General features: G+C 33.9%; 10 protein-coding genes across 13 annotated transcripts; 5 read left to right on the forward strand and 5 right to left on the reverse strand.

Annotated features, from left to right (window-relative positions):
* Positions 1-9,189: 9,189 nt before the first annotated feature.
* On the forward strand, positions 9,190-10,678 carry LOC122595319. Its single transcript, XM_043767663.1, has 5 exons — positions 9,190-9,273; positions 9,366-9,743; positions 9,889-9,978; positions 10,086-10,253; positions 10,349-10,678. Exons 1-5 carry the CDS (start codon positions 9,190-9,192, stop codon positions 10,676-10,678), a joined length of 1,050 nt encoding a protein of 349 aa, XP_043623598.1.
* A 15,761-nt stretch (positions 10,679-26,439) lies between these two features.
* On the reverse strand, positions 26,440-33,149 carry LOC122595141 (cleavage and polyadenylation specificity factor subunit 6). 4 transcript variants are annotated; one of them, XR_006323198.1, is made up of 5 exons: positions 32,993-33,149; positions 28,809-30,847; positions 28,474-28,549; positions 28,300-28,375; positions 26,440-26,989 (listed from the first exon to the last, which is right to left on the reverse strand). XR_006323198.1 is itself a non-coding variant. In XM_043767457.1 (2 exons), exon 2 carries the CDS (start codon positions 30,784-30,786, stop codon positions 28,906-28,908), a length of 1,881 nt encoding a protein of 626 aa, XP_043623392.1. In that variant the 5' UTR covers positions 30,787-30,847; positions 32,993-33,149; the 3' UTR covers positions 28,711-28,905. The 4 variants fall into 4 exon arrangements, 1 of the variants encoding a protein (XP_043623392.1); XR_006323199.1 differs by lacking the exon at positions 28,300-28,375; XR_006323197.1 differs by lacking the exons at positions 28,300-28,375; positions 28,474-28,549.
* A 7,327-nt stretch (positions 33,150-40,476) lies between these two features.
* Positions 40,477-46,230, reverse strand: LOC122596102 (actin-related protein 3). The gene is made up of 9 exons (XM_043768622.1): positions 45,965-46,230; positions 44,739-45,207; positions 44,083-44,229; positions 43,903-43,995; positions 43,385-43,504; positions 42,990-43,100; positions 42,324-42,449; positions 41,917-42,015; positions 40,477-40,831 (listed from the first exon to the last, which is right to left on the reverse strand). The coding sequence occupies exons 1-9, from the start codon at positions 46,012-46,014 to the stop codon at positions 40,751-40,753; spliced, it is 1,296 nt and encodes a 431-aa protein (XP_043624557.1). The 5' UTR covers positions 46,015-46,230; the 3' UTR covers positions 40,477-40,750.
* A 14,852-nt stretch (positions 46,231-61,082) lies between these two features.
* LOC122595230 (oxysterol-binding protein-related protein 1D) lies at positions 61,083-68,450 on the forward strand. Its single transcript, XM_043767567.1, has 8 exons — positions 61,083-62,272; positions 63,527-63,880; positions 64,067-64,151; positions 64,327-64,805; positions 65,531-65,686; positions 66,121-66,429; positions 66,797-67,141; positions 68,067-68,450. Exons 1-8 carry the CDS (start codon positions 61,748-61,750, stop codon positions 68,238-68,240), a joined length of 2,427 nt encoding a protein of 808 aa, XP_043623502.1. The 5' UTR covers positions 61,083-61,747; the 3' UTR covers positions 68,241-68,450.
* Positions 68,451-77,324: 8,874 nt separating this feature from the next.
* On the reverse strand, positions 77,325-78,077 carry LOC122595322. Its single transcript, XM_043767667.1, has one exon. The coding sequence runs from the start codon at positions 78,075-78,077 to the stop codon at positions 77,325-77,327; it is 753 nt and encodes a 250-aa protein (XP_043623602.1).
* A 2,719-nt stretch (positions 78,078-80,796) lies between these two features.
* LOC122595328 lies at positions 80,797-81,788 on the reverse strand. Its single transcript, XM_043767671.1, has 3 exons — positions 81,535-81,788; positions 80,992-81,294; positions 80,797-80,887 (listed from the first exon to the last, which is right to left on the reverse strand). The coding sequence occupies exons 1-3, from the start codon at positions 81,786-81,788 to the stop codon at positions 80,797-80,799; spliced, it is 648 nt and encodes a 215-aa protein (XP_043623606.1).
* A 6,751-nt stretch (positions 81,789-88,539) lies between these two features.
* On the forward strand, positions 88,540-92,356 carry LOC122598519 (protein terminal ear1 homolog). Its single transcript, XM_043771113.1, has 5 exons — positions 88,540-89,134; positions 89,720-90,227; positions 90,325-90,447; positions 90,526-90,667; positions 91,794-92,356. The coding sequence occupies exons 1-5, from the start codon at positions 88,540-88,542 to the stop codon at positions 92,121-92,123; spliced, it is 1,698 nt and encodes a 565-aa protein (XP_043627048.1). The 3' UTR covers positions 92,124-92,356.
* A 14,142-nt stretch (positions 92,357-106,498) lies between these two features.
* On the forward strand, positions 106,499-108,032 carry LOC122594818 (protein JINGUBANG-like). The gene has a single exon (XM_043767128.1). It carries the CDS (start codon positions 106,499-106,501, stop codon positions 107,825-107,827), a length of 1,329 nt encoding a protein of 442 aa, XP_043623063.1. The 3' UTR covers positions 107,828-108,032.
* Positions 108,033-122,021: 13,989 nt separating this feature from the next.
* On the forward strand, positions 122,022-124,080 carry LOC122595330. Its single transcript, XM_043767673.1, has 2 exons — positions 122,022-122,592; positions 122,702-124,080. Exons 1-2 carry the CDS (start codon positions 122,022-122,024, stop codon positions 123,958-123,960), a joined length of 1,830 nt encoding a protein of 609 aa, XP_043623608.1. The 3' UTR covers positions 123,961-124,080.
* A 3,074-nt stretch (positions 124,081-127,154) lies between these two features.
* Positions 127,155-138,428, reverse strand: LOC122595331 (protein SIEVE ELEMENT OCCLUSION B-like). Its single transcript, XM_043767674.1, has 7 exons — positions 138,255-138,428; positions 129,520-129,624; positions 129,019-129,434; positions 128,829-128,938; positions 128,588-128,730; positions 127,845-128,342; positions 127,155-127,760 (listed from the first exon to the last, which is right to left on the reverse strand). Exons 1-7 carry the CDS (start codon positions 138,426-138,428, stop codon positions 127,155-127,157), a joined length of 2,052 nt encoding a protein of 683 aa, XP_043623609.1.
* Between the last annotated feature and the right edge of the window lie 5,408 nt (positions 138,429-143,836).

The following is a 143,836-nucleotide window of genomic DNA, read 5'->3' on the forward strand; positions in this document are numbered from 1 at the left end:
AGTTTAAAAGGGCAACAGGCCACCGACTCTCTTATTGGCAGAATCCAATCTTTTCTTCGTGATTCTCCAATCGGCGAGACCTTTTCCTTGAACCCACACAGGATGTATCATGATTACTTGTGTGAGTTTTGGTACACTGCTTCTCTTTCAGAGGACTATTCATCCATCTCCTTCACTCTTAAGGATGGAACGGTCCAGTGTACCATCACTTCAGAAACGTTAAGGGATGCCCTTTACCTCAACTACTGGAGAGAGGATGAGTCTCATGGGACAATATCCCAGAATATTAATTTTCACCAAGTACTTTTAGATATGGGAAAGAAGGAGGTATTGGAGAATGGGGTATTGAAGACCAAGGGTTCCATGACGATGAAAGGCCTTACACCATCTTGGAGGTACTTCTTCATTCACTTGGTCGAGAGTATGGGTGGGAACTCTGGTGGTTTGGACCAGATTAACTCCTTCCAGGCAGATATGGCATTCTGCCTGTGGAATGGCTTGAGGGTAGACTTCGCAAATATTTTATTCAGAAGCCTTGTTTTTAAGTTGAAAGGCAACAGGGGATCATGCATTCCTTTTTCTTGATTTCTATCCCTCTGTTTTAGGTTAGTTTTGGGAAGAGAATAATACAAGAACACTCAATCTCTTTTCTCCGTGCCAGAATTGCTTAGGAATCTGGACAATTTAGTGTCTGATGTAAATGAAGTCCAGATTCCATAAAGAATGTTGCTGGCATTCGCAAAAACCGACGCAGTCCAAGGTGGCTCGGAAAGACAACTGGACGGGCCTTCAAACAATGAGGGACCCACCAGTTCATCTGCTGGTATTGTAACTGTTGCTGAACCTGAGCAGCAGTTTATCCCCACCAGCTCCAGCTTGTCAGTTCCTCCACTTACTTTCTCTGGAGACCTCCCAACAGGTGTCTAGGTGGTCCAAAGGCAAAATGTACAACCAAGAGGCATCTTAGGAAACAGTCAGAACTTGCCACTGGCAATGGCACCCCAGCCAGCCCTCTAGTTCCTTCCTAACAAGAAACTGGAGACAGTCAAAGGGATAAACAACAAGCAACCACTTCCGAAGCTGCTGTAGGAGGAAGTGGTGAAGAAACTATTGGGTCAGCCCAACCCATCTTAGAGTCCATGTCAGCACTTAACTTGCAGAGCCATATTTCTGACACTCTTGAAGCACGAACTGACGAAGTTTCTAGCCAGTCACAGCCAGAGATCGAAGTTCCAGACGCTACGGCCCATGATACTACAGCTGAGGATCGAGCAGTTGTGGTTGAGGCACTAGTGACCTCTTTCCAGGGAGAAGATGCTTCGGCAATGGATCCCCTAACTGATGAAACCATCCAGGCAACTAGAACTGGTCATCAGGAGTCTGAACAAGTTGTTCAGCCACCCCTATCATTCATGGATCTAGGCACGGATGTGAGTGAGTTCCAACTAGAACCTTCAGATTCAGAAGGAATGCAATCTGACCAAGAAATGGTTGATGCGTCTGTACATGATCAACTCCCTTCTTTCTCTGGTCAGCCCCTAGAACCACAAGTTTCAGTTTCACAAGATTTCTCAACGCTCACTGAGATACGACCACTACCCTCCAGATGACTCTTAAACTCTTTATTCGTGCCTAGAAATAGGCACGTCGTACCGCCGCCGGATGTCACACCTGAGCATTCTCATCATGACATCCAATTTGCTTTTCCTGAGCTTTCTTCTACAACCCCTTCTCTTCCTTCACCTGGTGCATTGACAACCGGAGAAGCCAACATTGCTTTACCTCATCCAGTTGCTCCAATACTGGTCCAGTCACACCTTCTCCTCCGTCACTGGATAGTCAGTTTGTGTCTTTTCAAACCGATATCCAAAACCTTCTTGCCAGTGTGGAGGATAATCAAAAGACACTGGACAAGAATGCCAAGTCCCTCTCCAAATACCACAAGGAACACATGACAAATGTCAAAGTGGTTGATTTGGGGATCAATAAGTTCTCTGCACATGAGGACTTGGTATTTAACAAGCTCAATGAGTTGGTCATCAGTTGCAACTCCATATCCACATCATTGAAGGAGGCTTTTGACTTGACTAAAACAAAAGTCCATACATCCATTACCAACCTGCTGAGCAACACTGTCAGATCGTCAGAGGTTGAGTTGAAAGAATTGGAAAGACAAGTTAAGGAACTTGTTGAAAAACCTGGTCTAAATGTGGTTGAGCTTGGGCACCAGTTGGCCACTTCAGTTGGTCAGAAAATTGAAAATACCTTGGCTGCTACGGAACAACAATTTATCGAAAAAGTGATGTCTAAGGTCACCAAGATTGCCGTGCCCCGGGTTGATCTTACTCCAATTACATCTAAGATCAACCAATTGAGGGGCAGTTTTGATACATTAGCCACCAAGGTATCTGCTCATACAACAACTATTGATAAACTGACAACTGAAGCTGGCAAGGAAAAGGAAAAAGGAAGTTGTGAAGGAGGTTGTCAAGGAAGTGGTTGCAACTGGGCTCTCTCCAGATGAGTTGAACATACTTAAAGCTATTCAAATGAGTCAAGACTCCACTAGTGGCAATGTTTTGGTTCAGTCCTAAGAAATCAATCATTTGTGGAGGACAGTTCGCATGATTTATGGAGTCTTCAAGGAGTGCAAGAACATGGGGTCGTGGCAGCCTCTAGATCGCTTACCATCTAGTCACACTGATTTTGAAGCCATAAGGAGAGGACTAGATGCTACCAAGGGGGAAAGATCTGTTCATGCACCCCGCACTATTATTGAAACTCCGGGTTCAAGGGTTGGGAAAGAGTTGGTTATCACTGCTAGTACTAATGCTGGTGAGCAAATTATTGAAGATTTTGAGGATGTGGGTGAAAAGGGGAATGTGGATAAGGGCAAAGGAATTGCAACTGATGAATCTGCCCAACCGGCCACTAATGTACCTTTGCTGGAAACTGGAAATCCTGATCAACTTCCTCCAGTGACTGGATCTGATAACAAGAGACTGGCTGGAATTGGTAATGCTATAAAAGAAAGGAAGAAACAAAAGAAAGCCAATCTACTGTTCTCAAGGGTTCAATTGCAAGGATTAGGCATACTTGATGTAAATGATGCCAATCTGTTGGGCATTACACTGGAGCAATACAGGAAGGTCAAGAGTGACCCAAGGATAGTGGGATTGGTGAATGAAATGATTGAAATCAATCTTGACAAAGACTATCCTGATGATGAAGCTGAACATAATGCCAGAAATTTGAACATATCAGTGGAGAAGATTGTTAAACAAGTGTTGAACCCACCCAAGTCCAAGAGTAAATCAAAGCTAAAACCCTTGCCAAGGGATGCAAACTTGAGGACTTGGTTGGAACCCAATGAGCCATCCATTGAAGATATCTGAGCTGTTGTGCAAAAACTGAGCACTGCTCAGATCAAACTGGTCAATGAATCTGATGTACGTGCATACTTAACTGAAGTTCTTCAGCGAAGATATCATCCAGGAAAAATCATAGAAGTTAAAGTATTAATCAAACCTGGAGGAAGGCAATTTGTGGTAACCATTCAATACTTCAATGGACCACAACTCACAACTGAGAATCCCGATGTTCATCAGTATGGACATTCTGAGCAGGTTGAGATGCTGAATCTGTTGGAGGCACGACAACAAAAGAACAAGGTTGAGAAAGGTTGGGTTTATGTACTTCAAAGTCTGATCAAGTTCAAAGAAAGTGTTGAGGAAAGATTGAACTTTGATCTTGAAGATAGACAACCTATTTCTTCAGTTGCTAAGAGGAGGAAAACTGGCGAAGGGCCATCTGTTTAAGTCTTCCTTCTGTCTATTTGCTTGTAATTTTATTTACTTTCTTGTAACTGTTGTAAAGTTATTGTATATACAAGTTGCCAGATTGTAACCACAAGATAGATATTTGATTAAATCTAACAAACTTAAAAGAAAAACCCAAGGCATTTGATGATCTATAAAAATGCCTTGGAAAATTAGATTAGATTTGGTCAAACAAGTCCTTTAAGTTCATACTTATATAGATACAAGAACTTGAAAAGACTTGGCAATATTTCAGGACAAATAGGGGGAATTTGTTTGGTCCAGCTTTGGTTTAAACTGACCAGTCTCCAGTTACATCTGGAGACAAGAAGATTTGTCCAAAAATATTTTGAAGTCCAGTTGCAGCGTACAGTTAATGCAACTGAAGACTGCCTCCAGTTGAGATCTGATAAGAACTGAAGACATTCCAATTGAAGTCAAAGACAACAACTGGAAGATAGAGAATGACAATAGCAGCGAAGCCCAGTTGGCATTCTACTCAGATAGAAACTGGAGAGAATCAGTTTAAAGCCTTTACAATGCTTTACACTGTTTACGAGGAAGACTTTTTTGCTTTATGCAGTTTTATACAGATAATATCATTTGTCTATGATTAAAGTACAAAAGTAACATCTTGACTTACCTTATCAAGCATTTCAAAGGAACTCATCTAGCTTCCTTAAATGTTATCAACCATATCTATACGACAAAGTTGGAATCCCAATGCCAACTTTGTCTATAAATAGAGGTCTTTGCACAACAAGAATATAACTTTGCATATTCAGACTTTTGCAATATTATTGGTGTACTTATGCAATATTCTCTCAATCGTAAAAGGGAACACTTCACAACTTTAAGTGTTTCGATTGTAAAAGAGAATTTCCAAGTTTAGATCAATTGTATTTCATAGGTTGTTAGGATATTTACATTTATGTATTATCTTGGTTCCACAACAACCTTGTATTTTATTTGTATTTTATTTAACGTTAATAAATAAAATACATTTGAAAATTATAACTTGTTCTCACCATATTTACTTTATTGTGTTTACTTATTGCATTGTCATTTACTTATTGTCACCTTTAAGTAATCTAACCAAGAACTTGGTAGACATTCACTGCAACTGGTCGTCAGTTCAGTGTTTATATTGCAAAAAATTCTCACCATCGACATAGAGGTGTCTTCAGGTGATACCATCTATTAAGTTGGGACTTACATTTTGTCTTTCATTTTTTTTCTTTTTCTTTTTTCTTAATCCAAACCAAAACAAACTAAAACTCATACCAAAATTAAATTCTAATACTAAGCCATAATAAAAACAAAAATCTATTTATATATACATCCATGATTCATCCATATATGTTTACTAGTAAATTCAATATGGATTTACTGGAATACAGTCCATCATATATCTATATTTTTGTATTAATATATATATACAAGTACCAATTAATTAACACAATCTTACACACACAAACACGTTGTCATCATTTTTTTTATCTCTCTACTATTACACCCTCTCCGTACATATATTTATATATTTATATTCATGTATCTAATTTATGGATATACTTGTATACTAGTCCTAATACCCGTACGATATATGGTAGCTATATAGATTGTATCATAAAGAAATTCGAATGTGTCTCATACATGATTTGTAAGTATGAAATAAATTGTGATTAAAGTAATCCAATGATCGAAGCTAAGTTATAATAAACAGTAATAATAAATATAATATATGTTTAGTTAAAGTTTTGGATTTACCTTAAAATTTTAAAATCACATCAAAATCGAAAATTGTAAGCATAGAGGATGACGACAAATAGTTTTGTGATTTCGGATTGTAAACTCTATTTTTTGAAGTCTCCATGTTATTAACTTATTATAAGTAATAGAAGTTGAAAAAAGAGGATAACTTTATTAATGAGAAAACGATCAATTAAATAAGGTTATAATGTATTTTGTATTTATAAGCTAAGAGTTAGAGTTTAATTCTAAGTTTAATAAGGAAATTGAATCTATATACAATTAAAAAAAGCTAATTTAATAAAATAGATAAATTAAAAGGACACGTGTCGATCAAGGATTACGACACGTGTCGTTTCAAGAACATCTCAATCATGTTTTAGTTTATTGGTAGATAAAGATTAGTATTTGATCCAATTAGGTAACTATGAATTAGGATTCTTTTTTAATTACACCAAAAGTGACACATGTTGTGCAAGGAATGCGTCAAGTGTCGATAAACAAAATACACAATTTAGTATATTGGTAGACTAGCTAATAAACCCGGGTTCAACCCGGGTTATCGAATAAAAGTTGAGTACACAAAAAATGCATATAGAGACCATAATGAATGCTTAAACACACGAAACACATGTTTGGAAACAGTGCGTGTGAAACTTGAACAATAAAATAAATTTAGAGACTAATTTCAAGTTACCTCAAACCTATTCACTTGCTGCATATAAACAAAAAATAAATCAACTTGTAGCTGTTTCGTAGTTTCTCGAGAACTACTCTTCTATAAGTCTACCACAAGAACTTAACCGTGGGTCAAAAGCTCCCCATCAGAACGCTCCTTTCCATTTTCACAACTAACATAACTCAACATTAGATCTTCTGGTCTTTTACCAGCTTCAAGATCATCAACATCCAAAGCTTCTTTTAAAGCATGTGCTTGGCTAAGGGCAAGCTCATCCCTCTTAGTTGAAAGATCCATAAAGTGCTTTAGGACTTCCTCTAAAAAATTAACATTAACCTGCTGACGAATTATGTGGTACTGATCATACCATCTTTGGCGAGTCTACCCCTCCTTATGTGTTCACAAAGCTCGATTTACTTGAACATGATCTTCTCATGTGTTTACGGCCATGCCTGTATGGCTGCACTTCTTTGAAGTAATAAGATCATGATCGAAGATCTTTAAGGGCATCTTGAATCTGCCAACATTTATCAAATATGCAATCATGCAAATACAGAAGGTTGTTTAGTCCTCCAAACATAACATCTATCTATTACAAATGTATATGTGATATTATAATTCACATCAAATAACTTTATTACCACCAAACTATTTGGAAAATAAGAGTTCTACCTATCAAGCTCCAGAAATTTTACTTTTAAAAATTTAACTTATCTCAGAACATAAATACAATCCGGTTTTGAAATTCCATTAATGTCATAACCATTTCCTAAGTGATAAATGGTAACTTCGGTATTTACCTTCAACCAAAAATCAGATTCCAAGACCCCCAATTTCAATGAGAGTCAAAGTAGAATAAATATGTGCAAGTAACTAAATATGAATTTGTATAACTAAACATCCCACAATAATATGACGGGTAAATTACAAAAATCATACCTGAGATTTGCTCGAAATTACATTGGTCATACCTACAATATAAAAATTACGCAAGACATACCTATCGTTGTCAAAAACTTACACTGACCATACCTATCGCCAACGGTCGTCTATTGGGCGGTTAAGTCAAGTCACGTGCCATGCATGTGAGTTATCAAAATCGTAATTTCGTGTATACCTCAGGTATCATCTGTGTAATTTACCCTAATAAAAAATTATTAAAAATTTTAGACTTTTATTTATATTTCAATTATGAGGCTGTTAGGCTTCGATGTTGGGTGAGAAAATGCCATTTTTTAAACCATAAAAAGCATAGGGGCCCAAATATTTATTTAAAATATTAAACTATAGTATGGGAGTGGTTTTCTACCTGTGTTTGGTGCATAACAATCTCATAGTCACTTTTCCATATATATATATATATATATGAAATTTAATATAAAATATCTACCCACTTTAATAAATGAAATTTAAATATATTAATAACTTTTTATTAACTTACACAGATGACACCTGAAGTATACGCGAAATTACGATTTTGATACCTTACATGCACGACACGTGACTTGACTTAACGGGAAAATAGACGACCGTCAGCGATAGGTATGGTCAGTGTTAGTTTTTGACAACGATGGGTATGCCTGGCGTATTTTTAAATTGTAGGTATAACTAGTGTAGTTTCGAACAAACCTGGGAATCACCAGTATAAAAGGCTCTGCCTTACCAATACTTGTTATATTCACCATAATACACACACAATACATACATACTTGGCGTATAAAAGGCTCTGCCTTACTAATAAGGGAATCACCAGTATACAACCCAAAAACCCCTCACCCTCTCCGTTCTAGGACTCCGGTTCGGTGTATAAACAGAACTAAACAACACCTCCAGCACCATTAGCTTAGGAATTAAATTCCGAAAAATCGTTTAAAATTTCGTCGCTGACGGATGTGTCATGCACCCTCACGCGCCTCCGCTATACTTGCCGGAAAATTTGAAACTCCGACAATTATTCCCTTTTTTTGGCGTCAAAGTTCACCACCGCCACCAACCTTCTCCTTGATGAATTCCGGTCAAAACCCTACTTTCTATTTTGCCTCCCGCCGACTTCAACCTCCGTCAGCCGCCGTTGAAACCCTAATTTTCGAATTTTATTTCTTCTTTCGTTCAGAATTCACTTAAAAAAAGGTATAGAGATCGTTCCGACAACGGCGGTCCTATCCAGTTCGCAGAAACAATCTGCATATGAAATACCAGGTAGAGATCGTTTCGGCAAACGACGGTCCTGTCCACTTCGTAAAAACGAATTCCCGCAATACAAAGGCGTCACCGCTCACAACAACAGTTTACTTATCTTTTTCCAGCACAAATACAAGCCGGAGTGGAAACGAGGGAGAAAAGGTGTTTGAAGAATAGAAGTTGAAGATGAAGACTTTTAGATTAAAGTTTTTTATGTTTCAAGCTAGAATCGCTCTCGCGCTTAGCTTGCGGGGGAGTATTAGAGATAAGTTAGTTTCTATATATTAAGTTTCCAGTATATTAGTTTCCATGTATTAATTAAGTTGGGCTACCCTATAAATATAAGCTCTTGTAATCCCTTTAATCACAACAATACAATACAATTTAATACAATAACTTACAAGGTTTATCAATGAGGTTCTTTTAATATCGATAGATTATATATTTTTTGTTTTCCCTCTACCCTATATATATAAAGTCTCATCGATCCTCCAAGGGTTTCTGGTTGTTTGAATTGTTGGTGATAATTAAAAGCTAGCTACGTAAGTAAACAAGGTATGCAGAATTCCTTCGTTAGGATTTTAATATAATGAAAAAATATTTGTTACTCGTATTTAATTTTTAGAGTTAATATTAATAATGAATGTCTGAAAAGACTTAACTGGCATATATGGCTGTGAATACAATAACTTATAAACGATGATATGTATATATAGCTTATGTATGTGTCTTGTTTACAATTTGATTTTAGAATCTACTACGATGGATGTGGTTCACGGGACTCGTGGTACTAAAACGTCAAAGTTTACAAAAGAAGATGATTTTAGCAGCATGCTGCCATCGGACGTGATGACTAATATTATGGATTACGAGATGTCGTGAGGATCGGGATCTTGTCGAGAACCTGGAGGTATAAGTGGACTACTCTGCTTTCGCAGATGGTATTTGATGAACACTTCTTTATCCATTTACTTGGAGCTTCACAGGCCACAAATAAGATTAGTGATGATTGGAGGAACGTAATTCTTAAGTTACTCATTCATCTAGTTAAAGGTTCCGTAACAAAGTTCATCCTATATCTTCCAAGAGACATGACATTCGATGTCAAGGATATCAACAACTGGTTTCTGTTCTTGTCTGGAAAAGGAATCAGTGATGTCACTGTCAACAATGATTATGACAATACTCGACTTAAGTTGCCTGCACATTTTTTCTCATGTGGACAGTTGATGCATTTGAACCTTCAAAACTGTGGTTTCGACCCTCCACCTAGTTTTCGTGGTTTTCCAAATTTGTTAAGCTTAGTCTTGTATCGCGTACAATTTGATGACTATAAATTCGAGGAGCTTATCACTCACTGTCCCTTACTTGAGAGTCTTCGTATTCTTATTTAAGGTTGCCAAGTAAAACAAGTTGATATCGCTAAACTTGAAAATCTCACGATGTTGAGTATGTCATTAGAACACGAGGCCGTTAACAAGTTCCAGAGTCATTCAGCTTGTGGCTTCTTTTCCAAAACTTGAAGAACTTCGTCTAAATTTTGGTATCACTGTAAGTAGATATTTGAAATTCACGTCACAATATATCCATCTTGACAATTAAGCTAGGATTTATGGTGGAGGTCTCTAACTGGATTTCTTTTCACCAATTATATATAGTTTTTGACAGAAGCCGGTGGTAATAAAATGGACTACGTCCTGATTGCCACTTTTCCTTGCCCAAAGACTCTAAAATTACGCTTCATAGATCTTGCCAGTGATATCATGGCATCTTATGTTTTGAAAATGATCCGCTCATCCCCAAATTTGCAGACACTTAATATTTGGGTTAGTTAGTTGCATGCAATACATATATCTTAATTATTGCTCATCATTTTATAAAATCATTGTTTTGCATCAGATGAATAAATTTGATCTTGTAGGTTGAATTCTTTGATGATGTGCCCCATCATGCCCTTTCTTCTTCAGATTTGGACTGCAGCACAATGGGCATGCTGCAGCTTCAGAGTGCAGTGTTTGTAGGTTCCGACTGCTCGGAAAATAAAGTTTATTTGACAAAGTTTTTACTTGCTTGTTCACCATTACTAAAGGAGATTGTTATTGGGATCCACCCATCCAAAAAGGTCAATGAAAGTCATAAGTTTTCCACAAAGTTATTGAAGCTCCATCGAGCTTCCCCTGTAGCCGAAATAGACTTTTCCTATTTTAGCGACCCGTTTTCTTTTATTGAGTTTTCCAGTAATTTTGGTTAACCTTGGGCTACTTGAGGAAACTATTTAGCACTCTACGTATGTAATCTAACAATAAGTGGAATCGAAAGTAACTAATTGTATTATTGATTGTATTGAATATGATTGAGCTTTATGTCTCAATTTATACAAAACAGAAACTGTAAATAAGGAAACAAATTAATATAGGTCGGTGATCTTTTTCTTGTCCTCAAAGTCACGACCCTAACAATTCGGGATATGATGAATTAGTTCTGGTCCCTCTATCTAACACTCCCCTCAAGTTGAATGGTGGGATTACCAAAATTCAACTTGCTTAGACACCTTTGAAAAATAACCGTTCCTACTGCTTTAGTTAGGATATCGGCTAGTTGATCTTCAGATTTGACAAATGGTAACTTAATTATCCCGTCTTCAAGGTTCTCTTTGATAAAATGACGATCAATCTCTACATGTTTGGTTCTGTCATGTTGTACCAGATACCTTAGTTAGGATTTGCTCCTAAAGAAAGTATCCGGATTATTGAATTGCTGCTTCATTATCACTCATAATCCGGATACTTTCTTTAGGAGCAAATCCTAATTCTGTCATCAGTTTCCTTAGCCATAATGCTTCTGCTAAACCTTTCGATATACCCCGGAACTCAGCTTCAACACTTGAAAAAGAAACAACCTTTTGCTTTTTACTCTTCCATGTGACGAGATTTCCACCGACCATAGAGAAATATCCTGATGTTGATCTTCTATTTCCTTTGTCTCCAGCCCAATCAGCATCTGTATATACCTGAATCTTAAGATGACCATTTGCTTTGAACAAGACCCCATGACCAGTAGTTCCTTTAAGGTATCTGATAATTCTTAACACTGCATCCATGTGTTCTTCTTGAGGTTGGTGCATGAACTGACTCACTACTCCAAAGGCGTATGCTATATCTGGACGAGTATGAGCAAGATAGATCAGTTTCCCCACCATTCGTTGATACCTATTTTTATCGACAAGTTTACCATCCAATTTCATAAACAACTTCTGATTAATAACCATGGGGGTATCCACTGGTTTACAATCAATCATCCCTGTTTCTGCCAAAAAATCAAGTATATACTTTTTCTTACAAATAAAAATTCCGTGTTGTGATCTCAACACTTCAATCCCAAGGAAGTACTTCAGATTTCCTAAATCCTTCATTTCAAATTCTGCATATAAACTTTCTTTTAGCTTCTTGATTTCCATTTCGTCATTTCCGGTGATAACCATATCATCAACATAGATTATCAGACATGTTATCAATCCTCCTTTATGATTAAGGAATAGAGTATGATCAGCATTACTTTGCTTATACCCATATTTTTTCATAGCTAGTGTGAATCTGCCAATTCCATACGTTTGAGTGTATCCTTTGGCAATTAATCGAGCTTTATATCTCTCGATTTCACCATCCGGTTTATATTTAATTGTATAGATCCACCAACATCCTACTGGTTCCTTTCCTTGTGACAAAACACATTTTTCCCATGTTTCATTTTTAACCAGTGCATCCATTTCCATATCCATAGCATTCCTCCACCTTGTGACTTTCAAAGCTTGTTCAACACTTGATGGAATTTTTTCTGAATATAACTTTGCTGTGAATGCTTTTGCTTCTTTAGATAGATTCCCTTTTACCATGTTGGCCATTGGATATTTAGAGCTTCTAGAGAATTTTTCGGGGGAATATCTTTTTGCAGGAATTCCTCTGGTTGACCTTGATGGAAGTACATATTTTCCTGGAGCCTGTGTATCAGTCTGTTCTATATTTTCCTGCATAATATCACTCAACTCTAGTACAGTAGTTTCCAATGGAACACCTTCAGAAGAAATACTTACCTTAGATATCAGGTTAGGACTTATATTTTCGGTGGCACTCTGTTGTTGTTCCTGAGAGGACTGTACTACTAGAGAGGACTGGTCTTCTGTAGATGTATCTGGATTAACTATGATGCTTGGATCTGGAGAATTTTCTTTTGAATACCCTAGCCAACTCAGTGTGTCACATTGATCCTCCCCTGACCACTGTGTTGCGAGGGGTAAAAATACTTAGTCTCAAGAAAATCACAGTTCATTGTGGTGAACATATGACGAGTTTATGGATTATAACATCTATACCCTTTTTGAGCTACTCCATACCCCACAAACACACACTTCTCAGCACATGGATCAAGTTTACGATACGACTTTGGAACATGGACAAACACCGTACATCCAAATACTTTAGATGGAAGGGTAAGTGTTGGCGGAAGTGTATGATATTCATTGAGAGTTTTAAATGGAGTTTTCATTTGAAGGATCTTTGTTGGAAGTCGGTTAATCAGATAAGTGGAAGTGGCTAAAGCTTCGGGCCAAAAATGTTTTGGAACACTAGACTCAATTATTAAAGCTCTAGTCATTTCTAACAAAAGTCTATTTTTCCTCTCAGCAACACCATTTTATTCTGGTGTGTGAGGACATGTGGTTTGATGGACTATTCCTTTGGATTGAAAAAAAAGATTCATTTGTGAATTGACATACTCCCCACCATTATCTGACCTTACAATTTTGATGGATTGCTGAAATTGGGTTTTAATCATGGCATAAAAAAGGGTGAATCTATCATAAACTTCAGCTTTATTTTTTACAAAATAAATCCAAGTCATTCTGGTGCAATCATCAACAAAAATGACATAATAACGAAAACCCTGACCCCCAAGAACCGGGGCAAGACCCCACACATCAGAATGAATTAATGAAAAAGGAACTTGAACTCTTGTATTGCTTAGTTTATAAGTTTGTCTATGGCTTTTGGATAAGATGCAAGTCTCACAAGAAATTGATTTATTTAAAGGAAAAAGTTTTGGAAACAAAGTATGTAAATAACTAACTGACGGATGTCCCAGTCTTCTATGCCACAACCAGGCTTCTCTTTCACTTGATCCATGAGCTAGCATAACACTTCCACTCGAATTCACTTCATCTACATAGTACAGTCCCTCTCTTTCAGTGCCACGCCCAATAATCCGTCCCGTCCTGATATCCTGTAAAATACAAAAAGTTGGATGCATAAGAACGGAGCAATTGAGTTCTCTTGTCACATGACTTATTGATAATAGTTTGTGTGACAAAGAAGGGACATAAAGACAAATAGACAATTTAATGTCTGGCGAAATTTTAACTGTTCCTCCAGATTTTACATCCATTTTTCCCTTATTAGTAGCTTCGATATGAGTTCTTTTCGGTTTTGAAAACTCCGAAAAATCAGACAACGCATACGTCATTGTATCTGTTGCCCCACAATAAAAAATCCACGGTCCATTGGACTCGTTACAGTTTTTATCCACACTAAGGGCCTGCCCGCTTAATTTATATGGGCTTATGCTTTTATCTATACTTGGACCAGGCCCATTTAGCCCATATCGAGACTTTGGCCCATTACATTTATAAAAATAGTTATTAAAAGGATATGTTGGATATTTTTGGAAGGGAATCGGTTGAGAAAGGAAAAAAATTGGTTTCCTTTTTCCCTTTTACCTTTGACCACTAAAAACCTATCTTCCTCCTTACCTCTATCTCCGGTCGCCGTTGCCATTCCTCCAAATCCCCCTTTTCTTTTCACGTCTGATTCACCCCTTTTTCGATCAGAACTATTATTTTTGTTGGTGGAGTAATTATTGGTGGCAGTGGTAGGAGAATATTTTGAGCCGCCATAGGTGGTGGTATGAGATGGTTTCTTGATCCACCAATCTGGGTATCCCACAAGACGAAAGCATTGATCTTTCGTGTGTCTTTCCATCCCGCACTCTTCACATATCAGATCTGATTTGTCATTTTTAATGGCAGCCTTCTTCTTATTATCAAATTGCCGATAGCTTTTAGTTGCTAATCCTATGTCGTCGGTCTCTCCGGCGATCAATCCGGTAGCGATGCCCTGTGAATCGTTATTAGTTGCTCCCAGGATCTTCTGGTGAGCGGCTTCCTTACGAATGGTGGCGTACGCAGCCTCGGCGGTTGGTAGTGGGTCTACCCGAAGAATTTCCTGTTTAACGGATTCGAATTTATGATCTAATCCGTTTAAAAACTGGAAGAGTTTCTGTTCGGATCTACTATTGGCATATATTTTAATGTCTTCTGGGCACTTCATGGGATTTGGATCGATACGATCGATTTCTCCCCACACACCTTGAAGCGAAATCCAGAAATCTTCGAGGCTCTTATCGGCTTGTTTGAGTTCATTAGCCTTTACATGAATATTGAAGGCTTGTAACTTGTCCTTCCCGCTGCTATAAGTGACGGTTAAAGCATCCCATAGTTCTTTGGCCGTCGAAGACTCGGTGAGATTTCCGGCTAACACAGGTTCGATATTCTGAATGAGCCAAGAAAACACGATCAGGTCTTCTTGTTCCCATATCTCATATATTTCTGATGAGATTTTTTCTGGTGGTTTGTCGGTTAAGTGGGTTAACAGATTTTTTGATTTTCCGCCTATGGCTACTCGAATCATTCGAGTCCATAAGGCATAGTTTTGGCTATTTAATTTGAGGTTAATTTGAAGATTATCTGAAAGTTTTGGGTTTTGTGATTGGTAATTGGGTTGTTTTGTAATAATGTGGCTAGTTGCAATGCCAACTCGGAACCCAAGCCTGAGTCGTCGGCGTCTGCCATGGTGGCTTAAAATTGCTTGATGGTTTGTGAGTTTGCAGGAGCTTTAATGGGTAGATGATGAGCCAATCGGAGGCTCTGATACCATGACAATAAGTGGAATCGAAAGTACCTAACTGTATTATTGATTGTATTGAATATGATTGAGCCTTATGTCTTGATGGTGTACCCACCGTCACCCAGGATAAAGCCTCACCCTAGGAAGGCTAAAAGGTCACCCAGGGTGTTACATAGCCCGGGAAAAAGAAGATAAACACGAAAAGATACGATCATATCACTTCCTTAAATAAGGGAGATCGTTACCAAAGATAAGAAACGCGTTGGAGACTTTCTCTCCACGAAAAACCACTATAAAAGGGGGAAAACCCTAAATCATTATCATCATGCTCATCAAGGGAAAAACCCTAAAAGCATATATACAAGATCCACGGGAAAAACCCGAAGAGATCTAAATACATCTAAACCGGCGTACAAGGGAGGAAGACTCCTACCAACAGGGAATCGCCCTCCAATCCATCAAACACCCCCAAATCTCTTAACCTAATCCGATGTACAAACAATTGGCGCTATCCTCGGGACAATCGCTACTCATCACCACAACCTGGACTAAAAAAGGTTAAAATCCAGAAATTTTTTCTCACAAAAAATCACAAAAACATTCAGATTCCCTGTTTCGACACTCAGATCCCGATAATGTATGCCGGCAAAGATTCCAGTAAAGCAAGCATGAAACGAAAAGATCCAGAAGACTCACAAATCCAGTCAAGAGATCTACGTTTTCCAGCTTTGGGAGACAAAAAAGCCAGCAAAGATCCATTAATAATACAAGCACAAATATTCGATATTTCTGTACGAAGAGTATATATCGATAATGGAAGCGAATGCGACATTATATATGAACATTGCTTCCTGCAATTACAAGAAGCAATAAAGGCAAGAATGACAAACCCCACAGGCCCACTCGCAGGATTTGCCGGAAACCACGCATGGCCCCTGGGGAAATAGATCTCGATGTTACCCTGGGGAACCCTCCGTTTGCACGAACGGAAACCCTAGATTTCACTATAGTACGAGCACACTCACCATACAACCTTCTCCTAGGAAGACCAGCAACACAACGAATGGAGATGGTACCTTCCACAGTCCACGCCATGGTACTATTCCAAATGAAATCGGGCGTGGGAATGATAAAATCAAGTTATGATCATACAAAACAAATTAGTGAGGTCAAAAAATCAAAGGAGGAACTAGAAGAAGTGAAGATACCCAGCCAGAACGATCACGCTCAGGATAATGAAAAGGTACTCATAAACCCAGCCTTTCCAGATCAACTAATTATCATAGGGAAGGGGCTGCCAGAAGATTTCAAAAAGAAGTTACACAAATTATTACAACAAAACATCGATAATCGCATGGGAATACGCGGATATGACAGGGGTCCCCAGGGTGCTCACCCTAGGGGAACAGACCTTTGTTACGGAGCACAGGTTGAATGAACGAAAAAGCATGGAACCTGTACGGCAAAAGAAAAGAAGTTTATCAAATGACAGAGATGAGGCAGCATGAAAAGAAGTAGACGAGCTTGTAAAAGCCGGGATCATAAGAGAAGCCACGTACCCTACGTGGATCACAAACCCAGTAATGGTAAAGAAAGGAGACGGAGGCTGGAGAATGTGTGTAGATTTCACAGATATAAATAAGGCATGTCCAAAAGACTGTTATCCACTACCAGAAATAAACTGGAAAGTTGAATCTTTAACAGAACATAAATGAAAGTGCTTCTTAGACGCCTATAAAGGATACCATCAAATACAAATGGCTAAGGAAGATGAAGAAAAGACATCTTTTCATACAAGCAAAGGAACATTCTGCTACACAAAGATGCCATTTGGACTAAAAAACGCAGGAGCAACCTATCAATGACTCGTAGACAAAGCATTCCACAAGCAAATTGGGCGAAACCTAGAGGTCTACGTAGATGATATGGTCATCAAAAGCAAAACGGAGGAAGAACTACTTGCAGACATCCAAGAAACCTTCGAAACACTGCGAAAGATAAAAATGAAGCTCAACCCCAAAAAATGCTCTTTTGGAATGGAAGCTGGAAGTTCCTAGGGTATTATATCTCAGATAGGGGAATCCAAGCAAACCCATCTAAGGTAAACAAGATACTCGAACTACCAGCTCCAAAGACAGTAAAAGAGGTACAAAGCTTAAACGGCAAACTCGCAGCATTAAGTCGCTTTCTTTCAAAAGGAACGGATAGGCAATTGCCATTTTTCAAGACATTAAAGAACTGCGGGGCCAAAAAAGGATTCGAATGGACAAAGAAGGCTGACGAAGCATTCGAACAAATGAAAAAGCACATAGCAGAACTCCCCACCTTGACATCCCCAAGGAAAGGCGAGACCCTATACATATACCTCGCAGCCTCCGTTGAATGTGTCAGCGCAGTTCTATTAACAGAAAAGGACAGGAAACAAATGCCAATCTACTTTGTGAGTAGAATACTGCAAGGAGCAGAAGCAAACTACCCAGAGATGGAGAAGCTTGTGTTAGCACTTGTTCACGCAGGAAGAAGACTACGCAGGTACTTCCAAGGGCATCCAATTGTGGTACTCTCAGACAAACCGCTGAGACAAATTTTAACAAAACCAGAAAAATCTAGAAGAATGGCAAAATGGGCAATCGAGCTAGGAGCATATGATATCGAATATAGGGCAAGGCACGCAGTCAAAGGACAGATCCTAGCAGACTTCATTACTGAAATAAGGGAAACAGGAAATTCAGTAAATCACTCCACGACACTCACAGTCACTAGGGAAGCAGATTCTGAAACCTGGGAATTATACACAGACGGAGCGTTAAGTTCAGAAGGCTGCGGGGCTGGAATACGTCTAGTAAGCCCAGACAAACAAGAATACACATATGCCCTAAGATTCGAGTTTGAAACAACGAACAATGACGCAGAATACGAGGCACTAACAGCAGGAATGGACCTGGCCAAAGATATGAAAATCAGAAGCATCAAAGCATTTGTGGACTCCCAGCTGGTAGCTAACCAAGTAAAAGGAGAATACGAGGCCAAAGGAGAAATCATAAGGCTATATTTGGGAAAAACAAACGAATTAATCGAGCAATTTGAAAGCTTCCACATCGAGCACATACGAAGAAATCAAAACAAAAAAGCCGATGCTTTAAGCAAGCTAGCCTCATTAACATTTGAACACCTGGGGAAGAAAGTACTAATAGAGGTCTTGAAAGAAAGATCCATATACGAGAAGCAGGTGCATGATTTGGTTAAAGAAGAAGGAAAAAACTGGATGACACTGATAACAGAATATTTGGTGAGCGGGATACTACCGGAAGATGAAAACGAAGCAAGGAAAATAAGAATTAAAGCTCCACATTTGAACACCTTTACAAGAAGGCATTTTTGACCCCATGGTTACGTTATGTGGGACCTAAACAGGCAGAGACAATAATTTTTGAAATCCATGAAGGAATCTGCGGACTACACGCAGGACCCAGGTCAATGGCGACAAAAGCACTGCGCCTAAGGTATTTTTGGCCATCAATGCATAGAGACGCAGCCAAGCTCTTGCAAAATTGTGAAGCATGTCAACTACACGCAAACGTCCCCAGGCTACCAAAGCAGGACATGACGTCAGTAACATCTGCATGGCCATTTACAAAGTGGGGAATCGACATAGTAGGGCCACTACCAAAAACACCAGGAAAGGTAAAATTTCTAATTGTGGCTATTGATTATTTCACAAAATGGGTAGAAGCAAAACCCGTGGCAACAATAAACGAAAAGACAATTGAGAATTTTGTCTGGGAATATATAACATATCTCTTTGGGTTACCACAAATGCTTGTGTCCGATAATGGAAAACAATTCGCGGAGGGTACGTTCACAGAAATGTGTCAAAGGCTAAACATAAAGCAATCATTCACATCAGTATATCACCCACAAGGTAATGGGCAAGTAGAAGCAATCAACAAACAGATTGTGAAAGGTATGGAAAAAAGCCTGGGACGCAGCCAAAGTGGCTGGGTGGATGAACTACCATTAGTACTCTGGGCACATCGTACAACACCCAAACAAAGCAATGGGGAAACCCCATTCTCCCTAGCCTTTGGATCAGAAGCAGTCTTGCCTGCGGAAATACAAGTTTCCACATGTCGAACGACAAACGTAAATGAAGAAGATAACAATACATAAATGCGCGTAAACCTCGACCTTTTGGAGGACAGAAGAGAAATTGCTTCAATAAGGGAGGCTGCGTATAAGCAAAGAATTGAGAAATATTACAACAAAAAAGTTCACCCAGACAGCTTCAAAGTCGGTGATTACGTCCTCAGGCTCAACAGCGCAAGCCAGGTAGAATACCTGGGGAAAATGGGACCAACGTGGGAAGGACCATATAAAGTTGATACAGTCGTCGGAAATGGCGCTTACAAGCTTTCAACAACAGATGGCAACCCCGTTAGCAGGACATGGAACGCAACAAATCTGCGTAAGTTTTATTGTTAAAAAGTATATATATATCTAATATATATGTATATACATAAATAAATGTGAAGAGAAAATGAGATAAGATCTTCAACTCTTACACGCAAATAAATATTCTATTTCACAAACTTGCGTAAATTCTATTGCTGAAAAAGCAAACCTTTTTGAATGAATAAAACATTCACAAAATCGCAAAGATGTGCAAAACGCATGAAGAATGCGAAGCTGCATAACATGTGCTTGCAAAGATGTGCAAAACGCATGAAGAATGCGAAGCTGGATAACATGCAAGATTCTATAAAAAGTGCACTATTATAAGAATTACAGGCCTGAAAAATTAAAGAACGGTGGGGACGCCTACCGGACTAATACAAGGACGGGTTGCAAACCCTCCAATATAAAAAAAATTTATGATTCATGGTGAAGAAGGATCGCAACCTCACACACATAATTTTGAAATGCCAAAAAAGGCAAGCACATTAAAATAGTCATACTCCTATGATTATAGTGAAACACATTAAAAAATCATACCCCTATGATTTTATCAAAGCATATGCCTAACTGCTGAAAAAGCAAGTGCATACAACAAAATCCTAAAAAAGGTACAGCCTGGACAAAAAACTCCAAGAGCTAATATTACGAAACGGGTAACAACAACCCGACAACTTTAAACCGGATGAAGAATCCGACGAATTTAAACCGGATGAAGAATCTGACGACTTTAAACCGGATGAAGAATCCGACGAATTTAAACCAGATGAAGAATCCGACGACTTTTAACCGGATGAAGAATCCGAGAATATAACTACGACCCGACCGACGAATCCGGACATATCTTATAAACATCGAAATCTTCACGAGCAGCTTGGTCGACAAGAGACTTCCCAGAAGACGGATTCACTTTGGTCAAGTGGTGCACAAAAGGAATTACTTCCATCATTACCTTCTTATACTTCACCTGCAGAGCGGAGAGTTCAAAACGAAAAAGCTGCAACTGATTTTCTCTATTCACCATACCATCTCGAGCGATGGGCAGCTGAACATCTTTATTTGAACATTGGAGGAGCAATCATCGGTAGAAACAGAGGCAACACCATGGGATGTGCCACTATCTTCAAAACGCTGCTTCAAGATTTCCAGATCCGACTCCAATCGACGAATTTTTATCATATCAACATACGACCTCGCACCGAGCTTAAACTTTTGGCCAATAGTCTTTATCCGGCCATCTATTTACGGAATCTACCAGCAAAAGTGAAAAACAATAAACCAGATCCAATTGCTTACCTTATATAGGGATACGAGACGCACTATCGTCAATTTGCAAAAAAGGCCCATTCAAGATTCGCTTTAATACAAAATCGCCCCTCTCAAAAGCCTGATAGAAGACAGCAGACTCCCAGGATTAACTCTTCGGCAAAGACTAACAACACGATCTTGGCATATCATATTATTAGTCTGGGGGGCTTGATGATGTACCCACCGTCACCCAGGATAAAGCCTCACCCTAAGAAGGCTAAAAGGTCACCCAGGGTATCATATAGCCTGGGAAAAAGAAGATAAACACGAAAAGATACGATCATATCACTTCCTTAAATAAGGGAGATCGTTACCAAAGATAAGAAACGCGTTGGAGACTTTTTCTCCACGAAAAACCACTATAAAAGAGGGAAAACCCTAAATCATTATCATCATACTCATCAAAGGAAAAACCCTAAAAGCATATATACAAGATCCACGGGAAAAACCCGAAGAGATCTAAATACATCTAAACCGGCGTACAAGGGAGGAAGACTCCTACCAACAGGGAATCGCCGTCCAATCCATCAAATACCCCCAAATCTCTTAACCTAATCCGGTGTACAAACATGTCTCAATTTATACAAAACAGAAACTGTAAATAAGGAAACAAATTAATATAGGTCGGTGATCTTTTTCTTGTCCTCAAAGTCACGACCCTAACAATTCGGGATATGATGAATTTGTTCTGATCCCTCTATCTAACATAACTAGCGGATTTACTCGGGTTCAACCCGGGCCTTTTAATAAAAATTATAAAACTAAAAAGTCTGCATTTAATTTTTGTTATAAATATATTATAAATCAATATGGAGATAGTAAATTGAATAATACAATAATTTATAAATTAAAATACCTTGCATTAACAAAAAGGATATTATACTATATAAAAAAAATTTCTTTGTTTGTAATAAAAAATTATAAACTTTAAATAAGCATTTAGTGAGCTATTTTTAATTAAAAATATTGTAAATTATTTATGACATCATAATTATAATAAAGATTTTTAAAAAAAATGTAGGCTTGTCACATCATATTATTTCTAAAAATACTTTAGAAAGACAATTGTCTTTTATTTATTATAAAGATCTAATTGAAAATTCTGTATATTATAAAGATCTAATTGAAAATTCTGTTTAAATAATGGCTTAGTTTCTTGTAACTTCTTTTCGTTAACTTTATGAATCTCATATATATTATTTCTAGTGATTGTTTTGTCTCTAAATTTTTGTATGATCATAACTCTAGAGTGGCTAGGCGTCTGGGTTTTTCCCGTGAGATCAAGACTTGCTATGTGCAAGCTTTGCTCTTATTAATCGCCAGGCTGTTGTGGGGAGAACCTGCGTGGTTTTCCTATGACACCGTTAATTACCAAATATTTGATAGGCATATTTTATAAACAAACTCTGAATGCTTAATTTGTTAGCTTCTTTTTTTCAAAACGGATACTTCTACTATTTTATTTTTGTTTGTTTGTAGAATGTTGCATATGCATTAATTGATGTTTTCAGCTGTGGAACATATATAAGATTTTATAATCATGAATGCCTCTTGCAGAACTTAAAGAGCTAATTTCCCCTGCATAGCTCTTTAGTAGAGTGAAGCCAATTCATGGACACATAAAGCATCATCCGAATATATTCGCATCAGAAGATGATGTTATAATTAGCAGCATGCCAGATTAGAATTAATGTGGTACATAATATATCATCCAATATGCGTTGGGTGAACATTAGTGACGTATGTTGATAGCCTTGACGAACGAAGCCTTGTGACAGGGGATGCCATCTGGTTTAAAAATTAGAATGCCAATGATGCGGGGTGAACGTTATTGATCGATGTTGATAGCCGTTTAATTCGCTAGATCAGAGAGAAAGGACACTTAATTATAAGGCTTTTACCACACTTACATTTGGAGCTGTGGTTTTTTTTTTTTTTTTGGCTCTATGTTCTAAACAAAACCTCTAGAAAATTAGCCTGATCGAGTCAGGCTTATGATTCAATACTGTAAGATAGAAAAATAACCAATCCTATCCAATCTCGTCATGTTGTAAATAGCTTTACCTCTACCCTACGGCAGAGAGACTGATCTCCAACCATTTTATAATGAATGAGGATCGAAACATTGTATTTCCATTTTAATGTTTTGAAATAAAATACAAGTAAAATTGACAAACAATATTAAAACTCAAGATCATTTAATTATAAACGATGATAACAATCCACTGCTAACAAATACAATGTAATCCGTGTTATAGATATAACTTTTTCTTTTTTCATATATACATCCTTAGGAGTCCATAAATATGAAATCCAAAGATGAACTTTATTTTGTACAAAATCAATCATATTAATGACTGAAATCTAGAATACGGTTACAATGGAAATATACAAGATCCATTAGTTGCACCTTTTATTATAACTTTGTGAATATAACTATTTAATAAAAGAACCCGGCAATTGCGAGGGCTGATACAATGACGCCAACACCCGAGGCCTTGTAGGATGGAGCATCACCAGCAGCTGGGTCAGCACCGCTTGTTGCACCACCTGCTGATGGTGCTCCAGCAGCTGAAGCATCAGGGGATCCTGCTGGAGAACCAGCGATAGCGCCTGCTGCATCAGAGGCAGCATTTGAAGCGGCATCCCCTGCTGCTCCAGCTGCTGAATCAGCGGCTGAGACATATGCCACCATGGTAACAAAGATAAGTGCAAGAACAACAAATCGGTTGATGGCCATCTTTTATTTGAAACAACGAACGAAGAACGATTTTCGTTTATTTTATTGTACAATGAGATCGAATGTAATACATTGAAAGCTTGATATATATATAGGGGAACAGATTGAAAATGTTTATTGTTAGCAGTTAAATTCGGGAGTTTTAATGGCCCTTTTTTTGTTATGTTGCAAGACCACACAAATGTTGGATTTAGGGAGAGATATATGCTAACTACGCAGTTGGAATTTATGGTCAACCATTGATGTTTTATTTAGGATCATTGGTTAATTGTAAGGGTTGACATATTAGGTCTATTTTTTTCCTCGTTATCTATCCCGTAGTTAAATTTACATAATACATCTCTTTTAATATATTCGTGATAATAGCAATAACTATGATATATATGTACTGTTAATACTTCATTTCTCATAAGTGTATTGAAATTAGAAATAAGTTTCTAACCACGATTTAACCATCAAATTCAAATGTGAAAAGGGTAGAAATGAAGGTTTACATTTTTAGAACAAAATAAACAAAGATCGTATGAAGATATTGATAGATCGGGCCACAATGAATAACAACTATTACTCATTATACAAGCGTCATTCTTAAGGAGCTCATATTCAATATCTTACTGATGATTTAATTTGTGTTAATTACATTACATTACATGTTGGAAATAAACTAGCTAGACATTTTTTACTCACGTTTAATCATTTTAGAAAGTTTACATGCATGTGAAGTTATACACTTACATGAAGGTACTATTCGTTTTTGACGTTTCGACAGTTAATTTGTGCAACAAATTGCATAAATAATAATATTAATGGTAAATATAGAGAAATTGTCCCAATGATGATAACTTAATTAGTGGTGGATTAAAGCAAAGTTATGGTTGAAATCACATCATTGTAACTTTAGTGTTTTGTGATTTACCTTTTTGGCTTCTTTTATAATTTATGATTAGACGCCTATGCATACACCGAAGACACTGTCTTGTAAACAAACGTCAAAAGAAACAAACAATATGGCAGCATATATGTAAAATCGGTTTGCCATGAAGATTTTGATATCCTAGTTTGATATAATGAGTCATATGCTCGCGCAATGCAGCGGCGATGATGGTAATGGCGTGGGTGGTGGTGGCAGCCATACATTAGTGATGTCATACAACACTACTTCTGATCAAAGGTACACCATTAGTGATGTCATTTATATTTTAACTCCTGATAAGATGTATGATGCATCAAATACCACACATTTTCCTTACGCTCCAATTTGTAACGTGTTCAGATGTATGATGCATCGTATACATGCCAATGTGGTCATGACAGAATGATACTGTAGATTTTTATGACGAAGATCGTTAAGATAATAAGATGTTAACTAATTGCATTTCTTAAATTAAAATTGCATTTCTAGTAATCCATTCACTAGAAACTAATATTCAATGTGTTTATTGTTGGTTTGCGTAAGCTACAAGATGAACAATAAAACCACATATGTATCATGGCTAGTTGGTCCTTATCAAGCTCCCTAGCAGCAGCAAAAGGGAACTCTCAAATTATTAGCAACAGAAAAAAGATGGAAGTTGAAATATTTCTACAAACACTGATGACATACTACATAGACCATCACATATCTGATATATGGCTATGTTTCTCAACCTGATATTTGTTCTAGTGAATTTCAACCTTAAACCATTCCAACGGTTGCAACACATTATTCGTATAAAATAACTTGCAAATTAAGATTATATGAATATGCAGATCAATACAGTAGAAATTAGTATCATGACATTCCATATCTCTTCTACCCAGCATAAGCCAGAGTCCTAGCTACTAACCTCCTAGTTTAATCTTCCTCTACTCTTATATACGAAGACTCATCTGAAGGCTATAATATGTAACCAATAGCAAAAAAACACATAATACATAGAACAAACATAACAAATTCCCCACTACCGAACACAGCATGAAGTTAAATCCCCCCCTCCCACTTGAAGCGTAAAATATTCACCAATTGGTGTTATTACAGCCAAACCGCCAAATGCAGCAAGGGATACACGATCCAGCACGTAATGGTGTCAACTGGAACTGATAGAGAGATGGAGTTCACCCCACAAACTAATATGTTGTCTCAACATAATGATGCCGACTGGTATCAATTGTGAGAGAGAGCTGAGCCAATAAACTAATATGTCGTTCACCAACAGGTAACATTATACTCGTTAAACAAATCCTAACATGCAAAAATGTGGTCACTAAGACGTTCCACAACATATATACTCATTAAACAATCAAGATAACTAGCTACTCGTTAAACAATCAAGTTAGCTAACTACTCATTAAACAATCAAAATAACCTCCAACAGTTACACCCCCTGGGGGGAAATGAAGCCCTATATAGCAGAGCTGCTGCAACAAAAGTTGACTATAAATACATCAGGTTCTTTATAAAAAAGACAAAAAAAAAAACTTGAGTACATTCTGGAAATACAAAAAAAATATTATTAAAAACAAAAAAAAAACCCCAAAAGTAATAACAAGATGTACAACAGGTTTAGTACAACACAGGTCTTCCTAGTCAAGAATGAAAACTATATACACCATGTTACAATGTACAACTGAATCATGTTACAATGTAAAGCTAAAAAACTATAGCATACAAGCATGCAGAAAATTTCGATTGCAGCCCTCTAAAATACAGAAGCAACCGAGGAGCATGAAGGTCAAAAACACTAGCATGATCTAAACATTACATCTCCGTTATGGAGCTTACAGACAAACAAGTTGCCAACATCTAAGCTAAATGCCGCATAAGTTACAACAGTATTTACAATAGAAGAATGGGTTTCATGCCCAATACTCTATCCTAAAAAAGAGATACAGATACCCAATACAACAAAATCAGATGCTAGATGACTTTGCATGACAAAGTGGGGTGATACAAAAGAACATTAGATATACATTAAATTTTGACTAGATCTGAAAATAAAAAAAACTAATTTCTGTGCAGACCAGCAGATATGGCAGTTGATGCATTATTTTACTTAGCCAATTTCATAAGCAATGAATGAAGTCAGCTTCGCCCAGGTCAAAACACAAAGGGTTTCTGCCATTCTGTTCCCTGAATACGATTAATGAGAAAAGCATTAAAAGTATGTATTTCAGTCCACCCACCATTATGTCTTTCATTATGCTCAAGATTATCATATACTCATATTCCACTACATTTTCCAAATCTGCTGTATAGTTATACACTACAACCATAAAGTCATGAATCGGTTATGAACTACCAATATATATATAGCTCAAATTTTTCTCATAAAAATCAAAATGAAAACACGTTTGATCACACAGAAAACACCACATTATACTAACATGCATCATATAGTTGGTATGAGGAGAAGCATAAGCTGCCTCCGTTTCAAAAGTCGGTTGTAGGTCAATCTGACAAATTTTGGCCCACTACTAACTAAAGAATAAGTCAATCCGGGTTGTTTTACCTGTAGTGACTCAAATGCGTACAAAAGAAAAAAAACTAATGAGGATTTGGGTCATATAGCTCAAAAGACAGGCATAGTGTTTTTTCAAAATGCATACAAGCTCCACATCGTTCTTAGTTAAAAGAGATTATTACTGTAATTATAAGGTTTCATAATCATATTTAACACAAAAATTACTTCAAAAAACTTCATAAAAAATTGAAGACAAAGTGGTCAACCAAACCAGACCTGTTTCGACAAGTAGGAAAAAACGTCAAACCCCCCAACCCCCCCAGGTTTGCCAACTCTGGTTCTGTGACAACAATAAGACATTGAAACACTCTGGTTCTATTGAAACTGATTCAAGACTACTGAATTGCCTCCAGTATGCACTTGATAAGGTTAAAGCAAAAACACAAACAAGGTTACAGATGCAGCTCATTTAAACTCGATGCACATGCAGATATAGCATATAAATGATGTCAGGGGACATAACATAGAAAACAAAAAAATGTTGGGAGGAAAGAAAAAAATACATTTTCTATGATTAATGCAACACATACATCACCCACATAGTGTAACTTAATCAAAGTCTCAAAATGAAAAAGTAGGTACAACGTGAGGCTATATTAGAAGCATGATAGTTCAAATGAAGAAGGATAGCAATCAATAGAGTCTGGATAGATAGGCATGATATAAGACATAGTACAAACATAGACAATTGTGTTTTCATCTCAAATTGATCAATTACAAATATCTGGCTAGGAGAGTATGTCAAAAGGGTAAAAAGGGCTGAAAGTAAGTCAAATCTATTCTATTTATGCATACAGCCTCCAAGAGCATTTTTATTGAAGGATTTAAATAGTCAATTTACCAATTTTGTTTTTGGAATAAAAAATAGTGCACTAATTACCAGAAAAAAGACAAACAAGTGTTTCTGGGTCAAACTTACCCAGCCTGTTTCAACCCACTCTAGATACGACCTGTTACCAACACACCCACCTTGGTAACTCTAGATAGCTCAAGTACTGGAAATAAAATAAGAGAAAAATGAACTTCCATGATATCACAGTCATATATACACTCTCTACATCAACTTCAGGAATGATAAGGCATTAAAACTAACCTCTGCATCTAAACCTGTGGTATAATCCTGGTTGCTCTATGAACATTCCCATACTAATAGATAATGTATAACTTGACTATCACAAGAAACAACAAAAACAACAGTTTAGTTTTCAAGTATCTCATGGTCACATGCCCTAAGATGGACCTTCTTTAAAGAGAGGTTATGGCAGGACTATATGTAACGGATAAGGATCGGTTAGCATCAGGGAGGTAGATGTCCAACCAATTAGAGAAATTCACACAAGAAACTACAAATGTATTTTACCAAAATAATTAAGCATTGAAGACTGCAGGGATATAATCTACGCCTCCCTCCAAATGTTTAGCACTTACTTTTGAATCCGGAAGCGAATTCTGCACATGGTGTAATGACACAGCAACAAGTTGAAGGCCCAAAGATCCTACAAGAAGAATGAACCAGTTGACCAACTCAATCTGACCGCATACGCCTCCGCTTCCCATAATCTGCATCCTTAGAGCGAGACCTGTGATCCTCTTCTGGCATGGCTCGTGATCTACTCCTAGACCGAGTAGAAGACTGTCCACGATCCCAGTCGTCTTCATAACCCGAGTTACGATCCTTCTGACGGTGGTCCCGGTAACTATCTTTATCCTCTTTGTACTTGTAATCCTTATCATACCTCTCTCGGTCCTGATCCCGATCATCACGATGCCTTTTCTCAGAATTTCCCGACCATTCACGCTCAGACCCTCTTTCTTTTTCCCGAGAAACAGCATTTGAACGCACTCCTTTTTCATGGCTAGCTTCTCCTCCATACCCATATTCTGAACCACCATCTTCACCACCATAACTGGACTCTCGGGTTCTTTGACCTTGCTCTTCCCCACCCCATCCACCCATGCTGGTGTCGCCCCACATTCCTGCTTGGGTCCCATCCATCCCACCAGTACCCATCATTCCCATGCCACCTGCACCCATACCTCGACCAAAGAAAGCAGGGTTCACATGAGGCGCCACCCCAGCTAGTCCCATGGCATTAACACCTGGAAACTGAGGCATCATACCAGGAAACCCCGAACCAGGAAAGCCACCATAACCTGCTCCACGGCCCATATATGTTGGATCAAAACCACCACCCATCATACCTTGAGGATGCATGAATCCGCCAGGAGGACCGCCAAAAGGAGGACCACCAAGACCTTGTTGACCATATGCACCACCAGCAGGCCCATTTCCAAAACCAGGTGCATTATTTTTAGGCCCCATAGCCCCTCTACCTCTCATGTGCCCACCACCCCTATTCATAACTCCCTGCCCTCCTCCACGTCCCCAATTACCACCTCTACCGTAATTCCGCCCTGCATCTCCACCAGAAAAATTATTTCCACCACCTCTTCCCGCCCCGTCATTCATAGGTCTCCTTCCCTGTTGTTCAGGCTGAGATTGGGCAGGTCCTTGATTCTTATTGGCATAAGAAGCCCCCATCTGTCTTATAGTCTGTGGGGAAGCAAATGCTACCACACACGCCCTTCCATTGAAAACATACCCATTCATCCCGTCTTTACAAGCGGCAGCTGAGCTCGATTCAAAAAACTCAACTTGACAATATCCCTTTGATTTACCACTGGCTCTTTCATCAAAAAACTTAATCTCTTTGACTCTTCCATATTGAGATAATACATTTTCGAGCTCAGCGTCTGTGGTCCACCAATGTAGCTCTCCAACAAAGAGAGTGGTAGCACCATTTTCAGCAGGTGGTCGAATTTGATTATCATGAACAGTTGGCCGAGTCATATTCACATTACCTGGCATTTGAGAAACACCACCTAGGCCATGACCTGTATTAGAATTAAGCATTGGTGCAGGCTCATTTGAGATTGGACCCGACATACTGACAGGATCAACTGTAGGTCTTTGGGGTACAGGAACTGAACCTCGAAAACCCATATCATTAGTCATTTGAGGAGCCATTCGTTTTTGCAAAAGATCAACAGTCATACCCTCCTTGTTTTCGGGACGCAAGACGGTACTAGGATATACTTTTTCTGATGCAACTCCGGGTATCTTTATGTCTTGTGACCCCATGTGTTCAGGTCGGGTTTCTTGAATGTTAGGCTTTTGATCATGGAACCCACCATTTCCAGCATTAGCAGATGGTAGTGACTCGGTCCGTTGCATTTGCTGGAAACCTTCTCCAACGTTCACATCATTGTAGAGGTCATCATATTCATCATCCTCACCTCCAATCTCATCATCTGCAAGTGCAGGAATAGCTCCATCCCCATGATATTGCATCTTTTGAGACCCTCCAAGCTCCTCATCTCCATAATCTAACTGCTCTTCAGCCATCAAATTGATTTATGTCAACAACTCGTCACGACCAATGATTTAAACAACAATATAGCTTAACCTGCATATATATAATTGCCCACAATGATTAATAAGGAATCTGATTGACACAAATTGACAGATGTACACGCATAATCTCATATCAAAATCTTTTCTCTGAAGTTTTAATACAATTCATGCCCTCCATTCCAAATAACAAACATTTGTGTACAAGTAACACTTATTATAAACCACACCTTACCTAATAGCAATACCACAAAGTCAACACTTAGCTACCATAATTAAAAAGCTAAAACTAATTTTCATAGTTCCTCACTCAGATATTGCAACAAAAGGAGCTATCAGTGACTTAAGAGTTTCACTATCCCCTTGGGTTTTAAAGGCAACAGGCGCACAAAAGCGACAAAGTCCATTTTCGAAGCGCCAAGCGCAAATGCGGCGAGCTTTTCGTACGCGAGGCGCACACTTATGGAAAAACAATATAATTATTTATATAGTATTTATAACACATAAAATACCAAAACACCATCATTAATAGCCTCGTTTAAGTCCAGCTTTGATCAAATCTGGTGTTTGAAAAGAAACTCCCATAAGATTGTTGGTCTCGTTGAGGAAGTAGAAAGAAGAGATCAATCTTGCTGAGAAAGAAAAGGCAGGGAAATTTCTTTTACTTATTAACTTAAAAAATCTTGAGTTGTACAAAAAGCTCTAAGGCTTGCAACTGCGCCTAGCGCTTAAGCCCAAAAAGCGAGCGCTTATTGTACACCCTGCGCCTGCGCCTAGGGTACCAAAAAGCTCTAAGACTTGTGCCTAGGGTACCAAAAAGCTCTAAGACTTGCGCCTAGGGTACCAAAAAGCTCTAAGACTTGCGCCTAGGGTACCAAAAAGCTCGAAGACTTGCGCCTAAGTATTCCTAGCTTAGGCGTGCTTTTTAAAACCAAGACTGCCCCGCAAATTCTATTCATTGCTCAAGGTTGGATATGGGAAATATATAAGCCCAAATGTTATATATAAACATTTAGCAAACTGATAAACTGGTTTCTCTAAAAGAAACTTAAACACGCAGCTTAAGGGTTGTAGAGTTACATCGATACCATTGAGCTAAAAGGAACATCGTTACAAATAACCTTAATGTACTGACTCGATAACTTTCTTCATCATCACTTATTTTGTATTTGGATATGGACAAAATAAATGGAAGGAAAGGATATAACCTATACAGTTGCTAAAATTCTGTGATGAACACTTAACGACAACGTAGATTTGTTGATACATATAAATGAAAAGAGCTATCTAAAGCTCAGCAATGATATTCAACTCTATTTGAGCCAAATCTTTCAACGTTACAGGTGGGTTATGAGTATGTGATAATGATTAACAAAATTCCAAGACATCTGGTGCTGGGATTGTAGTGTGAGCTTATGAAATTGTGTGACTACAGACATAATCCGTAATACTTCCCAACTTAAAAAAGAAAGGAAACAAATACGTGATCTTCAAATTTTTTAGAATAGTAAAGATAAACATATAACAAGGTTTAAAATTGTAATCATTATAGTCTCGCTATCTTTTATCTTCTTTGACTTATTGTATCCATATTATCCCAACCCCAAGCTATATAGCAAAAACTCAAAAAATATATGTCATTTGGCTTTCCCTCCTAACCGTAAAACTTCGCATTCACTATCAATACTAACTATTAACAGTTTCAAAAAAAAAAAAAAAACTATTAAGAGTTTTCACATAATAAAAGTCTTTAGCTTGTATCTAAGTACAGTCAACAACGAAATAATACGTAAATCTACGTACATCTATTATGCTTCTATTCACAACAAATTGTAAAATAATCAGATTGATATTTCAAAAAAGTCAAAACCTAACAATAATTTCAATCATATTCTATCTTATACATACATACATATGTAGATCTAACCAAATTATAAATAGAATCACAACTATATGCATACATAGAATATATATATATATATATAACAAAATTGATTAAAATTAAAACTAATTTCCTCAGTTTCACAAACAACATAACAATATATTTATATATATATATATCAATCATGATAATATATAATAACCAGATCGAAGCATGATCGATGTTAGAAACGATATCTAATGCAGAAATTAATATAAAAAGAATAAAATAATTAATAATGAAAATAAAGAAGGAGGAAAGATGTGTTTGTGTGTTTACCTGAATATTTAGCTTTTGATTATGAGATCAAAATATGTTTCAGGTGATTAACAGATTGGGAATTTGTGTGTGTTTGTGTTTGTGTTTGTATCTGTACATAAATATATGCAGACAGAGTGTGGGGGGTGTTTCTTCAAAGCAAAATCATGATCTTATCTTTCTTCATCTTACATTAATTTCATAAAAGTTTAAATTTTATTTTAGTTTATTATTATTGAGTTTCTCTAAATGTATTTAAAACGTGCATATGCTATATTGTTAGGTATCTGCGCGTTGCGACGATGATGGGGTGATGGCGAGGTGGTGATATGATGGCGGTGGCATTGATGGGGTGATCTACTTGACAGACTCCATCGTTAACCATACGGGCTCCGCCATCAGATTAAAAATTCATCAAAAGTACATCGAATGATTCTCAAATGAAAGAGCATGGAATTTTAAGAACACACATATAATTTTTATAATTTATCGATGTACGATTTTTGAGATAAAACATTTGGAATGAATTAGAGAAATAAAATTATTTATAGGGGAAATAATATTATAATTATTTTAAGTAAATGTAAAATAGATAGGAGGGGTATTTTAAAAAAGTAAATGTTGAAACTTAAAATGTTATAAAGAGCTATTTGCTTTATAATATAGTATAGATATAGATAATAAACGAGAGAAATGTATCTGCGCGTTGCGCCGGTGATGGAGGTGGCGGCGGTGGTGGCGGAGATTGGTGGTGATAGCGGAGGCGCTGGTAAATAATGAAAGTTATTGATTTAATGTGGCTAAGATGTATATGGTACATAATGTATTAGAAAATGTACAATGTTGAAATTTAAAATCAATATTAAAATTTTAAGTTCAATGTTAAAAATTAAAATATAACTAGAAATAAACACCCGCGCGTTGCCGCGGAGCTTTTATAGTAACGTCGTGGACAATGATTCATTAAGCTTAAACACGTTGTCGCAGATTATATTACACACCTTGCGGCGAGACTCAAGTAGATTATCTTTTCAGATGACAATGTTTTGGTACAAATTTGATAAAGTCACCAACAAACATTTATTTGACATTGTAACAATAAAGCATTTTATTGATAGGCTAAAATGTAAAAGATAAAAACTTTAGGGGGTTAAAAGGTAAAGATGTAAAAGTTGATGGGCTAAACTATAAATAGAAAAAAGTTTGGGGGTTAAAAAGTAAAGAGAAACTTTAGGGAGTTAAAATGTAAAGTAGTAAAAGGTGATGGGTTTAAATGTAAAAGGTAAAATCTTTAGGGGGTTAAAAAGTAAAGAGTTCAAAGTTGCATGTATGTGTAGTTGTACCATGTGCATAGAAACTTGTAAAAAACCAGTTGGTTTTTAGTATATATATAAATTTGCTTTATAATATAGTATAGATAGGTATTTGGTGGTGGTGGTGGCGGCGATTGGTGGCCCACGGCCAGGGACGGTTCTATAATGGGGGCAGTGTGGGCAATTGCCCCCATTCCAATTTTGGTACGATGTAAATTTTTAGAGATATATTTGTAATTTTGTTCCTAAAACATATAAATAAATATAAAATACATAATACATACAAATGTCACCATCGTTGTATAACTGTTTTCTTTGAAAGTATTTTACTTATGTTGGAAACATTAGTTTTGAGATAAATTCCTCAATTGGTAAGTAAAAATCTTGAGTTATTTTGATTTATAACGAAGTTGAAAAAGAAAAGTTGAAAAAAGTGTTTAATTTGTTTGGGTAAATGTATCATACATTGATAAATAGTATAGTTGTATGTGAAAATGTTATTTTCTTTTCAAATTATTATATAATAGTAATCATAATAATTAGGTGAAAATTTATGTAGAGGCTATATTGTAAATCATTGATTTCGATGTACTTATTTATGTTGTTTATTATAACGTAACTCCTCTGTCATTACATGCTCTAAAATTGTAAAGACCAATGTTCAAGTTAAAGATAAGTGTTCCATACTTGGCACTCACACGAAATTATTTTAGGGATCCATTATTCTAATTCTCATATGAGGGTTAATTTTTTTTATAAAAAAAACAAAAATTTTCCACTCTAATAAATATAATAAGAGACTTTTAAATTTGCCCCCTCATAAAAAAATTATGGCTTCGTTCCTGCCCACGGCGATGGTGGCGGAGATAGATGGTGGTGGCGGCGATAGATGGTGGTGGCGGCGAGTAGTGGTAATCATCTTTTCATAATCTGGTTTTGATGAAACGATGAAACTTAAATTTTTTTTTAAAAAAGAACTATTTGTTTTATAATAATGTACTAGATTTTAGACCCGTGTCCAACACTGGACACGGGTTTTACGATATTATCAATATTAGATTTTCATACATTTAAGTCATAAAATCTTATAGTTTTGAAGATATACAATTCTTAGTGTTATACTTTACAAACTGTAGTACAATAATAATAGGTTCATCACTGTCATTATTAACTCAGACATATTGATGGAATTGTTTCCCGTAATCATTTCACAAGGCACATGCTATAATAATTTCTCTGTTATAAAATTTGTTGAAACCATTTGTACTCATAATGTGATATTATTATGAAAGATAATTAAGAATTAAATTTTGATCATGTACTTGACATTCAAGTATATGTATCTTTTTGTTGTAAATTGTGTTTTGTTCTGTGATCGTCTCATGTTCTGTGATTCATATTGTGTTTAGGATAAGGATGTTGTATATCGTCATCTATTATTATGTTTCGAATATATGCCTAAAGTTCAAATTGTGTTTATATTAAATATTAAACTAAATATCAATATTTATAATTTATAAAAATCTAATCTAATATTTGTTAATAAGTCATTAAGTCTTGAAATTTTTTTTTTAGACAATATTTCATATGTTGAAATTTTTTTAGTTAATTAAATATTTATAAATTTTAAAAAGTTCTCTCAAGTTGATGGTTAAAAATAAATATAAACTAAGTATTCATGGTTAAATAATGTAAATTATTGATGGAAAACAAAAAAAATGTAAATTAATGAGACTTTTTTACAAATTTATATAAATACTAATATAATGATATATTTGGCTAATGATTTTTAAGATTTTTAATTTATAGTTAATTTAAATGATGATATAAGCGAGAATCACTTGATAAAATTGAGTGGTTTGATTGGTTAATAAGTTATTAGTTCAACTGTCTTATAGTATAGATTAAGATAAGATAAGATTAAGATTAAGATGGATAGATAAGTTTGAAAATGAACCTGATTATGCTCAAGAAGCTTTAGCAATATTTACTTTTAAAAAAATTTGGATATTACACTGTTTACTTTTAAAAACGTCTAATTTGAAATATTACTCCATAAATTAGAGCTTTTGATTCCCTTGCTAAAAATTTTTGTAGTACCAACATTAGCGTTTGGTAGCCAAGTAATTGGTGAGGACATTTACATTGACACATACGTTTGCGGTACGTCCGTTTGGACGTAAATAAAAGTGAAAACTGAAGCTAGACATTTTTGTGGCACACAATTTCCTTCATATTATTCCACCAAACTTCTCATTCAACAACAATTGTACTTTGTGGAATTATGGTAAATATATTAGTGTATAAAATCTATTGTACTTTGTGTTATTATGTACTTAGGCTATCTACAATGCTAAGTACATTCTTAGGCGTCCTTGAGCTGTCACATCATATCCTTACAAATCCTTATACATCCTTATAAATCTTTCAAATTCTAAAATTTTATCTTCAGTCATACAAATATCCTTACATATCCTGTTACCTCCAACTAAAAACAAAAATATATTAAATAAGTACAAGTAAGGGCGTGTCTTTAGGTAAGGACATCCTAAAAAAAATCTTTATTTTTAGACAAACTTCAACTGCAAAAGATATCCAAGGACATCTAAAGACACCCCATTGGAGATACCTTAGATAACAAAAAAGAAATAAAACAACAAGAAACTAAAAAACCATTATTTCCTTCATGTTAAGCTTTTAAAGTGTTTAATGATGATAAATTGACATTGGACATTTCACGAAATGACATACATTTATATTTATATATTTTAAATTACAACTTTAGACTGTGAGATAAAGTTACTGTTCCTAAAAGTTACTATTTCTTAAGCATTTCATACTCATTTCTACTGCATGAGGCAAATGATATACAAATAGCTTGCCACGTGTATTTTTGGTTGTCCCTACATGTTCGTTCTGTCTCACTTTTCTTTTAGCTAATGTTTTCTTATTTGTATTTATTCAAAATCCAACTTTTTTACAAGTCCTAATGCATGTTGTACAACCATGCATACCTTTTTATTTATACTAACTTTGTTGCATTTTATACAACTATACATATATATGTGATTAACTTCTATTAGTTTAATATTTAAACGGTATTTGCGCAATACGGCGGTAGTGGTTGTGACGACGACTGGTAGCAATGGCGGCGACGGTGGGGACGTCATTGAATGGTATATGGGTGATGTAAATGTAATTAATGTAAATGTTTAATAAGTGTAAATTGGTCATTTCTAAACTAATCTTAATCTAGCTTTTCAACAGGATGATATAAGTTTTATAATGTAGTAAAACTGACAAACTTTTTAGTATATTTATTGTATACATATAAATTTGATATGATAAAATTTTTAAAAATTTCATATTTCAAGCTTATTTATGTGCTTGTTATATTGTTCATAATTACATATAAATTTGATATGACTGCTTTTATGATCAAGTGGTTTTTGTTATCATATTGCTCTTCATTGCAAATAAGTTTAATATAATGTTATGCTTAAAAAAACAGATGTCTGCGGCAAGGCGCGGGTGAAATTTCTAGTTTGTTTGAAAATCTGTCTATCAAATAGATAATTTATCGGGTTAAGTATTTTGAACAATAACTAACTATAACCAAAAGTTTATAATAGGAATGAACTAAGGTTTTAGACATTGTATGTTAACAACTTGATAAATTGTCCAAATTATGTAAATATGACATATGTGGCAACCCATATGAGCCGCCACGTGCAAGTTTTTTATTGGTCGGCTCATGCTTTGAACCTTTTTACTAAAGTCCTTAACACATAATATTCAATCTGATAGTAAACAATTGATCATAATTAGTTACATTTTGGCGCACTTAACCCTCAAAAGAATGACATTAAATCTCTGTAACTTCTTACAAACTACTCTGTAACTTTTTTTATATCACACTCACAAGGCATATACCATCTAAAACCGTAAAAATAAATTTGAGATATCGTCAAAACTTATATGTCACGCAATAAGAGCGGGCATCATTTTTACTCAGCACCGATTTGACATGAGGTAACAGTGCCCCCTAGCATTTGACAATAATTGGCATGCACATTGGCGAACAAAATCAGCATATGTATTGTGGGTTTTTGTTTCGAATTGTTGGTTGACTACTTGACTCCCAAGTTTTGGCAACTTTTGATTGTTGGCAAGATTTTACAACCATGCATGATGGAACCCAAACTGTAACGGCTATTTATTACCATTATTATTTAAATTTAACGGTCGGATATATATACATCACCCAAATAAAAGTCCAAAGAGCAAACCCTACCACAGTCTCACCACCTGTTGAATGTAGGGATTCAAAGATCACCTCTCAAGGTGCTAGTCTTGAGATAGCAATGCTATTCCTTCTAGTGAGGAAAACTAAAAATTAATCAAAAGGATAACTTCTCTGCTTCATTCATCGATATTGAGTTTGTTTAATACAGAGAAGGAAATTAACTGTCCTTACCCCAATAAGTCATCATCCCAATCTTGTCCTTACCCCAATAAGTCATCATCCTAATCTTTAAAAAAGACTTCTGGCCAAATAAAATAAGAGAAAATGCATAACAAAGTTTACTTGAAATTGCATGAAAATAAAAAAGAAAAAATACCGAAACAATGAAACGTTGTCAATAATGGGCTTTGAACTGGATTGCCAACATGGCCTGTTGCTTTTAACTGAATTGCAAATATGACTACTACTTGTTGAATAATGGGTTCGGTTCATCGCCAACCCGGAACCCGGCTAACCCATTTGAGATCCACCCCCGCTGGTGACTCTGCTGTGATAACGGCTAGTGTACGTAGTAGTTGAGACTCGTCCCCGTTCGGCAGCTCGCTTAGCCCCGTTCATCTTCGGCGCAAGAGCGCTCGTCCCCGTCAACGCATGCCGCATTCACAAAGTACTGGAGGAAGGTGGGAATAAAGTCAAGTTTTCATGGCCTTTGGCTGGGCCACACACGTGTTGCCATGACAATTACATGGGAAGCAAGGCAAGATTTTACAGCCATTCCTTATTTTTTGGCATCATTTGGCATTCTTTGGCGAGTTTTTATTAATTGAAAGACAATGACGTATTCAGACATTTTAGAAAGTGAGGGCTAAAAAAGAGATTTCAATTATTCTTATTAGAGATGGTGCTTTTTCTATTTTTCCCATGATCAAGTATAAAATATATATCAAGATTCCTTGCTAGGCTACATAGTTGGGAGTCAGTCACCCCCACCTCTAATACATGGAACCGTAAAGGAAGCCAAAAAGGCAAAAACTGGAAAACTAACCATCCCTTCACTTAATCACTCTAATAGTAGAGCATTATACCACATCTCAAACAAAATGATTGACTACTTATAAAAACCCACCATATATGGAAGTTCAACGAAAGGCAAGAGTTAAACATTTCTGCTAAATTTTAATAACTAGAAAAAGTACAAATACTAAAAGATAAATTTACCCTCTTTTGATTTTGATAGTTGGAATCATTCATCACCTCATATGGGTTGGTGTATAATGCACACAACTACTCAACAGAGGGGGGAAAAAAAAAAAGAAAGGATGATTCATGATATCGAGCAAAACACTCAACCTTAGAGATTACATACAAGTAAACAAGAGGGATCCACGTCCAAGCTACTTAGAAAAAGTCAAGCATCTGGCATATAATACGCGTTGCCTAACCAGTATTCCCAGGGCCGTTTCCTAAACATTTTCTCTCATCATCCAAGATGGTTTACCACTAGGTCAAAGAATTTTAGGTTATAAGAAACTAATACATCTTCCTTCCAGGCTTCATAAGAAACCATTCACTCTTGTAGGAAAGTTTTTGTATTCTGCAATATAGTGATATGTTGCCAGTAAAATGGTCTTGAAACCAAGTAAAAGAATATTCATGGAACACAAAAAAGTAGTCATTGGTGAAGTTAACCAGCATTGTGCCAATATCCTTATTTGCCACAGCAAAATATTTACATGGAATAACAAGTTAGCAACTACTTTCGAACTTCTTCCATATTCAGCAACTTATGAGAAGTATGTGGCTATGTGCCTTAAATGAAATTTTAAGTAGAGTGTTATTTCTAGTAATTAGTTGTGTAAAAATTAAAGAATTGAGAAGTACAGGAAAACACATCAGGAGAAAGATACATAAAACTGTAGAAAACAAGAAACAAAATACAAAGGTGATGGTATGAAAATTACTTTCAGATGTATATAATTTTTAACGAATTGATGACACCTTTATGCACTCAAATTCCGTCACCTTATAAGGTTGGTTAGCAAAACAAATACTTCTATTTCATTGGGGATCCTAAAACCAAACCCTATTTGCTTCTACGTAAAAAATACGATAAAAAGCACTTTTTTCTTACAAGAAATGAAACATCTAGTACACACCTCTTCTGTAACAAAGCTAACCTGCAAAATGTACAAGAACATGAAGCGAGGAACACCTCCCCGGTCAATACATACCCTTGAAAACGGGATTTGTTCGGCATATGCTTGCCCCATATTCTTCATACTCTGCTTTTGTATGGCAAGCCTGTCCACAGTAGCAAACAAAATTAGGAGGTACTTCACACTGACTGTTGGAACTAATGTTTGAATAAATAGAGTCTGTACTAGCTGAGTATCCGCTTATTAAGGAGTCAAAGTCAAAGAAACCATTGTCATCTAAGGTTAATCTAATTACCCATTCTTCTATTCTAGTTTAGAGACTTAAACTCCCATTTCATCAAACGTCTCTCTTTTTCTTTCACACAAGTCCTTTTAGATCAACCTACCTTTATGTTACCTAACAAATCAGAATATGTCGAACGCTCAAAAGTCAAAACATCTAATTGTATGATTACAACCTCAGGGAGAAAAGGTATATCCAAACATTAACTTCTACAGTCATGGGCAGAACCACGTAAACACCGGGGAGGGTGCTGGCCCCCCAAGATTCTAAGAAATTATTGTAATTACATAGGTTTTTAGAAATTGCAAGGTTGCTTAAAGTTACATGCAGTTAATCTTTGTCAAACAAAAAGGGGTATGGTTTCAAATCCCATTAACATTGCCTTTTACTTTTGGAACTTACACTAGAATTAGATAATAAACATAGTTTTACGGATGTAATATATCTAAACAGTATGCATATCCTAAATTTAGCTTCTAGCACTATGCTTAAAACTATTTTATAGTCGATTTTGTTTAATTATATGATTATATATTATTTCATCATAGAAAGTTTATTAATAAATAATCATAAAGTTGTGACTTGAGGGCATAGGATTCAATCCAGCCACAGGTTCTCCCAATGGCTACCTTGTTTAACCATTTTAATCAGAACTGCTGATTTGGTTATGATTATTCCTTGGCTCCTTGCCACATAAGATACTTTCAATACTCCCATCCAAACACCATTTTAGCCCAAGGCACAGAAAAAAGGATGTTTGGGTGTCTTTCGGAAAGTGATGAATGCAAAGGGAATAACTGATTGAGTAGGGAAGATCACATACATAAAAGCGGAGAAACAAAATTTAGATGCTAAGAGATACTGAATCCATTATGGCTAAAATGGAATTTAAAAAAAAAAAATGATCACCACGCTCCATTTCCATTAAAAAAAGAAATAAAGAATACCGTAAAAAACTCTGGTGTGGATGCAAGTACAGAGCCTCCAAACCATACAGCATATCTCTGGATGGGATGACTGACAACATTAACTTCAACTGGCTGTGCCTGAAAACAAAACAAACATCAGTTGCTTCCCTGTTACATTTAACGATACCAGAGTAGAAGTGGCAATATGGGAGGGTCCGTAACAAGTCAAAACAGATCATTTTGGTATTAGTTATTGTTCAACTTTTAAAATACTTATAAACAAACAGCATGCTAAATATGTTCGCAAAATAGATATTATTACAGTAATAACTCAGTTTCTTAAATAATGTGATATGATACGTTGTATGCATTATGAATACAATGGGTATAAATTTCTCTCTACGTTATAGTCATAATGCCGTGACTTGCTGGATAAGCATGCTTACTTTTACTTCATTACTATGTCGTGTGCTAGCTGCAAGAACACGAGCATCCACGATCTTCTTTGTATCACGTTGCAGTCTTCGTTGAAAGTCTTTGAACATGGTTGACCCTCCAGACAACACTACATTCTGAAATAAATGTTAAAAGGATTAGCTTAGGAATTAGGACAGAACAACTGCCTGCATACTAACAGCAAACAAATCAGTCGATTCTTTAGAAAGCAGTAAAAGAAAGTAAGTTCTGATGAAGGAATAGCGTAAATCCCCACGGAACAGGTGAGGCAAAATGGGTCTAAAATCGTGAAGTGCCTGTTACACAAACAACCTCTGCACCTCCTAGAGTACTTTACACAATATTTCATATTACTATTACTATAATAAAATCATTATTCTAAATTTTTAATCATATTAGATGCATTAACTATTAATATTAAAAACTATGAGAATAAACAAAGAAGTGTGTTCGGGTCAACTTGACCTACTTTAACTCATACTAAAAAATTGCCAATTTCAACCAGTACCTGCTCCGCCGTGTTACCGCACTGAGAGTTGATTTTTGTTATGCAAAATTGTAATTATACTTTTCTTAATTTTAAAAGGTATTTAAGTATGAGCAATCCAATTTGTGGGATAGATCTAGTGGAAACAGCAGTGGAATAAATTGTCTACCTTGTATAGCGCCCTTCTTGTATCAATTGGTGCAGACTGAATACACTTGTCTATTACATCAGGTAAAGGGGTTGTAAAGTCACAGCTGTATATCTCTGGATTAAAGAAAATCTGCACAACAGAATATAGCAACTTATTAACCCATTTTCAATGAAGGCAATTACACATAGATCCACACAAATATCACATATATTTATAGATTGTCCACTATGCGACTAGAACCCTCAACCTGTTAGTTGATGGTCACCACATATACCACCATGACCAAGGCTCATGGGTATAAAACTATAAACAATTAGAAACGAAAAAATCATAAAACTTTAAAGAAGAACCTGCTTCCTTATTTCAAATTTTTTTTATCTTTTACAAGAAGATCGAAGCACACACAAACATACCTCAGGACCAAGAAATCGTTCATAACCAACATCACATGAGTACGGTGCCCCAGTCTTGGGTTTAATACCTCTCCACTGTTTGATGTACTTAGCGGGTTCTTTGTCATGCTTATTGTACTCCTGTGAAATTAAAGAAATAAAATCCAGTCATAAAAGCTTAAATTAAGCCTTTTAAATAGACCGATGGTTAAAAGATACAGGTGGCAAGATGGGTAGGTTGGGCAATGGTTACTTTTCAGTACAGATTAAAACATGTCGGTTAGGGTTAACCTGCAAAATCGGTTTATCCTTTTTTCTTAAACAATTTTGCATTAATTATAACTACAAGAACAAGACACGTATTACAACTTTATTAGATAAAATGATTTATCAGGCTACACACATTTAAGGGGGTCTTTCAGCTAGCGTTTTTCTTTGAGATATTTGAAAGAAACACAACCAAAATTAACTCATTAATACGTTATTGGGCCGAAATAAATCTCCCTGAACAATTTGCCAAAGTTCACAAAGGCAACTACCTTGACAATGTCTGCACATGTGTAGCAATAAGTCTCCTTGATTTTCCGAGCTACTTCAAGTGAATCTTCAGGAGGAACATGCTCTCCTCTTTCCTGCATAACCCAACATCAACAAAAGAATTAACTCAACTAATTAAGCTTGCAAAACCAAAACGAAGATGTAAATTAAAATTAGCGTACCCGCATGAGCTGTTGGACGAATAGAGTAACATCTTTTCCTGAAATTGGTAACGACTTAATGCTGCTCCCAATAACATAACCTTCTGCAACAGGTACAACATGAGTGGCCCCGTCTCCAACATCTACTACAACACCTGTCATCTCACACTATGCACATGTATAGGATAATGTAAAAGGTTGTTTGTACCATAAAAATATATGATTCAATGTAATGAACAGATAACAAGCAACATAACAGCCGAACAGGAAGAAAAAATGTTGATCATTTATGTATGCATGGACCAGTCAATAAAACTGTCAACTTTCTTTATGTACCTAGCTTCATTAACTTGTCTGATTGTTATGCTTTACGTATAGATGCCACTTCATTGCACTTAAGTACAAATAATTTGCTAGCATGAAGACTGACAAAGTGATAATTCATTAAATACTTGATATCCCTTGAAGTATCACATCATTAATTACTTAAGTAACAAACCCTTGACGCTAATTTAAGTGTTAGCCAGCCATACTCAACTTTCGCATTTCCGTAACTTTATCAACTTTTTTCAACACATGTGCCTAAGGATGATCCTACAGCCTTAGACTTCGTAATGAACATCGCACTGAAGAATAATAAATGCACTTCCTTGATAATAATAGTCATAACAACTAACCTTAGATGTGGTGTACCCCGCAGCAAGAGCAAGTACTGGCTGCACTGCAATATAAAGCCCAGGAACATTAAATGTCTCAAACATAATCTCACCAGTATACTCTCGACTTTCTGGTGGAGTCAGTGGACTCTCGGTCAATAAAAAGTAATGGTCTTCTGGATCACACCGCAAGTAATTGAAAATACACTGCTGCCAAAACCGTTCCATTGCATCCCAATTCTCCACTTGCCCGTGTTTAATTGGGTAAGTTAGATTATAACTACCACTACTTCTGGATTTAGATATAGCTTCTTCCCCAATAAAAAAATCAAGATCAGCCATCACACCGGCGCTATGCTGCGCCAGCCAGCTACTACTGCTCTTATTAGAGTTACGGTTTGGCTGTGTTATAAACGATTCGTTAACTGCAACAACTGTCGGAGCAATAAAACACGGTTCCACATTACCTGCAAAACCCATTTTTGTATACCTGCATTACCATCACCAAAGGTTATAAAAAATAATTTTATGTTTAAGTGTTTTTAAAGATACCCAACTTCACACGAAACGACTATTGTCTTCATGCTACTTTAAACTTATATTTTCATAAATCAACTTCAAACCTTTTCATCATGTAACCATTAGTTTATGTTAATGTGGCAGCCATATAAGGTACCATGTCATACCATGTCAGATATATCACACCATGAAGAAACAGAAAGCTTAAGGCTTAAATAATTACTAAATGAATCTAACTTCACCCGAAAACCTGCTGTATGTGTCATATTTTTTTTCTTTCACTTTTTTGAACGGCAAATCTACTCTACTCCTAAACTATCCCAAATAATCCTAAAGTACCCATTGCCAAGGATTGAACCATCGACTTCATCCCAAAAGGCAAGAGCCTCCGCCAAGTGAGCTAACCCCACATTGGCATGTCTCCTACTTTAAAACTTGTCATTATATGTATCGAACTTTAGGTTATCGCTATCGCATTTATCCGACTCCATCTTCTGGTAGCGTGGCAACCAAGTAACTAAATTATAAGAGGTCGGATACATACAATAGCAGAAGGTTTAAAATAAGCAATGTATTATTTTGAAGACATTTAATCAAACAAGTAATGTGCATAAATATAAATGAATCTAATTCAAGCACTTCATCAAACACTTGGTGATCAATAAAAAATAAGTATTTAGATATAAATAATAATGAGAATTAACGATATAATAATAAGTGGAAATTACCCGGTGCCATTATCGATGACAACAGCAGGTCGAGATGTGGAAGGATCCATTATTATAATGAAAAAAAACGTATTGAAATTTATTATATATATGAGAAAATAAAAGAAAGAAATGGAAATTAATGAAGTGAAAATGGATCTGAAGTGGTGAGGAGGAGGATGATCATTTTAATAAGGGTTTGGGGGCGAATTCGATTGTAAGCGAAAGCGCCAATTCAACAACTATAACCGACCCCAGTCCCAGTGTGATTGCTAATGATCGAAATGAATATATCAAAATTAGGGGCATCTTTGTGTTTTTTAATCATGACTTAACATGTTTTTTTGTTTAACAAGTAAAAAAATAAACCCGATTTAATAAATTAAATATTTTTTTATTAAATCATGACTTAATTTAAATTAAATCTCAAATAAACATCACCTTTATCACAGTTAAATTTTATTATAATTGATAATATTATATAAAAAATAAACAATACTTTAAGCTTTGAATTTATGTAATATTTTTAGTTAAAATCTTTAAAAAAATTTGCATAAACTACTTTTAACACTTTATTTTTAAATATATCAATTAATTTTTTAAATCAATTACTTTCCCGTACTTTTCATTATAGCTCAATGGTTGAGCACCAGCTTTACATGCTAGTAGTCTTGAGTTCGAGGCATAAGAATGATATATTACGGAATTTCACAATAAAGTCCTCCAGTGGAACAGGTTTGAGTCTTACAGGGGAGGGCATAGTTTTATCCCAATTAAATGTCGTGCCTTCGGACGGTTTAGTTGGAAGTTTCACCTCCTACTAGGTATTGAGGGTGAGAAGGCTCTTTCGCGCGGACCTGGTTAAGACAACGTAAGCTAGATCTCCGGTGGCGAACAAATGATCCACACACCTTTCAAAAAAAAAAACTTTACATCAAATAATCTACACCACTCGCATCACCCCAATCACCACATTGTTGTTGTCACAACCACCACTGCATTGCACAGTACCGTGCTACTTTATATATATATATAATATATATATATATATTATTTATATATAGTTAAGAAAAATTGATAAATACGATAAGTATATAACTACTTTATACACCTTAAATATAATTTAAAGCAGTGTTGTGAAACTCGGTCGACACAACCGATACAGCCGAGTCGGATCGTGTATCGGCTGATGATGTTTGGTTTAGTTTTGTATTTAAATTTATAATGTTGTACAAGTAACTATTTTAAAACAAACCACACTAACGAGCAGAGAACCCGGTCAATGTAGTATAGTCTAGTGATAAGCTACAGGATCGTTCACACGGACGTGTTGTGTTACCTAATCTAGTAATATGTGTACTTCTAGTTGTTTTGGGGGTTTGTGACTAATTTCTAAATAACTAATACTTTAAAGTAAATAAATAGCCGCAACCGCTTATTCAGAGAGAGGCTAGGTCTGAAAATAGTTTGAGAAAAGCTAATAACAGCAGTTAAATTAAAATACTTGTTTGGTATCTCCGATCTCATGGTACGGCCAAATACTATCCTACTGGTTTGCTAGTCTGTTGGAAACTTTATCACGGCTCAGATTCTCGTTAGATTTCGTTTGCCTAATTAATAGTGTTGTCGCTAGACCCACACTACCCTATAAACAAATTCTCGCTAGATTCATTGTTTAAGCATTAATGATCTAAAGTTTGTGTTACTAATTCATCTTTTAATTACCCAGCTCTTAAGCCATGGCTAGATATAATTCTCTCCAGCGACCACAATGCTCGTTTCCAAGTCAAAGGATCACGTCTGACATTGCTAAGCTTTATGTTCAATTCATCCTAGTTACTATGGTTCTGGATCCCTTAGTTATAAGTGAGTCACTTTTTACTTCTAGTTATAGACCGACTAGTCGTTTTCCGTCCTAGCATATTAGTCCTAGTGTATGATCATAGACAACCATCAGAATTAAACTAATATGTTCAGATATAAAACCAATAGCAACATGAATTACTAATAAACATGGATCTACGATAAACAGTAAAACACACTCCAACAAAATCTAAACAAACATAGTAAAACAATAAGCGTCTACATGATCACATCGATCCAAACAAGTATTCAACCTACTAGCCTAGCATTATTAGAGGAATAACAAAGTATGTGAAGATAAAAGACATTGTTTGATAATATAAGTAAATAAAAGATAAAAGATCTAGACCAAGAATGAAGATCGGAAGGCGTTAGAAGCTCCAAAACCTCCTTGGAATCTGCAAAGTCGATCTAGGGTTGTTGTTGGGCAGCTAGAGCTGCTGAATCGGCTCTCTCCTAGGGTTTTGAGGGTTAGTTCGGCTTACATAGAGGTGAAAGTCGGTTGTTGAACTGGGTCGACCAGCGGCGCTGGTCCTGGGCTTCACTGGGCTAGTGGCGCTAGTGACATGAGAAGTGGCGCTGGTTGTTGGCCAGCGGCGCTGGTGACTCCTGCTGAAGCTTTCGCATCTTCGTTTGGCTCTCGAATCACTTCCTTGTGTCTTGTAATCTTCATAGGCTTCCTTCTTGAGTCACTTCATGTCATTTACCCTCTCTCACATCTTCCGTGAACCTGTATAATCATACGTTCATTAAGTACCAATAGTTCTGGAATAATAATATATTTAAGCATTGAATTGAAGCCTTTCGATAGGGGTTTTTTTTATCACAAAATGGACGCTCATCAGTTGACCCGACGATACGAGTTTGGCCCGGTCTAAAAATCGGTAAGGGTTCCAGACTCGGGTCAACTTGGTCAAGACTTGGTTGCATCGGTCAAGACTCAGTTGTATCAGTCAAGACTCCGTTGTATCGAATCGGATCAACCAAAGTTAAACTTTTTTTTTCTTTTTTTTAAAGCTTTTATCAGTTATGTTAGTGTTTCTAGATAATTATGTTTAGGTTGAAAAATTTATGTTATGTTTAACTTTGAAGTTTTATATATATTATTTTTTTATTTTTTTTACATATAATTTCAAAAACTATTATTTTATACATAAAAAACTCACTATTAACCGAATCAATTCCGAATTCCGCAACCTTGATTTTAAGGTTGTAATTTGTAGAACCCTAAAGTTAATACTACTTTGGTTTTGTTTTTATCAAATTTTGAGACTTTCGATCGAGTAATTTGAATCGGCCGAAGGTTTGAAACGTTTGTCTTTCCACCATATTGCACCCTTTTTGTTTAACGCGCAAGATTTACGTGAACATTGTTTACATATATCCAGTAATATTATACAGTATTATATTTACATAAATTTGTTTATATGTAAACAAATTTGTATATATGTATCATTTACGTATGAATATACAGAGTATCAACTTGTCAAGTTATAACTTCAATGTTTTCATAATTTTTCCAAGTCATAAAGTTTTCACATAAACTTTTACGGTCATGTAAATTATAATACGAAAGAAAAACAATAACTAATTTCAAATGGGCTTCAACAAAAATATAAGACACAAAACAATCGTGTATGCATGTGTTGTTGTTGATAATATATATACATATTAGAGAAATTTCCACACATTATGGCGGCGACTGATGGTGATGGCGGTGGCTAATTGGTGGTGGTAGCAACGACGTCGACATCGAGTAGTGTAGATAATTGAAGTATGTGTAACTGATATAAAAGGGTATTGTAAATATTCTAAGAGAAGCCATCTGGGTTACAACCTAGTGGCCTCCTGCCCTCCAAAAATGACTTGGTGGGAATACCACCCAGGTTTGAATCTCTGCAAAATCATATTCCACTAGCCAAGTTTTTTGGGATCTCACATCCAGGCAACGTTGCAGGGTCATTAATTTGAGAAAAAAAAAAATTTCTCTACGGGGCTAAGAGGTTCCTAGGTATTTATATTTTTCTTATTTATATTAAGAGATAAAGTATCTATATAATTATTAAAAAAGTAGTAAACCAAGCTTTTTAAAGACATCTTCAAAACTAAACCTATACTAAAAAGTTGCCACATAGGATTTTACATACATGGCATCTCTATAATTTTTTTGACAATATTTATATATCTTTAATCAAATTAAATATTAAATACAAGAATAACTTATTACTTTAAAGTTAAATACAGTAAATATTAAATAAATAAATGAAACTATATAATACAAGATTAACAATGGAAATCCTGTTACTTTAAAAAAAAAAAAGCATCGTACGTGTATGAGGAAAAATATGCAATATTGGAAGTTATATCATGAAATCTCAAGAATATAGAGAATTATATATTTCAAGTTTTAGTAGTTGATATTGTTTACAAATTGCATTAATATAAAAACTATATATTTGTTTATCGAATTTTTATGTATTATTTTGAATGCTTGAAGAACGAGCAACACACCATGGAATTGTAGCAAAAGTATTTAAGATCAATCTAAACCAACAATTTGAAACTCTTTCTTGACATAGTTTTATTATCTATATACATAATAAAACAATAAGAATCCAAGCTTGATAAAACTATTATAAATATAATTGCATAACCATAAGTTTATTGAGTATGTTGCCTTTTGTTGATAATATTATTAATCTTTTACATTTTATATGAGTAACGAGTGAGAATGACTTGGTATGATTTGAAACTTTTTGTTTACTAGCTTTATCACTATTTGTGATTTGCAAGTGATTGTTGTTTACCAATCCTAGGATGGAGTCACAAAGAAAAAAAATCGGAATACAAGTGATTGTCGTTAATGTTTCTTTTTTTTTATTTATCTTATGAATTTTGTATAATTTAGAAATATCTACCAATTGGTTATGTATAATATGGTGATATAACAATAAAAACAACAAAACATCATGAACCAATCATGAATACATGTACATCTGAACTTTTATTTTTAAGTATTTTTGGACACTAATTATAACAGCTCGCGCATCGCGCGGGTAAAATAGCTAGGATTAAAACAGTAAGACTCCTGGTCTTCTAAAGCATTCTTTCAACTTAATGCTAGCTTTAAAAATTGTCATATAGGATTTTGTCTTACGTGACATCTTCATAACTTTTTTACTATATTTATCTTAAATTAAATACATTACTAAATTTTAAATATATAGAAACTATATACATACAATATTTAAAAAATAAGTTACGTACGCAAATAAAAAAAGAAGCACCCTTTGTTTGAAAATTTAGATCCACTAGATCTAAATTTGGTAAACATATTTGACAAACTGTTTATGGATTGTGATCATTCACATATATGCTATATACAACGTAAAATTCATGAATATCCTTATTTGATAATATTTGCTTAAAACATATAATGTGTATATAATTTTTGGCATAACCATTCAAAGACCCACGAGTTATGATCATTTATTCATCACCTTGAATCATAAGTTTAATATATTATAAGCAATTTACCGAAAACTGAAAGCAAACCGTCCGTGGTTTTACAGATTGTACACTTAATGGTAGTCGAAGCGGGCAACCATTGTGTTGTATATATCCACGAACATCATCATCCCTTAACTCAACCGTAGAAACCCCATTTAGGCTTCACCTATTAGTATTGGTATGTTATACATTTATACCATCTTTTTATGGTTTATAATTTAATACTCATGAATATGTTTATTAATTAAGTTTGTGATAATACATCAATTTTAAATTACCACATAGGATTTTATCCTATTTGGCATCTTCATACATTTTTCATAATATTTATCTTATAATACTTCTTCTCAAACCAATATAATTTATTTTATTAAATATAATATAAAAATATTAAATCAAAACTAAATACATAAGATATAAAAAAAAAAATCAAAACTCATATTAAATTAAGAATATAAAGTTGTCCAACACAATTGTGTTGTTTCTCTCCTTCGTTCTCTTGGCGGAAACACATAAAATAAAGTAATCAAATTGATTGTTATTCTAACCACAAAACAAAGTCTATAATATAATGATAATAACAATAGTTACTTGAGCTTTACAAATGGGTTTTGGATTAACGGAGATAAAATACTTTATTTCTTAATTGTATTTAGGATTATTAAGGGTGTGTAATCACCAAAGTAGATTAAATGACTATGATATCGATTGTGATGTCAGAAAAGATAAAAGCTGATCAGAATGTTCAAGGATTTAACCATGAAGGCATGAACTATAACATAATTGATTTCCACAAGATAAACATGTAGATTAACTATTTACTAATGCATAAAATAACTTTTTAATTAGTCGCGCATCGCGCGGGGTAAAATACCTAGTATGATATGTAAAAATAGTAAGAGGAATAATATGAGTTTTTTCCATATAAAATAAAATCTAAAATTAAGTAATATAGATATGTATGTATAAAGTATGCATGCATTAAAATAACTATAGTACTCGCATAATGCGGCGACGAGCAACGACGATGATCTGATGGTAAGGACGACCGGTAGTGATGTCGGCAACGTTGGCGGTGACGTCAATGATGTAGGTCGATGTAAATGTAATTAATGTAAAGGCGGTAATAGAGATTTTTTAAGAGGATTTAAGGTGTAAAATTAGTTTATTAAAGACAATTGAGTAATTTTCATAATTAGTAAAGAAGGGGTTCATTAAGGGTAAAATGGTTAACTTCAAACTTTTCAACAAGATGGTATAATTTTTATTAGGTAATAAAGAAAATTTATAAGTATAGGTTAGTTGCATCGTCTCTATAAAATCAAATTATAAATGCAGGATTTTGATATTTTGAATACACACAATAATTAACATTACTTACGTATCTTATCTTAATCTTAATCTTAATATATACTTGATGTGTATTTTCTAGTCTTAAATTTATAAACACGAAATACCTAGCTACTGACTACTACACACTAGCGAGCAGTGAACCCGTTCGTATGCAATATAGTTGACTTGGTAAACCGAGGTCGAACTCAAGGACTTATTAAGCAATTGTTACAATAAAGTGATTCAGATTAAAAAGGGGGTTTTGTGGCCGAATTGCCACGTTGCAAAAGTTAGTAAGAAAAGTCAGTAATCCCGTAGGATTAATCGCAAGAGAATATTTGGTTGTTGAATCTTAACAAAGATTTAAAAAGAACACCTACTTGGATCAGCTCACATGCTAATCATCGGGTCTAAATATTACTTGCATTTGTTGAACGACTTAGAAGGTAGACAAGATGAACTCCCGTTATACTTGAAACTTTAATTGTTTTAGATATGATTATTGCTCCCGCACTTAATTTCTACTCAAAACAATTAAGCATTAAGAACCTAAGTTGATTTAATGATTTAATCTTTAAAAGCTTTCTCCTGAACTGCTTATTCGCCTAATTAGATCCATCTATCATAAGCGTTGACTCACTCGAAATGAATTTAACTGTTTAAAATCTTTATCGTTGGTTTCTCCCGAACTCCAACGATTTTAGGTTAATTATAGACCGATTAACCGTTTCATAAATCAATTGACAATGACATAGATTTCTCATGAACTTCTAATTACAATTATCAATCAATTAATATAAAAGTTGAAAACAATATTTAAATCCAAATAAATATGGATCTTCAATTAAACATATAAACCTTGTTCAACACTTACAAGCAACATTAATTCGACCCTATGACATGATTACTACCCAAGCGGGTACAAGAGATTTAGCTACTCATAATTAAAATACAAGAACAAACGAAAAGAGAAGAAATCATATTATACCAAAATGATTGAAGATAATCCGGTAGCAATGATGATTACAATCCAAAGCTGAAAAGAGATAAAACCCTAACAACTTGTTTGCTCCAAAAGCCTCTAACTATGAGAAAACTAAAGAACTTTTATGCAAAAATTCGTCCTCAAAAACTGAACCCTGATCGTCTATGTATACAAAAACAGCGTGTAACGGCCGTTAGTGGGCTAACTGACCATTAGTTTTCTTCTTCCTTGTAACGGCCGTTACTCTAGTAACTGGTCGTTACTCCAGTAACTGCAAGTTAGTACAGTAACTGCAAGTTACAGGTGAAACCCAACTATATAACGCCCGTTACAATAGTAATGGCCGTTACAACTTCCAGATTTCGTTTTCTTCGTCTTTCGCTTGATTCAACCGAAACCTTCTCCCGTTTCTTCCATAACTCATCAAAATCAACGTTTAATCAATTTCCAACCTGAAAACACTTAACACACCCTCAAAGCATCGAAAGTTGGATATAAAACTATAAAAATAACGAATAATTGGTTCTAAAATCACGTGGGAAATGGTATAAAAAATGACACATCAATACTATAAGACAATTGAATTAATGACTTATTGACCAATCACGTCGCTCGATTTCATTAAATTGACTCCCGCTTATGGCATCATTTAGTTTAATTATGAATTATAATTTTTAATAATCGTTATACAAGTATATTATTATATTAGTATTTATGTTAAAATTTTTAGAAAAAGTCTCGTTAATTTACATTTTTTATTTTTATTAGTAATTTACACTTTTTAGGCCTAAATACTTAATTTATATTTATTACAATTTTCTGTCATCAACTTAAGAAGCTTGGTTTTTAAATTTTTTTTTATCATTTAATTAATTAAATGTTTCAACACATTAAATGTTGTATACAAAACAATATTTCAAAACATGAAATACAATATATGAGTTCGTATATTATTTTAAGTTTGTTTTTACTTACATTTTTTAGATTTAAATTTATATATTAAATAATTTATCTTATCTTTAAAATGTTGTAAACAATTTGTGTCAGTTGACTAGGATAATGCTACATTTTTCTTTTTTTTTTCTTTCCTTTTTTTAATTTTATTTTATACTAAACAAAAATATTTTAACAAAGTACAATAATATAGATATTAAAAAAAACATAAATACAAGTCCATGTGAGTAGATCTTTTACGCAGATTATGAGCTATTTTAAAGCAAATTGTATACAACTAGTAATATATCTACAATTGTGATTTAAAAATAAAAGTATAATACTTCTGTAACACCCCAATAATTTTAAGGTAATAAATTAACCCTTTTTGTAGTTTTGACATTAAAATAAGTTCCTAGTATTTTGTTTTTGGATATGGGGTTAATTTAGTTGGAACTTTAGCGGATAGCGGGTAAACTTACCCACAAAAGTGTGAGGGGGCGTGGCATATGATATGTCCATTTGTATATACGTTCCCATATCGTTTCTAAGTTGTTTTAAGCTTAATTATGTGCAAATTACATGTATATTCGATGCTTTGATGGTATTGTTAGTGATTCCAGGCTTAGAACAGGTACATTGGTTAGAAATGCCATTTGGAAGGTTAAAAGATGCATTAGGATGGTTCTTGGACGAGCACGAGTGAAGACGAGTTGAAAAATGCAAGTTTCGTGAGTTCTGAAGCTATATGCGGCGCACGAAAACAAGGAATTTTGATCAGGGAATTTGGCAAAAGTTACTGTGCGGCGCACAGGAGAGCTATGTGCCGCATATCTGGCGCCCAAAATAAGGAAAGTGGTTTTTGTGCGTCGCACAAACTAGGTCGGCAAAAGGGTTTTTGAGATTTTACTATAAATACAAGACCAAAACCCTCCCATTCGATATACATTCACTTCCAGTCGATTTTAGGGTTCTTTGAGGCAATATTCAACAGCTTTTTCGTCCATCAAGATCTAAGGGTTGCTCGTGAGTTTCAAGGCATTCAAACGTCGATTTTTTTAGCTTTTCATTCTCTTTCACACTTTGGTACAAGATGTTTACTATTTCTTTAACTATTTGTGACTTATTTATGATTATGTCTAGCTAAATAACTTCATCATCCACTGAGATGAATTAACAAATTGAATAATGGTTGCATAATCTTTTGAATTCAAGTTGATTGTTAAACGTTTTGTCGTAATCTTAATGTTTTGAGTTCTTGTGCTCTTATCTACTATTTTGTTGATAATGTATGAATGATTTAGATGTATCTAAGTTTAGGAGTACATTGTTCTAGTTAATTGGGTACAATTAATAGGTGTTAGCTTGTGGTAAAAAGACAATAAACAACAATTAGATAATAGAATTCAAAGTGTTAATGGTTTGGTAAAATCAATAGACAAGATTGTTTACAATAACAATACAAATTCGTCAATCTAGTAGGTCTTGATAGGGAAGGTGGTCACCGGAACTTAGGGGTCGAAAGATTGGTTAATGGGTCGGATAGGGTAATAAGCTAGGTGCGCAACTAGTGAGTTCTTTGTTCTACCTCGTTATAAAATCAATAAGTTGAATTGGTTTTAACATAGATGCAACTTAAATAATGTGTGTCATGGAGTCGAAGTGGATGATCTTTTAATTCTATTTGATATACGACAATTCTCTTTTCGATAAATTCTTCGGATCTTCTAACTCTTTCAATCAACTAACTTTTTAATATAAAAACCAAGATGACGTGGTGTCTTTAAAAAACCAAACTCTTTTTAGCTACTTAAAACTCGCTAGCTCTTTGTAGTCTCTGTGGAACGAACCTGAACTTACTTTGGTCTATATTGCATACGGACGGGTCCACTGCCCGATTGTGTGTGGTATCTGATTCGGAGTATTTCTAGTATTTAAATTTAACTCGATTTTCACACATCAAGTTTTTGGCGCCGCTGCTGGGGACTAATTTTAGAGTTTTAGTTTGAGATTTCATAGTGGATCCTTTCTTGTACTCACGTGCATGAGAGTTACTTGTTTTCTTAGGTTAATTTTCGATTTTTAGTCTAAATTTTCTGTTTTGTTTTGTTTGTGTAACCTGGTGTGTTTTATGGTTTTTCTTTGTTTGTGTTTTCAGGTTGTTTCCTAGTTGATGACAAGGGCTGCTAGTGTACCACTAGTAAGTCCTCAATCTAATCCGGGAAAGACGAAGAGACGTGGGAAGAACGACAAACTTGAGATGATAGTTTACCCACACCAACAGAGACAATGATTGTCGGTATTAAACCAAAAACGACAAACTTGAGATGAGTGGTCAACATTTGGAGGCATATTAGCGCAGGGATTGTCTTTTCAGCTTCAAGATTTACCTTCAAGAGTTGGATAAGCATTGATCGAGCAGATACTCCCGTGAAAAAACTTCGGATTGGATGCCCAAATACATGCTCCTCGATACTGTTCTCCACGATATTATACATTTCTTGATCAGGTGCATTTGGTGGGAACTTTAGACCTGTGCGTTTCCCGAAGTATATCAGAATCAATTTCTTGCCATCTTTTGGATTCCATTATTTCCTTGTCAATGTTACTGCCCCTGTACCCCTCCAAAAGTGCATCTCTTATGACCTTAAACGCTTGCATTACATTGTCCCTCAAAAACCAAACTGTTGATTCTTTTGTCTTGAGAACCCAGTTGTTAATAATGCCCGAAAGTCTACTATCTCGCAGAAGCCAGATCGAAACAACCGAAATTCCAATAGCCCCAAAAGTGTAGTGCATCCTTCGCCGAGATTTTATCTTCGTCATTAGTAAGCAACAGAGATATAAATTTGTCTAGATTGTTTTCATTTGATAAAATCACATGAACAACATCCGTAAGTTGATCATCATCAAGACAGTCAATGTTGTAGTGTTATTGTTGCTAATATTGTTTTGAAAACTTGTTGAAATTAATAATGGTGTAATTATAGTGTATAAACTTATAAACTTTTCAAGTTCAAATGGCAGTTGCACTGATCATCTAAATTTGAAACCTATCACTTTCCTCTCATCATTTTTGGATCTGTATAAAACCCATCAACAAAAACTATAAAACTAGAAATTTAAAATTATAAAGGGAATTATAATAAACAATAGAGAACTTATGTGTACATCACTACTTAAAATAGAAAGATATATATGAGTATGATAGCAAAAACAGAATGAGATTTGATGGGTTTTAGATATACCTCGAGAGAAGATATAAAAGAAGGCAAGAGCAAATATTAAAGCAATAAATAAAGATGGGAAAATAAAGACAAGATGAAGAGGGGACCATCCTATAAGTTGAAGAAAGGGGGGTGTTGGGAGCATGCGCCTTATTTTGTGATGACTAAAATTGATGATGTGAGGGATGTTGATATCATTTAAGATTTCTCCTTAAAGGTAAAAAGAGTCATATGTTCGCACAATACGAACAATGATAATAGGGGCACCGGTGGTGGTGGCGGCGACGACGGGGGCAATGATGGTGAATGTAAAAGTAATTGATGTTAGATGAGGTAGTGTAGTTATTTTAGGAATAAAAAAAGTGAAAAAAGGGATTAAGGTCTTTTTTATCTAAAATTTTTCAAGTCATTTTGGGTCTGATTTGGATCAAATTTTTTTAATTCATGGGTGTAATTACTAGTTTACCTTTTCGTTGTATTTTCGAGTTTAAATAAAAGAAAATATATGATAAGAATGAATAGGGAAAGAAAATAATAGTAAAAAAAGGATTAATCACTGGAAGACCAATGTACTTTTCCTTTTGTACATGGTTGCTTAATAAACTAAAATATTGATGTATATCACCCACAAACTTATAAATTTTGTACATGGTTGGCCAAAACTACCTGTAATAGTCGGTTACACTCTATTGAGCTGACGTGGCAGTAGCTGGTCATGATGTTGCAGCTTACCTGTTAAACGTACTTTTTCTTTTGTACATGGTTGCCCAATAAACTTTTTAAATTGATGTGTATACCCACAAACTTGTAAACTTTGTACATGGTTGACCCAAAACACCTGTTATAACCGGTAGAAATGGTGAAAATGTTTTTCTTATTATTAACATTAACAATATGGATATTTAGTCTGTATTAATAAATCCAACATTTTTCACCAAATACAGACGTGGTCTCATTTTTATTAACTCAACAACCACAATATGAAATAGATGTGGTTGGTTGTTTCATCCCGCCGTTTGTTTCATCACCGGATAAAACAGTCCGTCATGTCTCTTTCATCTATTAGTTTTTTTATTTAAAAAAAAACGAGACCATTGTGAAGAATGTTAGTTTATTAAGATCCATGTCATCGGTATAATATACACCTAATATTCATATTATTAATTTAAATAATAAGAGAAGTTTTGGTCAATCATGTATAATGCACACTTAGTATCCATATTATTAATTTAACGGTGCTTTTGGTCACCATATACAAAATTTACAAGTTTGTTGATGATAACATTAATAAAAAAAGTAAATTGGACAACCATGTACAAAAGAAAAAATACATTTAAATCGTAAGCTGCTATGTCATGACCAGCTAAATTGTCACGTCAGCTCAATAAAGTGAAACCGACTATAGCAGGTCGTTTTGGTTAACCATGTACAAAAATTATAAGTTTGTGGGTGATACACATCAATATTTTAATTTATTGGGCAACCATGTACAAAAGGAAAAATACATTGATCTTCCAGTGATTAATCCCTAAAGAAACTTATATATTAATATAAAGCATTCTTGAGTTCAAAGTAAAATCAACGAAGAGAAAAGAAAATAGAGAATTAAATGTATTATTGAGTTAGAAGGGAAAGAAAAAAAATAGGAAAAAAGTTATAATTTTACGTTAAATGTATCATCAAAAACCATAAATATGATATATAATTATCTCGTATAAAAGTTATTTATTCTTTTTTAACTTTCAGCTCTTTTTAGACTAATACCTATGTAGTTAACCTTTTTTTTTTCTTTCTATTTTCAACTCTTTATAGACTATTACCACAACTGAGTAGTCTCTTTTTGTCCATTTTTCTCTTTTTGTGGACTAATTTCGCCCCATTTCACCATCACTCCAAACACGGTCTATATTTTATATACATAAAAAATGAATCCGACAAATGTTACAATACAAACACAATGGTGTGTGCTTGTGTGACGCATCGAGAATCTGGCATGAGCTTCATGATGATACAATGGTGTGTGCTTGTGTGACGAATCGAGAATCTGGCATGAGCTTCATGATGACCATTACGAGTGGCCAAGAAATATCCAAGAAGTGTTAAAGTCTAATAAAAGAAACTAACATTTTTCTAGATAAACAATAATACACACCTATGGTTACATATATACACTTTAATATATGAGTGTTTTTTATATATATCCAACTTATGAGGCATAATTACATATATCCCTGAAGCATAGTTTTTAATAAGTATATATGTATTGAAATCTTGCATTTTGGTAAAATAAGTAATTATATCTCATAAGTTGGGATATATGAAAATATATAAATTTTCAATGAGACATAGATTAATTGACATATGCGGAGTATTTTGAGGAGACTTTCTGATTTTTATATATATGTTTTCCGTTAGATTTGCTGGAATAACAGTATATGTATTTTTTTCTTGAATTAGTTGTTTGGGGCTTTATATAGTTTAAATGGGATGAATAGGCTATTAGATTTCCTTTTAATTAATAAAGGTTTTTTTTTTAACATTCAAAAAGGCTTTTATTAAAATAAAACTAGCGAGAAGCTAGAAGTACGAAACAAGTACCGAAACAGGAAATAATAATAGAGATATTTGTGGTTTAATTTTTTTTCAATAAGTCTAAATTATTAGTTTTGTTGCAAGTTATATTGATGATATCATCAATTTTGTTGCAAGTTACATTAATTTGATTTTTTTATTTGGTTATTTATATTTACTTTAATCAACGATGAGTTGGTGTGGTGATGTGGAGTCCCCTAGTGACCTATAGGTTTCAGGTTCGAATTTTTTTTTTTTTTTTACCAACTTTAAGATATAAGTAGCCCTTCTATGGATGTTTAGAGTGGGTATACCCAGTTTCAAGTACGAAGGGACAAGATTTACTATATTAGTCGTCGTACTTTCGGACGGATTAGTAGAAGGTTATCCCCTCTTGGGTATTTTAAATAGGCATTTTTACTTCGAGTGAACTCTCTAACGCGAACCCGGTTAAGATAACGTATGATATAACTCTCGCTGTTGAATCATGACACGCAAATTTCACCTTAAGAAAAAAAAATCCCTTTAAATATGTAACTTGAAACAAATGAATAGTTTGAACTAGAATCTTTAAATAGGAAATAAAAATCACGAAAATAAAACCAAAGGGACGAATATACAATCAACTCTATATTTAATACCCTCCACTGCGGACCAATCTATCCTACGCCTTTCCTTCCCTCTCTATCTATCTGACAAATCTCACTTTCTCACACACTTAAAAACACACACTGTTTTTTTACTTATTACTTTACAGTCAGCAAGCCAAGCAAAGCAAAGCAGAGCAGAGCAGAGCAACGCAATGAATTCATTGGATCTCTTTTCTTCTTCACTCCACTCATCCATTTTCATCATTTCTTCTCTCTATCCTTAATTGCGCTCCACCTACTCCCTCTCTCTGATCCACATTTTACTGTACTCTTTCCTTCTCTCTCTCTCTCTCTCTCATTATACATATATACATATTATCTATATCTATATACAGTATGTAATAATTCATCTCATTACCGTTATTATAGTCTGATCTCCGATCAGATACTACCACTACTTACTAGTACTACTTATTCTTCCGAAACGGCATCTTTTGGAGATTTTCGTTTTCCTTTTAATTTATTTATCTATGTATTTATCTAGCATTTTGCTAACTGATCTTTTAAGTTCCGAAACGACATCGTTTTGAGATATTAGTTAGCATTTTGCTATATTAATTACCGATCGGATACCGTTATTGCTCCGTAACTACGTCGTTTGGAGATATTTTTGTTTTTTTGTATGTATTTATCTTAGCATTTTTGGCTCCGATCAGGCACAGTTGTTTTGAAACGACGTAGTTTAGCGGTTTTTGGTTTTTCGATTGAGTTGTGATTAGGTTTAGGTTTAAAAATGAATCCTTTGTGTTGTATTGCTCCGGTATCGATAGATAAGGACCGGAACAATTCGCCTGTGGTGAAATCACAGCCTGAGTGTCAGTTAGGGTTTGAGAGTTCAGGAAGGAATGGTAGGCCGCCGAGTTTTTCGGCTCAGGTTTCGTCTGTAGGTACAGATGTGGATAATGGAATTGTTAATGAAGTTGAGGATTGTGAGGTTGAAGTGAGGGAGAAGGATTCGAATCTACCAAAATCGGTAGTTTTTGGTGGTGGCGGTGGTGTTGTGGCTGGGATTCTGTATAAATGGGTGAATTATGGTAAAGGATGGAGATCTAGATGGTTTACATTGGAAGATGGAGTTTTGTCTTATTATAAGACACATGGACCGGATAAGATTGTGTTTAGTCCCGGTAGAGAGAAAGGGTTTAAGGTCATTGGCGACGAGTCGGTTAGGTATATGAGGAAATGGAGTAATGGGAGTAATCACTGTAATCGATTTGGTACTAGACAATGGAAGCCTTATGGAGAGATACATTTAAAGGTTTGAACTCTTATCTTACTTTAATTCCTAATGTTTATAGATTTTATTTACACTTGCATAGCTTAGTACTAATATAATGTTTTAACATCTACTTAGTGAATTCATGTTGTAGTGTCTAATAATGCAAAGAGAAAAATAAAAATCGCTAAGATATTGCAGAGTGCAATTTTACTTGATCTCTAATAGTTTTTAAAAAAGCAACACAGAATTGATCTGAAACTGGCAATGCCATCCTTGGTTTGATATGTTCTAGTGTTGTTTTCTACTTGGTTTGCATATTAGCAATTACAACCACTAGGTTGCAATAAAAGGACAAGCATGATCGGGTGCCTTATAAAAATTGTGGGTACCAAGTTTATCTGCTTTTGTGAATTTTACCATGTCGTTGCTACCATATAAACATAGACAACAGGACATTTAGTTAGGTGGCAATACGGCATTGTATAATTTTTGTGATTTGGACTTTATGGAACACAAAATATTCTCTTTAGCTTTAAAGCAAAACAGATATGACATATAGCAGATGGATCTGATCTCTCAAATAATTATTGTTTTCTTAAAGTGGAAAGTCTTTGTTTTCATATTCTTTGTTGTTTTACTATCCTGAAATAAAGAAGTTTATAAAATGATTTCCTAAATAGGCCAGCTTCTTTATGTTGACTAGACCTAATAAAAATCATTTGCTCATTTTCTAGTGAAACTTGAAGTTGAATTGTACTTCCGATAGACCCTGACAATTGTTTAGTGTTTCTTCTGTGGACTTGCTAGATAAAATACGTGCTTAATGTTTCATTTTAGCCAAGTGTAAAGCGATATAGATGAAGATTCATCACTTATTCTTGTGTGAGACTGATCAGAACTCAATAGTCAATACAGCACTAATGATAGTTCTCTGAATCTGATTTTTGAATCTGCAATATTGTGCACATGTAGATAGCCGTGGAATTATATATTGATTATTGATATAGTTTCCGTTGTAATGACATTGAGATGGAATCTTCTGAAATGAACTATTATTAACATTGTGTTGTAAATTATAATACACTTTTCTTCCTCCTTAATTCTCTGATTGTGGATAATTTATCTTCATTGCTGACATAATCTATATTCAAGGACTTCATTATGAACCATTGTTCTCATCTTTAATGCTGTTGATATTACATTGCTTTTCTCTTTTAAGTTCCCATGAAATTCAATTATTTTTCAAGTAGATGCCTCTGTATCCCATTCTAATCTAAATAATATGACATACAGGTCTCTTCTGTAAGGGCAAGCAAGTCAGACGACAAAAGACTATCGATATTCTCTGGAACCAAAACTCTTCATTTACGGTGCATATCTAGAGAAGACAGATCTGCATGGATTGAATCCCTCCTAGCTGCCAAGGATAAATTCCCTAGATTGTCTACAGGTGATCTTGCTCCTTCCGAAGACATGGTTATTTCAACCGAGAAACTACGATCCCGATTATCCCAGGAAGGAATAATAGAGGAAGTAATAAAAGATTGTGAGTCAATTATGCTGAGTGAACTCTCTGCCCTGCAAAACCAAATGAAGGCTCTTCAACTGAAACACATCGTTCTCCTAGACACGTTAAGACGATTAGAGGTATTCCTTTATCCTTTCATATGAACAAATCTTGTGTTTGGGCCAGAAAGAATCATACAATGTTCTGGATTTTACATATTCTTTTTCCCTTTACTTTTAGTATTGCAATTTGATTCGGTCTTTTAAAACATCTGTTTCATGAAAGTTCAAAATTTTGCATTGATTTGTAGAGTCTCTGATTTGCAGACTGAAAAAATTGAGCTGGAAACAACTGTGGTGGATGAAACAAAAGAGCGGGATTCTTCATGTGGGCAAGATAGAAGATTTAGTGGTAAGCTAAGCTTTATGAGTTTATCTTCTCATTGACTAGCTAAGAGATATACATGTTTGTAAACGCTAACCTTTATTGTGATTGCTTGCTGTTTAACATTTAAAAAGAATGTTGTTGGTTATTAGTAAAAGAATAATATCCTTTGATATATTTATCTTGCTGGCCTTTGCAACAGATTTCTATTCTATAATGTCAGAAGGCAGTGGATCTGATTCCGATGCAGACAATGAAAGCCCATATGGAGTTTACATTGAAACAGACGAAGAAAATGGAACGTTTTTTGACACAAATGAATTCATGTCTGCTGATGTTTTAAGATGTGCTTCCTATCGGAGTAGAGAAAATACAGGAAATGGTTCTACTTCTTTGTCAAATGAAAAGGACTCTTTCTTATCTGGTCGTCTACGAGGGGCTGGAACCGAAATCAATTTAATTCAGTATCCTCAGATCAAAAGAAGAAACAGTTTACCTGAGCCAAAGGAAAAAGAAAAACCAGTTGGTTTATGGTCCATAATTAAAGATAACATTGGAAAGGACCTCTCTGGTGTTTGCCTCCCTGTTTATTTTAACGAACCACTTTCTTCATTACAAAAGTGCTTTGAGGATTTGGAGTATTCTTGTTTGGTTGACCGTGCTTTGGAATGGGGAAAGCAGGTCAGGTACTCAAGCTATACTTAATGCATGGAAATTATGTTGTCAATGGTATTGTACTGGCAGTTTAGTCCTTGATGATTAATGATTTGCCATTTTTCTTTGGGGTGTAACTAGTTAAGGTTAATGGTCTTGTGATATTTCGCTTTTATACTTAGAGCTATATGTGTCAAGTTGATCGGTCCGGTGATCTGGGTGTTGGGTCAAAACAAGTAATATTATCTGGTACTATGATTTGAAATAATAAAGCTATCATCATTTCTATGATTCTATTATGATTTAGTATCATGATAACATGACTAGGAAGCTTAATGCAATAAATACAGATGTTATGTTTCTATTTGACCTGCTAGAGAAAAATAACCTGAATTGACCCATGATAAGTAAAAGCATCGAACTTAGTCAAGACGTCAAGTTACCACATCGAGTTAGATGACATTATGAATCAAACTGCTATAATGTGAATCAAACTGCATGCTTGGAAATAACTGTTTTAGGCGATCCTTAAAAAAATTCGATGCTGTGCTTATTATAAAAGTTATAAAATTTATATGTGAAATGCGATTCCCAACACTCCTGTTAGCTGACCCCTATCCCTATATAGTTATGAGGTTCTTATAAACTTGTTTGAATTTTAAGTATTATGATATCTGTTCAAAAGAAAACGAGCTCCGTCACAATGTTTGGCTTTTAAAAGTTGTACTGACCTCAAACTTGTACCAATGCAGGGGAATGATTTGATGAGAATACTAAGCATTGCGGCTTTTGCTGTTTCTGGTTATGCTTCGACAGAAGGTCGGCAATGCAAACCTTTTAACCCTCTCCTTGGCGAGACTTACGAAGCAGAATATCCTGACAAGGGACTACGTTTCTTCTCCGAAAAGGTAAATATACTCTGGATTTTCTTTAATGTAACACATTCGTTTAGGCTTCTCACTTTACATTAGCGGTACCAAATCCTGCTGGTCAAAACTGGTTGTGTACCTGGTAAAAGATAAAATGGGGCAACTTTGGTAGAGTTTAGACTATGTCTGTCTGACCCAAAATACTTATTTTCTCCATAAATATATAATTCGTGCAAATAAATATAATTACAAAAAGTATACTGTTTCTGGTTAAAATGATTTAAGGGGGTTTATGTATTAGAACTACACTTTCGCTGTTGTTTTTCTTAAATCGGTCCTTAATTTCTTATTCAAGAAAATTGTTAAAATTTGCCAGCATAACTTTACATGGCTGTTTAGAGAGGAAGTTCTTTTCTCTGTTAAAGGTCTGACAATAAAGAATGATATGATGTATTAATTTTCTCACTTTTTAGGTAAGTCACCATCCTATGATTGTTGCCTGCCATTGTGAAGGCAGAGGCTGGAAGTTCTGGGCTGATTCCAACCTTAAGGGGAAATTTTGGGGGCGTTCTATTCAATTGGATCCTGTGGGCGTGCTTACCCTGCAATTTGAGGATGGTGAAACATTTCAATGGAGTAAGGTCACTACCTCTATTTACAATATCATTCTTGGTAAAATCTATTGCGATCACTACGGTACCATGCGTATCAAGGGTAGTGGTAACTACTCTTGCAAACTCAAGTTCAAGGAGCAGTCTATTATAGACAGAAATCCGCATCAGGTAACAATAATATCTACACGTTCTACAAGTTTTTTCCTTGCAACAGTAGTCTCTAGAGGTGGTAAAATGAAAGGGTTGAGCGGGTTGGTTATGGGTTGAAACAGTTTGGGTCCGAAATGGGAAGTATTTGGGTTGGGTTGACCAGTTAACACTCGTATTTCCCTCTTCTTATGTGATAATAAAGAATTAAGGGGTTAATAATCATTATTACAACATTTTTTCTGATAGTAAACTAGATCTTAGAATAGGAAATACCTGGAGGTTGTGTGCATTCAAGTTAGACTTCTATTGACTTTTAATTTGTTTGATCAACACCCCTTATAGCTAGAAATTCTTTTGTTTGACCTACTTGCGATACAAAATATAGGTGCACGGGTTTGTGCACGACAACAGAACAGGAGAGAAGGTAGCGATGTTGATGGGTAAGTGGGATGAGGCTATGTACTATGTGTTGGGAGACCCAACAACGAAACCAAAGGGTTATGATCCAATGACAGAAGCCGTTTTGTTGTGGGAAAGAGATAAGTCTGTTACCAAGACGAGATATAACCTTACATCATTTGCAATATCTTTGAACGAAATAACACCTGGTCTAAGGGAGAAGCTGCCTCCAACTGACTCCAGGCTCAGACCAGATCAGCGCCACTTGGAGAATGGGGAATATGAGCTCGCAAATTCAGAGAAACTTAGACTTGAACAATTACAGAGACAGGTACGTTGTTACTTGTGTGATTTGGATTAGGTTTCGACTCTAAGAAACCATATACTTCCTCTTGACCTTTGACTATTTGAATACAGATATATATCTATGTATATATATATATATATATATATATAGATGTTTGATTTTTATAGAAATGTCAAAAAATAGTTTTAGTTAGTAGCAACATATAAGAATGATGTCGACCTAAAATTACAACCAGAATGGGTAAATGAGAATTTTTAAATTGTTTGGCCGAGTATGAAACAGTGTCTATTTTATTATCTGTTGAGTTGATCAGAAAACACATTTGTTCCCATATCATTATCTGCACATTTCTACAAAATAGTTACTACGCTTTACGAGTATATTATTAGAATTGTATAATTCCCTGAATAATTTATGTATTTGAATAAACATTAATATAATTATAATATATTAATATATTTAGATAATGATTATTAGGATTTTTAATTTATAATTAAATTAATAATGACATCATGAATTTTTAATTTGATAAAATCAAGAGCTATGATTGGTTAATAAGCTATTAGGTCGGTTGTCTTTTAGTATTTATAAAGATGAGCAAGTTTTTGTGTGTCTCTTGTGGGTAGTTAGATATTTGATTAATAAATAATCCTTTAGAACGATGGAAACATAGAATGATGTTAAACAGATAGAACCATTGCAACATATTCATATAGTTTACTAAAAATGGTGGTAATCTCAACCCCTTTATTTATGGTTGGGTATCTTTGGGATAATATATTATATATCTTCAATGGAACAATAGAAAAGTTAGCTTAAACAGAAATTGATCTAAAATGTCAATGAAATTTGGAAATTTAGTAAAGGGACTGGTCCCAAACTAAAATACACTTTGTTTCATTTTTGCAATGGTTGCTGACTTTAATTTTGCTTATATATGTGTGGATAGGCAAGAAAACTGCAAGAAAGAGGATGGCGACCAAGGTGGTTCCAAAAAGATGAAGATGGTTGTTTTCGTTATGTTGGTGGATACTGGGAAACAAGAGAGAAAAGAGATTGGAACGGAATCTCTGATATATTTGGTCAGTGTGTTGACTCGATTCCTTGTGTAGAAGAACAGTAAGCAGGAGATTCGGTATAGGTGATATTGTAGCTATTAAAAAAGCTTGCTATGGTGGCTGTATTTTTCATGTAACACGACTGAGGCTGGCAAGTATATAATTTCTAAAAAGAAATAAAAGGAAAATCATGAAAAACTTTGTTCTGAAAGTAGGTTCGTTATCATCCGTTTTCTTTTTAAATTGCATCAATGAATATGGGTTCTCAAGTTGAATTTTTTTCCCCCGTATTTTGTAATCAAGGCTCCCCAATTGTTCTTTGTCCTGGTAGGACTTATTCATTTAGGTCATTCTTTTATGATCTTCTTTTCCGCTTCTGTTTATATGGTGTAGGCTTATGCTTTAATTTTGAGAACCGATGCCACTTTCCATTAAAAAGGATAATGCAAAGGTAAAAATTTTATGTCTTTGGATGTGTTTGAGCATTACTGGGTTTTGATACACGGTTCAAGAGAAATTAGGTAACTTTTCCCCTGCTTTTGTACATTTATTATCTTCTACAGGATTTAAAATGCATCAACCTTGGCTTGGTTTGTTTAATTTTGGCTAGTCTAGCAATGCTGAGTTTGAAAACAAACATTAGGCTACTGGGTGACAGCGAGTCTGACACTCTGAGCAAGCTCAAAGTAGACCACTAACTCGATGGGTTAGGCTCAAACTTGATCTGCTAGTCTTTTTAATGGGTTGAACAAACTGTATGATGATCTACTATTGTTTTGATATAAATACTTTAAAAAAAAAAAACAAAACAGAGAAGCAAATGTTACCTACACCAATGGCTTAATAGCCTAGTGTAGCCGTGTAGGGATGGTCTAGGTACCAATACCGTACCGAACCATACTGAAAGCGAAAAACCCCAAAACCCTTTACCGAATACCGTACCGAACTCCAGGTGACAGTACCAAACAATACTGGTTTCGGTACCGAGATCTTCGGTTCCGCACCATATATGTATATGGTATTGAATTTGCCATAGAGTATTTGGAACCATGTCACTAACAATTAACTATATATGTAAAACTAAAGTTGTAACAGATTTCATTCAATTGTATACAAAAAGACGATGCCATGCTTTCCAGTCGTGTCGTATACAAGACCTTTATCTTCATTGACTGTATGTCTAGAGTCTACACACATACCACAATGATCAAAGTATAGAATATCGGTATACTAACATCATGAACTTTGCATAAATATCTTTTTACATAGCTAAATTAAACATAACTAAGATTATACACTATACATACTACATATTCTGGGAAAACTAAATTTCGCTACTACTAAATCAGTTTTTCCATACCGAAACGGATTTCACCAAATCTCTAAAACTGATACGAACCTGAATCCCTATCAGTACTTTTTGGTTTCGATATTTCGATAATCTTGCTCATCCCTAGCCTAGTGGTATCTTATGTTGGGACAAGGCCTAGGGATCAAAAAGATCGTGGGTTTGAATCCCACAAGGGAGTTTTTTTCATATTTATTGAGTTTTCATCTGAATTGGTATATTGTCATTATTACCTAATGGGAATATAATCGGGTGATACCTTGGTAGCACAATGATATTTCAGTGGTCCATCGGTGATCAAATTTGTCATTCAGAAAAGAAAAAAAAAGTAGCCTATAAGTTAAATGTATATTTTGATTAGTTAAAAAAAAATTAAATTCATTGAAATACACCGTAGCCAATATCCAGGAAAACTAGTTAGCAAACCCCTATTAATTAAATCAATCATATAATAATCTATTTTTTATAAATTAATAATTTTAGTCTACAGTACTTCCTATATAGCTCAGTAGGCACTAGCTTTATATGTTGGAGGTCTCGAGTTCGAGACATGGGAATGACATTTGAAGGAATTTCACAATAAAGTCCTCCAGTGAAACATGTTTGAGTCCTGCAGAGAGGGCAAGGTTTTATCCCAATTAAATGTCATGTCTTTGGACAGTTTAGTTGGGAGTTTCTCAACCTACTAGGTATTGAGGGTGAGGGGCTCTCCAACGCGGACCTGGTTAAGACAACGTAAGCTAAATCCCCTGTTATGAGCAAATGATCACATCTTTTAAAAAAAAAAAAAATAGATACATAATTTTAGTCTATATATGGAGCTGAATTGTGCTGAAAAGTAAGACTATCATCGTATAGATAAAGCGAGTTGTGTTGAAATGCAAGATTATTAACGACCATTATCATTTATCACCGATTGCATATGTACATAAGATAAAAAATCTGGTTAGTCGGTACACCAATATCTTGACTAATTGAAATTTGAAAGCAAGTACATAAGACCACATTGGGTTCAATAAACTACATATATAGATGACCGTTCTTGAATGTAGTGTTGGTCTTATATTCAAATTGCTAGGAAACATCAACATAGATTCCAACCAGCCCATGAAACCCCTTTTTGCCATTACCCAGGCACCCACACGTACGTTGAAAACACTGTTCCCAAAGTGCACCTAGAGACACAAATGGTGCACCACTTATTTAGTAGTGTATATATTCGACCATGAGTCCTTGTTACATGGACAAAACATACAAGGATGGTCTTATGGAATCAATGTCTCTAGTGATGGTGTTTTTAATATATAATGAACTTGTGTTCATAGCACTTATATTCTTCATATATATTTGTCGGTTTCTGTTCCAATGTTTTCATTTTTTTCCCTTTTAAATACATATTTGGTACACTTAGGGGCTACCCAATACTAAGACTCATCATGTGAAGGACTAATTCTAGTTAGCGTCATATTAGCAAAACATTCTTATAGAACTAATCCCCCTAAAACATCTTAAATGCAAAGGACTAGTCATGAACCTACCTTTTACACCATTAATCCTTTAAACGTCACACACACCCTTACAATAAGACTCGTCTTTGGAAGGACTAACCCCCAAGAACGAGTCACACGTAATGATGTAGACTCGTCCCTGAAAGGACATATGCAGAGGACGAGTAGCTAACGAGTGAGAAACAAGTGCATTGGGCATCTCTTTATATTGTATGATGAATTGATAGGTTTAATATTTTGTTTTTCTGATAAATAAATATATAAGAGATTGAATCATTTCGAATCATCCCAAATATGAAACAAAGATTTTTTAAAAAAAAAACACTTAAAAAATCCTTTTAAATCTTATCTTTGATTTCTTTTCCATTGCTAAAAAAAACTCAAAAACACATTTTATTTTAAAATCATTTGAAATTTTTTTTTTTCTACCCTCAACAAAACTCAAGAACACAATATAAAAGTTTGTATATCACTTTTGCAATTCAAGATCTGCTCATCGAAAGGAAAAGTGAAAGTCTCATTTCATCACAATAACTTTTGAGGTAACAAAGACTCCTAAATCATTACTTTTACATTAAAAATACTAGATAGGTATCCGTATAATGTGATAACAATGTTGTCGCAAAATTCATTTTCAATAACTTAACCTTATATTCATTTTTTATGTCTTCGCAAAATGCATTAAGTATTATAGTTTGACCACTATAAGGTGATAGAACTTGATTATTAATCACAGTAATAATGGTATGTAATCTTCCTACATTATTAACCCAAATGGTGAGCTGTTAGCTCAGTGGTCAGAGGGTTTTCATAATGTGGTTTTTTTCTGTAGGGTCTCAAGTTCGAATCATGTCACATGTAAATGTGGTAAGAGGGTCTTAGCAATGTTATATTCATCTTACACATGGGGAACAAACCCTTTAAGGCATTGTCAAAAGTCGAACCGACGTGAGCGCATCCATGTGGAAGGTGTTAGCCATTTATCCATTACTATCTTTAAAAAAAAAAATTAAAAAATTTGGAGATGACATCCTTCTCATCTACATCAATCAATGCATATATAGAGCAAAAAGAAAAGGTAAATGATTAATCCTCCTAAAAATTAGCCTAAAATCCCGCTAAAAGCTTTAAAACATGAAAAAAGTGTTATCCATTAATTATCTTTCTTAATCTTACCCCCTGATTTTGGCACATGTCTAAATCTAATAGTTATGATGATCTTTAGGTTATTCTTTTAAGAGGATTTATCATTTCCCAAAAGAAAATAATCACCAGTCATGTACAATAAATAAAAACCTTTAATCAATGATCCACGAGAATAATCAGCCTCAAATCTTTCAAATACCTACATGTGAAAAGAATTAATTAAGTTTATGGTGATAAAGGAAAAAAGGGATATGGAGTGCTTATACCTAATTGTTTGATTAGATCCTAATAATATTAATTAAGTATACGTAAACAACAATAAGAATTTGAGATTTATGCTTAATTTTTTTTTTTAAAAGCTAATCTTCTATATGTATATATGTAACATGAAATAGTATAAATTCATAGGATTGGAAGGTAACATAAGAAATGACTTTTCTTGGCAAAAAGACATCCCTTGCACTTGCTTTTTTTCGAAAAGGAACTTTTTAAGTTGATGCAAGTATATTTAATCTGGAGATAGAGTGACACACATTGTAGGGTGTTAACAAACATACTTTGGCTAGTGGCGATGGCAATATTGTAATAAAGTCTTTGAACTTTTGTGAAGGACATAGAAACTAAGGTCTTGCCGTCATAGGCTCTTAGCTCTATTTAATATTTTAGAGAAGTGATATATATCTATAACAACCTTTTGCCATCTATAATAATATATCCATTGAATATTTGTACACTGTGCTATAAAATATGTACAATTGTTGCAAATAACTAAAAAGGAATGTAGATATATCATTTCCCAATATTTTATGGCATATTCAGAGGCAAATATCACCAACAGATACAAAGATTTCGACGGGTAAGGGCAAGGGTGCAGAGTCAAACATTGGCTATTTGGCAAAGTTTTGGCTAATTTTCGACAAATAGGAAGCTGTCACGTGGATTTGCCAATAACTAGCCAAATTTTGCCAAATTGCATGATGTAGTTGTCAATTCTTGCCAACATTTGTCAAATTTATATTTTCCAAATAAACCGTAAACTTTTTGTAAACTTAAAAAACACAATACAACTAAATAAAGCATTACATTTAATTAATCCATAAAACACACAAATACTTATAAATAAAGAAAACGATTACTAAACATTGATGTCTATGTCTAGATTATCCACGTGCTCCATAATATCACGACGTATTATGTAATGTGACAATCGTCAAAAATCGGGTCAACAAAAATTTTTAATTAAAAGATTATTAAGTTAGTTTTTTCCTAATTATGAATTAAGTGAAGCTTAATCAAGTAATAATAAAGTATGAGTTAAACTTTTATTTGATTATTATGTTGAAATCTAGTCTAATATATAAACTCCCTTAGCAAGTTTAAAAACTTTGATGATGAGCAAATAGAAAATAAAAAGATCAAAATTCATGAGAAATCGTAAAACGTTTATTTTTCGCATGAGTCTTTCTCGTATGAACTTAATACTTTGTAGAACCTAATATCTAGTGTTTTAACACTCTAATATGATTTTTAATTCACAATATAACACACTTGAAAAATTGAAAGATTTAATTAAATCCCATGAATAGTAAGGAAGTTAAAAACTATGTAATTAATCCTTTTTACTAGATATTTCTTGCACCACCATATTTTGAACACATCATTTAATCCTTTATAAATTTTATCTTTAAGTTTATAAAAAGCTGGTATATATTTTATATGGATAATGATAAATCAACCTACTTTGTGTGCCTAAAGATGTGCCTAATTGTAAGATGATGACATGTGGAAAAATCAGGGGGCAAGATTAGGAAAGAGAATTAGTGGAATCCACATGTCAAATTCTTAAGGATTTAGGCATATCTTTAGGCACACCAATTAGGTTGATTAATCATTTTCCATTTTATATACTTACACAAATTATATAAACATATTTAACTAGATATTTGTTGTTTTAACCTTTAGAAAATGATCACATCACCCCATGCTACTTCTTGCCTTGGCCACCAAGAAACGCCCTTTTCCTTGGCCTCCAAGAACCAACATACACTATTAATTACTTGACTTCCAAGTTTCCTACTATTACTAACTTAACTTTCAAGTATTTCAATCCTATAAATAGCAAGCTTAAACCTCATTCCAATTTGCACCTCCCATAATTCTTTCTCCCTCAATTTGGTATTCCAAAACTCTATAATTATCCATCTCCCTTAATCATAATAATAATCTTAAACTCTTGGAAGTTCTAAGTAAAGGAAAGCCGCTTTGATCTTAAAGTGCAAAGGAAAATCACAAGTAAAGTTGTTATCTTCAAGTTTTCTAAAGAGCGCCAAAAGGGGTTGTTATAATTCCTAATTAGAGCCGGGATATCAAGACTTTCATCAAGATTACAATTCGAAGTTCTTGCCGAATTCAATCAATCTTAATCGGTGTTCTTCACTACGTCGTTATTTTGATCTTATAACTCCTAAACTCATCATACTTGTAAGTGTTTCTATGAAATCTTACTATACTTTGCTCTATGATTTTAGAACTATATGTTATGTATTGAAATGTTTGTCAACTTAGTTTATACTCAAATGATATGTATTTACATTTAAATACGTTAATTAACGCTTTTATATGAATATTAAATTGTTGACACTTTTGTAGAAATACATGAGTAAAACACTTTTAACAAATACTTTTTCTATACTAATTATGGTGTATAAATAAATGTATATTTATATATATAACTATCCTAATTCATATAATTACTATTCACCATCTGTGAAGTTTCGTATTTTTGATTTGTTTGGTTTATGGATAGAACATATCTTTGATACGCTTTTAACCGTACTATATTTCTAAACGTGATTGCCATTGACCTTGGGCATATATGGGGTATACCAACAGAGCGGATTGTAGTTCGCAAACGGTTTGCGATTCGCATTCTAAACGCAACTTGGTTCACCGTATGGATACTACTCGACCCAACGTCAACCCTAACACAACTTGAAATATAATATTGGTTTTTCTTACCACTTAAGGTGTCTCTTCATTTTATAATTAATACATTTTTGTATTGATTATAATCCTACTATTTAAAGTATCTCTCCTTTATATATTATATATATATACACACACACTCGTATTCGTCTCCGAATACATTCTGTATCAGTTCAAAGAAATACTATCAAGTGTCTCTTTATTCTCATTCATATCTTAAGCTAATTGTTAGCTTATTATCTGCATTTCATCAAAAGCTTTTTAAGGATTTTTATATAGCTAAATGAGATATCATTTATAAATATTTTAAAAATAAATTATAAAGGTTATTGAAAAGACCGAAATCAGTAACGTTGACAAGCGTATTAATAAATAACCTTATAGTTTATTTAGGTTTGAAACAAGAAAGTAAATAAATCATATGGTGTTTAGGATCTCCCGATTTGGCTAATTGACTTGCTCGTCATCTCATTACATTTTCATCATTTCATTTCATTGCTCCTAAGGTGACACTCATAGCCTCTTATTAACTGTTTTACGTTTTAGGCTGAGAATACATTGTCTAAATTATTTTATACTGAGATGCACTTATTTTGAGAAAACGTTATATACAAATTGGATATCATTTTTATATTCATACACTCTGGGAATATTTCATAAAACAAATTACTATATGAATACACGGTTTTAGATTTGAAGAATGAATATGTTAAACTACTATCTCGAATTCGAGGACATGGTATGTTCTATTATGATTTAGTATGATCGGATTCGAGAAAATATTATATGATGTGGATTATATAAATATAAGATTCTGTCATGGCAGTGAAAACCTTTATAGTGTTAAGATGTGAAGTATATATTAAGGTTCTGTGATGGCAGTGAAAACCTTTTATATTGTTAAATTGTGAAATATATATATTGAGGTTCTGTGATGGCAGTGAAAACCTTTATATTGTTAAGATGTGAAATATATATTAAGGTTTTGTGATGACAGTTAAACCCTGTATATTGTTAAGATATGAAATATATATATATATATATATATATATTAAGATTCTGTGATGGCAGTGAAAACCTATATATTGTTAAGATGTGAAATATATATTAAGGTTCTGTGATAGCAGTAAAAACCTATATATATATTGTTAAGATGTGAATTATATATTAAGGTTCTGTGATGGCAGTAAAGACCTATATACATATATGGTCTTATGGAAAATACAAGGTTCTGTAATTCCAACACAGACCTGTGTATTGTTATGATATGAATTATCTGAGAAAGTTTTGTGGCTGCAATAACAACCTATATATTATTATTATCATGTGAATTATCTGTTAGGTTTCCGTATTAATAGTTAACCTATGGATATTCATAGTATGAATATCAATTTAAGTTTTCATTACAATATAATACCTATCTAGCTTTATATTATGACTTATCTATTATGGAAATAAATTTCCAAAAGTATTTCGGATTAATGATCAAGGATATCATTGGGATTATACTAGTAAGGGTATTACTACAACCTTATTATCCATCACACTATATTGTTGTAAAACCTATGACCTCACCAACTTTATGTTGACGTCTTTTAAACTGTATTCTCAAGAAGTTAAGGCGGTATCGGACCATGCTTGGTTTGGAGTCTCATATGCATACATTAGAGAAACAAATCATTTTGATTAGTTAATTTCTTTTTAGAAGTAGTTGTTCAAGTTCTAGGAACGTATCTACTTTCCTTGTAAAGAAATGCTTCGTTTATAAATAAAATCCAATAACGTCTCATTTAGAGTTCGTTTGTTATAATGTGTTATTGTGATTCATCTAATTGTTCACACCTTCCGTTTCCGCAAAATTAAATATTTTGGGGGTGTGACATGTAATGCGTCTCTTCGTTACGTAACTGAAAATGAAAATTAGGGTAGGTAACACGAAGACCGTTTGGAGGATCCCTGATGTACACCGGTGATATCGCGTTGCCGTCATCTTTGAGGATCATGTTATGTAAAATAACACACGCATACATCGTGTTAACAACCTTTTCTTTATTCCTCATCTGTGTCGGTCCTTCTATGATAGCCCACTTGTTCTTCAGAAGCCCGAATGCTCGCTCAACATCTTCTCTCGCAGACTCTTGGAGTTTCTTCATTACCTTTTCTTAATGAGCGACCAGGTATGCATACACTTTCACAAAATAAGACCAATATGGGTAAATACCATCCCCTAGATAGTATCCTACTATCGTATACTGTAACGGCGACCGTTTATAGTAAACCCCGTACTCAAGAGACTTCCCATTCGCTTCAGGAATAAATAATGGCGATTGTTTCAACATATTGATCATGCCTAGAAAATGATGTCTAGCTTCATGCGCCTCATATAAACGCGCAACATCATGGCTAGCCGGAGAAGGCAAATACTCTTCACCATAAAGATGCTTTATGGCGATGCAAAAGTTGTCTAGACACTCACGTGCAGTTCTAGTAGAAAACGACAACCCCTCATCATAGTGATCGGCGAGGTTGTCGTAGCGCGCACGTGCACTTTGAATTGACGAGAACCCTCTAGTACCCACCACATTCACTGAATCCCGAAACCATGAAAATGATGCAGTGATGTCTTCTATGATTTTTAGAAACAACCGCTTCGACATGCAATATCTCATACGGAAAACCTCATCATCAAACATTGGATCATCTACAAAGTACATGGCCATCAATTTCTCATGAGCCGTGTACTGATCGCTCCAAATAAATCTTCTAGTCGAAAAAGTTGATGCATTGTCTTTTTCTAAAGTTGCAAGAGCAACAGAAGCCAAGAACTCGAAGCCGCCAAAAGACAACGACGACGAGAAATCGGAACTTCCGAATTCAGGGATTATTTTTACGGGTAGTTGTTCGTCGTCAGACATTTTGGCTAATGAAAATTGATATAAGGTATGTGTGTTTGTTTTTTGGTTATTTGATTAATGTGTATGTATAAAAGTTGTTTGATATTGGGTGTATATATAAAAGTTGGGGGAAAAAAATAAATAAAACGCTCCAACGTTTACTTTTGGAATAAAGCAAACGGTCACTAGCCACGTGGCACTAACCCAATGTTCACTTGTATCGGCCAAATGTGGCCGATTGAATAGGCCGATGCATATTTCCGATACATGTACATGCTACAATGTTGCCAAAGAGCCAATACTAGCCAAACAAAAGAGCCGATCAAACTTGCCAATTGCACCTTTGCCCCTAATATCAAAAAGTGACGTTGAATTTAATGGAATCAAAGTTGACTTGTATTATAGTAAACTAGTGTTTTCCTTATTAAAATGATATCAAACTCTTAAGCTTGCATGTTTAGAACCTGTGTTAAAAATGACAACCTCAAATTATGTTCACGGGTCATTATTAACGTAATAAAGTAACTATAGAATTTAACAATATTACAATAACTTTCACATATTATAGACTTATTTCCGCGTAATGCAGCGGCGGTGGTGGTAGTAATAGCGGAGGTAGCGGTGGTAACGGTGGGGGTGGGAATGGGGATGACAGTGGGACGGCGGTGGGGCGGTGAATCGGTGATGGTGGTGAATGTAAAAATAGTTGATATTAAAGGTGGTATTGTCGTCATTTTAAGTGTCGAGGGATGTTATTTCCGCGCAATGCAGCGGCGGTGGTGGTAGTAATAGCGTAGGTAGCGGTGGTAACGGTAGGGGCGGGAGTGGGGATGACAGTGGGACGGCGGTGGGGTGGTGAATCGGTGATGGTGGTGAATGTAAAAATAGTTGATGTTAAAGGTGGTATTGTCGTCATTTTAAGTGTCGAGGGATGTATATTGTAAATTATTTCATTAAGGATATTATAGGTATATTAGATGGATATGTTTAAATTAGTTAATAAAGGAGAAAGGTATTTTTGATTTTTCAAGGGCAGAAAGTTTAAGAAAAAAAGAGTGATTTGTTTTATTAGATTGTATAAATTATGTAAAACTCCTGAAAACATAAAGCATATCAAAAACTCATAATATATGTATTTTGTAAATATATGATAACAACTATATGTTAGGTCCCGTTGATCCTAGAACATCGAGATTTGTACGAATCCATATGTGCGGAATCCACCTGAATCCGTTCTTGAGGCTATAACATAATCACACACACACACACACATATATGAGGGAAGGGAATATGTGGCTATCTTGTAACTAAGCTTGGGTATAGAACCCCTCACATGTCAATTTTTTAAACCATAAAAATCATGAGGGCCATGTGATTTATTTATTTTGCAACAAATATTAAAAAATTAATATATGAGGGGATTTATACCCAAGCTTGGATACATGATAGTCATATATTCACTTTTCCATATATATATATATATATATATATATATATATATATATGATAAGAACAAAAGATAAACAATAATACTTCTTTTATCATTAGTCAAATGATTACAATAACGAATCCATTTACAATACATCTTAATGATTACGGATTACAATCAAAAAGACGATTCTTGATAAAGAATTACATGGTGGACACAGGGCATCGATCTCTACCCTGATCCGTGAATAGCTTTCTGACTAGTCTAAAACCATTCAGCTGAAACCCTAGACCTATAACACGTATATATACTGTCACATACATATCTGGGTTGGGCTGGGCTTTGGCTAACAGGACGTATACTACACTATTATCTCATAGAGATTAGTGTAGTATAGATATCATCTCATAGAGATTAATGTCTTATAGATATCATCTCATAGAGATTAATGTAGTATAGACATTATCTCATACACAATATAGTATAAATAATGTCTCATACACAACATCTCATTCATAATGTCTCATACACAAATAGACAATATAGTACAGGTGAAACTCCTATAGCCCATCTCCTGAATTGCATTGCAGCGGACAATAATAGGTGCACAGAAACTGCACCAAACACTATACACTATAACACAAAATATTTAGATACGATATATCTTATTAGGGGGGAGGGAGTGGAGGGTTGAACTCTCTCATCCCTTTTCAAATAACCAATAAAAAACTCCACCTCTTTTCAACCCTTCAACTTTTTTTCCAACCCTTTTTTAGTGGCAACCATCACTCTTCAACTTTTTCTTCACATTTTAATAATTTACCCTTAACATTATAAACTTTACATAATTAATCCTTTTAATTATAACTAACCAACTATATAAAGAAAACACATACATTTCATTTAGCGATTAAAAAATTAAAGATACAAAACATAAAATAAAATAAAAACACATACATTTTATTACGAATAAAAAAAACTACAAAAATAAATCAGCAATCGGTGTTGGTTGAGCCGTTGGGTCATCGAGATGGGATAAATTTTGTCTCCCAACGAGTTCTGCAAGATCATATCGAAGATGATGATGAACATCTTCATCTTCTATTTCATCTACTACATCATGGTTATAAACCACTTGATCTCCCGTATCCACAATACAAACCGGTGATATTGCCCTTCCATCATCCTTTATAATCATGTTGTGCAATATAATACACGCGTGCACGATGTTAATAATCTTGTCAACCGTCATCGCTCGCATTAGCCGACTCAAAATCCTCCATTTTCCTTTCAAAACACCAAAAGCTCGCTCTACATCCTTCTTGCCGATTCTTGATATTTCTTGAACTTCTTGTCATTTGTTTCGGTTGGATATGCCATTTCCTTGACATGAGTCGCCCACCTAGGATAGATTCCATCGGTAAGATAGTATCCCCGATTGTACCGATGGCCATTTACGGTAAAAGAAGAGTCAGGAGCCATCGAATTTTTCGCTCCCTCATATACAATGTCGATTGATTCAAAATATTGATATCGTTGAGCGACCCTGGAGGACCAAAAAAAGCATGCCAAATCCACAAGTCTTGTGAAGCAATGGCTTCAAGTGTAACCGTGAGGTATTGATGATCACCTCTCTTGTATTGTCCCTTCAACGCTTTAGGACAATTTCTCCAAACAAATTGCGTACAATCAAGACTTCCTAGCATTCCTGGAATCTTGTGTCTCCGTTCATGCGCTTCGTACAACCGTGCAACATCATGATTAGTTGGCCTACGTAAGTACTCGTCACCATATAACTCGATGACCACGCTGCAAAAATGATCAAGGCTTTAACGAGAAGTTCTCAGTGCCATGCACAAGTAGTCATTAAAGTTATCTGGAGGGTTGCTTGTTCCGAGTTGTTCCACCGCGGATGTGCATTTTTGTATGGCAGCAAAACTCTTTTTCCCCGACCCATCTACACGCTCTTGAAAGTAAACGTAACGTTGCTCAATATCACTAACAATCTTTAAAAACAACCTTTAACTCATTCAAAATCTTTCACGAAACCAAATCGGGCCAAACTTTGGGTTTTCAACAAAGTAGTCACGTATAAGCGTTTCGTGAGCTCGTTCCCGAAACCGCTCGATGTAGGCGCGGGTTTTGGTGGAGCTTGCTGTGGCGTCTTCAACCGCGTCAAGAACACTTTGCAAAAAAGGTAGGCTACTACCCGTGGATAAATTAGGAAACGGCAAAAGAATTGAAAATTCCGAAGCCGAATAAATCTCATCGGACGACGATGATGATAAAGATAATGGATCCATATGATGAAAATATGTTAATATTTATGTTTGAATGGAGAAATATAGAGTATAAATGGTCTTTGGTTGTGTTTTTGGTATAATGGATTCGACAATATATATAGAAATTCAAAAAGAAAAAAAGTTTGGCAGACTTGTCACATTTAGTCCCTGGAGCGTCTAACTTTACACCTATGGTCCTTCAACGGTCACATGACCGTTTGAAATATTTACGTTTTTGGTCCCCTTCTTCTTCATCTCTCCGCGAGATAAGTAATCGTTCCCCCCTTCTCGCTGCGATCTCCCTTCCATGACAGCCGAAGCTCGCCCATGCCGCTCCATCTTGAGACTGAGCCCGCGGTCGATCCCCCCTCCCCCTAGTAAATTACCAATCAACCAAGTTTGTTATACAATATTATGTGGTCCAGGGTGGAAATGGTGAAGGGGTGAGAAGAGGTTAACAAGGCTTGGAAGTGGAAAAGCTTTTGTATTTGGAGATGAATGAATTGAAAAGGGTTCAATTTTAATTTTCTTAAGTATTTTTTATTTTAATTTGAGATAAAATTGTTTACATTTTGCATCTTTTATGTAACATTCATGAAGACGATATCAACTCATATAACATTGAAGACGATATCAAGTCATATGAGCGGCTACCCAATGCCTTCGTTATTTTGCTCGTCTGGTGTGGAGGGACGAGTCCACACCATTGGGTGGGACTCGTCCATGGTTTGTTCGCCTCTTTCGTCCCTCTCTTTCGTTCATCTAGAGACGAGTTAGTTCCGTTTTGTTTTTCTTTCTCATATATATATATATATATATAAATACATATGTGTGTGTGTTCTGTAAAAAAAAAAAAAAATTTGAGTTTTCCGGCAGCCGGCAAAGCTCATGAATAGAAGAAGAAGATCGATGGGAAAGGTGAACTTTGATGTTTTGTCTTTTGTCCACTTTTTTTTTTTTTTTGTCAATTTTTCAGTTTTTACCCTAAACTTTGATATTTACTTAAAAGTAACCCTAACATAAATAAACTTCTTATTTTTTTTCTCTAAATATACTTTCTATTATTATTATTATTATTATTATTATTATTATTATGAAGGGGTAGAATTAAATAATTGGTGAGTCTAAGACTAGTATTTGAGGGATGAGTGCATTGGGTATATTTTGGGGAGACTAGTCCTTGGAGTGTTTTTTTGCTGATGTGGCGTTGATAGGGACTAGTCCTTAATGGATGAGTCCCTGACATTGAGTAGCCTCTAACCGGTAAAAGATGATATCAAGTTTTTTTCCCCTTTTTTTTTGTTTAAGGACGAGGAGAGGTTAAACTATAGTAAATAGATATTTACATCACACTTTGCTACAAAATTACCAGCGAGGCTACCATCAATTACAATAAAATCGTAATAAGGGGTCGATAGTCAACAATAAGAAATTGAGCTAATTACTTGAAAAGTCCCTTAACTTGTCACTGAAACCTTTTTTGAGGCTCCAACAAAAAAAAGTTTTATTTGAGGGTATAAAAACGGCTAAAATTACTATAGTAGAACCGTGACCACTTTTTGCTGACGTGTACAGTAGCTAGCCGGTTTTATCCTTATTTTTAAGGGCTAATTACTTGAAAAGTCTCTCAACTTGTCACTAAAACCTTTTTTGGGGCCCCAAATTTTGTTCCATTCAACTTAGCCACTTTTTTATATTCCCTTATACCATATGACATCTAGCCACTTCCATTTCAAAACCACCGCTGTCGGCGTCATAAACTTTATGGTGGCGGCTATGGAGATTTGCGGTGGTGTTAAGTAAAAGGTTCAAATCTTTAAGTTGGGTTGTTTAATAAGAGTTGAACATAAGAATCGTTAAATGAGGACAAAGATACAATCAAGATTATTCAAATTATTTCATGAGTTTTGTGGTGGTGGTGTAGGGGTGGCCGAAAAATTTGTATGTTGTTTTTTATTTTCCGATGATGTGATTATATACTAGTGATGTTGATGATGAGCTGACGTTACCATAGGGAATATGTGATTATGGCATCCCAAATCTGTAATGGCAAAAGGGTAGTCGGATTTAGGTGGTGTCGGCGGTAGGATGGTCGGAGGCTATGAAGATGGAATGGAGATGGAACCCAAATATATATATATATATATATATGTATTATATTTTGGTGTTTTGTATAGAGATATGACTTGGAATTTCTATGTAATCCATAAGACAATAAATGAAATAAGACAAAAGAGAAATTATATTCAAAATACTTTTTGACCGGCTACTTATACAAGACCCCACAATAGTAATTTTAGCCGTTTTCATACCCTCAAATAGAACTTTTTTTTTATTCGAGCCTTAGAAAAGGTTTCAATGAAAAGTTGAAGAACTTTCCAAGTAATTAGCCCGAAATTCGAGTTTTACGCCCCTCTGTTTTTGACTTTCTAATCCTTTAGATTAAAAGTTGCAAGAATGTGAATGTCCTTGAACTTTTGATTATTTATTTTCTCCATGACCTTTGTCCTTTTCAAATGGAAAGAACAATCAAATAAGACGGGAATCCACGTCATAAGGGAAAAAAAAAAACAATTTGATTGGATCAGTGAATACAGTCTTTGTTTTTGAAAACAGAGGTCATGAATTCAATGTTCATGTCCAGTAACGTTGGACGTCCTTTTCTACATTTAGTAGAACCTGGAAGCAGCCTCTCTACCTTTGGTAGAGGTATGGCTATCTACATATTAACCTCCCTTATACACTGTTAAAGACGATATTAAAACCCAAAATTCGTAAAATACTACATTAAGAGTTACTTTTTTTAATCCATGTCTTAAGAAAAAGGCTAGCTTTTTTTTTTCTCCACTTAAATAGATGTATCCACTCTCATGAAATAAATATGGCTATTTTTAGACATTTTTCTGACCTTAAAATTATATTGTGTATGTATGATATCTCGTCGACCTATAGGTTGTGAGTTCATGTATCACAATCGACATTTTTGTGAACGGATGCAAACATCATATGAAGTCAAGAGTAATGGACTAATAGTGTAACTGAGGTTAGCACATGTTTTTTTCTTTGTTACATATATAAATAATATTTTTTAAATTCTTTCGCCTCAATTTAAATGCCTACAAATAATGATAATATGCAATATATAATATAATATAATTATTATTCCTTTTTTATTTATTTACAACATGTACTGTTTATTGTATATTTAACACTTTTTTATTTTTTTATTTTTTCTGAAATGAAGGTATTATAGTAATTGATCAATTGTATCAAAAACATTTCTATAAAAGTGAACATATAATATGAGAAAACCTAAAACAATATTGTCGACATTTGAAATAGAAGAAAACTAGATTAAACTATAATGCGTTGTATGGTTAGACAATTACTTATGAGAAAATTTTGTAAATATATGACTCACATTGTATTATCATGCAAATAAAAAAGTATATACCCAATTTAAAATATGAGATAATAATATATTGTAGCAAAAACATATATCTATATCTATATTAAAAGAGTAAGAATTCTAACATTTTAAAGCCCTCTTGAAAATTAAACCTATTTTAAAACATTGCCACCTAGGATTACATCATATGTGTTATCTCCATAATTTTTTACAATATTTATCTTATTTATATATGTTAAAAAAGAATTTAAATATTAGAATAAAGACTAACTAGCTAATTAACCCGGGTTCAACCCGGACATATTAATAATAATTTTTTAAAAGCGTATGATCATCTTGCTGAAGTTGCGACGAAATGGATTGAGTCTATTCTGAAACATCTATGTGATTATTTACTACAACATTTTTTAGTTTTGATAAACAAATGCATATAACTATCTTTAAGCTTTTGTGTATCAAATATATTAATATATTAATAATAGGAAATTTTATACAAAAATCTTCTAAAAACAATTCTCTTTTATTTATATAAGAGAAGAGATATACAAAACTTTATATACGTAGGATTCCCTACAAGTACATTAAACTAAATAAAAACTTTATATACACATAATTAAAAGAAAAAATAACAAAATCAAATCCCATATCAAAATTAAAGCACGTACATTAAAAAAATAACATAATCAAATTCCATACCAAAACTAAAACAGGTATAAACTTAACATATATTTTTAAATTTGGAAAGTATTTATTTATCAAAAACATATAACTTTTCATGAAAACCTATAATTTGTGTTTTTATCCTTTTTCTTATTCCAAGTAATTTTCTTATTTGATGGGTGAGAAACTATTTTCTTTTTATGTTTTATACGGGTTTTTAATATTAAAAATATTTACAATTTTTACTTTTTTTTCAATTTTTTTACCACGCGCATATCGTGCGGGTAAAAGACCTAGTATATATATATATATATATATATTGACATTTTTTAGACGTTTATTGAAAAAGTCCAATTTTTATTGCATACAAAAAATGAAACAAAAACACCTAAGATTTTTCCTAATTGTATTGCTAGACGTACATACTATCTAAGTTGTTTTCTGTTAGTTGAAATAAAAAGATTTGTTGCATAAAGAATCCTATGGAGGATGCCTAAAAGTGTATCACCACATTAAAATTATGGTATCGTACATTTTAGGAACTTTTCATATTTAGAATGAAAAATGATTAACCCTCTTAAAACATTGGTTTAAAAATCCTCTTAATTATTGGATGATGATAAAATTAGAAAAGAGAATGAATGGATAACACATATCGCGTTCTTCAAATTTTTAAAGGATTTTTAGTCAAATATTTAAAAGGATTTATCAATTTCCTTAAAAAAAATGCGTACACTACACAACTAAAGATTTCCACCATTAATGTCCATCAAACATATCAATCACCTTTTGTTTCTTTCAAACCCATATCCGCATACCAATGAAACTTCTCTCCAAACTAAAGAAATACGAGTAAAAAGAAGATTATGGATTGACGTAATGACTTGTCTTGTATGATTAAAATTAATGATAAATCAATTTTAAAAATTAGCTTAAAAATATTTAAATTTTTTGACATATAACCAAATGTATTTAGGTGAGTTGACTAAGAGTATCTTCTAAATTCATTATGTATCCAGGAGGTGAGTTTTTTCCCAAGGTCTTAGGTTCGGAATTTGAGTTTCTCATCTCAAGGTATTTTCTAAAAAGAAGAGGTTGGAGGTCCAGCAAATCGTTAGTTAAAATTGTTTTCAATATGTCTAAATCGAAACTAACTGTAAGAAAAAAAATATTGCCATATGATAGATGTTATTTCACTAACTATATTTCTTGATTTTATTTTATTTTTAAAAATTATTTTAGATGATATGTTGATTTTTTTTTTCCGATAAAAGGTTGTCACCCCTGGTTCAAATTGTTATGTTGATTTTTAGGTAATTTTTAAGTTATGTTTTTCAAATAAACAATAAAACTAATTTTATATTACTTGAGGCTCTCTGATGTAATAACAAAAAATAATAAAAATGCTAATAGCCCATGAATAGTTCTAAATTACTTATTATTAAAATAGTTTTAAAAAAATATTTAGTAATTTATTTGACATCAAGGATCTTATACTTCTTCATGCTTTAAATTACAAAATATAAAATAGGAATGTGATTCAAAGAAAATAAATTTTACTAAGACATATCACTCTCAAAAATCATAAATGGAGATTTTTTAAAGTCAATAGTACTAAAGTAATTTTAACTATTAGATTAAAACGCAAGGTTCAAAATTTAAGAATCATATTTATATATTAATTTTTAATTTCAATTTAATGGTTAAAATCAATAACTTTAATTCAATGATCAGGATATTGTGGTAATTAAATCATAAAAAAACATAAAATCAAAAATGAGTTCAACCTATTTTCATTGTCATGGTTTAAAATAAAGAAAATGATTAAATTTTTTAATTTATTAACCTAAAAATCTATCTAATTTATTGTATGATAACATGTGAAAATTCAAGACAAGATGAAGATATAAATTAAATAAAATGCATTTATTACATTCATATATGATTTTAAAAGGATTTTTAAGTTAATGCTTAAAAAATATTATTTTCTTTAAAATAAATACACCAACATCACTTCACTTTATACGTAGCTACACCTATAGATAGGGCTGTAAACGAATCGAACGAACACGAACGTGACCTTGTTCATGTTCGTTCGTTTAATTTAACGAACGGTTCACGAACAGATTAACGAACAAAATGACTTGTTTATGTTCGTTTGTTTGTGTTCGTGAACGCGACTGTTCACGAACACAAACAAACGAACACTAATGAACGAACACAAACGAACAAAATATTTATAAATTAAGTATTTTTATTTAAACTTTTTCTTAAATAGTTAGGTATAATATATATATATATATATATATATATATATATATATATTGTATAAAGCAAATATTTATATTTGTACATGAACATAACGAACAAATGTTCATGAACATAAACAAACTATTGTTCACGAATATTGTTCATGAACGACGGTTCATGAACCTAAACGAACGAATGTTCACGAACGTAAATGAACGAACGAGAGCTTTGTTCATGTTCGTTCATTTAACTAAACGAACGAACACGAACAAACTTCCTACCAAACGATTCATGAACTGTTCAGTTCGTTTAGAGCCCTACCTACCTATAGATATAGATACACAGATACATACGTCTATAGATCACACACCATCTCATACTCACATCGTCCCTCGTGTCCACCTTTTTTTTTTTTCTTGTCTTTTCTTATTCCCTCCACTTTCCACCAAAAATATGACCGACGCCGGTTTCCGGCATTTTCCGTTCACTTTAGACCCATTTGCTCAAGAATTCTGGCCCACCCATAACAACCCCATCGTCTTCCATTTTCCGGCACCACCGCCGCCGCCGCCGCCGCCGCCACTCCCGCCGCCATCAACCGTTCCCACACGTTCCTTACTCCTGAGCCTAGTCCCAATCACCGTCAGCGAGTCCATCGTCCGGCGAGACTTGGAAGTCTTTGGCGATGTACGGGCCGTACAAATGGAAAGGCTACGTGACGGAATCTTGACCGTCCATTTTTACGATCTCCGGCAAGCTGTGAAAGCTTTGGATGAGATTAAAAAACAACATATGCAACAACAATGTCGATTAAGGAAACATTTTGATGGGCTTTTGATGTCTTTGTCTCCGGTTAACAATTTTGTCCCACCTTTGCCTTCACCTTCACCGGCGCGTGGACTACTCGCCGGAAGAGCTATATGGGCTCAGTTTACTTTTCCGGTCTCCGGTGGCTTTCCCGACGGTTATAATCAAGGGACTGTTGTTGTGTTCAACCTTGGTTCTGATGTCTCTAATTGTGTCATTAGAGAAATATTTGAACCTTTTGGTAATATTATTATTATTTTTCTGTATCTAAATATTTTATTATTTGTAGTAGTGTTATAGTTGAGGAAAAACGCTTTTTATTCCCTTTTAGGCCTTAAAATTTTTGGTTACAAAATTTAGTCTAGTTTTATATTTTATATGTTTTTTTAACACATATTTGTGGCCATTTTTAAGTAGTGTAATCACAATACGGAGTATTTGGTTTCTTAGTTACTTTGAGTTTGACTGTTTAAAAAAAAAAATTCATATAGAGTTATCATTTGACTCTTTGAGTATACAAAAATGTGAATTTGAAATTAAAAGATTGAATAGTCAAAGTGGAATAAATACTCCGTATTGTAAAATTGACATATTTGATAATTAACTATAAATAAACTTTTATGTGGGGCAAATATTTGGGCATATTTGTTAAAAAGTGATAGGTCGCTTTCCAATCTATTTGAATACCAATCTTTTGATGATGTTGATATCTTTGTTTGCATTTTTGTCTTCTTTAGCTTCCATTTATACACTTTTTAATTATTTTGAACTATTAATATTCATTTTAGTTTATGTGTATATATATGTTCATTAATTCCTTTTGTAGGGTGTGTGAAGGAAATTAGAGACAATAAGAAAAACAAAAAATTTGTAGAGTTTTATGACACTAGAGATGCTGCTAAGGCCGTTATTGAGGTCAACGGCCAGGAAATCAGGGGGAAACCGGTGGTCGTGGAGTTTAGTCGTCCGGGTGGACTAAAAAATAATTATAAACTTAATAAGTTCTTACCCATTAGCCCCGGTGGCGTTCCTGTGAGGCCACTGGTTCCGCCATACCGCGCTTTGCCAATGTCTTTAAGTAATGATAATGTGAATTCACCTCCGGGCGGTGTGAAGAAAAATGGGAAGAATCTTATAAAGCATCAATTGCCCATCGGCGAGCAAAATGGTAGGTGTGGAAGTGGCGGTGAGCGTAATAATAAGCAATGGAAGGGATCCCGATACACTAGAGAAAAATGTGATGTGAGGTTTCTAATGAAAGAAGATGATGTTGTTTCGAGTTTTAAGGATTTAAGAACAACCGTTATGATCAAGAACATCCCAAACAAATACAGGTTATATGTTCTTGTTGAATTCGTTGTAAACTTTTTGATGAAACGTTGATTGAAGTCGTTTAATTGTAATATGGAAATGGTGTTTTTGTTGATGCAGTCAGAAATTGCTGTTAAATATGTTGGACAACCATTGCATACAATGCAATGAGCAAGTGGAGGCCGGTGAGGATAATCTACCGTTGTCGTCGTATGATTTCGTGTATCTACCTATCGATTTCGTGTATGTTTCCTATCTGGGAATTTGTGAAATTTTAGTTTTATAGTAGTTGTGATTTTATGTATGTATGAATTTGGACAGGAACAAATGTAATGTGGGATATGGTTTTGTGAACATGACCACACCAGAAGCAACATGGAGGCTACACAAGGCATTTCATCATCGAAATTGGGAGGTTTTTAACTCCAAGAAAATTTGTGAGATTTCTTATGCTAGATTACAAGTAAGTTTTCACTTTTTTTTAAAGCATTTTTTGTGATTGATTTTGGCTGTTGTAGTGTTAAATGGTAATCAACTTAACTTTATGATCAGTTTTCTATATTATGGCAACTCATCATCACTATATGGTCTCTAAGAAATTCTATCTTTGGTTTGAGCAATTTTCTCAAAATAGTAAAATTGAAATTTGTAAAAGTCCTATTTGCTAAGATTGTAGCTCAAGATATATTTCTACCTAATTAAGCATTTTTATCAATGCTAATTGTTATGAAGCATATTCTTTTTTTACCCTTAATTAATTATATTGTGGTATTCAAGTTTCCAAATCAAGCCAGTGTCTTGGTATATATTGCTAGACTAGATAGAAACTACATTAATTGGGCTAATTAGACTTTGAGGTGGAAAGTTGTTAGAGTGACTTATCGATCATCAAAGTAAATGCCTATTATGAAATTGGAAGTAATCATACTTATTACGAGTATTATTTATTTTTTTTTGGAATGGGAAAAGTATTTTCTAGCATATATAAGTATAAAACATATATAATGCCTTGTTATAGTTTATCGAAGTAGAAAAACGATAGATGTCCAATCCCCACTCTAAAATAGTAAACGTTATTGCATTGTTAGAGATGGCAAATAACCCGTTTTCGACAGGGAACCCGGTATTGACCGGCCTGAAAGTATTTAAAACTGTAATTTACAACTAGAAAATTACAATGCTTACTCTTTTTATATATTGTAAACATATCGAGTTTTGGATGAATGAATTATATATGTTTTGTTTTCTAAACGTACAAACATATATATAATCAAAAAATATACACCTGCTAATTAAGGAGTCGGGCGACAAGATTCATTTGATTTGTGTTTTCATTTAGTCTTGTAATGCTCTATAGGAGTAATTAAAGTAATGTTTAAGTGAAGAACATTGTGTATTTAATTATACATAAATATAATTACATATCTATATTATATTTTCTTAATTTTGCTGTACTAGTGTAATCGTATTAATTTCATTTCAATTGTCTGCTCTTTTATTTGGTTCAACTTAATTGAACAAGTGTAATTAAAATGATAAATTAATGTGAACAAGTGTAATTAAAATGATAAATGTGAGCACAACTACAGGGACTAGAGGCATTAAAGGATCATTTCAAGAACTCAAAGTTTCCCCGCGAGGCGGAGGAGTACATGCCGGTCGTATTCACACCCCCACGAGACGGCCGGATAGTGTCGGACCCTACCCCGATCATCGGCCGCGGTGGTAGCAGCAATAGCAACAGCATCGCTACCACCACCGTCACATCGTCATCATCTTCATCTTTGACATCAGAAGATCAAGAGGGTGGTGATGAACTTGATTTGATGGTTGACAATAGTAGATCTTTCTATGATGATGATAATTTGCTTGTAGTGGAAGACACCAAATCTGACATCGTCACCATTACCTCTAGGTAAGGCTAAGCTAGAGTCAAACATCATTTTATATATATATATATATGGCGGCGATGAGATATGAGATGTGATTGATGGGCCGGGAGGAATGGGGGGAGTGTTTCTTTTGTACTGTGCATGGATATGGCATCCACACAATCAACATCAGGATTTCATGCAGTAGCTAGCTAGCTAGTAGCCCTCCATATATATATATTTTTCAATATTTAATTAATGCCTACTTTAATTTATCATCATCATACATATAATATATTACTCGTACTACATATATATATATTTTGCCTGTATACATATAGGGTATGCAAAGATAATATAATACCACATTAAGATAAAAGTTAAAAAAAAGTCACTTATTAGTCAATTACCTTTAAACATATATTAATTTTAACTGTGACGATGATGGTGGTGGCATGATATGTAAATATGTAATGACGGGCGTCCAAATATTATAGACTGCAGATGATTTGACATAAACCTTTAGTATTATCCATGTAATTTACTTGTAAATATAACGACACATGCCCTTGCTAAAAAATAAAAAAAAATGCCGTTAGTGGGTTATGTTGGGATCTGGAAGACTGGACGTTGTTTTTGTGTTCACAATGAAAAACAAAAAAAATTATGTCAAGAATTGTCCATAATGGATATGCATAGATATCGAATTCAAAATTTCGAATATCTACTAGAAATATGGGGTGGGAGGGAGAGAATGTGCACCACCACACAGCTTTGAATATGAGCAAATACAGCAAACAAAATGCATAGTCCTCGATTTTGAGGACCCGTCTTTTAAAATTTTATAGCAACATTTTATTAGCAAAAGTTAAAAAACTTGTGACTCCGATCGGATCAACGAGGAAGGGGATGATCGATAGCAAAGTTAAACAACTCGTGACTTAGGATCGGATCGACGAGGAAGGGGTAGTTAGAAGTTTTTGAAACGTAAGATTGAGATCAAGGAGAACCGGGATTGGTTTTTCTTATAGAAAAATAATAAATTTTGAAATTATATGTAATATACTTCAAACGTAAATACAATCGTTTAAAAATATTAGCATAATACTTTCAAAGTTTAAACTTAATTGAATCATTAATTTAAACCAATTTAGGATTTGATTAAAAGGTTTTTGAAAAGAGAAAAAATAAAGTTGACCAAAGTTGATCCGAGTTTTGAACCGAGTCGGTTGAGTCTCGACTTAGTCGAATGAGTTTTGGCCGAGTCGGCCGAGTTTGATCAAAGTTGACTCAAGTTTTGATTGTTAACTGAGTTTTAGTTCGATTCAGCCTGGGTCTAATTCGTGAAAGAGCCCATTCCGAGTCCGAATTCATGTTCTAGTCGACAGAGTTTTACAACACAAATTATTAGTACTAGTATATAGTGAAGTGATTAAGTGAGAACCAAAATAATGATGAGAACCGTGAGAACCACTAACCCATCTCTAAGGACTTTACCCATAGAGCTAAGGGCTATGCCCGTATCGTATCTAACAGCCCCCATCTCTTGGATCGGCGTCGTCCATCAAATCCATACTATTACCATATGCATCTGGTGACAATTCTTTAGAACGTATAAGGGCAACGACCGTACCATATCCATACGTTTTCAACACGTAACCAATGCTACTTTTTTATAAAATTTTATTATTATTATTATTATTTTTGGAATGTGTTCTTATTAACAAAAAATAAAAAATAACAAAAATGCAAAAATTAATAATTTAAAAAATTTAAAAAATTAAAAAACACACCAAAAAGAAAAAAAGATTAAGAGAAACTAATAGTTCTCACGGTTTTCACCCTTAATTTGCTTCTCACATTAACCCTTTCTAATTAGTATATATATATGCATATATATATAATATATAAATATTAAAAATCTTAATTTTAATCTTATCTTAATATATATTATAAGACATTTGATCTAACCTCAATTGACCAATCATAATCCTTAATTTCTCAAAATTATTTAACTCAACACATGTCTAAATTAATTTTACACTTTTTGTTTCCATCACCAATTTACATTTTAACCCAAATTGAAATAATCAATTTACACTTTTTAGTTTTTTCCATCATCAATATACACTTTAACCCATTTTAAAAATAACAATTGATACTTTAATCAATTTACACTTTTTAGTTTTTTCCATCATCAATGTACACATTTTGGTTTTTCATCACCAATTGATACTTTAACCCAGTTTTAATATAATTAATACTTAACATAATGTCTAATTAATAACAAAATATAGCTAATTGTAATCAAACTAATTGTAATATTGTTGTTATTAGTAATTGTAATCGGACTATAATTAAGATAATCATTATTGTTATTAGTAATTGGAATCAAAGTAAATTTAGGATACAGATTCTTTGTATATAAAGCGAACCCTACAAATAAAATCACAACACCCGAAATCACTGAAAACACACGAACCAACTACTACTTTTATTATTCTTAAGAAGTATATATAACAAAACAAACTTACTTTTTTACAAAACATCAATGAGAACTTGGTTAATTGTGTAATCAAGGTTAATATATTGTTTATCTGAAAGAGTTTGTATAAAAAAAACTATGTTATACCATTCAGTCTTGACATGATTTAACATTCAGTATTTACATTTGAATATTTTCAAATTTTTTTAAGCATAATTTTACATTTTAACATATAAGCATATTTTTTTTTATTTCATATACTAATTTTTATATTGATAATGTTGGAAAACTCGTGTATTTGACACGAGTCTAAAATCTAGTTATTAATAAAGTTACAAAATTAATTAAAGAACATACATACAACATAACTTAGAGTTTTTCTAAGAATAGTGTTATAAAACAATTTGGTTTTGGATTTTACGGAATATCAACCAATATACTAAAACATGATTAAATAATTCTTAAAACGTAAAGTGACGTAATGTTTGATTGACATGTATCCATTTGACTTTGATCTAGCCTTATTTTATTACAATTAGGGGTGAGTAAGGTTCGGTTTGGGTCGGTTTTTGACTAAAATCGAAAACCGAACCATTATAATTCGGTTTTTGAAAACTAAAACCATTGAGTTTCGGTTTTTCAGTTTTGGTTTTTTCGGTTTGGGTCTATTTTGGTTCGGTTTTAGTCAGTTTTTAACCACTTGTGCTTTAGGTCAAATTGAGCTTGAATAGTTTATAAGTTTATACCCTATAATTATATCATAATTAATTTCAACAAGTTTTCAAAACAATGATAGTAACAATAACACTACAACAATGATAACAAATCCATAAAAGTAAGTTGTATAAACTTTAAACAAATTATATATATATATTTATATGTTTTATGTGTTGTTTAATTATATAATTATTGAAGCACATCAATCTTGTTGTGTATTTTTACTTAAAACATATAAATGATATTACTATATACACCTAACAATGCAAATATATTAACATATTTATCAAAAATTAATCATAAAATGATATAAATATAAAATAAAGTAAACAATATATATTTTTGATTCGGTTCGATTTTATGGTTCGGTTTTTCATTAGAAACCAAAACCGAACCATAACTTTCGGGTTTTTGGAAACCAAAACCAATGGTTTTTGGTTTTTTCGGTTTTCATGGATTTTTTGGTTTTCGGTTCGGTTTTTGTTCACCCCTAATACGAGTAGTTTATCAGTAAGTTACTCATATTATATAAGGCATTGTAAGCTAGGGGTGAGTACGGGTCGGTTTGGATCGATTTTTGACTAAAACCAAAAACCGAACCATTATAATTCGGTTTTTGAAACTAAAACCATTGGGTTTCGGTTTTTTCGGTTCGGTTTTAGTCGGTTTTTTACCACTTGTGGTTTGGGTCAAATTGAGGTTGAAAAGTTTATAAGTTTATACTCTATAGTTACACCATAATTAATTTCAACAAGTTTTCGAAACAAAATTAGTAATAATAACACTACAACAATGACAACAAATCCATAAAGTAAGTTGTACAAACTGCAAACAAATTTTATATATAACTATTTATATCTTTTACGCGTTGTTTAATTATACATTTATTAAAGCAAATCAATCTTGTTGTGTGTTTTCACTTAAAACATATAAATGATACTATTATATACACATAAAAATGCAAATATATTAACATATTTTCCAAAATTTAATAATAAAATGATATAAATATATAATGAAGTAAACTAATATATATTTTTGGTTCGGTTTTTCATTAGAAACAAAAACCGAACCATAACTTTCGGTTTATAGAAAATAAAAACCAATGTTTTTTGGTTTTTTGGATTCGGATTTATCGGTTTTCATGGTTTTTTTGGTTTTCCGTTCGGTTTTTGCTCACCCCTAATTACAATTACAATTACAATGTACAATATATAAATAGGTTTTAGGTAAAATAGAACAAGTATAAAAGTAAAACAAATAAAACAATAGGTTTATCTTTATTGAAGATCACTATGTATCACGAAAATCATCGTGCATCAATTGCTTCGTGAATCTTCGTGCATTAATTTCTCTATGATCTAAGGGTCAAGATCTTGTCTTATTTGTTTTACCTTAATACTTATTTTACAATATTTAACCCCTATATAAATAACGTATTAATATAAATATTCCATATCCTTATTTAATCTGAAACTTATTCGTTTTCGTAACTTACACAGTTAGTTACCATGCATGTATATTGATGCATATGTCTATTCTTTACTTTATTCGAATATTCAAAAGGCATACAATTTAACGTATTAAATTATGTTTCATTTCATTTTAATTACTTTTTAAGTTGTGAATGAGTTTTGTAAAATAACTTCAATTTGATAGCGTGCTATTTCACTTTATTGGTTAATATAATCTATTTTCCAAAAACAATTAATCTTAAATATTTAAGAAAAATACTTTTATAGTAATAATACTTATATTTATTTTTATAGATTTTATTTCATATATAAAACAAAAGTTATGTAATCCAAAATTATATATAAAGCAATCCGTACATCCGGACATTAGTACTAGTATTAATAAATATAGTTTTGCGTTATATAGTTTTTAGTTATGTTAAGAATCAGGATTTTCTTTTTTATCTACAGGATCGAAATGCACAAAATATTAACAAAGGATTGCTTCTTACTTTCACTTCCTTTATAAAACAAACCATCATCTTCTATTTTAACTTTTCAATTTTTATAATGTTCGAATTACCCCTCAACATTTAACTATTTCTCAACCACACAATAAATCTATTTAATATACTTTTAAAATATTTTTCAACTCGTATCCACTCAAACCACCCTTCTAAATTATTTATTAATTTAATTATTTATACCTAATATAATTGTAATACTCCAAATAAAATTATTTACAACATACATTTCTCAACCCATGACGGTAAGGACGATTGCTTCCATTATTGACCAGAAAGACACCAAATTCTCCTTTAGGTGCTTCAACTGCGGTATAGGAAGAAGAAGCTGGTACGGAAAAACCTTCTGTATAAGGTTCGAAATGGTGCTAAAATAACTACATTACGCTCTTCTTAATATCAATTACTTTTATATTAATAACCACAAAGTCACCCGACGGCCGTCGTCACTGGCTCACTGCATTGTGCGGTTATGCCTTTAATTATAACGAACGATATTGTTTACTTTGTAAAGACTTAACACACTTAAAATTAGACATATATAGTTACTATTTTTTTAACGACATTCTATCCTACTCCTAAATTACACGTATGCTTGGAAACCAGGACTCTCGAAAAAACCTTTTTAATCCACCCACAAATGTGGAAAGTGGGACTCGAACCCAGGTGGATCCTCCCAAGGTCAAAAACCTTAACAATGGGCCACCAACTTTATATTATATAGGGGCGGAACTACATTGTTTATAAGGGTAGCCCGGGCTACGGGTCCGCTAAATTCACGTAGTTCAAATTTTTCGAAAAATGATGTATTTTTTTATTGGTGCTACGGGTCAAATAAATATGGGATACCAGTCATGTAATCAACTTTAAACTTTTGAAACACTTTTTTATCATAAAACTTATAAAGATGTATCTTTACAACTAAATGATATAGAAAAACTACTAAAAGTGCCAAAGTTCTTAAAAATAGTCAAAAATCTGTTTAAAAAAATGATAAAAATCGTAACAATTTAATCGTTATCGTTGTTATCGTTACTTTATGCCGATACAAGGGGTAGTCACTTCCGATTCTAGTTCCGCCACTGATTATTATACATTTTGGTAGTTAATAATGAACCACTGTGACTACCCCTCTAATTTTAGGTTAAGAAGACTTATTAAGTCCAACAGACTAGTCGTGGTGTTGTGGTGGTGGGGCTTTGCTGAGTTGTCCCCTTTTGTGGCTTTCTTCGATGTTGTACCACGCTTTCAAAGCTTATGACCATAGTGCCTTTTTTTTTTTTCTTTTCTTTGCTTTCTTTGTGTGATGTTTAGGCCGATTGTTTTATATTGGCACAATGGGTTATTTTTTGACATTTTTCCGCATTGATTATCAGTTAACAAATGCAAATTATCAACACAACCTAGCACGACCCATTGCAAAACATAATTACAAAGGGAATTGATATTGTTATCATTGTTTTAGATTAATTTATCACGCCATACATATATTACAACAGACTGTACAAATATATATGTGATAGCTTTATCAAAATAGATGATGCTATTATCATCTTCTCCAATTTAAATGCTATGCTTATCGATACCAACTTGAACAATTAATAGCTAACTCAAACTGACCTTTGAGTTCAAGAAATACCAGACTAGTCATTCTAACTTTGCAGTTCTAGCCTAACAATTTGCTAGCATTTCTTTTAGATGATCTGGATTATAATTCTAAGTTGAATTAAATGAGTACCCATTTTGGAGGAAAAAAAACCGTTGCGTGTTATGGACCTTATGGTTTTGGAGTGGAGTTGGTATTGGGCATGGGCTTTGATAAAATTATAAGGGCACAGAAAACGAAAATAGGCTTGACAAATGAAAATGGGCCATTTAAGTCCTTTTCCAATGATAAGCCCAAACAACCAGTTTCATAAGACAAACTTTAGTGGACCACTTTCCATGTTCGAAAGATCAAAAGATGCAAAAAATTCTTTTCTTTCCTTTTTTGAAGAGCGTATATATAGATGAAAGATAGGTTCGTGATACAATCAAATGTTTAGCCAAGACTAAGAGGGCAGTAATAAAATTTTTCTGTATTAACAGGTAAAGCGTTCATAATAAAGTTCAAAACTCATTACAGAGCCCCTGTAATAAAGGGTCTAAAAAATTCCCAATGCAACAACCAATATACATATCGTTGAGAAGGCGTAACGTAATGAATAGAAAACAATCATTTGTTCAAACTGTTTGAAAACCGTGTCTACATTTTGATTTTATAAACGCAATTGAAGATTAAACTACTTAATCCTAGCAGCTAATGTTTCAGATAGTGTCTAGAATAGTTACATTCTATTAATTTAATATAATTTTGCTGTTGAAAAAAATATAAAAAAAGTTGTAGTGTTGTATGTAGCTTTTTCTTTTAACAACAAAATATTATTTACACTTCCGGAAAGACATGTTACATCAAGTAGTTTGGGCTGTTAAAGCCAAGATTGCCACATAGGTGGCCGGCCTTTCTTAACTACGTACGACCATCAGATAGCCAAATTAAGTAACGAATTAAGTTAATTACAACTACATATATATGGATTGGAAAATCTAGCTTACTGCTATTACAACTCGACTTAAACATTTGACAATGGCTTTCCACAAGAGTAGTGATGGTGGGGGCTGCTGCTTGTAGTTGGGTAGGGGTACGTATAGTATACTACGAGTATATATATATTTATGTTTTATATACGAGTAGTTAGTTAAAAGAAAAGAAGCTAGGTAGGGGCTATCTTTATATATGTCCTGGGGTATATATAGTTTATTAATTGGATTCTTTTAAAGAAAGTTATACATTGTCGACATGAAATAAAAGTTTGTCACAACACATTAACTATGGCCTGATTTATGTATTTGATGGATGGTTCCTTTTAATTTTGTCTGCCCAATTATCAAATCCCTACACAACACACATTTACCATACACAACAATATATGCATCAGACATTAGACAGTTGTTGTCTGATGCATATATTGTTGTGTATGGTAAATATGTGTTGTGTAGGGATCATTTCCCTTTTTGAAGCTAGTTTGAACTTTATATTCATACTACCATATTACGATGCAAACAAGTAATATTACTGGAGTATTTTAAAAAGAGTTAATTTGTTTCTAAAAGTTCAGGCCGGGCTTTAATAAGGCTTTTGAAAAACAACGCCTGTATTTGTGAGTAAATAAGTTTATTGATAAATTTTTTAAATAAATCACAATTTACATAACAGATTTGCTTAACCAATAAACAGTTAACAACAAAGTCCATGGACTCGTAGTATTGTTCGATCTCATTGGTCTATTGTTGGCTCATAAAATAATATATACAAAGCCAATCAACTACCTATTAAAAAATCATCAGATTACTAAAAAACGAAAAAGTATCCAAATTTCACTTTCTAACAGAGATTTAGCATGCAAAAATATCGTCATTTCACACGACATCCATGTAACAAAAATATCAATAAAAACTAGTGTTGTCGTTTTTATTAGCATTTTGTGAATTATTTATTACAACGTCACCATTGTTGAAAATTAATGATAAGATATTTATAATTTAGTTTTTACATTAAATTATATACATTAGGAAAATTCATATATGATGATGATGATAAAGTAACATTTTAATTTATGAAGGCCCGTCATATTGATCAATCAACTAGCATATTTGTACGGATCTTTCAATATTATGGATACAGTCTGTTTCCATACAGAACAACCACAAGTCACAATTGCTTGTAACTCTAAAGAGACTTTCCTAGTTTTTACCCACAAATTTGAAGTTTGATTTCTTGGTGTTGTAGCAAGTTAACCCGAACTTTATAATGAAATTTTATTTCCTAATAAATCGAACTCCGGATTCTTAAAATATCTTTCTGCTAAAAAGTATAAAATTAGCCATGCAAGTTGTCGTCAAAATTAAGGGATGAGCTCATCAGACGTGTCGACTAAGGGTCTAATTATGCTATTCGTTTGGGACTTCGGGTAAATAATAGATACAACAATTGTACTATGTGTACCTAGTCGTCCCCCAAAACCGTTTTTGTGCCAAACTGGTTTTGAAATCGAAACCGAAATTGGTTTGGTCGACACGATCAAAAGACGGTTTTGACCTAACCCGAAACCAGCTTTACTCAAAAGGTTGACCAGTTTTTTTTCCCTTTTTTTTGGTTTTTTAATCTTCCCAAAACCAAAACCAAACCGATGTCAAACTGGTAAAAAACCGTTCTAGAAACCGAAAACCAAATCCTGTTCAAATCGACAACTTTTCCAAAAACCGAACCGGTTTTGGAGAAACCAGTTTTTCCTGGGTCGGTTTTTGGTTTTTTGAATCTCGGGTCCGAAAACTGGTTATTTTGGGCACGTCTAGCTGTACCTATGATTTCACCTATTTGTTATATATATACATCATCTTAATATATAGTACCTTTGTAAAGCTTCATCATAACTAATTATGTTATTCAGGTTTTGCCCGAAAGACATAACGTTGCTTTTGAAAACCTTATACAAGCAAGAGATACATTCGTTTGTTTTTATTTAAGCGTGTCAGGGTGTGTGTCTGAAAAAGTATTGTCGTGTACAAACTTAAGATATAGTAATAATATGCCTAAGCAATTTTATAACTAATTGAAGGAATAAAAAAACAAATGCTAATCATGTATCAACTATAAAAAAATGTGCCAAAACGGGAAACGAAAAAAAAGAAAGAGTGAAAACGCACTAAAATTGAACAATTGTAAAATACAAATAGAAATGGAAAATACCATATAGATCATTGTAGAAAATAAAAGACAAATGAACACTAATGCCATATTAACTTTGTTTAAAAAATTGTAAAAAGCCAAAACAACTGAAGGATGACAACTTTAGTTTAAAATATAATGCTAAAAGTTTTTATGTTAAATTGGGCGACCAATAGACAATATTAATTTCATAAATAAGTACTCTCTAACGCCCATTAGAAAAACGGATCTGATTTGCATTAGCTTTTGTAACTTTTGTAAGACGCTAAAATAATATTTAACGATCATTAACACCGTTTGGAGAAAAAGACTCAACTTTTTTTAGAAAAAAAAACATGATTTGCGGTCGTTATTGTTACTTAAAAAACCCAAACAGAAATTAACTTCCGTTAGCTTATATTACAATAAGGACTATTATTGTAAGATATTTAACGACATGGACTAATATCTTTTAATATTGTTTAAAAAATATGTGGCACGGAAAAAAAATTGCACGGTTTTTATATCCATATAAAAAAATTAAATATATGACCCATTAAAGAAAATTAACATTTCTAAGTGTGGTTACATGAGAAAAATAATTGCATGTCAACTTTGATTACAAACTTGATAAAGTAACAAGTTTATGATAACGCTAACTTTTTTAATTGGTTACATATTTATTAGTAATTATATTGTAATCTTTCATATGCAGCACTAAATTAACTACCAGTAATCTAGACGGCTTTGACAAGGACAAACTATTGAATAACTTAAAACCAAAATATGCCATTAATTATCACAGACAGGTAGACAACGACCTCCATTTTAGTAACTACGACTATGAAGATCCAAAAAAGTGTATATAATAACATCACTATACCATGTTTGGATTAATGTATAATGTATCATGTTCTAAGAACGTACTGTCAAAATAATGAATTGAAACAAAGCGATAAATTGGATAAATAACGATACCTATGGATTCAGGAATTAGGGATACATACCAAAATTCACTAACATAAATACAACTATTTAGATGAATGGAGGAATTGATTGTATCCGTCATTTGTTTCCATAGCAACGGGGGATAAAAAGCACCAAATTTAATGACTTATTAAGGGTATACCAAAGTCAATATGATGTCGTAACTAATTTCATAGGTTGATTATGAATGACAATTTCATGAGACGTCTTTGCCGATGTCCAACCTATGATGACCTGGTCAAATTGAGATAGATAACTTTGATTTATAGTGGGCAATGAGACATAATATTATGTATATATTTTTAAATGTAATTAAATATAAAGCCCAAAATTTCCTTCGGGGTGACCTAATAAAAGATCAGACCACCTCTAGCTAGCTAGCTAGCTCAATCTAACCGATCGAAATCAAAGCCCAACTACACCAATTACAGGAAAAACCTCACAATATGACCAAGTAGAGGGTCAAATCTTTCCTTTCATGGAAGCCACGCACTCCTATATATTTACATGACACACTTTTAATCTACCCGCTTAGTTTCTCTTTTATTTTTAATTGGCAAACTTTTGAACATAGCTATGACTATAGTTTTCAAACTCATACAACACACGAGTAAAAAAATCATATTTCGAATCGAGTCAAAAATACCAAATCGATAATTATGGTTATGACACGCCATTGGCCCATTTGGTATATGTGTTCGGCATTGGAAACTTTTAAACTATATTCGTTATAAGATTTTCAGGTTTATAAATTGCGTACGTAACCACGTAACCAAATCAATAAAAAATTTTATTCCCGAACCATCTCGTTTTTGAAAAGGTACAAGTTTAGAAATATATACTATCACCATATTATTTTTATATAGTCCACAATTTATATATGTTTGTCCCAAAATGATCATCTCATTTATTAACTTAGCATTAGTTCTAGCTAATATATTATCCTTAATTATCTTTACGATTTTGATCCAAAGAGTTACTTAATTTTAAATACACGGGTAATGAAAGTTTTATTACAAACTAAATCTCATATTAAATAATATTTTTCTGTGTGTTCAAAATAATATGAGATGAAATGATTAAATAATTATTTTTTCAGTCAATTAATCCAATTACGAATAGGAAAGAAAATGAAAAGAATTGCTCATTGCCGTCTTTATGGATTTTGTGTCATAATACTTGGGTTAAAGCCCCAACGGCATTTCAAAGTCCTGCAGTGATGCTTAGATCCTGAGAGACCAGGTTTTGAGTCTGAGCAGACGACGTTTTACTTCCAATTTAACGTCAAGCCTTCTGTAGCGATTACATTGGTGGATTTTCCCTCCCCTGTGGTCCATGACTTCCTGGATCGGTCGCTAGTGACTGCTGCCCGAATGAATGTAACGGCTAACCGTCGCGTGACACAAACGTTCAAAAGAAAAAAGAATAAATGAATTATATCTGTGATGATTTAAGGTAAAGAAAATTTTTAGGCTATCTTCATGTGGTATTAATGGTGTCCTTGGGAATTGGGAATATCAAGTTAGGACAGTAAATCTAAAACTAAAAGAGGTAATTTAAATAGGGAAAACCTTATCTTACTTTTACCGTTTTTTTGGTAGGAGAATATCATCTAATTCTGCTCATAGTTTCTATGGTCATAATCTTGCCTTTCTATAACAAGTAGTATAAAGATCCTTTGGAAGTTTAATGTGTTTTCACGTAAATAGGGCGATCTGTTTAATATTCATTTCTTAGGTAAACAAGAAAAATTGTAACCATGGATTATTTTGACACAAATAGGTATCTCTGTGAATAGTCTTCTTTATAAAACAAAGCAAGATATTTATATGTGTTAAAATAAAGCATATAGAGTATGACATATAATTTTGGTCACCAATTGTTGACTTACTATAGTTAATTATATGATTAATGAACCCAACTTATTACTTCACTTAAGGGTGTAAACGAGAAGAGACACTTCACGAGCTACTCGAAATCAACTCGTAAATTATTCAAAATCGACTCGGTCTGAGCCTAGCCGAGCTCGAGCTTGAGCTACTTGGTAGACTTTCGAGTCGAGCTCGAGCCTCAAAATAACTTACTTGAAATCTCGCGAGCTTAATCGAGCTTGTGCTTATTTACAATTTTACCGTTGAATATTATATATTTTTACATAATTACTATCCTATCGAGTCAAGCTTAATCGAGTCGAGCTTGAAATTCTCGAGCTTAAAGGACTAACTTGACTTAAAACTTAGTTTACTAGTTATTGGAGTCGAGTCGAGTCGAGCTCGAAAGTGTCGATAAGCAAGGCGAGCTCGAGTTCGATCTTGAAAATTAAAGCTTGGTCGAGTTTCAAGCTTCGAGTTTTGTAGTCGAGTCGTGCTCGAGCTTGACATTGTATCGGCTTGACTCGACTCGTTTACACCCCTAATGTCTTTCACTCATTCATTATAAGTCGAACAGAATTTAATTACTAGAGTTGGGATATTTAAAAAATAAACACGCATATCGTATGTTTCACCTAACAGAGTATAACACTAATTTGCTCTTTAAATATCTTTGTAAACTAAAATTTGAGAAATCCAGATGTTTGTATTTAACTAATAACATAGTTTGCTAAACATAACTTTTCGAACTTTTAATTTAAAAGATTTCAAAAATAAAAAAACTCATGTATAGAATTTACTTATACTATCATTTATATAGTGTGATAAACTAATGAAAACTAGTGATACGAATATATATCCATTCTCATTTATCATAGATATAGGTGAACTAATAAACTATAAAGTATAAACTATTACCAAAGTATGAACTAAGAATTTATTTCTCTAAATCAATGACTTATTTTCACTTTTGTTATTTAGATTATAACTTTTTAATGTTTCAATTTAATATCGTGTTTTGAAAGCTCGAATCTTTTTAACCATCATAAATTTTAAATAAGAAAGAGAACAAATTAAATTATATTCTTCAAATTCATGACAATGATGCAAGAATTCACTTGTGCAAAAGTCAACGCTAGTTAAGAGTGTCAGTAGCGGTGGTGGTGGTGTAGACGGTGTTGTTAGCCTTGCTGATGTCGTAGGTCATTCCGCTATGTACAGAGGTGCGTCGTTGTGGTTTTGTTGGCTTGACCTCGCTGTGTCGACAACTCGACATCGGCTTTAGGTCTGGGTTGTTCGGGCCATGCTTGAGTATTGGGGTTGTATTATGAAATTAAGTTTTGTAAAATTATTACTGTATTATGAAAGTATATAAATATAGTGTGTTGCTAATATAATCATAATGTGGCACATACCTTGGTGTAGTGTGACCATCACAATACCGTCACATATAAATATAATAATAATTACAAGATTAAAAATTGGAAAATAAATAACAAAAACAAGAATATATTCACGTTAGTTTGTGGGATTCTCAAGACTCTCTCTCTCTATATATATTGTTTCCTTAGTTTCACTCACAATTCTCATATCCAAAACAACTAGTACTACTATTCTATAGCCCATTTCTCCGGCAACATGAAATTCCGGTCACTTATCTCCACATGCTCCGCCACCATTTGCACCGCCACCGACGACGACACCATCACCAGCACACAAAAATCTCACCCTTTACAACCTAAACTATTTTTCTCGGACACAAGTAGTAGTCCATCACTCGACACGAGTTATAGCCACAGCTACAGCTCCAGTCTGAATAGCAATCTCTCACTCCAAACCTTACCTTCGGTCCCATCTTTACAAAAGCTATCACCCGAAACTCTCAACCTCGTTATCTCACACAACTACTTAACCTCCATCAAACCCACACCAACCGCACATGTTAACTTCCTAGCCGTACACAACCACCGCTTGTACGCGGCCTCTGGCAACCTAATTCATGTATTCGACACGAATATGTTTGTGCTACTAGATGTTTTCAGTGTCAACGATTTGTCTTCGGGTTCTATTAAGTCTGTCATGTTTCACAATGGGAATGTTTTCACATCTCATCAAGATAGTAAGATCCGTGTATGGAAGTTAACCGAAAACAAACGACATAAACATGCGGCCACGTTACCTACGTTAGAAGACAGGTTGTTAAGGTCTGTTTTGAGTAAGAACTATGTGAATGTAAGGCGACATAGAAGAAGGCTGTGGATTGAGCATCATGATGCTGTTTCTGGCTTGGCCGCGGTTAATGATCAATTCATGTGCTCGGTTTCGTGGGATAAGTATTTGAAGATTTGGAAAACGTCGAATTTTCGTTGTGTTGAGAGTATTAAAGCGCATGATGATGCTATTAACACGGTTGTGGTGGCGGTTGATGGGACCATTTACACTGGATCGGCTGATCGGAGGATTAAGGTTTGGGGAAAACCGGTTGGTGAGATGAAACATGGACTGATTGCTACTTTGGAGAAGCACAAATCGGCTGTGAACGCACTTGCAATAAACAAGGACGGATCGGTTTTGTTTTCGGGTGCTTGTGATCGGTCGATTTTGGTTTGGGAGAAAGAGGATAGCGCAAACCATATGGCTGTGGCGGGAGCGTTGCGGGGTCATTCTAAGGCGATACTTTGCTTGATAAACGTGTCAAATTTGTTGTTTAGTGGGTCAGCTGATCGGACCGTCAGGATCTGGCAACGAGGGCCAGAAGGGAAGTTTTGTTGTTTGACTGTATTGGATGGGCATAGACAACCCGTCCGATCATTAGTGGCGGATTCTGATTCATATGAATCAGAATCTGCTTCCACAATTATAAAAGTTTTTAGTGGAAGCTTCCAAGGAGAAATTAAGATATGGAAGGTCGTGATTTCGAACATTGCTAGTCCCATGTCGAGGCATGTGCACAAACTAAAATTATGATCAAACAATGTTTGATCTGGTTATCAACTTTCGTGATATTAATTAAAAATTATCATATTGTCTAAATACGAATTTTTTTTCAGAATAGCTCATGTTACATAGTAGGAAGTGAAGATGAAAAACATTGTGAAGGAAAGCATATGAAGTTTAGTGATCCATGCATGTACACAAATCAAGTTCTAAATATTATTATTACTAATTAATATTTTTTTTGTTTTTGTTATTGTTTTTTTTTATACCAAATATTGAGTTGTTTTAGCAGGTTGAACGTATAGAATAATTTTTTTTAGGTAATTAAATTGCCAAGATCAGTTAATAAAGTATTTGGTGATTTTTTGTTACATTTGTTTGTTTGAATATCATGTGTATCCACATATACTAAAACTAGGTTTATTCAACTTTCAAGTACTCTTTAATTCTTTACCTTTCACACATCTTGTATTGTAATTTTGGATCACGAGTACTGGTGTAAATGTATGTAACACATGAAGGGATTATAATAACAGAATAATCCAATATTAATGGCTTATGTAGACAACACTCAAGTCGATCGATCATTTTTCATTAAATTTACATATATCTTGCTTATAACAAATTATAGTAATTTAGTATCTTATTTATTTTTACTTAGTTAAAAGTCCTCATCTATCTGAACAGAAAAAACAAATCTTTCTATTACGAGTAATAAATACTCACAACAAATGCATGATAATTATTTTTTTATATTTTTTTTTGGTCATCTATATATACTGCTTGATAACCAGTAACTTTGTTAAAAAAAATCCAATCTAGTTTCTCATGCATTCTTTTAAATTTGTTAATATGAATAATAATTGAATATAGTAAATTAACTATCGAGAATGAAGGGATTGGTGGGGCGGAAATATATCGATCGTTATGTTTATATACATAGTTATAGTTATATGTAATAGAGTATGATATTTATTGGTTGTTACTCGTATAAAATAAAAACATAGCTATATGTAAAGTGCATTCAAGCTCGTAGTCAACATCTTGCATACATAAATTTCAAAACATATTTTCACGTATGATCGATAGACGTAATTTTTAAAGTTATACTATCACCTTGAAAACAACTACCGAGCTTTGGAGTTATTGTACGTCCATTACAATTAATATAAGCATTGTTCTTGTAGCAACTAGCTACTTAAGATTAATTAAATAATTAATTTAATATGGATTTTATTAATTATGTGAGGTATCTATGCGATGTACGTACCCAGCTAAATTAACGTATGTTATCTCTCATGTTATTCGTGAATAATTCATAACTTAACAAAATAAACTCAAGGGATATACAACATGATCCAAAATAATGGTCTCTCGGTTAAAATAGCGTATGTCAAAATGCCTCCTGTTACCATTTTTGTTCATGCATTGTTAGTTGTTACTTACGTTAATGATATGTTTATTCATCTACATCTATAAACAAGTGAGAAATACTTCTTTGAAAATAAAAAGATGGAGGCACTATATATAGACATTCTTTTTTATTCCCTCCAATAGTTGAAAGTTATTTTAGAAAACCAAAAAATATATGAAGTTATTTATTTATTTATTTTGCATTAATTGTGTTCGTACAATATTTTCGCACTCTGGTTAATACTCAGAGGGTAATATGATTGTGTTCGATGCTAGAATGATGATGGCTCTATATAATTAAGGGGACGTTTGGTTCACAGGATGTTTTTGAAGGAGTTGAAATTTGTTAAAGAAATTAGAATTTGAAGTAATTGAAAACTGAATGGATTGGAATCTGATGTAATTGTAATTTGAAGGAATTATAATTTGCATTTGTTTTGTTGGCCGGAATTAAATGGAATGGAATGGAATTCATGATTTAAATAATAATAATAATAATATAATTAATAAATATATTTTTATAAATTTTAAAAAAAAATTATAAATGTGTACAAAATATTATTTATTTTTATATAATAATAAAATATTATAATATAACAATTATATTTATAAAATAATAAAATTTTTAGAATCTAACATTATTATTTTATATAATAAATAACTATTTATTAATTAGGTATTTTATATAAAGTAAAATTAAACTTTTATAAAATAGAAGTAAATTTATATAAAATACTGACTTATTGCTGTATAATAATAAATATTAATAAATAATAATAATAATACTATTATATATGATTTTTAATATTATATTAATTAATACTAATAAAAATAATAATAAGTATTATTATTGTTATTAAATTATTTTATTATTTATATCAATTATTATTATTGTTATAATTATACTTATTATAATTATAACTTATAATTAATTATTATTATTTTTTTATATTATTATATTAATTGTAATAATAATTGTTATTTATATTAATAATAATTATTTTTTTGTGATAATATTAATTATTATAAATATTAATTATATCTGCTATTTAAATTAATATAATAGAAATAAAAAGTAATAATAATTAGTATTATTTAATCATTTAAAATTGTAATAATAGTAATAGATAGTTATAATAATAATAATTATTATATATAGTACTAATTATTTTGACTAATAATAATTATTGATATTTTAATATTATTGTAGTCCCTCCGTCCCATTTTAAGTGTCATGGTTTGATTTTCTAAGTCCTTTTCTTTTAACTTTGACCATAAATATCTTTGTATGTATTTTATAATAGTTGACGAAACTTATATCAATAAAAAGTACATCAAAAACTCATTTTATTCATATATTTTATACCAAGTGTTGTATAACACAACTAAGGATAATTACGGTCAATGTTTAAAGAAAAAGACTTTGAAAGTCAAACTAGAACACTTAAAATGGGACGATGGGAGTATAATATAAATAATAATAATAACTATTATTATAATTTAATACAATAATAATAATAACTAATAATTATTATTTATTATTATTATTATTATTATTATTATTATCAATAATATTAGAAAAATATAACATTTATTAAATAAAACATAATAATAATTTTAGAAGTGTTAAATTGTGAATTTCATTAGAATTTAAAACTTTCCATCCAATTTGCTAAGGAATCTTGAATTCCTTAATTTGATGAAATTTAAAGGATTTCAATTCCAATTCCTTATGAACAAAACAAGTCATGGAATAGAAGCCGAATTTCATTCTGTCAAACAAACAGGGATATGGAATGGAATTCAGATTCGAATTCCTTCGAATTCTTACGAATTCTGTGAACCAAACACCACTAGTGATTGCAATTAACCTACAACTAAGAAATACAGTAACAAACACCAAAGTTAGAGCGGTCGCATAAGAGTTATCTCAACGAACCACATCCATGTGAGAAGAATAAGTATTCTCATGATATATATGATTGTAAAATAACATGGTTGGATCAGTGGTAAATACCCTTGTCTCTGAAGACAGAGGTCATGAGTTCGATCCTCATCCAATGCAAAGGTTGCAGGGCATTTTCTACCATTTATGTAGAAACTGGAAACAGTCTTTCTACTTGGGTAGAGGTAAGGTCTGCCTATACTTAACCTCCCCATATAACGTCAACGTATTGAGGCTCAAAACCCACTGAAGACGGCACTGAGCAGTTACTTACTTTTTTTTTTTTTTTTTTTCTTATGATATATATGATTGTACTTTGTACGTATATGAAGATTGTAGGTAAGGGTGATTTAATAATCAAACGCGTTTTGGTACACCTCTTATCAAGTTATCATCACAAGTAAAACAACTTTTAGCGACGACAAAATGCGTCGTTTTTGTCCTCGCAAAAGTTTGTCGTCGCATTAACGTCAATTTTGATGCCTTAGGCAGTCTTTGGTAGTCGTAGGCAATGGCTGGAAATCATCAGTGATATTTATGCATTAGAAAAAGAAAAAGAGACGAGGATGTACCAATTTTATTTTTTGTCAAAATATATACTCCTATGATTTAACATATTTCTATCAGAAGTTCATCATGTTCGATCTTACAATTAATCTGTCAAAAGTATTACAATAATTCTATAAGATTCGAATTTGAGTTCTATCAATTGCATGCGTAAATTTGATGTCCCATTTTTATGGATATTTGGATATGATTTATCCAGATACATACAAATTCAGACATATTATGAAAAAGTTTTTGCAAAACATTAAAAAGAATGAGACAAACAAATCTTGCCGTTCAAAAGAAACAAAAAATAAAAAAAAGACAAACAAAGCATAATATGGAAAGCCACAATATATGGAATATACATTAATAGTTAATATTACTCGTAATAATCAAATATATAAGATACAAAGCACAAGGATTTATCAAGTGGTCATGTGCCAACTATTTCAAAGGTCAACAGGACTTAGACATTTGCAATTTGCTTTTACATTTTTCCTTTTATAATTTATTATTGTTGTCTCGATTTAAGCTTGATAGTTTTTGGTCTTTTTAACTTAATTTCGACAGTAATTAATTTTATTTGTGTATTATACACTGGGGTCTTGGTTCAATGGTTAAGGTCTTTTTTCTAAGAGATTTCATCCTAGCGGTCATAATTGCCAAAATTATTTAGAAATGGACATTTGTAATACTAATACCCATATGATATATGATAGATCAATTTTTTAAGACATTACCATGATTCGAGCTCGGGTGGGCACACCAATTATAGATGGTGTTGTCGGTTCTACTGTCTTTCAAAAAATATAATATTATTTTTTTGAACAAAATATAAATAAAAATAATAATACTTTATGTATAATATATGAATGGATTAGATTTAAGTGTATGTCACATTAATATAACCTTAATCAAATATTATATAATACAAATAAATATATTTGTGGTCAACATACATAATAATGATTTGGGAAGTTAAATTAGGACATTTAAGGGCACGTTTACTTCACATAATATTTTTTTGAGGAATAAAATCTTTCAATGCAATTGGAATTTGAAGGAATGAAATTTGACGGAATATTTTTGACTTTTTGATGATTTAAGTGACGAATGGAATGAGATTCCTTCCCCTAACCTTAAGGAATAACAATTCCATCAAGTGAAGAAATTTTTATATTCCAATGGAATGATATTCCTTCGTCTTTGAACAATCAAATAGACTAAGGAGTGGAATCTCATTCCAATTATATCAGATTCCATCAGAATTTATGAACCAAACGCAACCTAGATTGTGACGAAGAGATTAATAATTTGTAGATTCCAAGAATTAAATAATCCAGATTTTGAAGTCTGAAGTGTTGAACTTTGCGTATACTTGTTGTATAAGTTGTAGAATATTGTTCTCATTAACTTTTTTTGCGAAAAATATTTAATGGTTATATAGTAGTAAGACTTTTCAAATTAAATACCTAAACTTTGGTGATTTAACTCGGTTAGAAACGCGGAAGAAAGGAAAAGTTCTGTTTTTAATCCTTATTGTGCTCGTGATTTCAATACCTTTATAAACTTCATGGATTTGTATGAATTTGAAATGAAAGGCAGCAGCTTCACTTTCCTTATGGAAGATGGCCGTGGCAAAAAGTTGAGTAAATCGACAGATTACTGGTGGGAAGAGAGGTAGTCGACTTGTGGCCCGGGGCGTGTTTTAGATCGTTGCCTAGATTTAAATCGAACTACAACCCCATCCTGCTTACCTTGGTTGATAGGAATTTCGGTCCAAAACCCTTTAGGTTTTTTAACTCTTGGTTGAATAGGAGGGATTTTGATGAGACGGTTCATAAAGCTCTTGATACGTTTAATGGTGTGGGACCACCAGATACTGTCCTAATGTTGAAATTCAGATGGATTCGCGACTGCTTGCGTACTTGGAGAAACGAAATAAAGAAAAAGGAAGATGAAGAAGTAGAGTTGTGTAAGTTAGAATTGGAAGAACTTAATTGTAAAATGGAAGAGGAGGAACTGACCGAGGAAGAAAATTGGACAAGATTAGAGTGTCTCAATTCTATTACGACTTTTGAAAAGAACAAAGTGAGTGACCTCAAGCAACGCTCGAGATGTAAGTGGGCGGTGGAGGGTAATGAAAACTCCAAGTTCTTTCATGGCCTGATCAACAACAGGAGGAGGCAAAATGGCATTCCAGGAATGATGGTGAATGGAAATTGGGTTACAAAGTCGTCTGAGATCAAGAAACAGGTCTTTGTGTTCTTTCGTGACAAGTTTAAAGAGGATTGGACTGACAGGCCCAAACTGGAATGTGATCTGGGCTCAAAGATTAATGATAAAGATGCAGAAGAGTTATTCTCTAGATTCTCTAGTCGCGAGATTAAGGAGGCTGTGTTTGCATGTGGGGATGACAAGGCCCCAGGTCCCGACGGTTTTAATTTTCGTTTTGTCAAAAGGTTTTGGGGTAGATTGGAAGCAGACTTTGTGGGGGTTCTCAATAATTTTTTTGACTCAGGTACTATTAACAGAGGCTGCGGATCGTCCTTTATCACCTTGGTACCTAAGGTGAAAGACCCGGTTAGCCTCAATGACTACCAACCTATAACTCTGGTTGGGATTATCAACAAAGTTATCTCGAAGGTCCTGGCTGCCGGTTAAAAAAAGTTCTTAAGTCTTTGATTTCGGACTCTCAAACTGCCTTCCTTAGTGATAGGCTTATTCTGGACGGGCCACTAATTCTGATTGAGATGGTCTCTTGGATTAAGAAGGAAAAGAAAAAAGTTTTTTTCTTGAAGGTTGATTTCAACAAGGCATATGATAACGTTAACTGGGGGTTTCTTATGGATATTATGGATCGTATGGGTTTCCCGGCCCAGTGGCAAAGATGGATATATGGTATCTTGTCTTCTTCCCGTACAACGGTCTTGATAAATGGCTCCCCTACATTTGAGTTTCAGTGCAAAAAGGGTATGCGGCAAGGTGACCCATTGTCACCATTCTTATTCCTTATCGTTATGGAAGGCTTAGCGGCTGCTATGCAAAAGGCGTGCAACGACGGTGCTATTACAGGTATTAAACTTCCTAACCAAGGCCCTATTATCTCACACCTGTTCTATGCAGATGACACCACATTTTTAGGCGAGTGGTCTGAAGCTAATATAAAGAAAGTAACTCGTATTTTAAGAGGCTTTTACTTGTGCTCGGGCTTAAAAATCAACTATAATAAGTCATGGCTTTTTGGAGTGGGGGTGGAAGAAAGGGAGGTAAAAAGGGTGGCATGTAGTATTAACTGTAAAAATGGGTCATTCCCTGTTGACCATTTGGGCCTAAGGATAGGTGGCAATATGAATAAAATTGGGAGGTGGAGTTTTTTATATGATATTTTCGAAGCAAGGTTAGCTACTTGGAAGTCGAATGTGTTATCTTTAGCTGGGAGACTTGTTTTAGCGAAATCGGTGTTGGAAAGCCTCTCTATTTATTACTTTTCTCTGTTTAAAGTCCCTGGGAAAGTGATAAATGACTTAGAAAGCATTATTAAAAGATTCATTTGGGGTGGATCGGGGGAGACAAAGAAAATCCACTGGGTGGCTTGGGATAGAATGGCCTCTCCTGTCAAATTGGGTGGTCTCGGATTGTGTAAGCTAGGAGATTCTAATACGGCGATGCTCTCTAAATGGCTATGGAGATATCGTAATGAAGACAAGGCTTTATGGAGGAAAGTAATTGATGCAATACATAACACCAAGAGATGTTGGGAACCGTTTCCTATAAACAGGGCTGTTACAGGAACATGGAAATCAATTGTCAATGAAATTAGTAAAGTCAAAGTGCATGGGGTGGGTCTGAACCAATGTTTCAAAGGTGAAGTCGGGGACGTGGCGACGATCAGGTTCTGGATTGATGTGTGGGCGTGCAATGTAACATTGAAAGAAAGGTTTCCATTACTTTTCAAACTCGAGAGGGACAAAAAATGTTGGGTCAAAGACCGATGCTGTGTGGAAAGTGGCAGTCCTCGTGTGAAGTTTCAATGGTCTAAGGATCCGGCTTCGGTGGAGGAATTGGTAGAAAAACAAAATCTTACAGACTTGCTGGATGGGTTTGAACTGAAAGATGCTTCTGATAGATGGATATGGAGGGGAGGAAAGAATATGATCTTTTCGGTTCAGAGTGTCAAAGAATTCATAAGAAGTGAGATTGATTTTAGTGATCGTTTTATTTTTGAATGGCCGAAATGGACGACGAGAGATTGCAACATATTCATGTGGAGAGCTTCAATGGATAGACTCCCAACTATGGTAGCACTCAAGAATAGGAATGTAGAGTTTGGCAGTGTGGGATGCTTACTCTGCGAAGCTGTGGAAGAAACTCTTGAACATATCTTATGCTCATGCGATTTAGCTACCTCCATCTGGTACAGAATAAGCATTTGGTGCAAGGTGAGACCCCTCTTCTTTTTCTCCATCAAAGACATTTTTGGTTTGGAGGAGCACTTGGGTCTTGGGAAAAAACATAAGAAGATCTTTAAAGGCATTCTCTATGTGACGTGCTGGTGTTTATGGCGAGCAAGAAACCGTAGAAGGTTCAATGACGAGACAATAAGAGTCGAAAAGGTGTTTCAAGAGATCAAGGCTACTAGTTACTTTTGGTTAAGGAATAGTATGAAGAAATGTACAGTTAGCTTAGAAGATTGGAATACGTTTAATATTATGTAGGTAATAAGGCCTTGTAATTATGGTTGCCAACACAATATGTGTGTGTTTGTTTTAGTTGAATGAATAAAAGTTACTTTAAAAAAAAAAAAAAAAAAACCTAAAACTTCGTGTTGATTTTTTATAGAGTCAAAGCCTAGCCCTCATCTCAAAAGCTCATTAATGCCTGTGTATCTCCTAATGTTGCGTGATTAATTTTTTTTTTTATGCTAATCGTGGCACTAGTAGGAGACTAGGAGATAATATATAGACTTTCTTTTTAAGAATTCATACTTCCATGTAGCTTCTAATAAATTACTCGTATATTCTTGAAACATGCTACTTGAGTGTAATATATTAGGTGTATCTTCCTTTTGGCACATACAATATATAATGGATATGGTTTTTGGAAGTCGCAATATATTATATCATTATAGTTAACTAGTGTTATACCCGGCCATTGGCCAAGATGACAAACATTAACTGTTTTCTTATTTGAAAGATATTAATAATATATTTGTAAATTAATATACTAATAAATTAAAAACCTAACGCCGTTGGCCTTGATAATATAAATAGACTAAAAAAAATAATTTGGATAGACCTTTTAAAAAACTCTTACAAAATAATACTATACTAATAAATGAAGGGAAAATGATCCGTACTGCAGACTTTACCTAAGCTTAGATACTGTCACATTAAAAAAAGTTACATATTAAACTTTTGAATTTAATAAGCATACATAAACCCCTGAATTTTACATAAACTCCCCCTGAATTTTACATAATCACCCCTGTTTTACTTAAGATAGATATTATAAATGAATCATAAATTGAAAGTTGTTTCATACATTGAAAGTTGAAATGGATTATATAAGTCCAAAAAGTTGTTTCATTAATATGTATCATAATTAAAAGTTGAAATAGATTGTGCAATCCAAAATAACCTATAGTAACCGTTAGCCTACCAGCGTGTTTAATGGTTGGATTCTATCTCAAATATCGTGTTGTTATTATGGTGTCTCGAATACTAAAAGTTAACTCACCGTTAAAAAAATTCGTGTTTAACCATCAATGAAACATTATGAAAGCATATATAATAAATAAACTTTCAATTTGAAACTCAAATAGGAAAAGTATAGAAATTCTAGAAATATATCAATGCTTACCTTGATTATTTTATTCTGCTTGGCAAGATAAAAGAAAAAAAAAATGATATTTCTACAAAACAATTTAGCAATCTACAACAATATCTATATTATGGAATTATACCATATACAAGAAAGTCTGTATCTTTATTGTAGATGACAAAATTATGTTGTAAGAATAAAACTCCCCTAAAAAAACATTAAATAGGAATGTGATGTAAAAATAAAACCCATTGATAAAATCGAAAGAAGAAGGTGGAGTTGAATCTAGATTTCCAACATCAAAGAAGTGAGACCTTGCCACTCCAATCATTAATATTCCTGTTTTAACTTTGCTATACCTAATAATTATATTAACATGTAATCTTTGTTAAATTACTGTTCACACCAAAACATTTTAAATAGATAGTAATAGTTATTTACATTTATAACAAGTTAAAATATTTGTCATGTTTTTATGTGTATAAAATTATGTTGAACTGGAAGTGTGTAAAAATTTAGCCACGTTAAAAATTATTCTAAAAGTTCACACTTAACATTTAATTTGTCACACCCCATTTGTCCACGTTACATTTTTAGTTAGTGTGAACAAATATTGTGTTACAAATAAAATATGAAAGTCCACACTAAAAAATATAGGTTTGTAAAATATTATAATTTTTAGTATGAATAAATTTCTACACAATTTCTGTTCAACATATTTTTACACATATAAAAACGTGAACAAATTAAAATTTTTTTCATGTTGTCTAAAATTGTGGATAATTTTGAGAATATTTGTAGTGTATATACTAGAAAAATATCTGTATAAAAACGACGATGATGAAAACGGAGATCTGATGTGATGGATTGGTGATGACAATGATTATAGGTGATAGTATTAAGTGTTGTAGCTTGATGTAAATATGATAATAGAATAATCATTTCAACATGAAACTTCATCTATTGCATTATTAGATTCTGGCCAAACTTGTCCAAAAAGCATACAACCCTTTTACGGTTTTTCCTATAAAAACTTACATATAAAAACTTACAGTTACGCTATTATATATACTATCTTATAAAAATTATCACTTTCTCTCGTAAAAGTGTTAAATGAAAATTACTATTTTACCATTTATAAATTAATTTACATCATTAATCCTTTATATTTTAAATTATATCTACTATCACTTTACATCAATTACATTTACAAAAATTACTTATAGAGTTGCACCCACCATGAACAACACCACCACGGCCACCGTCACCACCGCCAATCGTCGTCACCATCAAACTGGCGCCGCATCGCGCAAGTACAATGCTAGTATATACCTAAAGTAAATGTATGCCTTACACATTTACTTATTTTTCTTATAGACTTTTGTTCTATCAAAATTCTCAGCTTCGTCCATATATATAGCTGAAGAATACAATTGCAAATACTAATATATACATTCCATATTCACTTAATGTATGATCAAATACACAGATAGTTGCAAGGATCGAGTAATTGAGAGTATCCTATAACCAATTAACGTGAATCATTCTATCACACAAGTTGTATGACTATCAAAATATATTTTATTGTGACAATTAAATTAAAGTTTGTTTATATACTAGTTGTTAGACTTAAAGAATGCAACATTACGTCGGATCATACATTTAAATATGTTTGGAAAATTTGGATGCCCTATAAATGTATAATATCCTTGTCGACATCAATCTTTTGATGGTAGTATTTAGAAATATAGTTACATTGAATTATTTCTCTTATTTTTTTTATTGATCCAAAGTATTTATCAAATGTTTTCATAAATTAAAACGGATGCACCTTAAAGTAAAGTGATGTAAATAGAAATGGAAAACATCATTCTTTCCTTGAGTATAAATTAAAGGATGTTCAATGATTCTTCGCTTGACTACTCGACCAAGTATATATCAAGATAAGTCACGTTTTCACTCATTATATAAATGCTTAACATCACATGCAAATACATCTTAAGATACAACCCCCATCGATCATCAAAGGTACACAAACTTTTCTTTTATTTGGATCCAAACACTTCATTTCATACCAAACTAGTTGCGATTTCCAAATTTAACATGGTTTTATTTAATTTATTAGTCTAACTAGTTTTAATATTTGTATGCAATACACTGTTTCATGTAATATATTTTATTATGATATTGTGGCACATGTTTTAAATATAAACACTTTTATATCGGCCACAGTTGCCGCCACCACTCTCGCAAACACAACACAATGTCGCCATTATCACCATCACCGTCGTATTATGTGAGCGTAAGTCTAATATAATTACCCATCTTCTTTTTCAACTTTCAGCTTTAAAATAGATAAATTATTCTTATTTTGTATTCACTAAATTAAATATTTTCATCTAATATACATATAATACTTTTAATGAAATTATTTACAACATTTATATCTAGACTCTAAAAATAACTACACTACTCTTATTTATATAAACTAGACTTAAGTCCACACAATGCGGCGGTGGTAGGGTAGTAATGGCGGAGGTGGTGGTGGTGACGGTGGTGGGGGCGGCAACGGGTACGGCAGTGAGGACAGTGATGGAGGCGAAGATTGTGGTGAATGTAAAAGTAGTTGATTAAAGGTAGTATTGTACTCCATCCGTCCCAATTTAAATGTCATAGTTTGACATTTTCGGTCTTTTATGTCTAACTTTGACCGTCTAGATATCTATTTGTGTTACGTAATATATAATGTAATATATATAAATCGATTAAGTTTTAGATATATTTTATAATGATATAACTTTCGTCAAGTATTATAAAACACAATTAATAATATTAACGGTAAAAGTTACAAAAGATTGACTTGGACAGTCTAACTTGGACATTTAAATTGGGACGGATAGAGTAGTTATTTTAAGTGGTGGAAGATCTATACTGCAAATTATTTCATTAGTGAATAAAGAAGAAGGGTATTTTTACCTTTTTAAAGGTAGAAACTTTAAGAAAAAAAATAGATGGTTTGTTTTATTTGATAGTATATATTACTTTAACATTAATAACAACCACCGTCACTTATGCCACCATCCACCATCATTGCTATCACCGTTGTTGCACTACACGGATAACTGTCTAATTATATATAAAAGAGATGACATGAGTCTTGTTTAAATTTTCTAAGAACATTTTATTTATTAGACCGCTACTAATCGTGGTCTTTCATCGATGATCAGCGAAACTAGTTGTTGTCATCCTTAACCGATAACAAAAGAAACCCACTAGGCCGTGTATTGTGCGAGTTAATTTTTAGTGTTTTGTATTTATATTGTTATCTACTAGCATTGTACCCGTGTGATACGGCGGTGGTCGTGACGGCGATGGTGTGGTGGTGGAGGCGAGTGTTGGTGATGGATGCGACGTCGAGTGCCGTAGATAATTCATATAAAAATAATTGATTTAAAAGGTTAATGGAAATATTTTAGAAAATAAAGGATTGATAGTGTAATTTAATTATTAATGTTAAAATAATAGTGTATGTAAAAATATTTTAAAGGGTTGTAGGTGAAAATATTACATGGGATGACATTTTAGACATTTCCTCATGTAACTTTTAACATGGGGGATATTTTCTTTAATAAAGAGTATAGATATAGATACTTCTTTATTACATTATAGAATTTTTGACCCCCTCCTCCATTTGAAATTAGTTTATAAAAAAGGATATTGGAAACGACCCAATTTCCCATAATGAATCCTTTTTTAAGAAAGACTCTAAACAAATTATTTAATTTACAATTAATGAATTAATTTATACATTAAACCCTTAATAAAGTAAATTAGGCCCAAACCCTAATCTTCTACGATATCTTTACTACCACATCTACATCAAACTACATCACCCTACGTCACTCAACGCCGCCACCTTAAACCACCGTCATTTAATAATTTAACTAAATGAAATATCTTATCTCATACGTCTATTAAATTCCACAAAGATATGGTTTTGATAACATGGTATATATTAAAGTTTAGATAAAAATTAAATTAGGCCATAAAAGTTGTAGTCAACATACTTGTACATTTCATATCAAAAATCATCTCCTCTAAATTTTATGATAAATGTATTATTATTTAAAAAATTAAGAATCATAAGTTTACCCTAAAATGGACATGCGGTTATCAAAGGTTGTGTCATGTGTCATGTTAATAGGCTTTTAATCATGTTTTAGTTATATTGGTATATAAATGTTGTTTTGTTGCAGGGTCACAAAAGTGAATAGGTGAAGATTCAAAATGGAGTTTAAGGAGGTTTTGGCTGAAGAGATTCAACACGAGCACCCACTCATTCTTGAAGATTTGCAACTAATGTATCAAAACTATAATGAAGACGATGATGATTTTGATGACTATGACTTGATTGAAAAACAGAAGTTTAACTGTGTATGTAATAGGTGTGGCCTAGAAATCGATTGGTACCATCGTTACTTCTACAAGTGTAGCATGTCATGCAACTACTCGCTTCACAAATTATGTGCAGATTTATCAACAGCTTTACAATTCTCTGCCCATCCGAGTCATACTCTTTTTCTAAAAAAAGTGACAACTAATTGGCGGTGTGATGATTGTTTCACAGATCATGAAGATGGCCTGTGTTATCATTGTTCTACATGCAACTATGTAATCGATCTACGTTGTGCTACAATTGTAGAGCAAAAGACGATCCATCACCCTGGCCATCCACACCCATTAGTATCTGATCTAGCGAACACTGCTTTATGTAGATGTTCCGCTTGCGGATCAGAACATGAAGGAGACTTCTATAACTGCACCACTTGTTTCAACTTTTCAATCAACTCGGATTGTTTGTCCCATCCAATCAAGTTATTAGTTAAATCTCATGGTTCTCACATGCTCACTCTTTCTTATCCTTCATCAGATCAACCACATGGTTATGAATGCAGGATTTGTGAAAGAGAAATAAATAACGAATTTTGGCTTTACAAATGCAGCAAATGCATGTTCTACGTCCACCTAGATTGTGCAACACAAGATCGACAACTATTATCAGGTATACATTCAAATGTATATATAACATATTGATATGATTATATATACTTGGTTCCCTTTCTTTATAATTTACCTATCAAATAACATATGAAGATACCTTTTTTTTGTATCAGATTATGTACCCCCAGAAAATAGTTCTTCTGATTATCATGCTCCGTGTAACTTTCCACTCCCTGATGAAGCTTACAACATATTACCAAGTCATATTCCTGAATGGAAGACTTCTCGCTATTTTGATCAAGCTAAAAATCAAAATAGCCCCCTCCAACATTTCAGCCATAAGCATCCACTAGAATTGCTAATTTCAGATGTGAAGTTAACGTCTCTTCATAATCCAATGAACAGGGTTAAAGTATTATGCAATGTATGTGTCAGGCCAATCACGACGACACCATTTTACAGGTGCTCACAAGAAAATGAGTGTTCTAACTTTGTTCTTCATGAATGGTGTGCTCGGCTACGTACTGAAGTGCAAGTGGATCCACACATCCACCCGCATACACTTGTTCTTAGGCAGAGTGATTCTATGTTTTTCTGCAAGATTTGTGGTTTGCCTTGCAATGGGTTTGCATATGGTTGTGACACATGTAGATACTACGTTGATGTTAACTGTGCGCTCGCACCTTACTATATAATACACGAAGCCCATCCACGACACAAACTTTTAAGAATAGTTGTTTCATCATGGTCTCCTAAGATGTTAGTAGAGAAACATCATGCCTGTCGTGCTTGTCGTAACATCATTGATAGAGGCGATATCTTTTATAAGTGTGGAGTTCCAGGTTGTGATTTCTCATTGGATTTGTTATGTGCTTTGCGTTTGCCAAAGACAATTAGGAATAAGTGTGACAAACACTTCTTTAAGCTAAGTTATTCCCCAATTGAGAACCATAGGGGTGAATACTTCTGTGAAGTTTGTGAGGAGGAACTTAATCCCGATAAATGGTTCTACCATTGTTCACAATGTGTCTTCTCAGTACATTCTGCTTGTTCCCCGTTAATACTTCAGTCTGAACAAGATGTGAATTCTTCCCAGGAGGAGATCGTTTATAGGTTTATAAATATGAAGTTTGACGGTGTACATCAGATTGAAGATCACGAGCATTCTTTGTCATTTGTTGCGGGAACTAAAAGTGATGGCAATTGCTCTAAATGCAGCCTTGAATTGCAATCCAAAATCATATTCAAGTGTTTGCAGTGTAATTTTGCTATCCATAATTATTGTGACCCTTCTATTACAGATCATCTGAAGGAAGAACTTGTGGAAATGTTTGAGAATCTTGAAGAAAAACGTGAGCCTAAGATGAAGCCTCAACCTCAAAGAGTTGTAACTTTTTATCCAAAAAAAGTTGCAAGACCCAAGACCAGATAATGTACAGGTCTTAATATTTGGTTTAAAATTTTATGGAGTATCAAATATGTAGCATCATTATATATTGTACTTTTATCTTTCTTAATAATGTAAGCAATACTATGAATGTACCTTTAGACATTGTTTGTGAGTTCTAGCCTCCACAATCATATTCCGAGCCTAACTAGGTAGGACTGAGCTAAAGACCGAACTAAAAGACCGACCTAGATACCTAAGTTTCGAAGACCACTCAAAATTACTAAAAGACCAAGCTAATATGGTTAAGTATCCAATACCAAGCCACTGAGTAATACCGGGCCACTAACTGAATAAGCAATATCAAGGCACTGCGTAAGTATGGTTTTAAAAAGCGCGCCTTAAGAGCTAGGCGCAAGCCTTAGAGCTTTTTAGTACTCAAGGCGCAGGGTGTACAAAAAGCGAGCGCTTTTTTGGGCTTTTTTTGGTGAGCTTAAGCGCCAAAAGGCGCTAAAAAGCATGAGCTTTTTGTACACAAGGGGAGTTTTTTTAGAAATAAGTAATTTTCTTTTTCTTGCCTTTTCTTTCTCAACAAGATTGATCTCTCCTTCTGTTTTCCTCAACGAGAGCAACAATCTTTTGAGAGTTTCTTTTCAAACACCAAATTTGATCAAAGCCGGACTTAAACTAGTATCTTACTGATGTTGTTTTGCTATTTTATATGTTATAAATACTATATAAATAATTTATAAATTTGTTTCATAATTGTGCGCCTCAAGTACGAAAAGCTCACCGCTTTTGCGCTTGGCGCTTCCGAAATGGACACTATCGCTTTTGTGCGCTTATCGCATTTTAAAACCAAGTGCGTAACGCTAAGCCAACTCCAGACTTGACATCGAGCTAAAAGTTATACTAAACAAGACTATGAACACCGAGCAAACTAGGCTTAGGTTTTTTATATAGACAAGTCCAACAAATTCCAAACTAAATACAAGTAAACGATCAAAGATATAACACTATGACCGGCAATAGATCAACAAGCAAAACAGAAAATTAGTAAAACTATCGAGTAACAAGCATGAAGACCGAGCTAATAGATAATCAACTAATTAAGAAAGCTACCAAGCCAAACAATATCATGGCCAAACACACTTTCATTTAGGAATTTCCTCAAACAACTTATGTGCAGTCAAAATTTCTAACATAATTCAGCCAAACAGCTATTAATCACCCCTAATCAGTTCCTTGTATGTAATATAGCAATTTCAGCTTAATTCACACACTATTCTAAACATATCGTAACTGAATTCAGCTTTCAATCATCAAACAATCAGAATTTCCCACTTAATCATCAAATATGAACTGAAATATCAAAAATTAAGAAGCATTTGCAGTTTTGCGCATAATTGAAATTCAGCTGTGTTGAAATAATAATATCTTAGATATATAGATTAATAATAAAATAAATTCAGCTGAAAAAATGAAATTGATGTTACCGAATTATAAGGGTGCACGGAGTGTGCTTTATGGCCTTCTCTCTCATTTCTTGTTGGCAAACAAATTTAGGTTTTTTTTGGGAGGGGGAGGGGCATATTGGGGAGAGGGGAATGTGAAAATTGGGATTACACAAAAGGATAAGATGAAAAAATGGGAGAGGAGAAGGCATCCTAAGGAGATGAAAAAGATAATAATTAGACCTTCAAATCAAAAAACTTTGATTCAAATCAAGGAGATGAAATCAACGCTTTTCGATTTTTTCGTTAACAGTTATAGGTTAAATTTATAACGTAATAAACTAATTCTGTCAAAAAACAAATCACAAATAAATAAATAAAAATAAAACAAAACCGAAAATTAACACAAATCGAATCAGAAAACATACAAATTGGATCTAAAAGTTTTGGTTTTCTTAAAACCGAACGGATCGGTTCGAATTTGATTTTATTTAATAACGGAACTAAATAAACCTATGTTCACCCCTAAATTATAACTTATTAAAACTGATAAATAATGTTATGTGAATATGAATGAGTGATACATTAGCTGGTTAAACTCTTATACCTTTGGTAAAACGCCTAGAAATACATCTAATCACATGACATAGTTGTTAGATTAGGTGTCCGAGCTAATACTATAATTGATAGCAGCATAATTTTTTGGGTTATTTTTAAGGCTCAAAATAAGTAGAATTGATAAAGGAGAACCATGGGTGAAATAGAATAAATAGGGCCTTAGGGATTCATTTTTTTGCTCATTCTTAGCTTGGGTATTCTCTTTCTTTTTTCTCCTCTTGAAACAACTCTTTTATAATTCATCTACATTTAGTTATCTTTTTACTCTTTTGAGTTGTTGGGTGTGATTCCATTAAAGGCACGACGATTGTGGTGCTTACCTCCTAGAGATCCAGAAAGATAATTCTACTATAACAACTAAAAGGTATGTAATCGTATTTTCTTCTTTAGTAACTTTTGATTATTTACTGGTATATTAGGGTTCTTATTTTGTGTTCATAGTTATAGATTCGATTGTAAATATATAGATCATGTTTTAGGTTGTATGCTCCCTTAAAAGTTTTAAGATTGTTTGTGATGGCTAAAACCTATCAATAGGGTCTATCCAACAGTGCCAACCCAATTATTATAGAGGGTTAAACGATTGCTTTAGGCCACCATATATACAAGGCCCCCAAATTCTTGTGTAGCTTCTAGAATTTTGTATAAATGAATATGCCACATATGCTCTGCTTCCCTTGTATTATCTTTTTTTCCTTTCATAGTTATATTTTCATGGGATGAACATCTACATCTTTGTTTTTTACTAGTTGATGAGATCTCAAAGCACAATGAAGGGCAGTAATGCAGGTGCTTTCTATAGTAATTAGGTAAAACTAGACCCCTAAAATTAATTTTCGCTTGAGGCCTCTAAAATGCTTGAGCCGGCACTATAGGCCAGATGTTTATAATGCTCAAAGTATACGTTAAATGCTATAGTGTGTATCCAACATCACTTGTTATACCAGGTTGGTTAGATCATACGTCAGTTTAACAAGTTATATAAACACAATAAACACGCTTAAAGGTCGATACACACCATAAAGTTTTGGTCATTGGTGAATAATTTATCCATTTGATTATTCATTAGTCTTACACACCAAATTTACACAAATACTATTACACATCCTTTAAAATATGTATTCAACTTCCATGCATGAATCACTTGTTAACATTATGTAATGGAATTTAATTGGAAATGATTCGCTTAAAAAAATGTTTTAGGCCTCTAAAAGATTTGGCCCGCCGTGGATTCCCAGTGGTTCCCGGCAAGATCAAATGGCTACACCAAAGTGGTGGCCGATATGCCTCAAGATGATCATTTAAAGCTGGTAGAAAACCTTTCTCTTTTGCATCATCCCGCCACTCTTTGTAATTGGTCAAGCTTGTTAAAAGTGTGTCACCGTTAACTCTTCGCATCCAGCCACTTGAGCCATGACATATGACAGCCCAGCCCTGATCATTGCTGTCATAAGTAAGCATCACATCGATCTCTTTCAAGATTGGGTCCTCGTCAAAAGACTTGGCAAATTGCAATTTAGAGTGTAACATGCTCTCGAGTCGAACCCAAAAGTACCATATATGAGTCACCTCTGGTAGCACGTAACTTAGCTTCTCATCCCGGATTATATCATTGTTCTTTTGCACTTTCTCTCTCGGGTTGCTCTTGCCAACATACAACAACTCGAGTGGGATCCTGGCAGCATGAGCCACATCTTTTATGGTGTGCGTGAACTTCCGTATCCACTTAATGTCCTCTCCTCCGTACAAACAAATGTACCTTTCTTTAGAAATCTGCAAGAGCCAAAAAATATGTATTACTCCATAAAATAATAGAAGAAATTGAACTCAATTACGTTATATGAGAGTGTAATGTACCCAATTGAAAATCATAGGTTCAATGGAATCGGTTAGCAACTCCATCCTCCAAGTTTCCTCTTGCCAGAGGGATTCTTCCCTCTGGCTAGTGAAAGGAAAAGCCTGGAATCCCCAAATCCACATCATATTAAATGCATTAGTGTTCACGATCCTCCCTTGAGGATCCATTACCACTAGCAACGGTTTGTTTTTAAAGTGCCACACCTCCTTGATATACTTGATCCCTGCTGGTTCAATTGATGAGGGATTAGCCACACAATACCATGGCATCATGTTTCGTAATGCCTCAAATTTGATTTGTTCTCCGTCTTTCGACTCTGTTGTCTTAGAATTGGGTACCATAGCGAGCCACACGATCTCAAACTGGCTCTCAGCCCTTGTCGGGTTATGCCTTGCCTCCCTGTACTTCTGGTCAAGAACTGATAGCTCTTCTACGGGTAGCTGAAGGTCGGAGATGAGCAGCAACACGGTCTTCTTTTTTAATATGTCTATTTTAACCTAAATACACGTACACGAACAGTTATTTTAATAATGAGAAAATAATCATGATTAGTATGTCAATATTTTTGTTTGATTTCCTTTGGCCTCTATCATCTCGCCGATTTGCTGATGCTGATGTATGAGAACTATTATTTAGATCCCCCTGTACTCTTATTTCCTTCGTTAGGTTAGTAATGAAATGTTGTTCCTTATAAAAAAAAAATATTATAATAAATCATGAAGATAGCTTATTAAACACTGACCCTTTTTTTTGTAGTGTTCTTGTACAACGGTAGGAGATCATCCTTCAAGCTAATCAGATGCCTGAGAGGCATCACATTATCAAGATGTGGAGTATCCATGATGCGGAGAATCGTTTGGTATGCTTCAATGTGCTTCTTCTCATCTGATTATCAGTTTCAGAAATTGTGAGCCAGTGATGGATTTATATAATTTCTAATTATGTGACATGATAATATACAAATTTAACATTGTTGATCTTACTAATATGGTGATTGTAAAGATCAAACTGTTGCCAGAGGCGATCCTTAATATTGCTGATCTTATGGGCCAAACTTGATAACTCCCAAGCTTCACCAGTCATCGAGTTACGCCTGGGTTGAATTAACTTTGTTATATGCATAAAATCCGACATAAGAATGCATAAAGAAACAAGCTGGGAAACTAATAATACTTATGTCCCATTCCAATGAGGTTCATGAGTGTGGATGCACATGCCACAATGCTCCGGATGATCCAATAAACCGCAGTAGGAATTTCATTGGTGCTCATATACTGATCCGGGCGTTCTTCAAATCCAATAATGCAGCGAGTCAGGTCAAGCATAGTCCTGACGAGCGTGGAGATTGCTTTAAAGTGTGGTTTGAGAGCCTCACCATGCTCTAGTACACTAGGCAGTTGCTTGAGGAGCAAAACTGATTCGGCGAATGGGTTTGCAGTGTAATGCTGAGCCACCAACCAAAACTCGGCATAGTTCACGGCAAAAGCTGCCAAAGTAATGACAGCTTTGGCATCCCACTTATATCTGGAAAGCATGTTAAGAATCCCTGTGGTGGTTTCATGCTGGTCTCCGACACAGTTACAAGAAATCTGCAAGATGTTTTTAAGATGTTAAAAGTTATAACCATGAATGTTGATCTCGTAAAAATATACTTGACGCGAGCTAACTACGTACCTTACACGAAACCTTGTTGATTGTAAGTGCCAAAACTTCAAGCGTTGCATCGACGTCGTTAGAAATACCATCCTCCACAATCACATCCAATTCCACTTGGTGACCCTGTATATAAACTGTTAGAATATGATCACGTAAAATGAAATTATGTCCGAAAAGTATTTAAGCCTACGGGGTCACACCTCAACGTGAATGTAACTATAAATTGATTAATATATTAAATGTAATTTATTAATTAATTTGATCACAAAAAACTAACGGAGGTTCGTTAAAAGAGTTAAAAGTTAACGGTACTTAACTGACGGACTTAACGGAGAAGAGTTGAAATTAGGAAACAATTAGAAAACCCCTCTAGAATGTTCTAAGGGGGGGGGGGGACGGTCGAAATAGGGTTCCCAAAACCCTAAGACTTGGCCATTAAGTTTCCTAAGCCTACAAACCTATGTTTAGTTGTTTTGTATATAATTAAAATCCAAAGGGTGTTTTCTCTCCTCTCTTCTCCCTCCCTCTCTTCGCCGAAAACCTACCCACAAAGGGTTTTGATTTTCGGTTCTCTTAGCTAGGAAAAAGGGTTTTCGGGTTAGTTAGGTATTCGGGTTTAAACAAAGAGTTGTTCGTGATCAAGTACTAGCATACATACGTTCCAACGTTGAGTGTGCAATCGTAGAGAGGTTAATTTAAACCTTGTTCTTGTTTTAATCTTTTATTATACTAAAACACAGTGACTTTAATAATTTATTAACCAATCACATCTCTCGATTTCTTTAAGTTTTTAATTTTGACTTTTCTTGACTTTTTATTATATTATATAATACAAATAAATAAATATATATATATATTTACACATAGTAGTCGACCAAAGATAACTATCATATTGGATAACTACAATTATAGTTTGTTCAATATATAAAAAAGATTGCTTATATCGATCAGTTAGTATCCTCCTAAAACTACAATTTACTCTTACATGCTTCATATATAACGACGCAATGAATACAAAATAAATTCCAAATTCTACTGAACTCTATACAACCATTTTAAAAGAATACAATGAATACATAATTTGAAATTTTCAAAACCATGTACTATTACTTCGATGACTCAAATCTACGTGATGTAACTTTACCGACGTCTCCTGAGTACAAAATAAAAAATTCTTTATATGACAACAAAATTCGTATATCAAAAGGTACAAGTTGTAGATAGAATTATTAGATAAAAACAGAGTATTCTTTAACTAACAAAATTCGTATATCAAAAGGTACAAGTTGTAGATATAATTATTAGATAAAAACAGAGTATTCTTTAACTTAAAAATTTTATCATATTCATTATCTTATTCAAGGGGAAAAGTTCAACTACTAAAACTGAAACAACCACCTTTATACAACTGTTCATTTATTTGGAATATTAGTGTAATTTATAGCACCAACTATTGCTTGATCAGCCTTCGATGGTGTTGTCGGAAGATCTTTTTTACTAGAAGCTACATTAAGAGAATATTATTTTGTTTTTTATTTTATAACATTCTTTACCTTTGAACTGAATAGTTAGTTTTTATGTATATCTACAACTTTGAAATTATAAGTTTTTATTACTTTAATGTATAAATATCTAATATTAATAATATCGTAAGTCTCGTGTCCAGTGTTGGACACGGGTCTAAAATCTAGTCTCTCCATTATAAGGTACATCTACTATACTTTAGTTAATTAATTAAACTGCATAGATCTTGTCTTCCGTTGCGTGCTTTGTGATTTGTTGTGATAAATAGTTATATAACCCAACAGTGGTATCATGAGCCTACTATGTATGAATTTTGATTACCAAAAGATCAAAACTTGAAAGGGGTTAGGGTTCTTGATTATTGAATTTTTCAGCTATATATATATATGTATATATTTGAATTGATTTTGTAATATAATTATATTATTTAAATATGAAAAAAGTTTTATTTAATATATATATATATGGTTCGAGATATTCCAGAAAATAAATTAAAAAAAAAAGTTTTTTTTAGGGTTCCTAATCCAAGTTTTGATTAAATTACATGTTTATGTGATAAGTTGTATGTAATTATGTGTTGTACCTTTAATTTTAATTGTTAAAAAGAAGTAAAAATCATGAATTTTTCATGTAAATCATTCATGATTCTTACTTAGATATATTGATATGAAATCTTGATCATTAGGGTTAATTATGCTAGATAATTGTATAATTAATTGTGTGCCAATGTGAATTTTTCGTATAAACTTTCTGTTTTGTGATAGTTTACTAAAAAATTCATATCTTTTAATCCGTAATGAGTTAGAGTTCGTTCTTTGAACTGTAGATTCTCAACACGTAGGGCTAAAACTTTGTAGTTCTGGTCGAAATCTGAATTGGACCAGAAACAGGTCTAAACAGGTCGTGAAGCTACTGGAATTTCCAGAAAGCTAACTATGTGATTATATGATAATTGTTTGTGGTGTACATGTTTAAGGCTTACGCAATCAAGACAACTTGATGTATGTGGTCCTCTTCTTTGAAGGGAGAGCCGGATTAGACATGAATAAAACATAGTGACATGTTTAGGTGGCCTACCATAACTCGTTGCATGCTTAATAGTTATATTTTATAATTTTGCATATTTATTGAGATATAAATTGTGATGTAAAATTGTTTTGAGAAAATATAAACTTGACTAAGCAATATCGAAATAAGCCGGCTCACCCATTTGAACAAACTCTAAGAGAGGTATAAGCCGGAGTGCGCTAGCCTTCTAAAAGGGCGGGTTTTTAAATCGCGTTCATCGCATACCTTTGCCCTTGTGCTTCTTTGTGCGTTCAAATGGAGCTACCGAGCTCTCTTGTGTTGCTAAGACTATACAAATGATTTTATTAAATATTATGTTTAGAAGATATGCATGAATCTTCTAAACATAACTTTTTGATCACATAAATTGTATGACCCAATAAACTTAAGTCATTGCCATCCAATTTGTCAAGGACACATGAGGTCGTTATTTTACTCACTGGTACACAGTGGTGAAATGACGATTGCATGACAAAACCCATTCACTGGTACACAGTGGTGGTCAATTTTGCACGTTCTTAGTTGGACGACTTAAAGCGAGTTAAGCGGTGAGACCTTGACCCGTGGCAAAAGATGGGACAAAACATGACTACAAAAGATCACTTGATGAATCGAGTGTCTTACGTAGGTCCCATACTTTCTAGGAATTGCACTTGTAATGCAATTACTGATCGTCACTTACCTTTTGAGTGTAATCATTTCTAGCAGATCAACTGATGAAATGGTTGCATGTCAATTGGATCCTAGCCTTAATGAAATTAATTGTTTATTTAATAAACATTGGGTAATTAATTTCTTAAGGATTTATTATCGAAAATACCGATAATTGAACTTGAATCTGTTTTGTAAAAGGCAACAAATCCTTCACAAAACATACACCAATCGGCTTTTAGGTCGATGCTAGAAAGAGAAAACTTTCTGAAACCAATTTCAATGACTGTTTTTGTCAATAGAGAATTGTTCTAAGAGTTGAAAAGAAAACCGATGTCATTGAAACTCAGATACCGCTATTCCTAATGCGAATGCCACTGCTTTGAAGCATAAAATACTCGGTACAATAGACATATTGAGGTTGCTTATTTGATGCTAGAAGCATGTCTCCTGAGCTTCAAAATGCAATTCGGATTGCAAAATCCGTGTGATATGATCAAATAACTCAAGTCTATATACGGAAATCAAGTTGGAGTTGAATTACTTTAGCTAATTGAGTCACTCCATAACTTGAACACGAGTATGGGAAACTGGAAAATGCTCATGTACTCAAGATGAAGAGTCACTTTGAGCATTATGGAAAGGATTAAACTATGCGTATCTTCTGTCAATTCTTATTGGTATAAGAGATAATTGCAGATTTGCATAGTTGGACTTCATATCAAGTTGATTGAGTATGAAGAAAACCTTTCAAGAAATCTGAGATACCTCAAGTTCTTATGATCAAGGGGGGAATGGTTTAGAAAGCAAAACAACCATAAAGCTAAAGGCAAGAACTTAGGTAAGAGGAAACAAAGTGTTTAGTCTCGAAACCTTAAAAGACCCTTTAGAAAAAGGAACATACGGCTAAAGACCAGGCTTGTCATCACTATGCTATAATGAGACACTGGAAGAGGAATTTTCTTAAGTATCTAGCTGAGTTGAACAAGAAGAAGAAGCAAGTTGGTTTAACCAGTTCTTCAAGTATCTTCTTAACTGAATTATAAGTGTTGATGAGATTCAAATGATAATTCAATAGCAAAAGAGTCAAGTTAACTTGGATTCTATCTTTGACATGGTCATCTTGTTTATTTTTTGTCAAGAAACGCATTTAAAGACTTCAATGTGAAGATATCTTACAAATCAAATGATGAATCATTTGATAAATGCGTGTCTTCGACATTATAATTAGCAAGAAACGCATTAAAAGTCTTGAATGTGAAGAGATCTTACAAATCAAATGATGAATCGTTTGATAAATGCGTGTCTTTCAAATTACCGTTAGCAAGAAAAGCATTGAAAACTTCAACGTGAAGGGATCTTACAATCAAATGATGAATCATTTGACAAATGCATATCTTGTATTTTCGGTAATATAACGAGAATACCCTTTCCGCATAAAACCGGAGAGAGCTAAGGAACTACTTGGACTAATACATATCGATGTATGTAGCCCTTTTAGGCATGTGTCAAGGAAATATGCTAACTACTTCATTATTCTACGGATGATTTCAGTCGTTATGGTTATGTTTACTTGCTTAAACATAAACATGAAGTCTTTGAAACATTCAAAGAGTTTAAAAATGAAGTTGAAAATCAACTCGGTAAAACCATCAAGATTCTTCGTTTGGATCGAGGTGGTGAATACTTAAGCCAAGAGTTTAAGGATTATCTTAAAGCATGTGGAATTGTCCAACAGCTTACTCCTCCATACACTCCTCAGCATAATGGAGTGTCTGAAATGAGAAATCGAACCTTGCTAGACATGGTGAGATCAATGATGACCCGTATAACTCTCCCATTTTTGTTTTGGGATTATGCTCTAGAGACTGCTGTACACATTCTCAATATGGTTCCAACCAAGAAGGTTGACAAGACACCGTACGAATTATGGCATGGTGATGTCCCTAATTTGTCTTACTTAAGAGTCTGGGGATGTGAGGCACTTGTGAAGTGCGATACGCCTGACAAACTTGAACCCAGGACTACTAAGTGCATCTTTGTCGGATACCCTCAGGAAACGATGGGTTACGACTTCTATGATCCCGCCAAAAACACTGTTCATGTTGCTCGATATGCTGAGTTCTTTGAAAAGAAGTTAGTTCAAGAGAACAGTGGGAGGGTTGTAGAACTTGATGAGACTCAAGAGGAAGATGTGTCACCTTCTGAAGATACTAGCAATCATCAACTTGGGGGGGGGGGGAAATGTTCAAAGTGATGAACCTCAAGTCGATGATAATGAAGCGATTCCACTTCGTAGGTCCGAAAGGACTAGACGTCCTACAGAAAGACTATGTCTGATGGTAGAAGAAGACGTTGTTGGAGATCTCGATGAGCCTCCGAATTTCAAAGCTGCATTATCAGATCCGGAATCTGACAAATGGCTTGAAGCTACAAAGGTGGAAATGAAATCCATGAAAGACAATCAAGTCTGGAGCTTGGTTGATCTTCCACAAAATGCTCAAATTGTTGGGTGTAAGTGGATCTTCAAGAAGAAGACTAACATGGATGGAAATGTACACACCTATAAAGCTCGTCTCGTGGCAAAAGGTTATACTCAATGTTTCGGTGTTGATTATGATGAAACCTTTTCTCCAGTCGCGGACATTAGAGCTATTAGGATTCTCTTAGCCATAGCTGCGTACTATGACTTTGAGATATGGCAAATGGATGTTAAGACTGCTTTCTTAAATGGTTACTTGGATGAAGAAGTCTATATGGATCAACCGGAAGGTTTTATTGATCCGAAACATCCCAACAAAGTATGCAAGCTCCAGAGATCCATTTATGGACTAAAGCAAGCATCAAGAAGTTGGAATAAAAGGTTTGATGAAGAGATCAAAAAGTTTGATTTTGTTCAAAATCCCGATGAGCCATGTGTATATCGTAAAGCTAGTGGGAGTAATGTTACTTTCCTTGTCTTATATGTCGATGACATATTAATCATAAGAAAACACATTCCAATGTTGCAAGATGTTAAATCCCATCTTGGAAAGTGTTTTGCCATGAAAGATTTAGGTGAAGCAGCATTTATTCTTGGAATCAAGATCTACTGAGATAGATCAAAGCGGTTGTTTAGATTAAGTCAAAGTGCTTATATTGATCTTGAAGCATTCTAAGTGTGGGTTTACACTCATGCAAGGACTTAACTTATCTAGCAAGAACAATGCTTTGTACACCTAATGAGGTGGAGCGTATGCGAAAAATCCCTTATGTTTTGGCTGTGGGATCTTTTATGTATGCGATAAGATGCACTAGACCTGATATTGCGTTCGTGCAAAATATAGTTAGCCACTATCAGCAAAATCCTGGATAGGATCATTGAATTGCTGTAAAGAATATTCTTAAGTACATGTGTGCTACTAAAGAGTTATTCTTGGTGTATGGAAGAAATCCTGATCCAGAATTCAAAGTGAATAGATACTGTGATGTTGGATTTTAGACTGATAAATGTGATTCAAAATATCAGTCGGGATACGTCTTCATTGTTTAAATGAAGGCACGGTGGAATGCTATGAGCTAAAAACCACAGTTGTCGTGTCTACAACAGAGTCTGAGTACATTGCCGCCTTAGAAGCCGCAAGGGAAGCAGTCTGGATAAGGAAGTTCACTAGCGGGCTTGACGTGATCCCCTCAAGTGACTTACCCAATGATATGTACTGTGATAATACTGGTGCATTAATCATTGCCAACGAACCCGGATTTCAGAAAGGTGCCAGACATTATTACTCAAAGTTCACACAGATTTTAACTTAGCTGATCCTTTCACAAAAGCTTTGTCTAGGCCCAAGCTTGAAAGGCATGCCGATAGCATAGGACTTAAATTAGCTAGTTATTTCATGTAAATCTGTTGTTTCAGTATTTGGATAAGGGATGTTAAACAATTTATATTTTCTATAATGAAATAAAGTACTTGATATGTTTGATTTCATTCAATATTAAATTGTGTCCTATATTTGCATGTTTAATCCTTGAATATTTTATTTAATATTTTATATATTATTAAATATTCTAAATTGTCCATTGTCGATTAATTATATGGGAATATAATTAAACGAAGACAAATGTGAGTGATTGGTTATATTCTTGGAATATGTAATGGATGGATCCCACCAAACTCACATGATATCCATAGCGGATGCAAATCGGACTACCCCACTAACGAATTATCGCTTTATGGATCATCGTCATTAAGTGAAATTCGCAAATGGTTACTTTTATTGATCCTTTGATTTGAGATACAAGTAGGTCAGTATATATGAATCACACTTATTAGATATAGTTCTAACTCACCTGAATAAGGGGGTACATGAAGGGCTATTTTCAGAAAGCGTCGTGAAATATGATGACTGACACGTGTAGTCAATATATGATTTGTTCCTTCAATTTGAAATTGAAGTATGATACCGTTTGGCGCCCTCATTAGGACTAATTAAAGATGTTTGCATGGCTGTGCCCAATAAAATCTAGATTGTTCTCGATTATATTTGGTAATCATTAATTAGTTATAGAATGAGAAACATAATCGTTAAATTATGAAATGATCTCGATCCACATTCATATTTAGCAAAGGTATCTGAACAAAGGGATGATAAATGCTTTAACCATTTAAACAGTACTTAAATGTTTTCAGGAGCATTGGCGTGTTGCTAGACGCTTACCAATGTTATTACCTTCATTCGTTACGAGCTCAAGTGAGAGCTGTTAGAATATGATCACGTAAAATGAACGTATGTCCGAAAAGTATTTAAGCCTACGGGGTCATACCTCAACGTGAATGTAACTATAAATTGATTAATATATTAAATGTAATTTATTAATTAATTTGATCACGAAAAACTAACGGAGGTTCGTTAAAAGAGTTAAAAGTTAACGGTTCTTAACTAACGGACTTAACGGAGAAGAGTTGGAATTAGGAAACAATTAGGAAACCCCTCTAGAATGTTCTAGGGGGGGGGGGGACGGTCGAAATAGGGTTCCCAAAACCCTAAGACTTGGCCATTAAGTTTCCTAAGCCTATAAATACAAACCTATGTTTAGTTGTTTTGTATACAATTAAAATCCAAAGGGTTTTTTCTCTCCTCTCTTCTCTCTCCTTCTCTCCGCTGAAAACCAACCCACAAAGGGTTTTGATTTTCGGTTCTCTTAGCTAGGAAAAGGGTTTTCGGGTTAGCTAGGTATTCGGGTTTAAACAAAGAGTTGTTCGTGATCAAGTATTAGCATACATACGTTCCAACATTGAGTGTGCAATCGTAGAGAGGTTAATTTGAACCTTGTTCTTGTTTTAATCTCTCCATTATAAGGTACATCTACTATACTTTGGTTAATTAATTAAACTGCATAGATCTTGTCTTCCGTTGCGTGATTTGTGATTTGTTGTGATTAATAGTTATATAACCCAACATAAACCACAAATCAAAATTCAGTATTCAAACCAATAAATAAATTAAGTAGTGAAGCGATTAACGTACTTGATTGCTGGCATTGGGATTGGCCCTGTGCATGATGTCCTCGATGATTTGAAGAAGTGGCGTGACGTAGAAAAAGATGCCATCAGGAGCATGAGTAGCAAGTATATGTTTCATCATTGTACTGTCATCAGCCAAAGAGAGTGTAAGCAGGTCAACACTAGGATGGTGAGTCATTGATGAAAATGGAAAGTTGTTGCAACAATAGGCTAGCTTTTGAGTTGTGATTAATGAAGAATTAAATCTGACATAACGTATATAATTAGAATAAAGTGGCAATGAATCTTGTACCTTGCTTGTAAACTACAATTAACTTAACCTAAGCTCTCCTTTGGATTTTCAGAACAACTTCATTATTACTATTTTCATTTTTATTATTATCCTTTTCCTTAAAACAATATAGCATAAGAATTGCGAAGTAATAGATGCGTTACTTATGATATTTTCAGTTTTCTTAACATAACTAGTTAGGGCTCTTGAAAGCGGTTGCCATATGATGTGATAACCATACTGACACAGTGACACAAGATGTTCATTTAAAGCGGGTAGAAAGCGGGGATGACAAAATACCGGTACCCGATGAGGAGTCTGATACCCGACCCGATTTGACCGGAGAATCCCAAATCCCCGATCCCCATACCCGAATCCGAAATTACTATATATATTTATTAGAATTATTTTAGGTTTAGAGTTTTTATTTAATACTTTTTATGTGTTATATTATATTTATCATTTAGTTAAGCTGTTCTAAAAATAAAAAATAAAAATTTATCATATATTTAGTTAACATAGATTTTAGTTTATGGAGAAAATTTCATTACATCGCCCTGTGGTTTGTCATTTTATCAATTTTTGCCTCTGTATTTTTTTTTAATTATTACATCACCCTGTGGTGACTTTTTGGTTGAATACATACCCTCCTCTTTAACGAACGTTTGTTGCCTCCCGTTAGCCCACTCACGTGCATACCACGTGAGGCTATTTTTCTCCATTCGTTTTTAATAACCCTTATAACACTCATTTCACCTTGCCACTTCAAAAAATCAGATCAAATAACATTTATCGATCCCCAAGACCCCAACAACCTTTTTCTTTTCTCTTACGGTTTTAACAATTAAAAAAAATAACAAAATCATAGTTATGATAGATAGGATATTGAATAATAGGAAGTTTGTTTTTGTGGCACGTACTACTATAAAATTACAAAACCCTATGTGTGGCTTTCTTTGTTTGTTTCTCTTTGAATGTCTACAAATATCACCACCAAGACAGACCCCCCCCCCCCTTTTCCCATTTTGATTTCTATCTACCCTGTCATCATCATTCTTATATTACATTGATGACTATGAATCTTGCAATATATATATATATATATATATATATATATAGGAATTCCGACTAGTTTAGATTTAAAACAGTGGTGCTCTGTGGTATTCACAAACCTTTAATACGAGTTTAGATCTAAAAAGGAATCCCGACCAGATCTATCTAAAAAGGAATTCCGACCAGATCGTGGTTTAGCTTTGAAGATCGCCCGATCAGGGGTTTAGATTTAAAGATCGTCCATCGCAGATAGACTTTTAGACTAGATCGTCCAATGGAGGTGGTGGTTTAGCAGCGGTGGTGATATCCACCACTCCGACGAACATTCACCTCCGCCCACGACTCCTCCGGTGAATAGTCAACTCCGGTGAACATCCGGCCACCACTATCAGTGTATCTATTATGAGAATTATTATTATTTTTGCACTTTAGATTCAAGTTTGGTTTATTTTAAGGTTTGGTTCATGCTTTGTGGGTTTAATATTAAATTAGTTTGTTTGATTGAAAACAGAGGTTTGTAATTAGCAATGTGGAAGGATATGATATACAAGATATACAATATGAGTAATTGAAAAAAATTTTGTGGGTTGATTTTCATGGTTTATGGGTTTAACTATGATGGCTATGAGTGTAGTAGCAGATCTGGTGGTGTTATTATTGTAGTTGATGATGATGGTTAATACATTTGAGTAATATGTCTCACTTGCATATATGTATGTCTATGTATAAAAAGATAGATAGATATGGGTTTGATGGGAATAAAAGGAATACATATATAGAAATGATGGGATTATAAAGATGGAGTTTATGGCAATAAAGGAGAGATAAACATTATACATATATATGAACTTGAGAGAAAGAAACCGGTGAAAGAAAATTGGAAAAGAAGATAGATATAGGAAAGAGAGATATAGGTGAATGAAGAAAGGGTGTTTAGTGGTGTAAAATGACCATGGTACCCTCACATGCAATGCACATGGAAGGGTTAACGGAGCCATACTAAGGGCTGTTAGAGGGAGGGGTGCCTCATGAAGCAAAAAGTCACCACAAGGTGATGTAATAATAAAAAAAAGTACGGGGGCGAAAATTGATAAAATGGCAAACTACAGGGTGATGTAATGAAATTTTATCTAGTGTATATATAAAAAGAGAATGTCGAACTGAATGTTCTACTACTTAACTTATGCTATAATAAATTTATTGTAACACCCCGGCTTATCACAACACAATATTGTCCACTTTGCTCGCAGGCTCACGACTTTGTTTCTGGTTGCTCGGGTAAACTTCCTAGAAAAGTCACCAATTAGCCATTGTTGCCGCCTAAGCACGCTTAACTATGGAGTCTTCCTCTCATCCACAGCCAATGCACCCAAAATGCGTTGTGTTATGTAACACCATTGATGTCACTTATAGCCATGATCCCCCTTGTATGCCAGCTATGTATGCTTTCACACCCTCTCAACACAACTCAACGTCCTTGTTGAGTTATGCAAGTGCGCCACACACTTCTAACAATCTTAAAGGTTGCTCTGATACAACTTGTAACACCCCGCATTACCACAACACAATATTGTCCGCTTACTCGCAGGCTCACGACTTTGTTTCTGGTTGCTCGGGCAAACTTCCGAGAAGGGTCACCCATTAGTCATTGCTGCCGCCCGTGCACGCTTATCTATGGAGTTCTCCTTTCATCCACAGCCAATGCGCCCAAAAGGCGTTGTGTTATGTAAGACAATTGATGTCACTTGTAGTCGGGATCCCCCTTGTATGCCAGTGATGTGTGCTTTAAATTGTAACATCCCGAACTTTTTATTGAACGGTTGACTTGAGTCGTTAAGTCAACATTACGTGTCCGTTAAGTCTCTAGGAGATTTAATGCTTATATGTGATTAATGTGCTATATGTGTCAGGCTTCAATGCCTTAATGATGTATATGTTAATGTGTTTAAGATGTCATAGATGATTAAATGTGTTTAATATGTCGAGTAGTATTCCCTTTAGGTTGTTTTAGCCTTAAATGTAAAGATGTGAAGTGGAGGGGCTTGAATGTAAGCTTTGAAACTTGTGTCCTGGTTTTAGGGATTAATTAGATTAAACTAACTGAATCATTATTCAGTTTCTAATCCCCTAATGCCCTTTCCAAACCGTCCCCCCTCCTCTCCATTCGATTCCTTAGCAAATCCTTCAAAACGTGTGATTTCGGGTGTGTTTGATCAAGCCTTTTGCAACCTTCTTGCAATCTCTACAGGTAGTAAAGGTATAACAATATTGATTTATCATTTCAATCATATGATCAGATCCATACCATAGGTAAGGATTACATTGATCTTTTCTAAGAATGGGTTCTATGTCGATTGACTTCCCGCTTTCAACTTTGAGTCTAACAGTCATACCTCGAAGAACCATACCAGGGTCAGTATTGGAGAATGAGGCTAAGGTTCTCAGACAATTTATCCCACTCTCTTCTTTGCGTGGCTTTTTCGACATACAAGATCTCAAGTGGGATCCCGGCTGCACAAGCCACTTCTTGTGCAGTTTGTGTGAATTTACATATCAACTCAATGTCCCCCCCCCCCCCCTAACAAATAAATTTACTTCCTATGACTTGCAATAGCTGAATAATATGAATATGATCCAATAGATTTATACTACTCCCTCCGTCCCATTTTAATTGTCCTATTTTGACTGGTCAAGTCTATTTCTTTCAACTTTGACCGTAAATATCTTTGTTTGTGTTATATATTAGTTGATCAAAGTTATATCAATGAAAAGTACATTCAAAAATCTATCAATTCATATATACTATATCAAATATTATATAACACAAACCAAGATATTTACGGTCAAATTTGAAAGAAAAAGACTCAAAAAGTCAAACTATGACACTTAGTATGGGACAGAGGAAATATTAATATTAATGCTATGTCATTTCAAAGCCCTCTGCCAATTTATCAAATAAAACACATTATTACCATGAAGTGTGACACGTAGAGGTGCACAAATAAGTGTGGGCCCGAAATAACACATAGCCCATGCAATAAAATCCTAGTCGAGCCCGGTCTTAAATAGCCTGATCTTGGGCCCGGTCTAGCCCAAAAGGCCAATTTGGGCTGGAATTTTTTCTAAAAGCCTAGGTCGGCCTGGGCTTTCTAGCCCGGTTTAGCCCAAAGGCATAAAAAGCCTGAAAATAGTCTGAATGTCTGGTCCTTAAAAATCCAAAGCTTAGTCCCTTAAAAGCCCAAAAGTTGGTCCTTTAAACGCTTGAAGCTTTGTCTCTTAGAAGCCCAAAAGTATAGAAAATATCAAATAACAAAACTTTCATCATGATGAATGGAAATGTGCATTTCGTTAAAAGATTATTTGATTGACGACAACAATACAAAATTCACTACAAGATGCACTCATGTTAGAGGTATCCTCTATGATTAATATGCGTCATTCTTTATTATTTCGTTTACTTGTTATCATCTTTAGTAACTTGATTACTTAAATCAAGTAGATGGCATCGTGTATTTGAAACTAATAAATTTGGTACAAGTAAAATTTAATTAACCAAGTTAGAATAATAAAAAGAAAATATGCAATAGAAAAAACACTGGTCCGACCCAATTAAAAGCCACCTCCAACCGGTCTGGCCTTTTGGGCTTTAATATACTTTGTTCTTTATTAAAAGCCCGTTCTTTTCCGGACCCAGTATTTTAAAAAACTTTTAAGTCTGGACTTTTTTGGGCTTAGGCTAAAGCCCAGTCCGGACCATGCTTTGTGCAACTCTATTTGACAACATGATAATAAAACACATTATTAGCATAAAGTTTGACAACATGATTGAATATGTTTTTACCTGGACATTTCTTCGAACAACTTTGACCTATTCGATTATCTCTACGTCCTCTCTTCTGAAACGGTAACAAAACTTTAGGTTTGGATCTGAGTTTGTGTTCCTGAGACTGGTATCGAGCTGAGATTGAGAGTTTGAGATTGAGGTTATCCTTAGGTTAAGGCTTTCAATCCGGTGGATCTAACCCTATCTATCACTCTTGAGCCGGAGGTCCCTTCCATTTCGGTGGATCTAGAAACAGCCTCTCTACGTTTGAGTAGAGGTAACATACCCCGATTTACGCCAGGATTGTATACCGTTGTTGTTGCTGCTGTTGATTCATAAGGTCGATAAGGAGGTAGCTTAATGATAGAATGAAATTGGAAATAAATATGCACTCGAAGAAAACTGTGTAATTAATTGAGGAAAGACCTTAATTAGGGTT

The sequence above is a fragment of the Erigeron canadensis genome, chromosome 4, assembly GCF_010389155.1.
Source record: "Erigeron canadensis isolate Cc75 chromosome 4, C_canadensis_v1, whole genome shotgun sequence".
In the NCBI taxonomy this organism is placed as follows: Eukaryota; Viridiplantae; Streptophyta; class Magnoliopsida; order Asterales; family Asteraceae; genus Erigeron; species Erigeron canadensis.

Excerpts from the sequence above, each read along its gene's own strand:
- LOC122595319 (XM_043767663.1), top strand. The coding sequence starts at position 9,190 with ATGGATGTGGTTCACGGGACTCGTGGTACTAAAACGTCAAAGTTTACA. Across the intron at positions 9,744-9,888 it reads TAAGCTTAGTCTTGTATCGC|AACACGAGGCCGTTAACAAG; the intron begins GTACAATTTGAT and ends GTATGTCATTAG. Across the intron at positions 9,979-10,085 it reads GTCTAAATTTTGGTATCACT|TTTTTGACAGAAGCCGGTGG; the intron begins GTAAGTAGATAT and ends AATTATATATAG.
- LOC122595141 (XM_043767457.1), bottom strand. The coding sequence starts at position 30,786 with ATGGCTGAAGAGCAGTTAGATTATGGAGATGAGGAGCTTGGAGGGTCT.
- LOC122596102 (XM_043768622.1), bottom strand. The coding sequence starts at position 46,014 with ATGGATCCTTCCACATCTCGACCTGCTGTTGTCATCGATAATGGCACC. Across the intron at positions 43,505-43,902 it reads CATGTGCAGACATTGTCAAG|GAGTACAATAAGCATGACAA; the intron begins GTAGTTGCCTTT and ends TTAATTTCACAG. Across the intron at positions 42,450-42,989 it reads CAAGAAGGGCGCTATACAAG|AATGTAGTGTTGTCTGGAGG; the intron begins GTAGACAATTTA and ends CATTTATTTCAG.
- LOC122595230 (XM_043767567.1), top strand. The coding sequence starts at position 61,748 with ATGAATCCTTTGTGTTGTATTGCTCCGGTATCGATAGATAAGGACCGG. Across the intron at positions 66,430-66,796 it reads TAGACAGAAATCCGCATCAG|GTGCACGGGTTTGTGCACGA; the intron begins GTAACAATAATA and ends TACAAAATATAG. Across the intron at positions 67,142-68,066 it reads TTGAACAATTACAGAGACAG|GCAAGAAAACTGCAAGAAAG; the intron begins GTACGTTGTTAC and ends ATGTGTGGATAG.
- LOC122595322 (XM_043767667.1), bottom strand. The coding sequence starts at position 78,077 with ATGTCTGACGACGAACAACTACCCGTAAAAATAATCCCTGAATTCGGA.
- LOC122595328 (XM_043767671.1), bottom strand. The coding sequence starts at position 81,788 with ATGGATCCATTATCTTTATCATCATCGTCGTCCGATGAGATTTATTCG. Across the intron at positions 81,295-81,534 it reads CCAAAGTTTGGCCCGATTTG|CGTGGTCATCGAGTTATATG; the intron begins GTTTCGTGAAAG and ends TCATTTTTGCAG. Across the intron at positions 80,888-80,991 it reads ATTTTGAATCAATCGACATT|GTGGGCGACTCATGTCAAGG; the intron begins GTATATGAGGGA and ends AATCTATCCTAG.
- LOC122598519 (XM_043771113.1), top strand. The coding sequence starts at position 88,540 with ATGACCGACGCCGGTTTCCGGCATTTTCCGTTCACTTTAGACCCATTT. Across the intron at positions 89,135-89,719 it reads AGAAATATTTGAACCTTTTG|GGTGTGTGAAGGAAATTAGA; the intron begins GTAATATTATTA and ends TTCCTTTTGTAG. Across the intron at positions 90,448-90,525 it reads TATCTACCTATCGATTTCGT|GAACAAATGTAATGTGGGAT; the intron begins GTATGTTTCCTA and ends GAATTTGGACAG.
- LOC122594818 (XM_043767128.1), top strand. The coding sequence starts at position 106,499 with ATGAAATTCCGGTCACTTATCTCCACATGCTCCGCCACCATTTGCACC.
- LOC122595330 (XM_043767673.1), top strand. The coding sequence starts at position 122,022 with ATGTCATGCAACTACTCGCTTCACAAATTATGTGCAGATTTATCAACA. Across the intron at positions 122,593-122,701 it reads TCGACAACTATTATCAGGTA|ATTATGTACCCCCAGAAAAT; the intron begins TACATTCAAATG and ends TTTTTGTATCAG.
- LOC122595331 (XM_043767674.1), bottom strand. The coding sequence starts at position 138,428 with ATGACTCACCATCCTAGTGTTGACCTGCTTACACTCTCTTTGGCTGAT. Across the intron at positions 128,343-128,587 it reads AGAACACTACAAAAAAAAGG|GTTAAAATAGACATATTAAA; the intron begins GTCAGTGTTTAA and ends ACGTGTATTTAG. Across the intron at positions 127,761-127,844 it reads AACCTATGATTTTCAATTGG|ATTTCTAAAGAAAGGTACAT; the intron begins GTACATTACACT and ends TGGCTCTTGCAG.